The 133,432-nt window shown below is 45.3% G+C and overlaps 1 protein-coding gene across 1 annotated transcript; it reads right to left on the reverse strand.

Moving 5' to 3' along the window:
* Positions 1 to 10,951: 10,951 nt before the first annotated feature.
* Positions 10,952 to 65,569, reverse strand: sema3bl (sema domain, immunoglobulin domain (Ig), short basic domain, secreted, (semaphorin) 3bl). Its single transcript, XM_014135158.3, has 16 exons — positions 65,112 to 65,569; positions 46,200 to 46,360; positions 40,729 to 40,791; positions 36,187 to 36,306; positions 30,123 to 30,213; positions 28,517 to 28,633; positions 28,140 to 28,282; positions 22,741 to 22,855; positions 22,578 to 22,647; positions 22,213 to 22,357; positions 16,946 to 17,177; positions 16,741 to 16,832; positions 16,581 to 16,622; positions 16,224 to 16,449; positions 13,084 to 13,217; positions 10,952 to 12,374 (listed from the first exon to the last, which is right to left on the reverse strand). The coding sequence occupies exons 1-16, from the start codon at positions 65,218 to 65,220 to the stop codon at positions 11,880 to 11,882; spliced, it is 2,355 nt and encodes a 784-aa protein (XP_013990633.3). The 5' UTR covers positions 65,221 to 65,569; the 3' UTR covers positions 10,952 to 11,879.
* Between the last annotated feature and the right edge of the window lie 67,863 nt (positions 65,570 to 133,432).

Consider the following 133,432-nt stretch of genomic DNA (forward strand, 5'->3'; position numbering starts at 1 on the left):
CATTTACATGAGAATGTGAATGAGAAACATTGCAAATTAACAAAGTTTTGATGCATGCTTGTCTGAAGGAATAACAGCACTGTGTGCACACTGTGTCTATGTGGAGTCTGGGAGTCGCTAGGGCAACGGGCCTGCCTGCTCTGCTTGGAGAAGATAGGGGAGGAGCAGACAGCCTCAGAACTGACAAGAAAAAACATAAGGAAATCAAACTGCAGCTGTACAGAATTCAGAATTCATCCAAAGGGCTTTGACTTCTCAAACACGGAAGGAAGCTAACACAATAAGATGCCCCGTGAACTTATTAATTCAACCACTTGCTTAGATAACTAGCAAGTTAAACTCAGGCGTCGCCCTAATCTTTGGTAAAATGTAACATTAACTTCAAGCAAAACATTTGGAAATGTAGCTGATGACATTTTTTCTATGGTAAACATTAGAAATATCATGGTCAGGCAAAGTTTTTTTGCAAAAAATACCTTGCTTTTTCATTGTAAGCTAATTTACTTGTATGGCTGCCAGCCAAATTGTGTTGCAATTCTGTTGTCATCTGATGACAATGAAGCTATTTTCTGATGAATATGTTGCACTAATGCATTTTCTGTAAAGAAAAACTATAGTTGCATGTCCCTGATCACTCGATTGAAGCAGAAACACAATGACTTTCAACATAAAACGTGACCCCTGTATATACACAGCTGAACTCACCTGCCCCCGCTTTCTCATGTTGTGCTATTTACACAAGACTGGCTCAAATGTTCTGGGGAACTACGGTAAGCTTCATAATGCAAAATAATGTGACAGGTGATATGAAGAACGCGATCTGCTTTATCTCCCAACGTATTGCACAAGTTGACTGCAGGCATTTACTTAAAAGTAGCTACAAATATAAAAATGTATTGAAAAACTTGAACAACAAAAAAACCTTTGGTAAAAATCATCCCGTGGCTATTTTCAAATACCCCGGTATACGGTATACACCCCAAGCCTAGTCCATAATACTACAACTGAAACTTAATAATATAAAAACAAAAATACATGTTTTTATAAAACTAAAACTTACTAGTAAATCAAGTCTGAATACTAACAAACTTAACAGAATTATATACACATATATATATATATATATATATATACTGCTCAAAAAAATAAAGGGAACACTTAAACAACACATCCGAGATCTGAATGAAAGAAATAATCTTATTAAATACTTTTTCTTTACATAGTTGAATGTGCTGACAACAAAATCACACAAAAATAATCAATGGAAATCCAATTTATCAACCCATGGAGGTCTGGATTTGGAGTCACACTCAAAATTAAAGTGGAAAACCACACTACAGGTTGATCCAACTTTGATGTAATGTCCTTAAAACAAGTCAAAATGAGGCTCAGTAGTGTGTGTGGCCTCCACGTGCCTGTATGACCTCCCTACAACGCCTGGGCATGCTCCTGATGAGGTGGCAGATGGTCTCCTGAGGGATCTCCTCCCAGACCTGGACTAAAGCATCCGCCAACTCCTGGACAGTCTGTGGTGCAACGTGGCGTTGGTGGATGGAGCGAGACATGATGTCCCAGATGTGCTCAATTGGATTCAGGTCTGGGGAACGGGCGGGCCAGTCCATAGCATCAATGCCTTCCTCTTGCAGGAACTGCTGACACACTCCAGCCACATGAGGTCTAGCATTGTCTTGCATTAGGAGGAACCCAGGGCCAACCGCACCAGCATATGGTCTCACAAGGGGTCTGAGGATCTCATCTCGGTACCTAATGGTAGTCAGGCTACCTCTGGCGAGCACATGGAGGGCTGTGCGGCCCCCCAAAGAAATGCCACCCCACACCATGACTGACCCACCGCCAAACCGGTCATGCTGGAGGATGTTGCAGGCAGCAGAACGTTCTCCACAGCGTCTCCAGACTCTGTCACGTCTGTCACATGCTCAGTGTGAACCTGCTTTCATCTGTGAAGAGCACAGGGCGCCAGTGGTGAATTTGCCAATCTTGGTGTTCTCTGGCAAATGCCAAACGTCCTGCACGGTGTTGGGCTGTAAACACAACCCCCACCTGTGGACGTCGGGCCCTCATAACACCATCTGGAGTCTGTTTCTGACCGTTTGAGCAGACACATGCACATTTGTGGCCTGCTGGAGGTCATTTTGCAGGGCTCTGGCAGTGCTCCTCCTGCTCCTCCTTGCACAAAGGCGGAGGTATCGGTCCTGCTGCTGGGTTGTTGCCCTCCTACGGCCTCCTCCACGTCTCCTGATGTACTGGCCTGTCTCCTGGTAGCGCCTCCATGCTCTGGACACTACGCTGACAGACACAGCAAACCTTCTTGCCACAGCTCGCATTGATGTGCCATCCTGGATGAGCTGCACTACCTGAGCCACTTGTGTGGGTTGTAGACTCCGTCTCATGCTACCACTAGAGTGAAAGCACCGCCAGCATTCAAAAGTGACCAAAACATCAGCCAGGAAGCATAGGAACTGAGAAGTGGTCTGTGGTTACCACCTGCAGAACCACTCCTTTATTGGGGGTGTCTTGCTAATTGCCTATAATTTCCACCTGTTGTCTATTCCATTTGCACAACAGCATGTGAAATGTATTGTCAATCAGTGTTGCTTCCTAAGTGGACAGTTTGATTTCACAGAAGTGTGATTGACTTGGAGTTACATTGTGTTGTTTAAGTGTTCCCTTTATTTTTTTGAGCAGTGTATATATATATTTTAAATGTATATAAATAAAAACAAATATAAAAACACAACTATAATAACCTTGGGTCAGTCTTCTTCCACCTCTGTCTGTGTGTTTAAGTCCCACCAGAGGAGAGGTGAGGTCTGCCCCTGGCTCTGTCTGTCCCTGGCTCTACTGGCAGCTGGAGAGTGCCAGTCTCACACAAACTGTCTGTCAGACCCTGAACTTTGTCCCCACTTTCTGCCTCCCAGAACACCAGGCTGGCAGTTTGACTGCAGGTTGGGGCTGGAGACTGAAATCTGATCTGGGAACAGTCCTCAAATCCTCTCACGTCTGATTCTGGTGGACGTTTCAAAGACTTCATAGACCAGACGGTTGTCAAAGGCTATGAGCTCTTTGGATTGGGCTCTGTGGATGTTGTTTTGTTTCTGATGTATTTTCAGTGATTACCCTGTAGACTGACTCAACCTCTATCACATTCAGGTTGAAGCGATGACTAGCAGTGGTTTAACCATTGCCAAATTAATCTGTGCTCTATAGCAAACACAACCCCGGATGGCGTATTGTTGCAGAAACACCTGATAAACCACAATGTGGACATAAGTCTGTACATGGCACATTCATGGAGCAGCAGTATCTCTATAGACAGTGTCAACTAACAGGGTGTGTTTTGTGTATGAATCAACAACCAGCAATTATGTCACCAGAGTGATGTTGGATTGGGCCTGTGGCATTATTACAGGGTTTTATATTGTCTAAACGTTTTATAAAGTGTGTTTATGGGATGTTAAACAGGGATAGTGGTTATGTAAGTTTGTGAGTACATGCTGCTGAAACCATTAACTAAGGCATGTACATTCTATTGGCACTGTTGTGGATTACTGTAGTGAACTACATGTAGTTCAACTATGTAGTAATATAACTACATTTTGCAGTAGCTTGGCGGTAGTTGAACTAAATGCAAATATTGGTAATGTTTTCAGTAGTTAATTACATTTTTGCCATGTAGAGGTGGGTAACTACTGGACCTACACACTGCTTTTTTTGCAAAAAATAAAATAATGGTGAAGTAGCCAAGAATTTATTTCATTTTTCAGCATCAAACCTGCCCAATTGTCACTTGAAACAGTGTTAAATAGGCAAAATTACACGTTCTGTTGACATCTGACACCAGAGTGATCTGTTCTCGCAACTTGTAGTCTGACATTTCAGATTTAGATATGATAATTTATCACAAAGTAGTTTGGACTACTTTTTCAAAGTATATTTACTTAAGTAAACTATATATAGCTATAGGGTAGCTTAACTTGTTCCAGTGTGAAGAAATTGGTAGCTCGGTAAACTATATGTTCAGAGTAGCTTCCCCAACACTATCTATAGGGGGACTTTCTCTGCCTGTAAGTATTTTTTAATTTACATTTTAGTCATTTATCAGAGGCTCTTAACCAGAGCGACTTACAGGAGCAATTAGGGTTAAATGCCTTGCTCAAGGGCACATCGACAGATTTTGCACATAATCGTCTCTGGGCCTGTTTTAGTGTGTAAATTTTATATTTTCTTAACACAATGGAATAGATAAGGTTGACATCGAGTTGTATGGCCCAGCATATCACAATGCAATGCCATTACAGCATCCATATTAGGAAACCCCTTAGTTGTCAAAAAACGCTCTGAAGCCTTGTTCACGTTGCAGGCCTTAATGCTCAAATCGGTTTTGTTTTTCAAATCCGTTTTGGAATAATAATTGTCCAAACAGCAAGTTACAAGTGACCAAATCGGATTTGTGTGTGTGTGTTCAGACACCAGTAATTTACTGACATGGCTATGCTAGTTGTCATAGTGACAAAGGGTGGGTGAGCAGTGGTGAAGGCTGGTTGGTGGTGCTCGTGCTTCCTATCACTCAGAATATGAACAGTATTTATAAATATCATTTTGTAGCAAGTGAAGGTGACAACAACACCTTCCATTGATGTTTCCCAGTTGCTTTGAACGTTCAAAATCCTAGTGTAAAGCCTCAAAGAATAAGATGATCCAAATGTCAAAGTCCTTTCTGATTAGCTACAGCAGTCAACTAGCTAGCTATGTAGCTTTCTAGCTTATTCACTAATGTGTTTGTAAACAATCAACAAGCTAGTTAGCTACCACATGTTCTTGTCAAACTGTCAACAGGGTAGCTAGTAAGCAACAAGACATCCCAAATATCAGTCTAAAAACACTTGAGGGCAAATAAATCAGATTTGACTGTTCAGGCACACGCATATTCAGGCTGACTGGCTATCATTCAGGCAAATAAGAAAGAAGTGCACTCAAGCTATCCAGAAGGCCAAAGTTAGTTACTTTAAGGTTGCAGAGACACATCCATAACCTGAGCGGAAACCAGATTGCATACCAGAGAGAATACTATAGACATCAAGAAAGCCAGTCAGTTGATTATTGACAAGTTTTTCCAACACTTTTGATAAACAGGGCAAAATAGAAATAGGCCCATAACAGTTAGGATCAGCTTGATCCCCCTTTAAATAAAGGACAAACTGTGGCTGCCTTCCAAGCAATGGGACCTTCCCAGAAAGGAGAGAGGTTAAAAAGGCTGGAGAAAGGCTTGGCGATGATAGGGTTAGCAACCTTAAAGAAGAAAGGGTCTAAACCATCTGACCCAGATGTTTTTTGGGGTCAAGTTTAAGGACCTCATTTAGCATCTCAGACTCAGTGACTGCCTGCAGGAAGAAACTTTCTAGCAGGGCAGGGGAAAAAGAGGGAGAAGCATTGGGGATAGTTGCATTAGAAGGGGTGGGAGATGAGGACATTTTGGACAGGCAAGGAGGCATGGCTGCGTCAAATAAGAATCCAGACTTAATGAAGTGGTGATTAAAGAGCTCAGCCATGTGCTTCTTGTCAGTAACAACCACATCATCAACATTAAGGGACATGGGCAGCTGTGAGGAGGAGGGTTTATTCTGCAGGTCTTTAACCGTTTTCCAGAACTTCTTGGGGTTAGACCCACAGAGAGAGAACTGAGAAATCCTAATTAATAAACAAATTAGGCACATTTGGGGAGTCTTGATTCAACATTTTGAACAGAAATGTTCATTGGATCAGTCTAAAACCTTGCACATACACTGCTGCTGTCTAGTGGCCAAAATCTAAATTGCACCTGGGTTGGAATAAAACATTATGGCCTTTCTCTTGCATTTCAAATATGATGATACAAAAAAAATACAAAAATAGTTTTTTTTTTCTTTGTATTATCTTTTACCAGATCTAATGTGTTATGTTACATTTCCATAGACGTCAAAGTGTTTCCTTTCAAATGGTGCTCTAGGGCCTGAGCTACAGGCAGTTAGATTTGGGGATGTCATTTTAGGCGAAAATTTAATAAAAGGGGCCGATCCTTAAGAGTTTAAAGGTCCTCAATGATGTCACTGTTCCCCTTGGTTCTAAGCAATATTGTGCTGCTATTTTTATTGACTTGGCCAAAGCTTTTGATACGGTTGTAAGGCTTGGGGGTAGTGGAGGAGGAATCAGACGCAGGAAGCAGCGATACGGGTGATAGCTTTTAATGCGCGACACAGCAAAACACCAGCCACCCCAAATAGCGAACTGAGCGCACACAAAAATCAAAGTGCCCCAAACACAGGGGACAAAACACAGTGAGCGCAAAACCACGCACTAGCGCCAAATACATACAGCGCGTAACAAAGCAACCAACAGAGAAACAATCCCGCACAAAGAGCAGGCGGGCCAATATAGCCCCGCTAATTCACCCGACTAAGGACAGGTGCAAACAATAACAGAAAGGGGAAAACAAAAGGAATCAGTGGCAGCTAGTAGGCCGGTGACGATGACCGCCGAGCGCCACCCGAGCAGGAGGGGGCGCCACCTTCGGTGGGAGTCGTGACAACGGTAGACCATTCCATTCTTGTGGGCCGTCTCTGGAGTATTGGTGTCTCTGATGGGTCTTTGACCTGGTTTGCTAACTACCTCTCTCAAAGAGTGCAGTGTATAAAGTCAGAAAATCTGCTGTCTGAGCCACTGCCTGTCACCAAGGGAGTACCCCAAGGCTCAATCCTAGGCCCCACACTCTTCTTAATTTACATCAACAACATAGCTCAGGCAGTAGGAAGATCTCTCATCCATTTATATGCAGATGATAGTCTTATACTCAGCAGGCCCCACACCGGATTTTGTGTTAAATGCTCTACAACAAAGCTTTTTTATTGTCCAACAAGCTTTCTCTGCCCTTAACCTTGTTCTGAACACCTCCAGAACAAAGGTCATGTGGTTTGGTAAGAAGAATGCCCCTCTTCCCACTGGTGTTATTACTACCTCTGAGGTTTTAGAGCTTGAGGTAGTTACCTCATACAAGTACTTGGGAGTATGGCTAGACGGTGCACTGTCCTTCTCTCAGCACATATCAAAGCTGCAGGCTAAAGTTAAATCTAGACTTCGTTTCCTCTATCGTAATCGCTCCCCTTTCACCTCAGCTGCCAAGCTAACCCTGATTCAGATGACCATCCTACCCATGCTAGATTACGGAGACATAATTTATAGATCGGCAGGTAAGGGTGCTCTTGAGCGGCTAGATGTTCTTTACCATTCAGCCATCAGATTTGCCACCAATGCTCCTTATAGGACACATCATTGCACTCTATACTCCTCTGTAAACGGGTCATCTCTGTATACCCGTTGCAAGACCCACTGGTTGATGCTTATTTATAAAACCCTCTTAGGCCTCACTCCCCCCTATCTGAGATACCTACTGCAGCCCTCATCCTCCACATACAATGCTCATTCTGCCAGTCACATTCTGTTAAAATGTCCCCAAACACACACATCCCTGGGTTGCTCCTCTTTTCAGTTCGCTGCAGCTAGAGACTGGAACGAGCTGCAACAAACTCTCAAACTGGACAGTTTTATCTCAATCTCTTCATTCAAAGACTCAATCATGGACACTCTTACTGACAGTTGTGGCTGCTTTGTGTGATTTATTGTTGTCTCTACCATCTTGCCCTTTGTGCTGTTGTCTGTGCCCAATTATGTTTGTACCATGTTTTGTGCTACTACCATGTTGTGTTGCTACCATGTTGTTGTTATGTTGTGTTGCTACCATGCTGTGTTGTCATGTGTTGCTGCCTTGCGATGTTGTTGTCTTAGGTCTCTCTTTATGTAGTGTTGTGTTGTCTCTCTTGTTGTGATGTGTGTTTTGTCCTATATTTATATTGTATTTATTTGTAATTTTTTAATCCCAGGCCCCCGTCCCTGCAGGAGGCCTTTTGCCTTTTGGTAGGCCGTCATTGTAAATAAGAATTTGTTCTTATATAAAAAAAAACAGTTGCATGGCCAGGAATCAGATTTGTATCGGAGTTCAAACCACCTACAAAAGTGGTTTGAAATGTGGGTTGAAACATCAGATTCAACGTGCTTTTTGGCTGTTCAGACTGAAAAAAAAGAACAGATTCAATCAGATATGCAAAGAAATTGGGTTTGAGTCACTTCAAACTGTCGATATGAACAAGGCTTAACAGTCCTGATCTCCCTCCCACACTAGCTCCCTCAAAAGAGGTACAATTATTGAAGGAGACCCACCTGTTTAAGCTAAGCCCTGGTGGCTCCTAATGAGCAGTGACTGTAACCGGTGCACAATGCTGATTTTTAACGAGTTAAGGGCCTTAAGTGAAATGGCTGCAGCAGCTGGAGTTCCCATCACCCCCTGCTGCGTGTTTCAAGAGGGTTTATGGGGGATTGGGTCCAACGTTGCCTCTACGGTTAATGCTGCTGCCCATAAGTCTGACCCACTAAAGCTGCGTTTACACAGGCAGACCAATTCTGATATTTTTTCCACTAATTGACCAGTCCCATCAGATCTTTTCACAAATCTTTTTCATAGGTGATCTGATTGGTCAAAGTCCCACAAAAAAAAACATCAGAATTGCGCTGCCTCTGTAAACGCAGCCTATGTCCCTCCGACAATGTCACATTGTACCACTCTGGCGTTTTGTTTCACACAGGGAAGAATGAGGACAGAATGGGCTGGGGTGTTTTACAGTTTCAGGGCAGGCTCTGTGGTTGTGTCTGTGCTCAGGTTGTCAAGGCATTTAGGTTTTTGGGTTGGGGTTGGGTTTAGGAGACCATGCCTTTTGCTTCCCTGACAAAAAACAAAAAACTATTCTAAGCTTTTATACAGATGTTACCCAGGCAATTACGCTACAATTACATGCAAGAGTACCTTCATTGATAACAAGGCTGGGGGCTGGAGTTCGCCAACTAGGAGTTCAAAAATGAAATGCACCACAACCTACTGCACTTTTACACTCAAATGGGGCATGGGTAATTTTTACGCTCAAACGGGGCATGTCTAAAGTTTACACTCAAATAGGGCATATCCAATGTTTACACTCAAATGGGACATGTCTAATGTTTACACTCAAGAAACCATTTTATCCTAGACTCAACTCAATCTCTTTCAGACTCATTGGCAATGTTTACTCAGGCTGCCCGATTCTGATCTTTTTTTCACTAACTGGTCTTTTGACCAATCAGATCAGCTTTGAACAAAATCTGATGTGAAAAGATCTGATGTGATGGGTCAAAAGACCAATTAGTGAAAAAAAATCTGATTTGGGCTGCCTGTGTAGACAAAGCCACTGAGATGTTACTCAGGGATAGTATTAAAATTGATTTGGCATACTTCATTAGCCTGCTCCAACAACAGAAAAAAACATTGAAAACTGCACTGCCAGATGACAAACAGAAACACTCATACACAGAGCAGCCGCTGATCCCTGGACACAAATACGTGCTGCAAAGGCACGCACGCAAGCAAGCATCCTGTAGATTGATGAAAGCAGTCTGGTCTGTCTGTGTGATACATGATTCCTGGCTCTGATCAGGACTCTCCTTCCTCTCTGACCTGACAGAACTAAACTCTACCACTGGACCACAGCCCCCAAACACCCACTCCCGACAACAACACCCCACATCCCCACCCCACTACTTGAGAAATACTGCACCAAACACCTTAGTTAGATTTACAATTGCCAACTGAAACATTCTCAGAAAAAACTTCATTTAATCACAGATTTCCTGAATTATCTTAGATTCATTCAGGGAATTTTGAGGAAGTGAAATATGCTTCCGTGTCTACAGTGTCTCAAGGGGGACAAGCATCATTAACCAAACGTGGAATTGGTCAGGAAACACACCTCCAAGACGGAAGTCTTGTTTTTCTAATTAGCAACAGAAAATCACATGTGCCAATCTGCTTGTTCATTGGCTCGTTAAACCATTCCCCACCCCTATAGGCCCACAAACTTACTACACCACAAACCCACCACAACCTGGTCCCTAACACTTTTTTGGTTACTACATGATTCCATATGTGTTATTTCATAGTTTTGATGTCTTCACTATTAAACTACAATGTAGAAAATAGTAAAAATAAAGAAAAACCCTGAGTAGGTGTGTACTTTTGACTGGTATTGTATGTTAAATACACTTACACCGCATGCAGGAGAGCTCATTAAATAAGACAGAAATACAACATTTAAATTAGGCTCTTCCCTGTGAAAGAGACCCGCCAATGAGTTACAAACCACACGTCATCGACATTGGAAGTCTCACTTTATGTTGTAGTCTAAGATTGACATTTTCAACACAAAGCATGTCAAAACGACTGTTTTGTTCTTTAAACTATTGCTGATAGTAACTGCGAGAAGGAGCTCCAGAAAAATCTAAAAATAGGCAAAAACAAATGGCATTTTGTCAGTAACCTTTTTCATTGTTTTATTCATATTCACTGTTATTTATTTTTTTAGTTACTCAACAATCCTGTTTTTGCATAGTTGTGTGCCATAAGCTATTGTGTTGTGTGGAGCAGTGTATTTTCCCTTTTGGTGAAAAATACTGTGTTAATGCCATCTTTAATACCAATCAGAATAGGATCTGGTAATGTATAGTGAACCACTCAAACCTACTGTAATCCAATCATCAATGGTCATCAACTCCCCATTCTTGTCCATTTGAGCTAAGTCCTGCGACACTCTCTCCGTCACATCTGGTCGGTCTAACATACGATCAGAAACAATATTTAGAGAGAAAGGAGAGGAGAGGAGGACAGGAGGCTAATAATTGCTCTCACGCTCCCACCCACCCTTACAACCAGTGCCCGTGGAAGGAGACCTTCCAGTGAAGTATGTTAGTGAAACATTGTATTTTAACAACAGAGACAGAAATCCTGTATTTAAATAAAGAACCAGTGTTTACAAAGCACCAGCAGAACATTCGGCCAGCGCCAATGACCCTTTTTATTTTCCTTCCTTTGTCAGGAGTGAGAAGTACACCTACGACACACAAAGGAATGGTGGGAACTGGAGTCTAGCTGATAATACAAAGCAACAAACAGGCCTTTTCTCTGTTGAACCATCAACAATCGTCTCATGGCAACTTCCAGTTAAAGCAATAGTCTTGTGTGTTGTTATGGCTGGTTGAGTGATGGTTGTGTGAGTGTGCTTGTGTGTTCGCTCAACAGTGTGTGTGAGTGTGTGTGGATAGAATTTGCTGTTGTGAATAATTTGCAGGGTGATGGGATTACACTGCTAAAAATAACGGCGCTTTGGGGTTCTTTAAATAACTTTTTGACTGTATATGAAGTGAGCCATAGGACCATTTTTTTCTAGCAGTGTAGGGTGTGTTGAGGTGCAGGGTAAGGCAAAGGCTCCGGAAATGCAGTTTTAAGGGGTACAGAGCGAAGAACACAGAAGCAGTCTCAGAATGGGTAACATGGAATGGGCTCAATGACCTAAGAGAAATGAGTGCAATGTTGGGTTGAAGGTGATCAGTTGTAGCAGTCCAACCCACACACTATTTGCAGCATGTTACAGTCAATCCACAGTCATACAGAGACACTGACGTTGCAAGGGTGCGTGGAGAGGAGAAGGGGTCCCTTGGTGAAAACAGTTGAGGGTTTTTCATGAAGCAAATGAGAGTTGATGAGTGCCATGAGTACCTGTCTCTCTCTTTCTCCTCCTCCCTTCCGCCTCCACATCAGTCTCAACCCTTAACACTACAGCCTGTTGGCAGTATATCTTCCTACAATACATATCACTACCACCTCTTCCTTCTCTCATTCATCATGTCATGTAGTCCTTCTCTCAGTCCTTGTCTTTTTCCTCCCTCCATCTGTTTCTCCCTCCCCTCTACGGCTGTCGGTTACTGACGTCCCGCGGCGTCCGGTTGCGTTCCCCGGAGCCCTTGTTGCGGGTCTTGCGCGCGCTGTCCTGCGCCTGCCGGTACTTGTCCAGCATGCTCTTGTGTTTACGCCGCAGCTTATCGTTGCACCACAACCTCTCACAGTACTCCTCCACGTGCGGCAGGTTGGACGGGCCGATCAGCTGCATGATGTCCTTGAACCAGGGGCGCGGGTGGCTGAGGGGGTTGGTGCTCCTGTAAGCATGGCAGGGAGGCCAGGACCGGTACCCCTTCACCCCCAGGGGACCGTCGAGGGGGGCGTCGTCACGGGCCAGCAGCTCACTCAGTGTGTTCCCCTGTAGGACCTCCAGGGAGAGGTGGGTGAGGGTCTGGGTGAAGCCGTGCTCACGGGAGAGACACACATACACACCCTCATCCTGACGGAACACACGGCGGAAGAGCAGGCCCTGCTCCATACGCATCACTCGGTCATCCAGCTTCACCTGCAGGGAGAAAGGGAGGGAGGGTGAGGGAGGAAGAGAAGGGAAATAACAAGAGAGAGATATGGAGGGAGAACAGAAGGGATTGAGAAGGGGAGATAGGAAGGCAAGAGGGGAACATACAGGGATAAAAAAAGAACAGAAAAAATAAAGAGGGGCAAAGTGGTGGTGAGATGGAGGGATGAGGGGATGCAAAGAGGATGAGGTATGGCACAGAGAGGGGAAAGGGGTCAAAGTTGAGTTTTTGTGCTGTTTTCTCAGCTTGGAAGGCTAAGAAGAATTTTGCCATGAAATTCAGCAGTAGTTTTTTTTATACTTTCTCTCTGCCACGGTAAACAGGGCAGCCTGGTTTCTCCAAATGACAGACAGACAGACAGACAGACAGACAATCTCTCTCTCACACTCTCTGTCTCACACTCTCTGTCTCACACTCTCTGTCTCACACTCTCTCTGTCTCACACTCTCTCTGTCTCACACTCTCTCTGTCTCACACTCTCTCTGTCTCTCTCTCCTTAAATCTCCCCCTGAGGTCTTTCAGTTTTTTTACTTGTTCTCTGCTTTTTCCCTCACTGTACCTCTTATTGCTCCATCTCTTGCTCTATCCTCCATCAGACTTTCCCTCTCTTTCTCCCCATCTCTTTCCAACACTCTCGTGATTCCTCCATCTGTCTCTCACACTCTCTCCCTCCGTCCATTGATCCATCTATCTCACCTCTTCCTTGCGGTCGTCTCGTTGGAGCAGCCATGTGACGGTGGCCTGGGGGGAGCGGGGGATACACTCCAGGAAGGTGCTGTTGTTCTCTGTCCCGTACACAACCCTGTCTTCTGTTACGTCCAGCTCCTCCACTGTAGCACAACAGACACAACATTAGAATATGTACACTTAGAAATGTGATCTTTCATCACTCCTCACACACACCTTCAGGTGAGCAAACACACATTCTCCACCCCTCTGACTGCTACACCCTTCCTTCTTTTGTTCCCCCTCTCTCTGTCCTTCTGTTCCCCTCTCTGCCCTTCTGTTCCCCTCTCTCTGCCCTTCTGTTCCCCCTCTCTCTGCCCTTCTGTTCCCCTCTCTCTGCCCTTCTGTTCCCCCTCTCTCTGCCCTTCTGTTCCCCCTCTCTCTGCCCTTCTGTTCCCCCTCTCTCTGCCCTTCTGTTCCCCTCTCTCTGCACTTCTGTTCCCCTCTCTCTGACCTTCTGTTCCCCTCTCTCTGCCCTTCTGTTCCCCTCTCTCTGCCCTTAAGTTCCCCTCTCTCTGCCCTTAAGTTCCCCTCTCTCTGCCCTTCTGTTCCCCTCTCTCTGCCCTCTCTCTGCCCTTCTGTTCCCCCTCTCTCTGCCCTTCTGATCCCCTCTCTCTGCCCTTCTGTTCCCCTCTCTCTGCCCTTCTGTTCCCCTCTCTCTGCCCTTCTGTTCCCCTCTCTCTGCCCTTCTGTTCCCCCTCTCTCTGCCCTTCTGTTCCCCTCTCTCTGCCCTTCTGTTCCCCCTGTCTCTGCCCTTCTGTTCCCCCTGTCTCTGCCCTTCTGTTCCCCTCTCTCTGCCCTTCTGTTCTCCCTCTCTCTGCCCTTCTGTTCCCCCTCTCTCTGCCCTTCTGTTCCCCCTCTCTCTGCCCTTCTGTTCCCCCTCTCTCTGCCCTTCTGTTCCCCTCTCTCTGCCCTTCTGTTCCCCTCTCACACGATGACACAACGACAGGGATCTGTCTTATTCTCAGCACAGGCGTGTCAGGCGTGTCAAGGCGTGTCCATTACTTGGTAAATTAAAAGGTTCTTCAAATGAAGACCCTCTCATTCAGCCCACGGCTTGTGTATGATGTCATTTCTTACGCACACATACCGGTAATGCTGTATATTTCAACTGCACCATAGCATATGTTTCATACCTATAAGATAATCTGTGTTACAGTATATGTCTGCGTACAGTATATACACAAGTGTGTTGTTTTAAGATAAAGCATGTGTTTCAAGTTGCTATCACTCTGGCTCTCAACAGAGGGATGCACATTTTACACAGGGACCTGACACCTCAGTCAAATACAGCTTGTGTTCTATCAGATATCAACTTCCCTCTAGACCTGACACTGGGCTGTACAATATAAACTACACATGATAACAACTTCCCTCTAGACCTGACACTGGGCTGTACAATATAAACTACACATGATAACAACTTCCCTCTAGACCTGACACTGGGCTGTACAATATAAACTACACATGATAACAACTTCCCTCTAGACCTGACACTGGGCTATACAATATAAACTACACATGATAACAACTTCCCTCTAGACCTGACACTGGGCTATACAATATAAACTACACATGATTCCCTCTAGACCTGACACTGGGCTGTACAATATAAACTACACATGATATCAACTTCCCTCTAGACCTGACACTGGGCTGTACAATATAAACTACACATGATAACAACTTCCCTCTAGACCTGACACTGGGCTGTACAATATAAACTACACATGATATCAACTTCCCTCTAGACCTGACACTGGGCTGTACAATATAAACTACACATGATATCAACTGGCCTTTGGTCGTCCAACCTATAAATTGTTTACAGTGTATGTCTGTTCTCTCTCCCCTGAGACAAAATCAGAGATGCTATTTATATTTATTTCTCTACAGACCCAGGTTGCAGCCCAATTGGTACCATATTACCTATATACTGTAGTGAACTATACTTTTGACCAAAGCCCTGTAGTCAGGGTTGGGGTGTTATCTGGTTACAAAAACACTAACTGTAATCAGTTATGTTACCAGCACAAAGATTGTAATCAGATTTACAGATACTTTTGAAAAACTAGATGATTGCTTATTGGATCACTTTTACATTCAGACAAACCAAATTTATGATGACACACCAAATGTGTGTGATGGGTCATTTTTGTCTTCATCTAATGCCTTTTAAAGCAAAAGTAACCGAAAGTAATCAGTTACTGAGTTTGGGTAATCCAAAAGTTACGTTCCTGATAAACATTTTGAACAGGTAACTATAACGGATTACATTTTGAAAGTAACCAACCCAATCCTTCCTGTAGTGCACTATGTAGGCAATAGGGTACCATTTACGATTTTTTAATTTATTTTTTATTTCACCTTTATTCAACCAGGTAGGCTAGTTGAGAACAAGTTCTCATTTACATTACAACTGCGACCTGGCCAAGATAAAGCAAAGCAGTTCGACACATACAACAACACAGAGTTACACATGGAATAAACAAACATACAGTCAATAATACAGTAGAAAAAGTAAATATACAGTGTGTGCAAATGAGGTAAGATAAGGGAGGTAAGACAATAAATAGGCCATGGTGGCGAAGTAATTACAATATACCAATTAAACACTGGACTGATAGTTCTGCTCCAAAAGATGAATGTGCAAGTAGAGATACTGGGGTGCAAAGGAGCAAGATAAATACATAAATACAGTATGGGGATGAGGTAGTTGGATAGGCTATTTACAGATGGACTATGTACAGATGCAGTCCCAGTGTTTGTCCTACCTCACCTCTCAGAGTCCAATGCCTCTCAATGGACGTGTTTGACCTCTGTGACCTCCCTGGAGCAAATACTTTTGGTCAATTTCCGCTTGGCCACCATGACAGCCAGACTAGCTCACCCCCCTCACCCCTCTGTCATGCACACCATTGTAATAAGCATTTATCAACAGGATATTACAGTGCCCTACTTTCCCCCAAGTGCACTTGGTATGTTGTGAGTCTCCGTACTGTATATCCTTCTCACATAGTCTATCATCTTCATTTTGTAATTCATTTACACTCATTTCATTCCCACCCTTTTCATTTCCACCCTTTACCCTCTATCTCCCCCTCTCTCACCACTGAGGTTCTGGTCCATACACTGCAGGGCCGGGTTGCCGTGCCTGATGTCCTGCCGGCGATAGCGGCGTCTGCTGAGCGAGGTGTAGCGAGTGCAGGAGGTGCCGTCCCAGGCACAGTATGGGTCTCTGGCCAGGCAGCACTCAGCACAGGCCTTCCCATACGTCTCACACCTGTGAAGCCTCAGCTGGGCCACACCCACCGAAGAACCCACGTACAGTGCTTGCTGTGTGCGGAAAGGGATCAGAGTACAACCAGAGAATGAGAATGTAATGTTTTATCGTGGTGTTGGCTTCAATGCTTGCATGTTTTCTTTAAGTTTATGTCAACTGTGATAAAGAATTAACATTTACTCACCCTTTTTACTGAGATCTCCAAAGAGGTAATGGGAGTTGACACCTTGATAAAATAAAAATATTATATTTCATTCGCATTCAGACATTGTGAATTGGTTAGACTTTTAAATACATGGGGAGGAGGGGAGACGGAGGAGAACGGAGGAGTCTTATCTAGTTACCTTGAAGACCTGCAGCTCCTCCAGAGTGACCTCTTCTGTGTCCAGAGTGTTGCCGCTGCGCAATGCAATGACCTTCAGCACAGTTCCTATGTCTGGGGTCAGAGGTCAGGGGTCAAAATGGTCAACTTACATCCCAATACACTCAAGTTTCCTAACTAGTCACCACTCAGACTAATTACAGAAATGTGGAGAAGTTAGGACAAACCTGTGCCTATGAACATGACGTCATACTGTCCATCCTCTGCCTCTACACGGTCCACCACGATCTGTTTGAGGCGGTAGGGCAAGTTGGCCTTGACCAGCAGAGGCTGCTTCATGGCCGGGTACACCGGTCGCCACATCAGGGGGTGCCCTCGGGCAAACTGGAGCACTGCGTCTGGGAAGTCCTTGGTACTGCCAAACTGTCTGCCAGGCTGGTTGGTGATCTTACTGGGGCACTGGAGATGAGAGGAACTCTTTAGTAATCATTTTATAAAAACATGTGATTTGTGTTAAATGTAAAAGGGTTGGGGGAATGTGATATTCAGCTGTGTTTTTAGAGATCAGTTGATGAGTCATTTAGTAAGTTAGGTCTGTGTTCCTCTGTGACTCCCTTACAGTGTTTGGCTGGGAGTCATATTCAACACTGCTTGGGAAGATTTCTTAAAATTCTGTCATAACATTGACTAATCCATAGGCACTTCTGGCAGCATTGAAAAATATAATTTCAGTTACTGTAAATTGGAATGGACATAGAATTTCATTATCGAACAGTGGCGTGTATTCATGGATGCCAACGGAAGCCAGGCTTCCCCAAAAAATGTACTAAGAAAAAAATATCTACAATGTATCTTTCATCTCTGTTTCATAATTTTCTTTCAAATCACAAGAGGCTGAATGTAGCTGACCGGAGCGCCCCTCTGTATGTGTAGGCCATCTATCTAAAGCAGTCTGGTCCAAAAGAGTATAACATTGTTGCTGCCCATAGCATTGAATGCAAGGGAAGCCCGTGACCATTTGGCCTCCCTTGATAATTGTTTTAAATAATAACCAATCAGCGTTGGTCCTGGCGCACCAAAAAAAAGTGTAAAGGGAAGCCAGTTTGGATTTGGCGTCACTCCTATCAAATCGCATCGAGAGCATATGTCATTGACAGAAACAACTTGATTTGTTGCATCTTGTTGTGTTGCTGCCCTTTTCTAAATTAGCCATGGATGGAGATGGGGATTTGATATTGTGGTTTTACTTAATTCTACGTACTGGCCAATGATTATAACGTCGATTCTGATCCAACCATTGTTTGCTACATTGTGCACCTAGCCTGAGACGATGGATGTTCAATATGTAGCTAGATGTAGAAGGCTAATGTTAACTAGCTAAAGTTGCCAATGAAAATAAGTTAGGCTAGCTAACAAGCATTTTAGCCAGGTAGCCTAAGACAACAAAAAATAAAAGCGTGTACTGTATGACAAAGTTTTGGACTAAATTGTGTTTAGTATCTTTTAGTTGTTGCTGTATTAAAGTAAACATTGGTGATATGATGATGTTGAAATGGTGCTGGAATAATGGAGGCATCTTCTGTGATGAAACAAAGGTGTGGCTGAATTTATTCTGCCAATGTGTCTTCTTTTTGTCTCGGCCTTTAGGCCTATACATCACCGTCGCAAGGCATATGAACTAACAGGTTATAGAGCAAACAATGCAATTATCACAACACAATACAGCACTAGTCAAAAGTTTGGACCCACTACTCATTCAAGGGTTTTTCTTTATTTATACTATTTTCTACATTGTAGAATAATACTGAAGACATCAAGACTATGAAATAACACATATGGAATCATGTCGTAACCAAAAAAGTGTTAAACAAAACAAAATATATTTTCGATTTTTGATTCTTCAAAGTAGCCACTTTTTGCCTTGATGACAGCTTTGCACATTCTTTGCATTCTCTCAACCAGCTTCATGAGGAATGCTTTTCCAACAGTCTTGAAGGGGTTCCCACATATGCTTAGCAATTGTTGGCTGCTTTTCCTTCACTCTGTGGTCCAACTCATCCCAAACCATCTCAATTGGGTTGAGGTCGGATAAATAAATAATTTACAGTGTCACCAGCAAAGCACCCCCACACCATCATACCTCCTCCTCCATGCTTCACGGTGGGAAACACACATGCAAAGATCAACCGTTCACCGTCTCTGCAACTCACATAGACACAGCGGATGGAACCAAAAATCTCCCATTTGGACTCATCAGACCAAAGGACAGATTTCCACCGGTCTAATGTTCAATGCTCATGTTTCTTGGCCCAAGCAAGTCTCTTCTTCTTATTGGTGTCCTTTAGTAGTGGTTTCTTTGCAGCAATTTGACCATGAAGGCCCGATTCACACAGTCTCCTCTGAACAGTTGATGTTGAGATGTGTATGTTACTTGAACTCTGTGAAGCATTTATTTGGGCTGCAATTTCTGAGGCTGGTAACTCTAATGAACTTATCCTCTGCAGCAGAGTAGGTGTGTCCAAACCTTTGACTGGTTGTAGGTTGTAATATGGCTTTTTTTTTTGCTTCCCCAGTGATTTTACCCACGCACCACTACTGCTATCAAAGCCTATCTAAAATCCTGAATTGACAGGAATGGAGAGTTTTTTTTGTTGCCAAATTCTTATCTACTCTCATTATGGGTGTGAAAACTATGCACACCGCCTAAGCACTAAATCACAGAAAATTGCACAATTACACAATAGCTTGCAGAAACAGTACAGCTGAGGTGATCTCTGTTTGAGGGAGGAGATGACAGCCAAATGTCTCCACAGTGCCAAACAGAGTATGCATCCAAAATGGCTCCCTATTCCCTACGTACAATGGTCAGAAGTAGTGTACTATATAGGGAATAGGGTGCCATTTGAGACGCACACAGGTCCAAGCCAGCCAGCTATATACTGATCTCGTAATTTAGGGTGTCTTTGGCTTCGGAGTGTTTACATTGGTGAACCTCAGGAATGAGCAAACTGTAGCAGATTCCCCCAGCATATGTAGAGTATTAATATAGGAACATGTACACAGTCAATTCTCCAGTGTCTATACGGGTCCACACTTTTCAGTGTTAAATTAACACAATGCTAGGGTAAAGCCTTATTTGAATATTTCCCAGAGTGCCTTGGCTTTCTAGTGAATTGTAGTTACTACCCATGACACATTTTTTTTGACGGACACAGTTGTTGCATTCTTCTATTTTTAGACCTGTGGTCTTCACCAAGTGACATCCTAAGAGAATATGTTATCATTAACATTAAATTCTTTAACACAATACAAAATACAAAGTATTTAATAAGGTATTATTTTGAGGGCCTAGTTTACCCTAATACAGTGGCCTAAAACTCATGGGTTTCAGGCCTGCAAGTCACATGATGTGGGGATATCCAACATTTACAATTCTTCAGAATGACTGCCAGGTTGGGAAAACTACTAATACAGCATATGAGACTACCTAACCATTTAAACTGGAACAATAAGTAACAGATTGGATTAGTTTAGATAAATATATATTATTTATATTTGAGTAGCATTAGATAAATTAATAAATCAATTTAGTTGCAAAAACATAGAGATTGAAAAAAAAAAAAAAACAATTGGTGGGGTTCTTTTACACTTCTTTTAACTCTTACAGGTGTGCCCCTGAATTCATCTCTCTCTCTCTCTCTCTCTCTCTCTCTCTCTCTCTCTCTCTCTCTCTCTCTCTCTCTCTCTCTCTCTCTCTCTCTCTCTCTCTCTCTCTCTCTCTCTCTCTCTCTCTCTCTCTCTCTCTCTCTCTCTCTCTCTCTCTCTCTCTCTCTCTCTCTCTCTCTCTCTCTCTCTCTCTCTCTCTCTCTCTCTCTCTCTCTCTCTCTCTCTCTCTCTCTCTCTCTCTCTCTCTCTCTCTCTCTCTCTCTCTCTCAAGGACAACAAAGTCAAAAACATTGTGGGCAGAACTGAAAAAGCGTGTACGAGCAAGGAGGCCTACAAACCTGACTCAGTTACCCCAGCTCTGTCAGGAGGAATGGGCCAAAATTCACCCAGCTTATTGTGGGAAGCTTGCGGAAGGCTACCCAAAACATTTGACCCAAGTGAAACAATTTCAAGGCATTGCTACCAAATACTAATTGAGTGTATGTAAACTTCTGACCCCCTGGGAATGTGATGAAAGAAATTAAAGCTGAAATAAATCATTCTCTCTACCATTATTCTGACATTTCACATTCTTCAAATAAAGTGGTGATCCTAACAGACCTAAGACAGGGAATTGTTACTAGGATTAAATGTCAGGAATTGTGAAAAACTGAGTTTAGATGTATTTGGCTAAGGTGTATGTAACCTTACGACTTCAACTATACATACAACGCTCGCTCAACATTCCCCTGGCCAGCTTTGTCTTAGTGTTATGTGAAGTTGTGTGCATCCAGTCATATTTTATGGCTAAATAGTGGCTTTATTAGCCTGGAGTCAGAGTCGTGTGCTCTAGGGTTACGTTAAGAAGGCATTTACAATGGAAAATAAAACGCTCCTTTCTTGTTTTTCCCCCAGAAGTATTTTTATGTTTGGGTGTGTTGGATTTTTAAACCTCTGTCACCCTTTTGACACAGCTCATGGTGCAGATCATTCAGGAAGAGAAAAAGAAAGGCAAGAATGGTGTGAGTAAAAGAGGGAGAGAGAGCCTTGGGAGGAGGGAAAAATAGATGGAAAGAGAGAGAATGAAAGGGAAAGAAAAACAGAGTCAGAATGGGAGAATCCCACAAATGGACAGCAGCTGTGTGTCTGAGTGAGTGACACATCGGCCAGTTGTGGACGATATTAAAGAGATGGAAGCTCTGCTCTTCCATACATAGTCACTGTATGACAGTAGCAATCCTAGTCAGCTGTGGGATAGCACTTCACGGCTTCACGCTGGGTTCTTTATAGGTGTAGTGGAATGTAAAGACCTGTCCCATCACACAGTATTTGATGGCTTGATACACTGCATTGGCTGAGGTAAGGATGTCTTGATAAGTGACAGGTAGATCAGGGATGTTCTAGAATGTTCTCTGAATGTTTTCTGGATGCTCGGAGGTTCAACTTAACAGTAGAAGACAACTACAGTTCCACCTAGAGAGGGCACATGAGCCAGAATGCCAGGTAAAAGGTTCAGTATATGTAGGTGTGTGTGTTCGTGCGCACTCTTCTCAGATCAGATATACAGTCTCTCTCTCTCTCTCTCTCTCTCTCTCTCTCGACATACTTCTTAATCAGGCCTGTGTGTGTGGATTGAAACCACAGAGGTGCCGACTCTGCTCTGATACTCGGGCCCTGAATGAAGCTAAATTACAGCGATGTGGATGACAATAAAACATGTGACAGTAACCACACATTTGATCATCTGATCTCTCTCACACAAGTAAGCTGACAAGGAGTCTGAAACAAAGTATTTGTTTGTAGATATGGCATGGTAGCCTGCAGTGTGGTACTGTATGGTATTACTCACCACCCCAGGTCTTGGATAGGGCACTCTGCCCTCGTAAGCCCCCCACTGGTAGTCAGGTCCCTCCTTGTGTGCAAACGGCCCGTTGAAGGCTTCTCTGATGTCTGCCATACGGTACACACAAATTGCAAAGCCTTGGAACACGTTACTAGGGGAGAAAGGAATGTTTAATGTTAGTGACTGATTTCATTAGGGTTTGGTTCCTCCATTGTACATGTTAAAGCTACAGACTGGGATTTGAAAAACAACAAAATGTCCGCCTTGCTGCTTGTTTTGGTAATCAGCCAAGGGATGGGTCTGCAGGAATGCAACCACTGTCAAATTCATAGACGGCGATATGGACGTGTGTAACCATGTGTGGAACTCACCTGATGGTGCTGAAGATGGCATAAAGATCTGGGTTCTTCTCATCCTTGCCTCTAAGCAGGAAAACATCCTCTGTGAAACAAAATAGAAGCGTTATTGAGTACTTTTGTTAATGTGCTCAGGTTTGGTGCCTGCGAGCATAAATTATTTGTGCGTGTGTCTCACCCAGCTCGTCGAAATGTGTGTCAATGCCATGAGGCCCAGGTACAGAACACACCAGTCTGGCCTTGATGAAGGTGCTCCATTTATTCACCAGCACTCTCTGTCCACCTGCATCATTCTATAGAGGACACAGACAACACACCACCACCATCATCATCCCCACCATCACATCTCAATCACACAGACAACACACCACCACCATCATCACATCTCAATCATACAGACAACACACCACCACCATCATCACCATCACATCTCAATCATACAGACAACACACCACCACCATCATCACCATAACATCTCAATCATACAGACAACACACCACCACCATCATCACCATAACATCTCAATCATACAGACAACACACCACCACCATCATCACCATAACATCTCAATCATACAGACAACACACCACCACCATCATCACCATAACATCTCAATCATACAGACAACACACCACCACCATCATCACCATAACATCTCAATCATACAGACAACACACCACCACCATCACATCTCAATCATACAGACAACACACCACCACCATCATCACATCTCAATCATACAGACAACACATCACCACCATCATCACATCTCAATCATACAGACAACACACCACCACCACCATCACATCTCAATCATACAGACAACACACCACCACCATCATCACCACCATCACATCTCAATCACACAGACAACACACCACCACCATCACCACCATCACATCTCAATCATACAGACAACACACCACCACCACCATCACCACCATCACATCTCAATCACACAGACAACACACCACCACCACCATCACATCTCAATCATACAGACAACCCACCACCACCATCATCACATCTCAATCATACAGACAACACACCACCACCACCATCACATCTCAATCATACAGACAGCACACCACCACCATCACATCTCAATCATACAGACAACACACCACCACCATCATCACCACCACCATCACATCTCAATCATACAGACAACACACCACCACCATCATCACATCTCAATCATACAGACAACACATCACCACCATCATCACCATCATATCTCAATCATACAGACAACACACCACCACCATCATCACATCTCAATCATACAGACAACACACCACATCTCAATAACACAGACAACACACCACCACCATCACATCTCAATCATACAGACAACACACCACCACCATCATATCTCAATCATACAGACAACACACCACCACCATCACATTTTTTTTTTTTTTTTTTTTTTCACCTTTATTTAACCAGGTAGGCAAGTTGAGAACAAGTTCTCATTTACAATTGCGACCTGGCCAAGATAAAGCATAGCAGTTCGACACATACACATGGAGTAAAACAAACATACAGTCAATAATACAGTAGAAAAATAAGTCTATATACAATGTGAGCAATTGAGGTGAGATAAGGGAGGTAAAGGCAAAAAAGGCCATGGTGGCAAAGTAAATACAATATAGCAAGTAAAACACTGGAATGGTAGATTTGTAGTAGAAGAAAGTGCAAAGTAGAAATAGAAATAATGGGGTGCAAAGGAGCAAAATAAATAAATAAATAAATACAGTAGGGGAAGAGGTAGTTGTTTGGGCTAAATTATAGATGGGCTATGTACAGGTGCAGTGATCTGTGAGCTGCTCTGACAGCTGGTGCTTAAAGCTAGTGAGGGAGATAAGTGTTTCCAGTTTCAGAGATTTTTGTAGTTCGTTCCAGTCATTGGCAGCAGAGAACTGGAAGGAGAGACGGCCAAAGGAGGAATTGGCTTTGGGGGTGACCAGAGAGATATACCATCTCTATAACATCTCAATCATACAGACAACACACACTCTAACCAAAAGAGAGAGGGAGAGAGGAGAGATGGCTCACACTGACTGGACATACAGTATAATTGTCAATACGAGGCAAACAAATAGTTTATCAGTTACACCCAAACAAAGAATAACCATTATCTATATGGCAGCAGGGCTAAAAAGCATAGAAGTACATACTGTAGCTAACTAACTCTGTCTGTCCTCTCCCGTGGGAAAGTTGTCTAGTAAACCCTTCTATAACCATGCACTGGACACTGGGGAGACAGAGAGCACGGGTTATGGAGATGTAATCATATGAGCTTGTCTTCTCCTCCGTACTGTTTTCTAGTGTATTGTTGTAGCGCTCGCATACAGGCAGCGTACAGACAGACAGGTTGGTTTAATAGACACCAGGGCTGTGTAAGCTGTCTGGGATCAGATCATTGCTTTCTTGGAAGGATGTGGTCCTGTTCTGGTAGAACTGATAATAGCAGGCAGTGTTTAACAACGCCTTGGGGAGGGATGTACAGGAAGAAATACACTATGTATGGAGAGAGATTTGGGGGGACTGTGGGGACTGTGTGTGTTTGTTTGTGTGAGAACCATATACTTGTAAGTGTGAGCAAAGGAATGCTTTACTATAAATTGCCTAGACTCTAAAGCAGATTGCGAGTCTCTTGGGAAAACCTGTAGTCAGCTGTGGTGTGTGTGTCAGAAGGGATGTATGGCTGTGTGAGAGAGATGGGAGGTATGCACACTGACACTCATACCAGAGCACATCCAACAGCTGTGTGTGTCTGGAGGAAGAAAGATGCCAATTATTGGGGAATGTCAGCTCTCCCCGACCCGCCCACCTGTGGTCTGACTAAACCATTAGAGACCCTCCCTGCAAGGCGATACTATAAGCACATCTCCCTGTAACTAAACGTTAAACTATCACTATGCCAGGGCTGAAGCCCCACTGTGGAAATAACTCAGAGCCATGATCCAGTTCCCAAGCCCCAGATCATGACGTGGTCTAAGAAAAGATGAAGACTGACCTGGGGGGGTCCTGGAGAGTGAACTATCAAATCAAATTAGATTTGTCACATGCACCGAATACAACAAGAGTAGACTTTACCGTGAAATGCTTACTTACGAGCCCTTTCCCCCCAAAATAACGAGGCTATATACAAGGAGTACCGGTACCGACTCAATGTGCGGGGATACGAGGTAGTTGAGGTAATATGTACATGTAGGTAGGGGTAAAAGTGGCTAGGTAATCAGGATAGATAATAAACAAAGTAGCAGCAGCATAAGTGAAGAGAGTGTGTGTGTGTGGGGCATCAATATTCATGTGTGTGGGGTGTGTGTGTTGGTGTATCAGTGTAGTATGTGTGAGTGTGTGAGTGAGTGTGCATAGCCTAGTGGTTAGAGTGCTGGACTAGTAACCGGAAGGTTACTAGATCGAATCCCCGAGCTGACAAGGTAAAAATCTGTCATTCTGCCACTGAACATGGCAGTTAACCCACTGTTCCTAGGCCGTCATTGAAAATAAAAATGTGTTCTTAACTGACTTTTACATTTTAGTCATTTAGCAGACACTCTTATCCAGAGCGACTTACAGTAGTGAATGCATACATTTCATTTCATGCATTTTTTTATTTTGTATTTATTTTTTGTACTGGCCCCCCGTGGGAATCGAACCCACCATGCTGACGTTGCAAACACCATGCTCTACCAACTGAGCTACAGGGAAGACCGGTTAAATAAAGGTGTAAAAATAGAGTTAGTGCAAAAAAGGGGGTCAATGCAAATAGTCTGGGTAGACATTTGATTAACTGTTCAGCAGTCTTATGGCAGTCAAGATGATCTCAATAGTGCAGATGTATAACTTTCTGAGGGTCTGAGGGCCCATGCCAAATCTTTTCAGCCTCCTGAGGGGGAAGAGGCATTGTCATTCCCTCTTCAAGACTGTGTTGGTGTGTTTGGACTGTTACAGGCTTTGGTTTTTCCATTTATGTTTTGAGGTTGGACTTTAGCACGTGTAGCTCTTTACCACGTAAGGCGCACCATTGGGGTCACCTCGTTAGTCAGTATGTGTTATACATGTGCTGGTTGCCATCTCGTTAATGGGAAGGTGTTTCACCTGTGCTGGCCCATGAGCTATTTAAGAGTGGCTGGTCCACCTTTAGTTGGCACTCCCTATTTAGATATTTTTTTAAATAACATTCCTTTGTCTGATTTCCCTGATTTCATTTTGCTGTGCCTTTTTGGTTTGCTTCCTGTTTTTAAGTTTATTGTCGGGTTTTTCTTTTGTTTGCCTCTTCTTAGGCAAATTTAGTGGGCCCTCGTGGTGAGTGTCGTTTAGGTTCCAGTTATTGTTGCTGTTTTGTGTAGTTGTTGTCAGTGACTCTTTGTTAGTTTCCCCTTCTGTTTGAGCAACATTATTTGGATTTCTAGCTGGGGAACGTAGCAGGACCACGATAGGTCCTTAGTGATGTGGATGCCAAGGAACTTGAAGCTCTCTACTGGCTCCACAGCCCAGTCGATATGAATGGGGGCATGCTCGGCCCTCCGCTTCCTGTAGTCCACGATCAGCTCCTTTGTCTTGCTGACGTTGAGGAAGAGGTTGATGTCCTGGCACCACACTGCCAGGTCTCTAACCTCCTCCATATATGCTGTCTCAGCGTCATTGGTGATCAGGCCCAATACCATTGTTTCAATAGAGGCAAACTTAATGATGGTGTTGGAGTCGTGCACGGCCACACAGCCTCTGGTGAACAGGGAGTACAGGAGGGGACTAAGCACGCACCCCTGAGGGGCTCCCGTGTTGAGGATCAGCATGGTGGATGTGTTGTTGCCTACCCTCCCCACCTGGGAGTGGCCCGTCGGGAAGTCCAGGATCCAGTTGTAGAAGGTGTTCAGTCCCAGGGTCCTTAGCTTAGTGATGAGCTTGGAGGGCACTATGGTGTTGATTGCTGAGCTGTAGTCAATAAACAGCATTCTCATGTAGGACTTCCCTTTGTCCATTTGGGAAAGGGCAGTGTGGAGTGCAATAGAAATTGCATCATCTGTTGATCTGTTGGGGTGGTATGCGATTTAGAGTGGGTCTGGGATGATGGTGAGCCATGACCAGCCTTTCAAAGCATTTCATGGCTACAGATGTGAGTGCTACGAGTCATTTAGACAGGTTACCTTGATGTTCTTGGGCACAGGGACTATGGTGGTCTGCTTGAAACATGTAAGTATTACAGACTGGGTCAGGGAGAGGTTGAAAATGTCAGTGAAGACACTTTTCAGCTTGTCAGCACCTAACCTGCTATTGGCAATGCGGCTTTGTAAATGTTAACCTCTTTAAAGGTCTTACTCACATCGGTTACGGAGAGCGCGATCACACAGTTGACCGGAACAGCTGGTGCTCTCATGCATGGTTCAGTGTTACTTGCCTCGAAGCGAGCATAGAAGCCACCAGTGTTACTGTTGGAGTCAATGAGAGAGCTTTCCCACATATCCAGATTCACCTTGGCTTCACGTAACCTGTTAGCTTCACTGAACTAACACAGGGTTTGCCTGTGGGATGAGTTAGGTGTAACTGTATGTATATTTCTCTTACCGCACACACACGTCCTACGCGGGTGTGGATGGCCCCCTCTCTGTCCCCGGCCTCCATGGCCTTCTCCGTGAAGAAGAAGTACACCTTGTCATTGTCATGGTCATCATTATCAGGGATGAGGTGGGCTGCAACAAACTTTGGATCTGGAGAGAGGGAAGAAGAGAGAGTGGGTGAATGAGAGACAGAGAGAGAGAGAGAGAGTGGGAGTCAGTGAGAAAGAAAAATAAATATAAAGAAGAGAGCAAATAGGAGTTATTTCTTAGCAAGTAGTGTCTATAGAAGGTGTAAGAATCAAGTGGTGTAGAATAGGTGTATAATTGATATTGGTTTTAGGTGTGTATTCAGTGTGGGTGGTGAGTACAGTAGAGTTCTTGTACCATGCAGCAGTCTCTGGTCCGTCTCAGTCCTCATGGTGGCGCGACCTCCCAGACTACGGAAGATCACTGAGTCTCTACCCAGGAAGTCTGCAGTCAGCCCTGTGTACAGCTCCCCACCTGGGAACAGACAGAGAGGAAAGGATGGAGGAAGAGAATGAAAGAGGAGGGGATGAGGAGAGAGGATGAGGAAATAAGGGATGGCAGGGGAAAAATGTCACGATGACAGGAATACAAAATTGGCCAATGTAGTAGACATACCCCAAGCCACGTGTCCTGCATCCCTAGAGAAGTTTCATAGACTGGACAAAGATCAAATGCTATCCCTGCTCTACATGACAGAGCTCAGGTCATGCTCCTAACAAGAGTATATTCATCTACAGTGGACGTGTCATAGCTCCCTAAGCCCTGTCATCACTTCACTGACTAAGGATGGAAGTGTCTGTGGGTGTATCTATGGCTCCAATGATCGTTTCCCAACCAAGGAGCTGAATTATAATAGCAGCTAGCTGTACAGAGACAGTGGGGTTGCCTTAAACCCCTGAGTATGCACAAACAGATAGTCAGTCTGGCTTGGTCCCACAGAGTTTTGAGAAGTGTGATTAATGCAGACTCTTGCCCCGGTGAAAGGCAATAGCTTCTTTCAATAGCTGGTCCCAGAGATAGGGGAGATGCCGAGAAACGTCAGAGGGATACGTGTGTGTGAGGAAGTGGGGAGGAGGGTTACTGACCTCCTGTCCTCCTCCCCTCCTGCCAAAGAGCTCTCTTTACTAGTGGGACACAATGGCCATGACAAATACGCTGTCTTCCTCTCTCTCTATCTTTTTCTCCGTCTCCCCTTCTCTTTCTCTCTATTATTTTTCTTCCCCCAACCCTCTCTCTCTCTTTCTTTCTCTCTCTTTCTGATTAATCGATCCATTGCGACCTCTGAAATTAAACATTTGACAGCAATTACTCCTTAATCATGATTAAAAAGCCCCTTCAGAATGAATAGAGGATAATAGATATGTGTGATTCAACAGTGTAGAACATGAACACAACTTTTGTGTGTGTGTGTGTGTGTGTGTGTGTGTGTGTGTGTGTGTGTGTGTGTGTGTGTGTGTGTGTGTGTGTGTGTGTGTGTGTGTGTGTGTGTGTGTGTGTGTGTGTGTTTAGTGTGTTTGTCCATGTTAGCTTTATACAGTGTATGTGAGTGAGCGTTAGTGGAATATTATGTTGTTTGTGTAGGGTTTGTCTTTTGTGTATCAGTGTGCTCAAGGATAGACTGCTAGGCCTTTGGCCGTCCCTGTGTGTCTGCCTGCCAGATCCAATGCAATTTGGGACAGATCCTGGAGTTTGTGGGGTTCAGCAGCAGAGTGGACTGAGGCGGGTTGGGAAGACACACAGACACACACACACACATAAACACACACTTTTCCCCCCTGCGACTTTTAGAGTTGCATGTTGATGCAGTAAATCTGACTTGTTTCACAAGCTATGTCGAATGACAACAAGAGAGGAACACCCTTACTACAGTGTATCTCACAGAATCAGAAACCTCAAACCCCTTTCGGCTGTTGTGTTGAGATAAACATACTGGACTAATAAAGACACAGAGTACAGGACCTACCAATTAAGGTGCTAGCGAAGGGGAGGCTGGGGTCGTGAGGAACCTTCCCCCGTCCGTTCTCCATTTTGGTAGGGTCCATGGTGAAAACATGCTGTTTAGGGGAAAAAAGAGAAATGGGATTAAGAAAAATACAGATATCACATATCATTAAAATATTAAATTAGAAGTTTAATAGTCACATGTCCAGGGTTGCAAGTGCAATTACAGGCTACAGTGAAATTCTTATGAAAATCTTACGATTTGAATGTTTTCCTTTAAGAGCCGTACAGGCAATTACTGAACTCATTGTAAATATTTCAACATACAGTACGTCACTCTAATACATATAATTAAATAGAACACTTAATTGAATGTATCTCTATGCCCTAATACGGTAGTGACTCTTTGACTGTAGTGATGTCATCAGTGAGGGACAGGAGTAACAGGGGTTAACACAGTGAGTGTAAAAAGACAGACAGGATGAGCTCCAAGTGAATCAGGACCCAGATGAATGTCCTCTCTGTGAACTATCCACAGTCTCCAGCTCTGGGTAGCAGTTCCTACTGCAGACAATGAGGCATTGTGGTTCTCTGGTTGAATGACTGTACACTGTCATGTAGGACACCATGACATGGAAGTCAGCAGGATAAAATTACACTTAACGCTACCATGATTAAAATAACACTGTATGTCCTTGATTTTGTGGCCCTTTCCAGTAAGTGCCCTTTCCTTGGCTTTGAATCACACAGGGATTCCCAGTGGCACTAGGACCTTTCCAGCTATATTGACACTCTCAGTGAGGAGGGAGAAGGAAGTAAGGTTGGCTTTGAGTTCCACAATGTCTCTAATATAGTCATACATTTGGCAAGAGGTTAGGAAGTGCAGCTCAGTTTCCACCTCATTTTGTGGGCAGTGTGTATATAGCCTGTCTTCTCTTGAGAGCCAGGTCTGCCTATGGCAGCCTTTCTCAATACCAAGGCTATGCTCACTGAGTCTGTACATAGTCAAAGCTTTCCTTAAGTTTGGGTCAGTCACGGTGGTCAGGTATTCTGCCACTGTGAACTCTCTGTTTAGGGCCAAATAGAATTCTAGTTTGCTCTGTTTTTTTGTTAATTCTTTCCAATGTGTCAAGTAATTATCTTTTTGTTTTCTCATGATGTGGTTGGGTCTAATTGTGTTGCTGTCCTGAGGTTCTGTGTGGTCTGTTTGTGTTTGTGATCAGAGCCCCAGGGCCAGCTTGCTTAGGGGTCTCTTCTTTAGGTTAATGTCTTTGTAGATGATGGCTTTGTTATGGAAGGTTTGGGAATCGCTTCCTTTAGGGGGTTGTAGAATTTAACAGCTCTTTTTGGATTTTTGATAATTAGTGGGTATCGTAATTATATTTTTGTTTTCTCAAGATTTGGTTGGGTCTACTGCTCCCTCTCTCTCTCTCTCTCTCTCTGAGCAGAGAGAAAGGACAGGCCCTTTGGCAAGTGGTAGAGGATCTCTGCTGTTTCTCTCTCAGTGAGCTAAATAGTGACAGAAACACCAGATGTTACCTCTCCCTGAGCTGTGTAACTCTCCTAGCTGCACACAAACAGTACACAGTACCCTATACACACACACGCACAGACACTAACCTCCTTTTTATAAAATCTATCTAGTAACATTAGTTATCGTGATCAGATCAATCAGCATGAATTCAAATTCCAATTATAACTCCGCTTTGTGAATCTCCATAGTTCAATCTCACTCATCTTTTTCACATAATCAGAGATCAAACCTCTTTTACTTTCCATTCTCAATACCTAATTTGTCCTCCTCTCTACTCTCTTTACTTTACCACCTCTCTTTTGCCTCTCCCCCCCCTCTCCTTACTTCATCCATCTCTCCCTCCCTCTCTTTCTCCTCCTGGCTAGTCTCTCTCAGATCCAGTCTCTCTGTGGTAACTCGGTGCAGAGCGAGGGGACTGGCGCTAGTCATGTCTGCTGTCGTTCTCTAGTCAGCCCTGCCAAGCCAAACAGCCCAGCAACCCCACTACCAAGCCTGGGCCACTGACACGACTACTGGCCCACACACACACACACACACACACACACACACACACACACACACACACACACACACACACACACACACACACACACACACACACACACACACACACACACACACACACACACACACACACACACACACACACACACACACACCACAGGAGGTTGGTGGGACCTTAATTGGGGAGGACTGGCTTGTGGTAATGGCTGAAGCGGAATAAGTGGAATGGTATCAAATCCATGTTAAACATATGGTTTCCGTTATGAGCCGTCCTCCCCCAGCAGCCTCCACTACCACACACACGCTAGTTTGAAAACCGCAGGACTTTATTGATAAAAAATGTTTTTGTTGTTGTTGTTTCTCTTATCCATTCATATTTTATTTGCTCATGGATGTCAGTTTGTATTGACTGCTATATTAGTGTAATAAAAACTTGAAAACACATACGCTAAGCTGCTCTCTCTCTGCTCCTCGGATCCATGTGTCGGTCTCCATCCTCCACCCCTCTATCTGTCTTCTCTCCCTCTCTTTCTCTAACCTGTTAGGGCTAGGGGGCAGTATTTGCACGGCTGGATAAAAAAATGTACCCGATTTAATCTGGTTACTAATCCTACCCAGTAACTAGAATATGCATATACTTATTATATATGGATAGAAAACACTCTAAAGTTTCTAAAACTGTTTGAATGGTGTCTGTGAGTATAACAGAACTCATTTGGCAGGCAAAACCCTGAGACATTTTCTGACAGGAAGTGGATACCTGATGTGTTGTATTACCTTTAAACCTATGCCATTGAAAAACACAGGGGCTGAGGAATATTTTGGCACTTCCTATTGCTTCCACTAGATGTCACCAGCCTTTACAAAGTGTTTTGAGTCTTCTGGAGGGAGATCTGACCGAACAAGAGCCATGGAACGATGATGGCCCATTAGACACCTGGCGCGCGAGTTCATGTTGGGTACCCTCGTTCCAATACGTTATAAAAGAGAATGCATTCGTCCACCTTGAATATTATTCATGTTCTGGTTAAAAAAGGCCCTAATGATTTATGCTATACAACGTTTGACATGTTTGAACGAACGTAAATATATTTTTTCCCCTCGTTCATGACGAGAAGTCCGGCTGGCTTAGATCATGTGCTAACAAGACGGAGATTTTTGGACATAAATGATGAGCTTTTTTGAACAAAACTACATTCGTTATGGACCTGTGATACCTGGAAGTGACATCTGATGAAGAGAATCAAAGGTAATGGATTATTTACATAGTATTTTCGATTTTAGATCTTCCCAACATGACGTCTAGTCTGTATCGCAACGCGTATTTTTCTGGGCGCAGTGCTCAGATTATTGCAAAATGTGATTTCCCAGTAAGGTTATTTTTAAATCTGGCAAGTTGATTGCGTTCAAGAGATGTACATCTATAATTCTTTAAATGACAATATAATATTTTACCAATGTTTTCTAATTTTAATTATTTAATTTGTGGTGCTGACTTGACTGCCGGTTATTGGAGGGAAACGATTTCCTCAACATCAATGCCATAGTAAAACGCTGTTTTTGGATATAAATATGAACTTGATAGAACTAAAAATGCATGCATTGTCTAACATAATGTCCTAGGAGTGTCATCTGATGGAGATTGTTAAAGGTTAGTCCATCATTTTAGCTGGTTTTATGGTTTTGGTGACCCTGTCTTTGAATTGACAAAACATTACACACAACTCTTGTAAATGTACTGTCCTAACATACTCTAAATTTATGCTTTCGCCGTAAAACCTTTTTGAAATCGTAAAACGTGGTTAGATTAAGGAGATGTTTATCTTTCAAAGGGTGTAAAATAGTTGTATGTTTGAAAAATTTGAATTTTGACATTTATTTGGATTCAAATTTGCCGCTCTTGAAATGCACCTGCTGTTGATGGAGTGCACCACGGGTGGGACGCTTGCGTCCCACCTAGCCCATAGAGGCTAAGCAGATATCCACCCATGTCTGTGTCCAGAACTTCTCTCCCTCTCTTTCTCTAAGCAGATATCCACCCATGTCTGTGTCCAGAACTTCTCTCCCTCTCTTTCTCTAAGCAGATATCCACCCATGTCTGTGTCCAGAACTTCTCTCCCTCTCTTTCTCTAAGCAGATATCCACCCATGTCTGTGTCCAGAACTTCTCTCCCTCTCTTTCTCTAAGCAGATATCCACCCATGTCTGTGTCCAGAACCTTTTCAAACTCCTTCCCTCATCCTTTCCAGCTTGCTTCTTCTCTCATGATCTTCTCATTTCTCTCTCTAAGGCGAGACAGCCTCAGAAGATGCACTCTGTCCTATCTTCTCTCAGTCCATCCCTAACATTACCCAGCACCACAATCATAACAGGAAAGAGACAGAAACAGAGCAATAGAGAGAAAAAAATGAAAGGTAATGAGATGAATACAAAGAGAAGGAAAGAAAGCAGGAAAGAGAGAAATTATTCCTATAGGTGGACTTTGTTGAGAACCTGACCCTGACTTATTTTCCTTGAGTGTGTGTGTGTGTGTGTGTGTGTGTGTGTGTGTGTGTGTGTGTGTGTGTGTGTGTGTGTGTGTGTGTGTGTGTGTGTGTGTGTGTGTGTGTGTGTGTGTGTGTGTGTGTGTGTGTGTCACCAGTGCCATTCCTACAAGGTGCCCTGGGAGTCCATGCCACACTACGGCAGCAGCGCCACGGGGAACCCTGCATTTATTTAAGCAGTCACCAACTCATTTAGGAACACACATCTGTTTGGGGGGGGGGGGGGGGGGGCTGTGGGTGGGATGACCTTTGACAGGGTGTTTCCCCTTTGTTCCAGGCCTCCCCAGGACAGACGTGCAGTCAGCTGCTTTACGTCGCCTTCACCCCTTAACACACTGTATCCATCTGCCATCACAAGCAGGCACAGAGAGACATAGAAACACACGCACAAGCATGCACACACACAAACAAACAAACAGACACACACACACCAACTATGCTGCTCTACTCTACAAAGTAGATGTATTGTTCTCAGTGTCATAGCGAGCTTGTCGGAGGCAGCACAGAGATAAGACCTAAAGGTTTTTAATGAAGTGTCATAAAGCATAGGTCCAAACCACACAGAGGATGATGAATTTAGAGAGAGGGCCAACATGGCAGAACACACAACCCTTCCCACAGTTAATCCAGCAGCCCCCACCCTAACTACCAACACACACACAAACACACTAAGACCCCCAATATGACCACCACAGACAGACCACCTTTCCACTCCCTGCCTATAAATATACCCTCCCTGTCTCACATCACACCCTGTTGGTTCCATAACCTCCATCCCCCAACTTGAATAGGTGGAACCCTCACCAACCCTCCAAGCCCAGTGCCTCCCCTCCTCATGCCCAGTCCGATCCCCTCCTGCTGGGTGTGCCACGTGGGCCTGTGTGCAGCTTTGTGGGGTTTCACCACATACAGGCGCCTACACAGGGCCTCACACCAGGGCCCCGCTGGACAGCTGCATGCTGGAGCACAACCCTGGGCCCTGTGTCCTCAGCCTGGAGCAAGAGCACTGAATGTTACTGTCTTTCTGTATACACTGTCTCAGAGACAGAGAGAGACAGAGACAGAGACAGAGACAGAGACAGACAGAGAGACAGAGAGACAGACAGAGAGAGAGAGAGAGAGAGAGAGAGACAGAGAGAGAGAGAGAGAGAGAGAGAGAGAGAGAGAGAGAGAGAGAGAGAGAGAGAGAGAGAGAGAGAGAGAACACTGTGCTCACAGACTGGACCCAATAAGACAGTAGCAGGTATCAAATACTATACAACAGAGACAGACAGACAATCCATAGGGAGTAGTTGGCACTGCCATGATCACATTTATACAGCTTTACAACGAGGTGAGTAGACTGAAGCAGCAAAAGGTATGGGAGTCAGTCAGCATAAGAGCAGAGTTTTCTAACAGACCAGACAGCCTCATCTGATTACTGGCTGCTGGAGGAGAGAGTATGTAGAGCAAAACCAGGGTGACTCACCTGTCAGAGCCTGTGTGTGTGATGCAGTGGGGCCTTACCTCTCCGCGGTAGCCCACGTACACATAGGTACACATGGGTTGGAATGCACCCGTACCACAGGCCAGCAGGTGGGTGCGGTTATAGGGCTGCAGCAGGCGCACGAAGTTGGCACACTCCGTCTGTGAACACACACGCACACACAGGTTAAATAAATACAAATACACAGGACAACAATAAACTGTCAACCAATTTCTGACCATTTTGTGTAGAACAAAAATATTTCTTAACAAAGGCCATTGATTCCACATGTTAGCAATAAGGGCCAAGAACAAGAGGTTAAAAGATGAAAAACAATAAACTTCAACAAACGCTGGGCTTCCCAGATCTTTCCCAAAGACAGGGCCACATGGAGGGATCAGGCAACAGAGAGAAGAGAAGGAAAAAGACGGAGAGCTAGAGAGAGAGAGAGGGGGAGAGAATAAGAGAGGAGATAGAGATCTAGAGACAGAATAAGATGTCACTTGTTAAATCCACTTCAATCAGTGTAGATTGAAGGGGAGGAGACACGTTACAAAATATTTAAGTGTCTTTGAAGAGGGTATGTTAGAAGGTGCCAGGCGCACCGGTTTGTGTCAAGAACTGCAACGCTGCTGTTTTTTTCAAGCTCAACAGTTTCCCGTTTGTATCAAGAAAGGTCCACCACCCAAAGGACATCCAGCCAACTTGACACAACTGTGGGAAGCATTGGAGTCAACATGGGCCAGCATCCCTGTGGAACGCTTTCGACACCTTGTAGATTCAATGCCCAAACGCATTGAGGCTACTCGAGGGCAAACGGGGGTGCAACTAATGTTTTGTACACCCACTGTACAGTATATTGGAGGTTTGGGGTGAAGCCAGGTGTGCTTCGTATCTATCAGCCAAATATGACTCGGCTCTCCTTCCTGTCCAGACTATAGCTGCACACGCACACACACACACACACACACACACACACACACACACACACACACACACACACACACACACACACACACACACACACACACACACACACACACACACACACACACACACACACACACACACACACACACACACACACACACACACACACACACACACACACACACACACACACTCCTCACGCACTAACACACCCTCATCACGTAAACACACACTCCTCACACACACACACACTCCTTACGCACACACTCCTCCTCTCAGGTTTTAATTACCCAAAACGCTCCCTCCCTCCCTCTCTTCACCTACCACCATCCCTCTCTCCTCCCCTGCTCTGGTAGAGTATAGAGGCTGTAGTGAGACGGACTGTAGAAATAGACTCCAGACTGGTCCCAGTGGAGAGAAGCAGCCTCCTGGCCCTGTCTCCTCCCTGTTCCTAATGTTTTATACACTCAGTGTATAAACTGATGAGTGGCAGATCCTTCGTAATGTATTTCTCCATAATATTGAGTGTGTAACAGACAAGCGGGGTGGTAGGGTAATACCATCAGGCCTCAGATGTTTATACTGAGGGATGGAGACATCTTGTTCCAGTGTAAACAGCATGCATTCACTGGAGAGCAATCAGAGCTGTTAACACTAACAGGAAATCAAGACCATCGTTGAGGGAAAGACACACACACACACACATGCAGAGAGAGAAAGACAAACACACACACCCTCAAACAGGCGTACAGCTGTGCACACACACTCGAAGACACACATGGATGCAAACACACACACACACAAAGAGGCATTTCAAAGCTGTTTTGGAAAAAGCAGGATGCTTCAGTCTGTCCAAGTCTCTGTGGTCCACACAGCTGGAGCTACACGGATTAGATAGAGCATAGAAGCAGTGTGCTGAGGAGAAGACCAGATGAGCAGACTACGGATGTGAACATCGATAACTTAGACAGACACACAGCACAATCCCACAACCACACCAGCTCCCAGACAAGTGGTAGACACAAGCGTAGGCATCAAATGCACTATAAGACTCAACTCCTAAAGTTTGGTTGCTTTAGCCCAGCAGTAGTTGTTCATATCAGTAAACTTAGACATACTGTAAGCCTAGAGCGATCCACAGTGTCTGTCTGCAGATTTGTCCTTGGATTGGTTTGTAGATGATTCACTTTTTAAAGCAAGTCACTTCCACGTTTGTACCCATAGGTACGGCTGTACCCATTAATGAACATAGTGGAATGTTTCCTCTGGCAGTGCTGGATAATGCCAGGGCACTGTGCCAAATGGCACCAAGCTGAGTTTCCAGGTCCCTGATGCATGAAGTCTCAGAGTCTCACAAAGTTCTTCAAAAGTCTCCTACAAATCCTTTAAACATTCAAATCTCTCACCCATCCACTCAGACTAATAACTCTCCCAAACCCACAACCCCGGTAGTCCCTGCTTTGTTATTGTCTGGTTCCTGCTGAGGGAGGGGCTATGGGACATCTATGTCTGCTGGGGGTAATGAAATCAGGGGTCATGTGGTCGCGACCTGTGATGAAGGCCATCATAAAGCAAACACGTTAGGTGTTACCCTGTGGTCAACCAGCAGAATCACACAGCCCCATTGAACAGCCGGTTCCCCTCCTTTAGCCAGTCAATAAAATACCCTCACAGACACACACCCACCTCTAACTCCTCCATCCCCCCACAGTCAATGGAGGGAAGTAGTATGCACATCCTACAGCTCCAAGACACAGACACATTGTGTATAAGGGAAGGAGACAGATTGCAACCACCAGCCCAGCAGCCCTGCAGTGTTTTCCAGTGAGAGGTCACTGTATCAGAACGCTGAATAGGTGCAACAATAGTAACACAACGCGCTCCGGCTTTAAACCCAGCCAGGCTGTCTAGTCAGTGTCTAGTCAGTGTCTAGTCAGTGTCTAGTCAGTGCCAGCGCCCGCTTCCCTCCATGGGGTTTGTTTAATGGGAGGTCTCCATGTCCAACACTGCCTAACAAAGTTAGAGAGGGAGGGAAAGCTCTGTCCTCACTTACCCGCCCGCTGGCATAGGCAGTCAGGCTATATTTAGAACACACATTTAAGTGTCCATCTGTGACGGAATGACCTGCTCTGTACACACTCACATGTTCCTGTACCCACTGGAATAACATCAGTCCTCAGGAAGGGTTGTGAACCAAGCCTTTCTCTCTGCCAAAAACACAAACAAGTCCCTTTCAACCAATCAAACCAAAACCTATCCATGCCTTTGCAACTTTTTGACTTATGACATTGCCTGGGGTTTTGTCTAGCAACGGGGAAAGGTGCAAACAGAGCCCTGATTGAGTGTGTGTGCATGTCCGAGTCTTTGTCAGGTAGAGAATAGAGGCAGAGAGGGCACACTTCCTCATGGAGTCCCTAGCCTCAGAGGGCCCTGGGGTGAGGTGGTGGGTCGTATTCCAGTTGGGAGGAACTAGAGGTGTGAAGTGTTACAGATGTGACCCTGTACACACATTCCCAGCAGACACACTTCACCTCCACCTCCCAGCCCAGTCATTGTTAATGATGCTAGACACTAGACTAGAAACATGGGCCCCTCTTCCTCTCTGACAAACAACGTATCTCCAGCAACAGATTCAGTCCAGGCCTGTTTAAAAGAACGACGGAGAGGACAAGAACCAAGTCCACTTGAACTGTGGTCTGAATGAGTCTGATGGTAGGTGAGTGCTGCTGGGGTGCATGGGTGTGTCTCCAGGGGAATGGAGGGAAGCTTAAACCCACACAGCCCACAGCTCCCTTGGCACAGGTTAGATTGAGTTACCGTGGGCCCAACTTTAACCCATAATGACTGCTCCTCTCCCCTACGAACACCAGCTCACATACCTCATACGGGAGGAGGAAACGTGTAATAACTCCCGATATTAGATACCCCTCCTCACCTGCCACTTCAAACGCCACAGTTACCTATAGGGCCAGTGTTGACACCCAATGAGGGGGTCTTAAAGTTCCCTCCAACCCCCCTCTACATCCACAGGCCAAACCACCTAACCCAGACCAGATGCCAGGGTGCTTTCTCTTTCTGTCGTTACCCAAGGCAAAGGGGACAGAAGATATTAAACATGGAACCGCAAGTGTCTTTAGAGTGTTTGACTGGAGAGTGAGGGCCAGTTTCTATATGGGCAGTCTTCTTAAAGATGTAATTACTGGTGTTTATTGTGTCGGAACCCGACTCTGGACACCTCAGCCATGTGGGAGGGGCTATTACTAGATATGGAAAGACTCCCTATCTCATTCACTGGGCTGTTAAACAACTTCACTGTACCCAGGAATGGAGGCATGGATAGATGAAGGGATGCTGGGATAATGCATGGGACTATGGCTGTAGCCTGTAGGATATAGGAAAAGGGAGTGTTGACACAGCAAGCCAACTGTCGACATAAATTTTCTGGTTAGCTTCCTGATAACATGATCCAGATGTGGCGATGTAGAATGTACAGTACAGTCAGTAAGGTGACTAGAATGTTACTGTCTAGAGTGGCTGATAGAGCAGCTGAATAGGCTAGGCCGGTGGAAACCATAGATGTGACATTATTAGAGTAAATAGGAAGTAGAGAGGCCACCTCAGAGGTGGATTGGTCTGACTGAGATGTCACTCACCTGAGAATCTTTTCCTCTCTGGACACATTCATCTCTGTTACCAGGCAACGGAGGCCAGTAGATCTACAACGAGAGAGAGAGAGAGAAGAGAGAGAGAAGAGAAGAGAAGAGAAGAGAAGAGAAGAGAAGAGAAGAGAAAGAGAGAGAGAGAGAGAGAGAGAGAGAGAGAGAGAGAGAGAGAGAGAGAGAGAGAAAAATCACGTCATAACATTGTACACTGCCTAAATCCACAATATAACTACAGGCAATTAGAGCATGAGAACATTATTAGCCACAGTTTAAACAATGAAGACCTACTAGATCACATATGAAACCAAGCCCGTATCTCACTACGTCTTTGCTCCCACACAGTCATCCATGGGCCAATCAGTGCTGATTGATGTGGGTGGGTCGAATATGGTACTGTAATCACAGTGTAGTAGTTTAGGCCGTGTGATACATTTATGGTGTGTTCTATATCATCAATATCCAGCTTATTCAAGGTTGTTTTTGGAAAGCCCCTCTTTGGCACCATCAGATACTGTGTTGTGAATTACTGACCCACAGATGGCTATCTGAAACAATGGCTCTTTTGTGTGTTTCATTTAAAAGCTTATTTTGCTTTCGGGAAGAGGCATATACAGAATACCAAGAAAACAATCAAGGAAACAGTAACTTTCTGTGACAATGTGCGTATGTGTCCATCCGCAATTGTGTCCATGTGTATTTGTGTCTGTGCTTACGTGCATGTACATGCGTGCTCCTACATTATAGTGCATGCATGGCTATTCATCATAAGAGAGAAAACGTCACCTGATACAGGTGCTTTTCTGTAACACAGCTATCATATCATAAATTAACGTTACAGGAAGGATTAGGGCCTCCTCTATAAATCACACTTTATCCCTTTATCGAGCCTGTCTGGAACTGAACACTATAAATCACAGCCTGCCTGCCTGCCTGAAACATGCCTTTTTATGGTCTGAACCACAGAATCAGCCAATCTGATAGACAGCACTGCACTATTTATACTAATATTCCTTGCCTGGATTCAAACAGGAAGTACTGTGGTCATCATGTTCTATTTGTCTCTATAACTCCGTCCCTCTGTTTAACCATCCTGACATGTTAGTCATCAACACCAATAGCAGCATAAAGTTTCCCCTATGTCTAGATATTTATCTGGTCAGCTTGGGTTTCTGTGCCTTCTTACCAGAGCTTGGCTGTCAGCACGCTGATTAACTTCCTTTTCCTGTTTGGCTCAGTAGTGTCATCCATTGGCCGGAAAGCCCAGGTACCAGCCAATCATAACAAGCACTGACAAACCCTGGCATGAGCTGGCCAATCAAGGACCTTACTGTGGCATGCATCAAGTAGATTCATAACATACTAAACTGCACACAGACCGTATGTTTAAATCTACTCTTATCTAGTCTCTAGTGTGACTGAAACTAGGGGGACATAAAGGGGGACATAAAACAAGTTTGGTTTTACACACAAACACTCCTCAAAAGCTAAAGGTCTATATCGAGCTGCAATCATTTCTGTTTAGAGTAAAATATTTACATGTTAATGTGGCACATTTACATGAGTTTAATAGGCATGTTTGTTTTATTTCTGCCATGGTCATTACCATTAAGACTGTATTGAAACAGTTCAAACACTTCCCAAATATGATACGCCAGAGTGGCTGTTGAAGCTCTTACGAAGTGGTGGTGGGCAGTGGGCAGTGGGCAGTGTGCAGTGGGCAGTGAGCTGTGGGCAGTGGGCAGTGAGCTGTGGGCAGTGAGCAGTGGGCTGAGAGCAGTAAGTTGTGGGCAGTGAGCTGTGGGCAGTGAGCTGTGGGCAGTGAGCTGTGGGCAGTGAGTTGTGGGCAGTGGGCAGTGAGCAGTGAGCTGTGGGCAGTGGGCAGTGAGTTGTGGGCAGTGAGTTGTGGGCAGTGAGCAGTGAGCAGTGAGTTGTGGGCAGTGAGTTGTGGGCAGTGAGTTGTGGGCAGTGGGCAGTGAGCAGTGAGCTGTGGGCAGTGGGCAGTGAGTTGTGGGCAGTGGGCAGTGGGCAGTGGGCAGTGGGCAGTGAGCAGTGAGCTGTGGGCAGTGGGCAGTGGGCCGTGGGCAGTGAGCTGTGGGCAGTGGGCAGTGAGTTGTGGGCAGTGGGCAGTGAGCTGTGGGCAGTGAGTTGGGGGCAGTGGGCAGTGAGTTGTGGGCAGTGGGCAGTGGGCAGTGAGCAGTGAGCTGTGGGCAGTGGGCAGTGAGTTGGGGGCAGTGGGCAGTGAGCTGTGGGCAGTGAGTTGTGGGCAGTGAGCTGTGGGCAGTGAGCTGTGGGCAGTGAGTTGTGGGCAGTGAGTTGTGGGCAGTGAGTTGTGGGCAGTGAGTTGTGGGCAGTGAGCTGTGGGCAGTGAGCTGTGGGCAGTGAGTTGTGGGCAGTGAGCTGTGGGCAGTGAGCTGTGGGCAGTGAGCTGTGGGCAGTGAGCTGTGGGCAGTGAGATGTGGGCAGTGAGCTGTGGGCAGTGAGTTGTGGGCAGTGAGTTGTGGGCAGTGACTAGTGGGCCCAGCCAGACTGAGCGTAAGAGTATAGGCATTACCAATAGTGAGTTGACTTAAAATATACATAAAATGTATATAGTATGTATAAGCTGGAAATACAGGCCTAAGCGTTGTTGTTCACTAGTTTGCTCCAATTGAGGGAGGGGTGGTAGGGTTGGAGGGTAATAAAGGAAATATGTATTTTTTTAAAGATATGTATATACAGTTGAAGTCAGAGATTTACATACACTGAGGTTGGGGTCATTAAAACTTGTTTTCAACCACTCCACAAATTTCTTGTTAACAAACTATAATTTTGGCAAGTTGGTTAGGACATCTACTTTGTGCTTGACACAAGTCTTTTTCCCAACAATTGTTTACAGACAGATTATTTCACTATAATTCACTGTATCACAATTCCAGTGGGTCAGAAGTTAACAGACACTAAGTTGACTGTGACTTTAAACAGCTTGGAAAATTCCAGGAATGATGTCATGGCTTAAGAAGCTTCTGATAGGCTAATTGACATCATTTGAGTCAATTGGAGGTGTACCTGTGGATGTATTTCAAGGCCTACCTTCAAACTCAGTGCCTCTTTGCTTGACATCATGGGAAAATCAAAAGAAATCAGCCGAGACCTCAGAAAAAAATTGTAGACCTCCACAAGTCTGGTTCATCCTTGGGAGCAATTTCCAAATGCCTGAAGGTACCACGTTCATCTGTACAAACAATAGTACGCAAGTATAAAACCGTGGGACCACGCAGCCGTCATACCGCTCAGGAAGGAGACGTGTTCTGTCTCCTAGAGATTAACATACTTTGGTGCAAAAAGTGCTAATCAATCCCAGAACAACAGCAAAGGACCTTGTGAAGATGCTGGAGGAAACAGGTACAAAAGTATCTATATCCACAGTAAAACGAGTCCTATATCGACATAACCTGAAAGGCCGCTCAGCAAGGAAGAAGCCACTGCTCCAAAACCGCCATAAAAAAACAAGACTACGGTTTGCAGCTGCACATAGGGACAAAGATGGTACTTTTTGGAGAAATGTCCTCCGGTCTGATGAAACAAAAATAGAACTGTTTAGCCATAATGGCCATCGTTATGTTTGGAGGAAAAAGGGGGAGGCTTGCAAGCCGAAGAACACCATCCCAACCGTGAAGCACGGGGGTGGCAGCATCATGTTGTGGGGGTGCTTTGCTGCAGGAGGGACTGGTGCACTTCACAAAATAGCTGGCATCATGAGGCAGGAAAATTATGTGGATATATTGAAGCAACATCTCAAGACGTCAGTCAGGAAGTTAAAGCTTGGTCGCAAATGGGTCTCCAAGCATACTTCAAAGTTGTGGCAAAATGTCTTAAGGACAACAAAGTCAAGGTATTGGAGTGGCCATCACAAAGCCCTGACCTCAATCATATAGAAAATCTGTAGGCAGAACTGAAAAAGCGTGTGCGAACAAAGAGGCCTACAAACCTGACTCAGTTATACCAGCTCTGTCAGGAGGAATGGGCCAAAATTCACCCAACTTATTGTGGGAAGCTTGTGGAAGGCTACCTGAAACATTTGACCCAAGTTAAACAATTTATAGGCTATGCTACCAAATACTAATTGAGTGTATGTAAACTTCTGACCCACTGGGAATGTGATGAAAAAAATTTAAGCTGAAATAAATAATTCTCTCTACTATTATTCTGACATTTTGACATTCTTAAAATAAAGTGGTGATCCTAACTGACCTAAGACAGGGAATTGTTACTAGGATTAAATGTCAGGAATTGTAAAAAAACGGAGTTTAAATGTATTTGGCTAAGGTGTATGTAAACTTCCGACCTTAACTGTATTTATATGTATGTATGTATGTATGTATGTATGTATGTATGTATGTATGTATGTATGTATGTATGTATGTATGTATGTATGTATGTATGTATATGCGGCAAAGAAATATGGGGGATTGGAAGTGATGCAAACAATTACATTGATGGAAGCTACAATATATCTGCAATATTAAAGCTGATCTATTCCCTACATTTTTTTTTTTTTTAATATATAATAAGTAGTGAGTTGACTTTCTAAATGGAGTCTAACAGTGAACTGGTACATAGCAGGTTAAGTGATATACAGAGGCAGGGAGGGAGGAGCAGAGAGAAGGAGGGATAGAGGGGGATTAAAGAATTCTACAGGTAATGATATGTGAGGAGGAGGCTGGAGAAACCTGGGGCTATGGTTAAGCTTTCTCTCCTGTCTCTCTTTTTCAATCGCTCTTTCTCCCTCTGCTACCCTATCAGGTGGAAACCACAGAGACCTGATAAGAAGAGACCGGCTTAGTGTAAACTCTAGACCAGGATAAGTGTGACACACACAGGAGGCTGTATATCACAGGGTGAATGAGGACAGACACACAGACACACAGACAGACAGACAGACAGACAGACAGACAGACAGACAGACAGACAGACAGACAGACAGACAGACAGACAGACAGACAGACAGACAGACAGACCGCTCAAGCAGTGATTCCAACGAACTCAAACTGTTAGTGTTAATCTCTACAGGGATTAAGTTAGGAATCCTAAAATTGGCGCTCGATTAAAGAGAGAGATGATTTAGAGAGATATTCAGTTGGTAGTCCTGTGTGGCTCAGTTGGTAGAGCATGGCACCTGCAATGCCAGGGTTGTGGGTTTGATTCCCACAGGGGACCAGCACAAAAAAGTATGATTTATGCACTCATTAGTGTAAATTGCTTTGGATAAGAGTGTCTGTTAAATGACTATATGGAGTCCTGGTGAGATGTACATGTTCATGCCACCCTAGTCAGCAGCTACAACAACACTAACTCAATGGAGGAGTTTAGGAATAAATATTTATGTGGGGTTTATTGAATATGAGTTGGCGAGTATGGGGAGGGATTTAAACTCCCCCATTGGCCTATCGGTACAGTATGTATTACAGGGAACATGGACTCACCTCTTTGGAGTCCAGGTTGGTATGGTCCAGTCTCAGAGAGTACAGGACGTCTTTACCCCCCAGGAACAGGCGGTCATGGTACTCATCCAGAAACACAGCGCTCAGGGAAAGCTGACCATGGTGACCACTGAAGATAGAGGACCGGTTGGTGGCTACAAGGTCTGTGGGAGGAGGAGGTGAAGGAGGATGGATGGATGGATGGATGGATGCAGAGAAGAACAGAGTGAGCATGTGAAGATATATAAACCCAGTGGAAAACTAATAAAAACATCAATATGCAGTAGGTCAAGGATGAGATGTCATCTCTGCCACTTAAAAAGGTTAGGTGCACCGTGTGTGGGTCCCGGAAGAAATCTGACCTGACCTGGTCTCCATTCATGGAGTATGTAGAAACCCATTGGTTGAATCAATGTTGTTTCCACATCATGTAGTGGAATAAATGTTGAATTGATGTCTGTGACCAGTGAGGAGCCTGCTGTTTAGATTATGTCTCTGTTGTATTTCAGCACATGCAGTCATGTCCTATGTTAATAACCATACTGTGCAAATATGGAGTAACCTGTTTTTAATGATGTTTCTCTTTCTTTTTTGTATGCAATACATCAATATGGAGGACTACTATAAATCTGCTCAATATGCTGAAGAAAAGTCAGTTTGTGATTAAGATGGAATTTGGGTTGTTGTTCTGGGTGGGCTCCCTGCTGGGAAGGAGATCTCCATGTTTGTTCAAAGGTATTCAGGGGCTTCCAGAACATTAGAGAACTGGAAGGTTTGGCTCAGCTGGAGAATGACTCAGTGTTCTGTGTTCTGAGATGACAAATAAAGATCACTAGCAGTTTGAGTGTTTATAGGATGTCCTACGCCTGTAAGACACATTAGTTGCAGAAAGAGTTATCTGGGCTTGACATGGAACGTGCTACTCTGAGGTACACCACCCATCACCACATACGCAGTTTGCTCACATGCGCGCACACACACACACACAAAACAACGCACACACACTAAAAACAAATGGTTCTATATACAGCGCCCTCAAAGTATTTCGACCTCTTGACCTTTTCCACATTTTGATACGTTACAGCCTTATTCTAAAAGTGATTAAATCGATTTTTTCCTCATCAATCAACACACAATTCCCCACAATGACAAAGAAAAACAGGTTTTAGACATTTTTGTTAATTTATTAAAAATATATGGTAATATAAAATATAACATTTACGTCAGTATTCAGACCCTTCACTCAAGCACTTTTGGCAGGGATTACAGCATCGAGTCTTCTTGGGCATGACGCTACAAGCTTGTATGACGCTACAATCTTCTTTGCTGATCATCTCAAGCTCTTTCAGTTTGAATGGGGAGCGTTGCTGCACAGCTGTTTTCAGGTCTCTCCAGAGGTGTTCGATCGGGTTCAAGTCCGGGCTCTGGCTGGGCAACTCAAGGACATTCAGAGACTTGTCCCGAAGCCACTCCTGCTTTGTCTTGGCTGTGTGCTTAGGGTCATTGTCCTGTTGGAAGGTGAACCTTCGCCCCAGTCGGAGGTCCTGAGATCTCCGAAGCAGGTTTTCATCAAGCATCTCTCTTTGCTCTGTTCATCTTTGCCTCGATGCTGACTAGTCTCCTAGTCCCTGCCACTGAAAAACATCCCTAAAGCATGATGCTGTCACCACCATGCTTCACCGTAGGGATGGTGCCAGGTTTCCTCCAGACTTGACGCCTGGCATTCAGGTCAAAGAGTTCAATCTTGGTTTCATCAGACCAGAGAATCTTGTTTCTCATGTTCTGAGAGTCTTTAGGTGCCTTTTGGCAAACTCCAAGCGGGCTGTCATCTGCCTTTCACTGAGGAGTGGCTTCCGTCTGGCCACTCTACCATAAAGGCCTGATTGGTGGAGTGCTGCAGAGATGGTTGTCCTTTTAGAAGATTCTCCCATATCCACAGAGGAACTCTAGAGCTCTGTCAGAGTGACTATCGGTTTCTTGGTCACCTCCCTGACCAAGGCCCTTCTCCCCGGCCAGCCAGCTCTAGGAAGAATCTTGGTGGTTCCAAACTTCTTTCATTTAAGAATGATGGAGGCCACTGTGTTCTTAGGGACCTTCAATGCTGAAGAAATGTTTTGGTAACCTTCCCCTCATCTGTGCCTCAACACAATCCTGTCTCGGAGCTCTACGGACAATTCCTTCGACCTGAAGGCTTGGTTTTTGCTCTGACATGCACTGTCAACTGTAGGACCTTATATAGACAGGTGTGTGCCTTTCCAGATCATGTCCAATCAATTGAATGTACCACAGGTGGACTCCAATCAAGTTGTAGAAACATCTCAAGGATGATCAATGGAAACAGGATGCACCTGAGCTCAATTTCGAGTCTCATAGCAAAGAGTCTGAATACTTATATATATATATAATTTCTAAAAAACTGTTTTCACTTTGTCATTATGGGGTATTGTGTGTAGATTACTGAGGATTTTTTTTATTTAATCAATTTTAGAATAAGGCTGTAACATAACGAAATGTGGAAAAAGTCAAGGGGTCTGAATACTTTCCGAAGGCACTGTAGTGCCATATAAGGGTTATTTGGCTTGTAACCCTGGTGGAACCAATTTTGGTATTATATGGAAAAAATGTTTTGAAGGTTCTATAAATAACCATGCTCATACGGTTCTAAATGGAACCTGTATGGTTTCATAAATAACCCTTTCCTAAGGTTCTATAAAGAACCATAAGAAAACGTTTCTATATAGCGCCAAAAAAAGGATTCCGCTGTGGTTACAACCCCAAGGATTCCGCTATGGTTACAACCCCAAGGATTCCGCTATGGTTACAACCCCAAGGATTCCGCTATGGTTACAACCCCAAGGATTCCGCTATGGTTACAACCCCAAGGATTCCGCTATGGTTACAACCCCAAGGATCCCGCTATGGTTACAACCCCAAGGATCCCGCTATGGTTACAACCCCAAGGATCCCGCTATGGTTACAACCCCAAGGATTCCGCTATGGTTACAACCCCAAGGATTCCGCTATGGTTACAACCCCAAGGATTCCGCTATGGTTACAACCCCAAGGATTCCGCTATGGTTACAACCCCAAGGATTCCGCTATGGTTACAACCCCAAGGATCCCGCTATGGTTACAACCCCAAGGATCCCGCTATGGTTACAACCCCAAGGATTCCGCTATGGTTACAACCCCAAGGATTCCGCTATGGTTACAACCCCAAGGATTCCACTATGGTTGCAACCCCAAGGATTCCGCTATGGTTACAACCCTATTTGGGGCTAAATAGAACCTTTTATATGGTTCTTTATAGAACCTTTATGGAAGTTTCTTTGTAGAACCATACAGGGTTTTTAATTGTAGTTTAATAGACATATTATTTTGTTAAACGTCCATTGGTGTTATCATTGTGTTTATCAGTAAGTTGAATCAGCTGTGTTAGCGCTGGAATGGCTGGCATTCCATGTGCAGAAAATGAACAACTACTGACTTAGTCAACCATTCTCAATTGACATAAGGCCACATGTGAGTTTTTCACAAGACACCATCACTGGCCATAGTCATATACAGTATAATGTGTTTATATTTACATTTTAGTCATTTAGCAGACAGAGCGACGTACAGTAGTGAGTGCATATATTTTCATATTTGTTCGTACTGATCCCCAGTGGAAATTGAACCCACAACCCTGGCATTGCAAGTGCAATGCTCTACCAACTGAGCCAAATGGGACTGTCATAGCATAACACAACAGATTACATCAACTGGAATGACACTACATTTCATCACTAAAACAGGAAACAATTATATTTTGAACTGAAAATAACCATTGAAGGCCTCAAAGGGTTATTTGGGACAGTATGGTTCCATATTGAAGAATCACCCAAAGAACCCTTGAGGAACCCTACTTTTTAGTGTGCACAGTATCCACTCAGGGCCTTCTTCTTACTGGCTCTCCTCTACACTGCAGACCCAGATCGACAAAACACACGCAGACCTGAAACATAGAGCACGGTAGGGAGGCCCGGCATGCTCCCCTGACATCTTGGCTTTATGCTGTGTTAGCATACATTAATCACGGCCTACAATCTTAGAAAAAAGAGTTCCAGAGGGTTCTTTGGCTGTCTCCATAGGATAACCTGTTTTGGTAGTACCCTTTTTGGCTATATACTGTATTTTGGTTTTGTCCCAGGTAGAACCGTTTTGGGTTTTACATGGAAATGGTTTCACATGGAACCCAAAAGGGTTTTATCTGGAATGAAAAAGGTTCTATCTGAAACCAGAAATGGTTATTCAAAGGGCTCTCCTATGGGGACAGCCGAAGAACCCTTTTAGGTTCTTGATAGCACCATTGGTTCTAAGAGTGTAGCCACTGGTGTCCTAGCTACTGGTAAATGGAGTGTTGTAAGAGAAGACAAAAAAACAGTGTGTGTGTGCGTGTGCGTGCGTGCGTGCGTGCGTGCGTGTGTGTGTGTGTGTGTGTGTGTGTGTGTGTGTGTGTGTGTGTGTGTGTGCGTGTGTGTGTGTGTGCGTGCGTGCATGTATCTCTGTGTGTGTGTGTGTGTGCGCATGTATGTCTCTGTCGGTGGTCTCTATGTGAGTGTGTGAAGTGTTGCCAGACTGGTCTGTACACATCGGATCTCCCTCTTCCCAAAACCAACCGAGAGTCAGGAGGTGGAACTCAGAGAGAGAGAGAGAGAAAAAGAGAGAGAGAGAAAATCGTTTGATCTTTAACCATCAGATCAGAAGCACTGAGAGCTGAGCTCATTAAAAGGCAGAGTGGTACCTGAGGTATTATTCAGTTCAGGGAGTGTTGTAATTACATTTCAAACATCTCTTCAGCCTGCCATTTCTACTCTTTAATGTCTCACAGGCATTAGTTCACTGTTGGATCTCCAGCTATTCTGGCAACAACATCAAATAACAAACACATCTACAGTCTCTCTCTGCAGGAGTGGCCTAGATATGCAGTTCAAGTTCGATGTGAGGTGGTGGTTTGTATGTTTTTGCCAGATCAGCCCAGTGTGTGTCTGGGGGTGAGGGGGTTGTGTGGGGGGTGTATGTGTGTGTCTCTCTCTGTGTTTCTCGTGGGGACATAACGCCCAGAGCTCTGTTGGGCCCCATGGATGGACAAGGTGCCGCTGGGTATAGGAGGGGACCTTGTGCATCACTCAGCGAACACTGAGGAGCGCTGAGTGACAGGGACTCGTCTATCAGCGTGTGTGTGTGTGTGTGTGTGTGTGTGTGTGTGTGTGTGTGTGTGTGTGTGCGCATGCGGAAAGGTAGAGAGACTCAGTAGAGAAGTAGAGAAGCGTAGAAGGTGACAGTGGAGTGATGACAAACATGCAGAGAGCACAATAAACCTCATATACACTGATGAAATCATACAAGCTCTATGCATTGGTCCACCCAAGTACATAAACACTATTACAGCTTTTTAACTGCCAACTAAACACAAACACATACACACACACAAACCGCTATCCCTCATCACCATAATGAACTGTAGAAAGCATTGGAGAACACTTTTCACTTTACAGGGTTTTTCCCCTCATATATTTCCTAATTGTGAATAAAATGTATATGAATGGAAAAGCTGAGGTGGCACGAGTCAGACCCAACCCCTTTAATTGGAATCCGATGAAACAATCGCTACAGCAGAAGCCAAACAACAGGGCTGCCTGTTATTAAGACCTTATAAAAGTTATTTGAAGCATTTTCCAATTCAAAGACTAAGCCTACCTTTCACCAGAACGCAGCCTGAGGTAACACTGACTCAGCATACAGACATATGGATGGATGGACCGACTGACAGACACGAGAGCTAACTCAGACACAAAAACAGGTCCTGTAGACATGAGCATCAACAGGGAGAAATGGGGGGGGGGGGGTACTGACACATTCCTGACAGACAGGGAAGTACAGCGATAAGTACAGATGAGGGCCACAAGGCCACAGGTGACATATGCATACATACATATATATATATATATACACTGCTCCAAAAAATAAAGGGAACACTAAAATAACAAGTCAAAATGAGGCTTAGTAGTGTGTGTGGCCTCCACGTGCCTGTATGACCTCCCTACAACGCCTGGGCATGCTCCTGATGAGGTGGCGGATGGTCTCCTGAGGGATCTCCTCCCAGACCTGGACTAAAGCATCCGCCAACTCCTGGACAGTCTGTGGTGCAACGTGGCGTTGGTGGATGGAGCGAGACATGATGTCCCAGATGTGCTCAATTGGATTCAGGTCTGGGGAACGGGCGGCCAGTCCATAGCATCAATGCCTTCCTCTTGCAGGAACTGCTGACACGCTCCAGCCACATGAGGTCTAGCATTGTCTTGTATTAGGAGGAACCCAGGGCCAACCGCACCAGCATATGGTCTCACAAGGGGTCTGAGGATCTCATCTCGGTACCTAATGGCAGTCAGGCTACCTCTGGCGAGCACATAGTGGGCTGTGTGGCCCCCCAAAGAAATGCCACCCCACACCATGACTGACCCACCGCCAAACCGGTCATGCTGGAGGATGTTGCAGGCAGCAGAACGTTCTCCACGGCATCTCCAGACTCGTTCACGTCTGTCACATGTGCTCAGTGTGAACCTGCTTTCATCTGTGAAGAGCACAGGGCGCCAGTGGCGAATTTGCCAATCTTGGTGTTCTCTGGCAAATGCCAAACGTCCTGCACGGTGTTGGGCTGTAAGCACAACCCCCACCTGTGGACGTTGGGCCCTCATATCACCCTCAAGGAGTCTGTTTCTGACCGTTTGAGCAGACACATGCACATTTGTGGCCTGCTGAAGGTCATTTTGCAGGGCTCTGGCAGTGCTCCTCCTGCTCCTCCTTGCACAAACGCGGAGGTAGCGATCCTGCTGCTGGGTTGTTGCCCTCCTACGGCCTCCTCCACGTCTCCTGATGTACTGGCCTGTCTCCTGGTAGCGCCTTCATGCTCTGGACACTACGCTGACAGACACAGCAAACCTTCTTGCCACAGCTCGCATTGATGTGCCATCCTGGATGAGCTGCACTACCTGAGCCACTTGTGTGGGTTGTAGACTCCGTCTCATGCTACCACTAGACTGAAAGCACCGCCAGCATTCAAAAGTGACCAAAACATCAGCCAGGAAGCATAGGAACTGAGAAGTGGTCTGTGGTCTCCACCTGCAGAACCACTCCTTTATTGGGGGTGTCTTGCTTATTGCCTATAATTTCCACCTGTTGTCTATTCCATTTGCACAACAGCATGTGAAATTTATTGTCAATCAGTGTTGCTTCCTAAGTGGACAGTTTGATTTCACAGAAGTGTGATTGACTTGGAGTTACATTGTGTTGTTTAAGTGTTCCCTTTATTTTTTTGAGCAGTATATATACTGTAGACAGACAGGTTAGCAAATACAGACAGTACAGAAGAGAGATACCTAGAGGGGTAGTATGGTTGAGACACATGCACAGTATAAGCAGACAGAAACATCCATCAATACTCTTCTGTAGCAGATCAGGTTACAGACAAAGATACAGTGTCTAACTGAACAGTCCAACTGAACACTTGCAGAAATTCAATCGCTGTTTTCAAGTTATCAGCGTACACCTGTAAATGCCTTTAGGGGTTCAGTGTTTTCCACTGATCTGTATGAGCTGAGGATAGATTTCAGTCTGGAGTGAGTGTTGAAGCCCACTATGAGGTAGAGATCTGTTGCTCTGCTCTCACCTCTGTGTTTTGACAGAGAGGAGTATAGGAAACCTGTCAGTGATGCAGCTCCTACTCCATTCCTTTAGCCACTATCTCCTCTCCCTGTTCCCAAACCCCCCAAACTGAAGATACAGTGCAGTACACATAAAACACACACACAGAAAGGTGGTGGTGGCAAGCTAATGCCTAACAGATTTCAGCTCATCTGTAGCTTGTTATCACTGTAACAGCCTGACGCCTCGGAAAACTGTCATACTTCACACATACACTTCTCCTGTTTTTCTCCTTCGCTCTCCATCTTCATCTCAACTCTCTCTCTTTTTACCTCTTTAAAAAACTCACGACAGTAAAACATCTGCCAAATCATTTAGAACCCTACAGTTACCAAAAAATAACCCCAAATGTAAAGAACAACTTTGTACATATGGAGATAAATATGCCACATTTACATTATCGCAATGCTCCAAAATAACAACATCCTTGCCAAATCTAAGTAATAACCATTTGTTGTCAATGTGTCAAATCTTGATTATCACAGCAAAACTCTCTGCCTTAAACTCAACAGAACTAAAACTAACTATGCTCCTACATGCAGCTTTTAACCAACATCCACTGTCTTCCCATTGCAGTGTCCCACAGACACAAATAAACAGAGAAAGAGGGGTCACTCTCTGTGGGTCTGGGGCTTTGGGAACCAAACACAGCGGCTGGAGACTGGGGAGAGAGAGGAGGAGATCAGGGAGGGTGGGAGCCTATCGAGGGTTCTTCTCCTGTCTCTCCTCCTCCTCTCCCCTCCTCTTCAGTCATCCTGTTTGTTTACCCAGTGGATTAAGAGTGTAAACATCTGGTCTGAGCCCTTCATCTGGTCGCACTATACTGGCATCCCATAGGTTAATGCTCTGTAATAGTGTGTGTGTGTGCGTGCGTGCGTGCGTGCGTCCACCTCCCTGTCTGGATGGTCCTCAGAGCTGACACCTGAGCCCAGGGATAATATTGATTCAACAGAACACTATAAGACAGCCTGACCAAGGAAATCCCAGACTAACCCAGACTATCCAAATACTAAGCCAATACCAATTCAATATTAATGCAGTGTTCCTGGTTATGGTCTGTCTGAGTGCTAAGCACAACACCATTGACCCAGACGATGCCTTAGCCACCTCACTTTGACTAGGGATAATGATGCTCATTGGGCACAGACGTCAGTTCAACGTCTAGTTCTGGTTTACATTTGGTTGAGTTGTTAATTAACATGAATTCAACGTGAAATCTACAACTAATGTCACCACGTCATTGGATTTAGGTTAAAGGTTCGGTGAAAAGAAAGACGAAATTGTCACAAAGTTCGTCGTCTGAGGAGGAGACATCATCGGACCAATATGCAGCGGTTAAGGTGCTCATCTTCTTTTTATTTAGAAGGGAAAAAAAACTCATACAAAAACAAATGATGAAAAACAGCCCTGTAAGGTGCTCAGACTATATGAGGAAACAACCACCCACAAACTCAAGTGAAAACAAACACACTTAAAAATGACCTCCAATCAGAGAAAACAACAAACAGCTGCCTCTGATTGGAGGTCATTGACAAAACTAACATAGACATAGAAAAACTAGAAAACCCACATACAAATAGAAAACATAGAACATCAACCAAAAACCCCGAAACACACTAAACAAACACCCCCTGTCATGCCCTGACCAAACTACAATAACAAACAACCCCTTTTACTGGTCAGGACGTGACAGAAATGCCCTTACGTTGATGACTTTTTGCAAATCCAATCAGATTTCCGCGTTGCTTCAATGACATCACATAGATTTTGGGGGTTGGAATTACGTGGAAACAACGATGAGTTAACCAGTTTTTGCCCGACGGTAACCTCTGACCAACTCCAGGATTGTGAAAAAACTCACAAAACATTCAACATGCAATTTCCTACATTCTCTGTAATCATAACATCCAATCACTTCTGTGAAATTGTACTCAGTACAGATCCTCTGGATGCCTTAGCCACATGACTTACATGCCAACATTTTCATCCTCCATCACAGCTGTGTATGTAAAGACATTTTCTGATGGATGGGGTTTCTCATAGAAATAACCCCAATCTAGCTGTATTATTTCAGTGCTTAGACAGGAAAATAAATATTCAAATTGTGTGAGAAGGGGAGACTAAGGCAGAGAGAGAGAGAGAGAGAGAGAGAGAGAGAGGCTGGTGAAAAGTAGGCTGTGTGTGAGGGAGTGCTCAAGGCACTTGTATCTGACTGTATCAGATACAAGACGTACAAATTGTTTAGGTACAAATTGAGCCTCAAGCCAAGCAGTGTTAGTAGTTAGTGTGCTAAGGGCTGGCTGGAGGAGTGTTATTCTGAGCTCAGGGTGAGGGATGAGAGGGTGATGGGTGAGGGGCAGAGGAGGGGGGCACATCTGATGCCCATTAGACCCCCGGGGCCACACCATGGTGAAACAGTCACATCCCTTCTCTCTCTCTCTTCTCTCCTTCACGAGTTATTCACGGTACACTCACATCCCTTCTCTCTCATTGTCTCCATCTCATGCCTCTCAACGCTACATCTCTAACCCACCTACTCCCTCCATCTGACAGGTTCACACACACTGTAAAAAAAAAAAGATTGTAAGGCAACCAGCTGCAATAGGATTGTAAGTTTGCTTAAAATTTGGTAATATAGCTGATCCAACATACATTCTCAAGTTGATTTGTATGATCACTCAATTTTAAAATGTAGGTTGAGTGAAGATACAATTCAACTTGAGAATGTATTCTATATTATTTGCATATTTCTCAGAGGCCTTGCCAAGATTGATGATTGAGCCACCGAAATCATATGAACTGGAACAGCCATCTCACTATCGGGTGCAATACGTCCAATAACGAACACATTTCATTCGTTTAGAAAAATGTATGATATTTATCGCTGTGTGGCATAAGTTTAATCAACAAAGTACCTGTAAAAAACACAGTTATTTAAATCTACCTGCAAGAAAGGATGGTGGGAAATATGATAATGATGGGTGTAGTTTTGAGTGATTTTGAGCAAACATGAATTTGTAATTTTACTCAACAAGCTTGTTGATATTCAGCTCACTTCGAGCAGAGTTTGCTGAGTAAAAAACTTTAACACATTACCTCAAATTCTTGTCCTTTTGAAGTAAACTCACCTCACAGAAGATCGCTGTTTAAGCAATTGGTTAAATTGGCTTTTTTATAGTGCACACACACACACACACACACACACACACACACACACACACACACACACACACACAAAGTCTTGTATAACTAACCTTGTGGAGGGACACAATTCAGTCCCATTCAAAATCCTATTTTCCCTAACCCTAAACCTAACCCTAGCTCCTAACCCTAACCGTAAACTAAATTCTAAAACGAATTCTAACCTTAACCCTAAACCCCATAGAAATAGCATTTGCTCTTGTGGGGACTAACAAAATGTCCCCAGTTGGTCAAATGTTTGTTAGTTTACTATTCTTGTGCAGACTTCTAGTCCCCACAAGTATAGAAAACATGTGCACACACACACACTAAAGTTATTACACTACTAAAAGACTTCCCAGGCTAATGTTCCTTGTTTTAGCACTGCTGTATATTATTGCTGTGTGCCAAGAATGGCAGGAATCTGGGTCTACATACAAATCAACCCTCCACCTCCTCCTCCATCTTTTCCACATTGTCCGGACTATCCACCCCCTCCTCTGTGCACGGACACACAGGGGACCCACTTGGCAGGGCTGCCACCATTATCTGTGTCCACCTGCCCCACCACAGATGCCCGTGACGCATGAAAGCCCTGTATTTTCTGCCCACGTGTCCTTTACCATCTCCGGGCCTGTCATATATAACCGACCGCAGAATCCTACACACACAAGTAAGAAAACATGCACGCACACACACAGACACACAGACACACACGAAAACAACAATTTCACTGGGGAAAACATGTGCTATATATCATCCCCAGAGCTGTTCTTTCCTAATTAGATCATATTTACAGGGAAGATCTCAACTGCATTCTCCTCACGTCCTCTCTCCTCGTCTCCTTCTCAAAACCCATTGGATGAGAATGCCAGAGGTCCCTCCCCTCTGAGCTTCTCCTCCAATGGGTTTTGAGAAGGAGAAGAGAAGAAAGGAGAGAGGATGCAAGGAGTATGCAAACGAGATTCTTCCACAGTGTATGGAGACTGTGAATCTGTATGGGGTCTATTATGGCTACATGAGTCTATGGGACAGAAGTCGGGTGTTTGTCTTGGCTGGTGACATAATACTCTGGGTTACTGCTCACTGGTAGAGACCTGGTCTTTCTATGGCATTATATGGTGAAACTCTACACTGAGTATGTGAGTGAGTGCCTGTGTGTCTGTTTGACAGAGAGAGTAATGTACACATTGACCCTTCCTTCCACCCTACCAATCCTCTGTTGTCTCATTTACCAAAAGGCAAGAATAATATTCTCGGCTTCCTGTGTTCACTGCACTGAACATCAGCCAATAGAAGAAATCAGAGAATTAGATGTGACATTCAATCAATGTGATTACAGTAGTATGGGGGGTAATGTACAGGACCCCCTTGCATTTAGACATTCCTATCAATACTACTACCCCCCAACCTCCCTCCAGCTCCCCAGACCCCCAGTACCATAGCCCAATGGGACCCCCAGGACCACGGCCCTGCGACCCCAGTTGAAACTGTAGCCCCGTTCACTAACTCTCTCACCGGGTCAACTAGCCACGCAGAAAGGGCCAACCCCACCAGCAGTCAGAAAATATACAAACCCCACTCACTCCTCACAGAGTAGCAGTGAAAGCAGGGATTGCTGTAGGTTCAAAGCCTAAAGTAAATACTCCTCCCTCCTCCTCAAACTCCAGACTTATTTTTCTCAAATTTTCTCCCTCCTTCTTTCTTTGCCTGCACTACGGGCCAAGCAGGACCTCTTGCTCTCTCTTTCTCTCCAATGTAATATGATGAAATATGCAGAGGTCTGAGCTGTTTACCCAAGACTAGGAGAGCCTTTTATGAAGAAACCGAGAGCCGACATCAAATCCTGGCATCCATCACCTTTAAAGAATGAATTGCACCTAAACAGGAACTAATCCCTTTAAAAAGGTCTATGTGGCACCGATACGAGTCAGAAACAGTTATTCTAGTGTCAAAATTGACTACAAAGTGTAAATAGGATAATTTTGGTCATAAAGTCAGTCTCATCCAAAACAGAGTTTGGATCCTCAGTGATGTCAAGAAATCATACCCCCTTTTGCCAAGCTCCACGTGCAAATGGCCCCTCTTCCCACTTAAGTTCCCTTCATTGAGGGGAATCGATTAATCTGGCCCTGGCACCTGGGTAGGCGTTTATTACTTGCTTTTGTTTTGGAACCGGCTGCCTCCGGGGCGTGAGCCAGGTTCCCCGTTCAAAGCCCACAGCGAAGTCGACTCAAAACAAAAGTGACGTAATTAGCATGTGGAGTAATTAGTAGGATTCTGTGTTTCCAAATGCAAAAGTGATCCCAGTGAAAACTAGTTTGAACATATATTTGATAGAAAAGAGATACTTTTGGTTATGTAACATTATCATTTGATAATAGTAGCGAGGCAGGCTAGCTTGCTAGCTACAGGCTAGCTAACGTTAGACTACAAGTAGGATTTGCAAGTTAGTTCGTAGCTCATACAAGTATATTCTGTATTTTATAGGGCAAAACTAAATAATGGATGCAGCTATGGTGGTAGCTAACTCATGTCTGAGTCTGACTAATACAGTGAACTAGGAGCAACAAACCGTAATGGCGTCACCAGCCTAAATATAATCCAATCTGGAGCTACAGTCAGTCTACAGCTGTAAAGCATAGAATTAGGAGTTTCCACTAGTTACCACAGCCACAAAGTCTAAAACAAAAAAAGATTAGATTAAGATTAGGGTTAGGCATAAGGTTAACAGTGTGGTTAAGGGTTAAGGTTAGGGGAGAGTAACATTAGTAGTCTCTAAAAAAAAAATACTTTTAGGAAAACTTTTTTATGTTTAGCTCACATAATTTCATTTAAAAGTTCGCATTAAGGTTTCTGTAATATAATAAATGTGTCAAAAACGAATGTAGACATTAATTAATGCTTTTCTATAGCTTCCAAACGCTTTTTTATAATTGAGGAGGAGTACCAAGATGGCTGCATGATGGTTTCAATAGTGTCCTCAGTAATCCAGCGTTTATACACATCACATCACTATACACATATACAGTACACACGCACACACACACAATCAAAAATACAGATGACACACAGAGACTTGCTGTAATGTATAGTGTGTATATAGACAAACGGACTTGCACAGACACTGTCTCTCTTTCACACACCAACACACACACACACACACACACACACACACACACACACACACACACACACACACACACACATTGCTAGCCCTCCTTTTATCCTCCTTCCATCGCTATGCCACCATCCTCTCCATTCACGCATTCATCAATCCCTCTCTTTTCCCTAACATTCCCTTAACACACACACACACTCCTCCTGTAGAGCCAGGCCTGTAGAGTCCTGCCACACTGACCCAGCTGTTCTCTATGCTGCTGCTTTAGTTTGTTAAATGCTCAGCTGGGCCCTAATGGTTCCACAGACAATGATCCACAGAGAGGTTAAAGAAACAGACCAAGAGATCTGTGTGTGTGTGTGTGTGTGTGTGTGTGTGTGTGTGTGTGTGTGTGTGTGTGTGTGTGTGTGTGTGTGTGTGTGTGTGTGTGTGTGTGTGTGTGTGTGTGTGTGTGTGTGTGTGTGTGTGTGTGTGTGTGTGTGTGTGTGTGTGTGTGTGTGTGTGTGTGTGTGAAAGAGAAATGAATCAGATGGACATGACTCCAAACAGAACGGCTAAACGCATGGGAAAGCCCAGAGTTAGCCCTTAGTGACTTGGATAGACCAACACTGTAGCTTATCAGAACCAAATCTGAACACTGAAAACATCTCAACATCAGATCACTCTCCAGTCAATACGGAACCTGGCCGTCACAGACCGAAAAGCACAGACCCCGACCAGATGAGACAGTATGGGGAGAGGAGCAAGGGAAACGGGGGGAGAAAGGCATGTTACCTAATTATGGGGAGGTGTATAGCTCCCAGTGATAGCCACCGCTGGACTGGAGGAAGCCACAGGTCTCTCATGACAGAGCTCCAGCCATGGCTGTGTAATCATTACTTCCCAGTCACACTGACATGCCCTTACTGGGACTGGGAGATACTGGGGGTGCTGGGAGTAGAGGGGGTCTGAGGAGAGGTTGTGTCTAAGTTGCGTATAGTTCATAACCCCACCTGCTTTCACTGACTTGATGAGGCATTACAAAAACCCTCTGGTTCCACGTCAAATGATCTGTCCTGCCAAGAAATATGTTTTCCTCAACATCACTTCATTTTAATTTCCTTTATAGGCATAAAGAAAAACACAACAGGTTTGCCAGAGTCCGGAGAGTATCCATAGGTCTGACAAGTGGAACTTTTTCTCAGGCTTTCTTTCTCTTATATTTTCCCAGCCTCCCCCTCTCCTCTCTCACACATCTCCTGTGTTCCTCTCCCTCTCTCCACTCCTCTGTCGGTGCTGTGTGATCTGACGGTATTGTCGTCTGGGAGCTGTAACTTCAGAGTGCTGCGGCGGAGGTGGCAGACATGGTGATGACACGGTGACACTTTATCAGGGCTCAGACACCAGACACACACGTGTGAGAGCGCCACAGAGTGTGATAAGAGAAGAGATGACAGCTCTGAGGTGTCGGGCGTCTAGCAGATGGCTACCTGCTACTGTCACCATCCCTGCATAGCAGCAGCAAGGCAGCCATCTTGTTTTTTGAGATACTGGAACACACAGACATTGTTGATGGACATTCTAGAACAATCCACCACTCAATGGTAGACAGTCTATATTATAAACTGGGTGGTTCGAGCTCTATATCAGACCGTATACCAAGGGTATGATAAAACATATATTTTTACTGCTTTAATTATGTTGGTAACCAGTTTAAAACAGCAATAAGGCACCTCTGGGGCCTAAGCACAGCCCTTAGCTGTGGTATATTGGCCATATACCACATCCCTTCGGGCTTTATTGCTTAATTAGAACATCTCCTCAGACTTTCTTGAGCTTCTGCTTTCCGAAAGTGATTCCATAATGACAATTTTCATGGACACACACTCTAAACACACTCCTGGAGTTGAGCTGAGAGGCAATGCCAGCAGGAGCTAGTCCACTCCAATTCTGTCAATCTCTGTCATACACCAAAAGTTTTACTCCGTATTTCACTCTCAGAGCTGTACAGTATGCTGTTAATTGGTGTGATGAGCCAACTGGATTGGTTTCTGAGACCCCTTTTTCTGCCTTCTGTTTCTAGATTATTGCAGAAGCCTGGGAACTAGAGAGAGAGGGATGGAAACACCCAACATTCCAGCCTCTGGAACTCCAGACAATGACAGATTATTCAGCTCCTTCTAAATCCCCCCTCAACAACATCTGGGAAACTGTAAAAACAAACCCATTAATTAATTAAAGCAAACAGCCTCTCCATCTGCAGTACTCTGGAAACAAATTGAATCCTTTCAAAGTGGATGAAGATGAGGAGCCCTGTGTTTGTGCTTGGGTACATGTGAGCAAGAGAGAGGTGTGTGTGTGTGTGTGTGTGTGTGTGTGTGTGTGTGTGTGTGTGTGTGTGTGTGTGTGTGTGTGTGTGTGTGTGTGTGTGTGTGTGTGTGTGTGTGTGTGTGTGTGTGTGTGTGTGTGTGTGTGTGTGTGTGTGTGTGTGTTTGCGTCAGTGCATGGGAGTGTGTCCAGGCTTATTTACCCTGCTGAGGTCTACATATGCCTGATGGGGCAGAGGAGGGGGAGGATGGGGAGAAGGGAGGACATGGTGGGAGGTGAGGAGACAGAGGGCCTGGGGGCTGGTGGTCTCCATCTACAAACACTCACCAGCACACACAGAACAGACCTGAGACCCCTAGTACCCACCCGGCCCCTAGACCCCCATCCCCGGGGACCTAGACCCACTTTAAGAGCCCACCACCAGGGGTTCCCCACTTTACATCACAAACACTGCCTGCTCCGACACCAACCATCCATCCAGCCTGAAACCCAGATTAATCACACAGAGCAGGAGGCAGGGGCACCACCAGATCCAATACCAACATCAACCAATACCACCAGGGGGTGAAGAGGGTGAGAGGGAGGGGAGGGGGGTATGGGGGAGCGAAGGGGAAGGAGTAAAGGGGAGGGTTAGGGGGACCTTGGACTCTAGTCAGAAGGACCGATTGGAGGCTTAACAGTCTGATGATTATCTTTGAGTGAAGGAGTAGATAGGAGGAGGGGTGTAACGGATAGAGGGAAGGAGAGGTAGCGGTGATTCAGAGGAAGGGGTGCTGCTTAGTGCCCCTTCCTGCTTTAAATACCCATACTAATTGACTAAATTAGATAATTACACTTTTAGCCTTTTTCTAAATGGCCTCTAAAGCCCCAGGGAAGGATGATATCTCAGGGCTTTATAGCAGGATCTGACTAGGGGAAACTTAGGTCAAGATTTGAGTCAATACCAGCTACATTTTACAAGTCAGTCAGATTTTTTCAGCAACAGGATAAAGAAAAAATGAGCATAATTATTTTCTATTGAAAACATCTACTCCAACAGGAGGAAATCCCTTTTGATTTGTATCACTGATACTTGCAGACCCACTGGGACTGGAGAAGGGCCATGTTTGTGAACACTGACCAAATTACAACTCTATTTTCCAGCCAAATCAAGCATATAGATATATAGGCAGCCTGAGATGACAAAGCTACTCAGTGGTATCACACATTCAAGGCATGTACAACCATAATCGGTTCCAAATGTCTAACCTTGTGAGATTGATTTATCCCACTCTAGTCTATGGGCCGCAGATAAAACAGCAGTTGAATGTAAGTGGTTAGACAATAAATTATGAATCCATATATTGTCATAGTTGAGTGTGCGAAGACATAGCCTAGAGGTTTCCGTCTCGAACAGCAGTGTCCGCTCGCTCTATAAAACTTAATTGCGGCTCAGGAATGGAATAAACGTCTCGCGCGCCACGGTGTGCCAGACCGCAAGGAGGTGAACATACGCAAAAAATCCCTTCAGGGAGAAAGGTCGGCGATGTATCCACGTTAAAACCAACAAACTAAATGTGGGGCTTCGACTAACGGCTCGCTGCCTACAGTAGACCACAATCAACCATATTTAAACAATCACTTCCCACGTTGACAAGACCCTCCAAGAAGCCTGTGCGTGGGATGTAGGTTATAGCACTGAGGAATTAAAATATTTAACTCATCCACATTATATAAAACCGGCCTGTGAAATTAAAGGTGTGTTGCAAATAATATTGTAGAGTATTATAGGCCTATGCTTGCACAATTCAGACAATGGGATAAAGGCAATTAAATATATTGGTGTTAATGAAATGATATTCTATGTACTATTGAATTAAATGTAATCGACATAATTTATTTGACAATAAGAAATACAGTATGTTCTAATGTTCAGTTCATGAGAACATGAGTTCATGTTTAGGATTTTTGAGAACATTGAAAAAATTAATAAGGCCTAGATACAACAAAATACTATATTCAAGAGGTATATTATAGCTACAAATGTAGCTTCTGAGTGTTTTTAAGAAATTCAGAGGCCTCTTAAATTCACAGTGTTGCCCACAATTGGGCTCACGCGCTTTGACTGGTCGCGAATCTGTGCTCTGTGGAGAGCCCTGGCGTCTGTGATGTGTCTTGTCGAACACACACACACTAGCCTACATTCTTCAACTTTGAGGTGCTTACATGGGAGTGGGTAGACTAATAATGGATAAAAAGCAATAGGCTGTAATTCACATACACGCCCTGGAAAAAGTAATGCACTTGTTCAAACAATTTTGACAGAACATGTTCAAACACCTTGTGCGCATTCTGTCAAAACCTATTTTCAAATGATGACACATAGTTGAATATGAATAGCCTATTAGGTAAAATAATAATTGCATTATTCCCCAGTTGTAAGCCTAGATCGGTCAAAACGTTCCTCCCCATCCGGGTCTTAGACGTTGTTGAAATAATAAAACATTTGAAAATAAAAGAATAATCAATATAGCTGACCAGAAAACATAAATGTGATCAAATGAATGTAGTTGAATGTATTTTACCTTTGTATGAAAGTCTGAGTCGTGGTACGTTCATCTTGGTAGCTGAGACTGTTGTTAGAAGTAGAGCAAACCGAATCATCCTCTGGCAGAAATATAATAATTCCTTCATGTTTCCTTGGAAATGTCCTTTTGAATTTCGATAGATCTTTGAGTTTGGGAAGTTTGGCAATTCACCTCTGTAACAAACGAATATTTAAATTCTAAATTATTGTAGCACTGTATTTTCATAAGTTATAAAACTATTTGTCATAAACGTGAAGGACTCAGTCAGTCCTGTATCTAGACTCGGTGCATAATTGTCTCAGATATTAGTTTGTTCCGGGTCCACCACTCTCTCTGTGCCGGGCTTGACAGCGTGGGTTTGTTTCTACCTCTGAACAGACTTCGCTACAACCCCGCCTCTCTCTGGAGGAGCAAGAGAGCAGAGCAGCAGCCAGCGAAGGGAAGCGTTCCAAGCGACCCGCCTCTCGCCAGACACGCTCTCAACGAAAATGCTCATCGGAGAGTCCACTTTACACACTAGGTGATAAATAAGTTTGTTACATTATTTTGTCGATGAGGGGCTGTAATTGAGTAAAGCTCAAAACCCGCTTCTGTTTAGGTATTTTAACCTGACATGGAGTGAAACAAATAGATTCTCATAGTATGTGCGCAATAATAATGTGGTATCACTGAGTTTGTCTGCACCATGGGCGTCTATGTGCGACTTGCGTTAACCCCTTGAGAGCTATTGTAACGTGTGCGTTGCTTTCATTAAGTTGGGGGTACTCCTCCACTCTTCAAATGAGCAGGGGTCTCAGAGGGGTTATGGCTAGGAATTTTTGTGACACTTGTTTCTACCAGGAAAGGGGTTCCCTCTTCCCTTCTCTTGTACTTGAGGAATTCAATGGCAGTGGTAGTAGCATTTGCAGCTTGATTAAGATATCAATGCAAAATGGAACTGTTCTTGTCCCCATTACCTAAACCTAAGCAATGCATTCCAGTGCTGGCTCAGCCATAGCAACACCTAATTGGAATGGACCATAAGGGATCCTAGAGCTTTGCAGCCTTGCCTGTATTCAACACCCAAGCTCAGGGAAAAAGTGTGGATGGCTGAATAGAGAACATATAGGAAAGGATGATTGAAGGGGCATTTGAATAAATTGGGTTTCTTTTTTTTTACATTGTTACCAGTGGTGTAAAGTACTTAAATAAAAATACTTGAAAGTATTTAGGTATCTATACTTTACTTTTTATATTTTTGACTACTTTTACTTCACTACATTCCTAAAGAAAATAATGTATTTTTTACTTCATACATTTTTCTGACACCCAAAAGTACTTGTTACATTTTCAATGCTTTGCAGGACAGGAAAGTGGTCCAATTTACTCACTTATCAAGAGAACATCCCTGGACACCCTTACTACTTCTGATCTGGAGGACTCACTAAACACAAATGCTTTGCTTGTAAATGATGTCGCCGTGTTGTAGTCTGTCCCTGGCTATCTGTACATTTAAAAAATATATTGGAAATTGTGCTGTCTGATCTTCTTATTATAAGCAATTTGAAATGATTTATACTTTTACTTTTTGATACTTAAGTAATTTTAGCAATTACATTTACGTTTGATACTTAAGTATATTTAAAACCAGATACTTTTAAACTTTTACTCAAGTAGTATTTTTCTTGGTGACTTTCACTTTTACTTAAGTAATTCTCTATGAAGGTATCTTTATTTGTACTGATTGTTACATTGTTCAAGATGTTTTTCAGTTCAATGTAAATCCTTTAAGGTCTTCTTGAGATTGCATCACTTTGCCCCAATTATCCAATAGTACTTAAATTACAACTGTGACAATCATAGTGTCAGGCTACTTGATTAAAACATTTTAACGCATTTTCTTCATTATATTTTTTATCCTCCCGACCAGTGCCCCTGTATTGAGGGTCAAATCTTGATGATTTGGAAATAGTGTGATGTAACTCAGTTGTCCACATACTCAGTGAAGGTGATATAATAGTGTGGTACTAACTTAGCTGTCCGCTACCCTCCATGTATGGTCTCCATGGTCCCTGCTGTGCTAGCTAGAGGAGGCAGTGGTGGGGGAGCCACAGCCGGCGGGCAGCCTATCCTCTAGAGGCAGGAAGGGGGGGTTCATAAATGTTTCATCCCTCTCTGGATCTGAGCTGAGCATGGACACTGGGAGTGGAAGTGGATCAGAGTGGAGTGAGGAGAGAGGAGCACTAGGCTGCGTCTCTCCACTGGGACCAGTCTAGAATCTATTTCTACAGTCCGCCTCACCTCAGCCTATCCTCTGTAGCGGAGGAGTAGCGGAGGAGTAGCGGAGGAGAGGAGAGAGGGATGTGTGTGTGTGTGTGTGTGTGTGTGTGTGTGTGTGTGTGTGTGTGTGTGTGTGTGTGTGTGTGTGTGTGTGTGTGTGTGTGTGTGTGTGTGTGTGTGTGTGTGTGTGTGTGTGTGTGTGTGTGTGTGTGTGTGTGTGTGTGTGTGTGTGTGTGTGTGCCTGTGTGCCTGTGTGCAGCTATAGTCTGGACAGGAAGGAGAGCCGAGTCATATTTGGCTGATAGATACAAAGCACACCTGGCTTCACCCCAAACCTCCAATATATATATTGTATCTTAGTGCAGGTGCAGAGTGACTGTAGATGGGTCTGGATGTGTTGAGGGAAAATGGCTACACAAGTTGCTGTGTGTATAACTACGTACATTTCATGAGACAATGTACCTGCCACCCCACCTGTCAGCCACCTGGGTTGCCATGGTTATATCAGTGGGCCTGAACCCCCAGGCTCATGGACCTAGCTAAGTTACATTTTACCTTTGACCCTGGTGGTTCTCAGGGGTCCTCAGGAGCCCTGTAGACACCCCAGAGGGCCTCAGTCTAAGCAGACCCTAATTGCAGACTGACCTGTACAGTAACCGCTGACCGGTGCCTTTAAACACAGCAGAATGGGAGGGAGCTGTTCACTAGGTGGAGCTTTGTAGCGAACAGACTCAACGCTACAACTGCCTCACATACATAGTCAGAATGAACAACTAATACTCAGTCAAAAACAACACATATTGTATTGTGTATTGTGTTTCGAATGCATGTTTCGATTCATGTACTGAACCAAACAAAGACACGGTTAACTATACAGTACATGTAATTTGAACAGCCTTTCTAACTGCGCTGGGACTGAGAGGATATTGTTTTTGACTCCCAGACACACAGTTGTGGATTGTGGTTTTGACTGAAATAAAGCAGTCCCAGTTATACCTTCTTTCTGGTTTTATTCCCCATTGAGGAACAATTACCCTTTTTACTGTCCCACACTAACCCATCCTCCTCCCACTCCCTCCCCTCAAATACGTCATGAGCTCTCCCTACTCCCTTCTATCTGCACAACACTCCCTCCTTCTCTCAACCCTCCCCTGACCAAGAATTCTCCTCCTCCCTCTGTCCCACTCCCACTCTCACTTTCTCTCACCTTGCTGCTCTGTCTCTCCTTTACTCCCTTTCCTCCCCAATACCCCATGACCCATTTCATAGCGCCACCTGTGCTCTCAGTAACATGAGGACTTTGAAACAATCTCTGGAGGTCCTCAGGGATATACAGTGCATTTGGAAAGTATTCAGACCCCTTGACTTTTTCCACATTTTGTAACGTTACAACCTGATTCTAAAATTGATGAAATATTTTTTTTCCTCATCAATCAACACACAATGACACAATGACCCACAATGACAAAGCGAAAACAGGTTTTTAGAAATTGTAGCAAATTTATAAAAAATAAAAAACAGAAATACCTTATTTACATAAGACCCTTTGCTATGAGACTCGAAATTTGCCTCAGGTGCATCCTGTTTCTGTTGATCATCCTTGAGATGTTTCTACAACATGATTGGAGTCCACCTGTGGTAAATTCAATTGACTGGACATGATTTGGAAAGGCACACACCTGTCTATATAAGGTCCCACAGTTGACAGTGCATGTCAGAGCAAAAACCAAGCCATGAGGTCGAAGGAACAGGTGTGCCAGAGACAGAATTGTGTCAAGGCACAGATCTGGGGAAGGGTACCAAAAAATGTCTGCAGCATTGAAGGTCCCCAAGAATAAAGTGGCCTCCATCATTCTTAAATGGAAAAAGTTTGGAACCACCAAGACTCTTCCTAGAGCTGGCCGTCTGGCCAAACTGAGCAATCGGGGGAGAAGTGCCCCCAGGCATAGCTCCAGAGTTCTGACATAGATCCAGAGTTCTCTGACATAGCTCCAGAGTTCCTCTGTGGAGATGGGAGAACCTTCCAGAAGGACATCCATCTCTGCAGCACTCCACCAATCAGGACTTTATGGTAGAGTCACCCCGCAGTAAAAGGCACATGACAGCCTGCTTCGAGTTTGCCAAAAGGCACCTAAAGGACTCTCAGACCATGAGAAACAAGATTCTCTGGTCTGATGAAACCAAGATTGAACTCTTTAGCCTGAATGCCAAGCGTCATGTGTGGAGGAAACCAGGCACCACTCATCACCTGGCCAATACCATACCTACGGTGAAGCATGGTGGTGGCAACATCATGCTGTGTGGATGTTTTTCAGCGGCATGGACTGGGAGACTAGTCAGGATTGAGGGGAGGATGAACGGAGCAAAATACAGAGAGAGCCTTGATGAAAACCTGCTCCAGCACGCTCAGGACCTCTGTCTGGGGAGAAGGTTCACCTTCCAACAGGACAACGACCCCTAAGCACACAGCCAAGACATAGCAGGAGTGGCTTCGGGACAAGTCTCTGAATGTCCTTGAGTGGCCCAGCCTGACTTGAACCTGATCGAACATCTCTGGAAAAACCTGAAAATAGCTGTGCTGCAACGCTTCCCATCCAACCTGACAGAGCTTGAGAGGATCTGCAGAGAAGAAGGGAGAAACTCCCCAAATACAGGTGTGCCAAGCTTGTAGCGCCATACCCAAGAAGACTCAAGTCTGTAATCGCTGCCAAAGGTGCTTCAACAAAGTACTGAGTAAAGGGTCTGATTACTTATGTAAATGTGATATTTCAGTTTGTATTTGTAATAAATGTCATTATGGGGCATTGATGAGTATTTATACATTTTTTATCCATTTTAGAATATGGCTGTAATGTAACAAAATCTGGAAAAAGTGAAGGGGTCTGAATACTTTCCGAATGCACTGTATTCTTGGAACTCTCCAAAACCTTCATATCTCTAGAACGGGGTGACTGCTCTATAGCTCTCTTATCCACTACTGACCAAGCGGATAGCTCCCTGGCTCCTAGCCTCCACCCAGGAGGACTGAGGGACAGTTCCCTGGCCCCGGGCCCCAGAGTAGTGCTCCCTCTATGGGGAGACATGTCAGGATAATCTCCCTTCCTGATGGATGGTTTCATCATCTCTAGAGCGTCTGGGAATCTGGAAGACACACCACTCTGACTAAATAAGTATTTATGATATGCAACGATAATGTTAAGTACGGCAGATAATCCATTACATTTGGCTCAGCGGAGACAGTGATGCGGATTATGCTGCGCTGTGATTGGTGCAGAATGTTAAGGTCATGACCTGAACACAGATGATCAGAGCGGCATTGTCATTCACCGTGACCTATAACCCCTGACCCAGAAATCATGGTTTCTGATGTTCATTTGTTTACCCCCTCCATCCAGAAAGCCATTTATCAAGTCTGTCAAAGGGAGGGTGGCAGTGTGGTTGTGTGTATGTGTTGCACTGCTTCTTTGCTTTGTGAGCCTAGAATGTGCTGTGTGTTGAGTGATTGTGGTTTTTGTCAATATTTAGCTCTGTTTGATTTTAGTGTTACACATGGGTGGTCTAACAGTGTGTGTGTCTGTGTGTGCCCGTGTGTGCGTGTGTGTGAGTGTGCGTGTGTATCTTCTGGGTGCCTTCAGGGTTTACCGTTATAGTCCAGCAGGGAGCGAAATGTCCGAGTACTGGACTCTATAGTACTCCCCACGGACCACACACACATGCTCCAGTCAATAAATGCCATTACCATCTCTCACCAGTCCAGATCCCCAGCGAATCTTCCATACAGTAGGAAAAATATGTGTCAAACAGCCCATAAAGTTGGAGAAAGAACATAAGACCAATCCAAAGCCAAACCATTTATCTTCTAGGTAGGGGAGAGTGAGGTAAATTGTGCTATATTTTACATTCAGCATCACTGCGTCAAGGGAAATATAATCTTCTTTCTAACAAAGATATCTACCTATATTTCAGAATGTTAGGCATCCCTGGAAATAATCAGAATTCATGTAAACAGTTTTGAAAACATAGCTTGTCAAAAAAAAATGGGGTCTTGGCACAATTTACCCTGGGTATGGGGTAAGTTGAGCCATGGAATATGGTAAGTTAAGCCGCCTACACATTTTTGTACTGAATTAAATATTACCACTACCACAACCACTAATTCAACAATTCAAGTGATGTTATTGTCAAGTGGAAATGTTTAGGAGCAACAACAGCTCAGCCGCGAAGTGATAGGCCACACAAGCTCACAGAATGTGACCGCTGAAGCCCGTAAAAATCATCTGTCCTCGGTTGCAACACTCACTACTGAGTTCCAAACTGCCTCTGGAAGCAACGTCAGCACAATAACTGATTGTCATGAAATGGGTTTCCATGGCCGAGCAGCCGCACACAAGCAGTCATCATCTGGCAGTCCGATGGACGAATCTGGGTTTGGCGGATGCCAGGAAAACACTACCTGACTCAATGCATAGTGCCAACTGTAAAGATAAGTGGAGGAGGAATAACGGTCTGGGGCTGTTTTTCATGGTTCGGGCTAAGCCCCTTAGTTCCAGTGAAGGGAAATCGTAACACTATATCATACAATGACATTCTAGACAGTTCTGTGCTTCCAACTTTGTGGCAACAGTTCCAGCAGGACAATGTCCCCGTGCACAAATCGAGGTCCATACAGAAATGGTTTGTCGAGATCAGTGTGGAAGAATTTAACTCAACCTCATCAAACACCTTTAGGATGAATTTGAACGCCAACTGCGAGCCAGGCCTAATCGCTCAACATTAGTGCCTTTGGTCATGTAGTGTACAAGCATCATGAAACCTCTAACAAAATCAATTCATTTGACTTGGTGAAAATAATTTTTTTGGACTTAACTTGCTTACCACTTTTTCCATGTGGTTTCTTCCTTCATAAGGGTGACTCAGTTTACCCTTTTGGCTCAACTTACCCCACTCTCCCGAACATGATACCTTCTTTCAACTAAAATCTAATTTGTCTTAAGCAATGGTCCTGTTTCAACTAAACCAGACCTCTGCCTACAACACAGCAGAGTGCTGGGCCCTGTCCTTAGACTGAGGTAAACTGGATTATTTTATGCCTCTGATTGGCCAATCACAGCGCTGCCTTAATGCAAGCATGTAGCCGCGACCAGTGAGTGTGTCACTGAAAGGGCATATTGTTGGGCCCAGATCAGTTTGAGAGATCAAACCCAACTGGAAACAGATGGCCAGGGGGCTTTCCCTTTCACACCCCCTAAGTCTTGGCTGGACCCCCAATTTTGGACACCCTTGTGGCCCCCCTAAATGTGGAGTATGAAATAATTTTTACATAACTAATTTTTGCTATTGTTCTTTTTTTACATCCGTTATTAGACAGTGGCAACGATGATGATTATGAACATGGTCTTTTGCCTGCTAATGCCTGCAATGCAGTGAAGAAAACGATATGACAACAATAACATCTAATGTTATTGTTGAAGCACCTTTGGCAGCGATGACAGCCTCCCTGTAGCTCAGTTGGTAGAGCATGGTGTTTGCAACACCAGGGTTGTGGGTTCGATTCCCACGGGGGGCCAGCACAGAAAAAAAAAAGAAAAAAAAACATGTATGAAATGTATCCACTCACTACTGTAAGTCGCTCTGGATAAGAGCGTCTGCTAAATGACTCAAATGTAAATGCAAATGTAATGTAACTGGCCCCTCTAACAGTACAACTGGCCCCAGCTTGGCCCCCCAGTTGAAATGGTCTAGAACCGCCACTGGTGGAATATATGTTCTTTTTGAAGCTGGAACTCTGGTTCCTCTCCCTCTCCATCCCTTTCTCCCTTAGCTGTAGGGAATTGAAGGGCAGAGTTTTGCGCTCATTCAAAGTGTGACCAGATAAACGAGGCTGTGCTGATTACAACTAATCTGAGATTTCCTCTTGCTTATCAGTCTCTGCACCGAGGCCGCATCTATACACTGGGACAACCTCTGCCAGATGACGATCTGTCCCTCTCTCCCTCCCTCCCTCTCTTATCAATCCGTCTCAGCATATCCCTTTTTCCTCCTTTTTACATATACCAGCACTGCCTGTCTGGGCACTATGCATTGTGCATATTAACTACAGGAAACACTATGACACATTGTAAAAGAGTAGAGAACTAAAAGTGCATTTTTAATTTGCTGATGATGTTGACCTGAAACAAGGAAATTTAATAATAATAGAAAAATGCAGTACCAGTCAAATTTTAGGACACACCTACTCATTCAAGGGTTTTTCTTTATTTTAAATATTTTCTACATTGTAGAATAATGGTGAAGACATCAAAACTATGAAATAACACATGGGGAAAAGATTTACCTTCCAACAGGTAAACGACCCTAAGCACACAACCAAAACAACACAGGAGTGGCTTCGGGACAAGTCTCTGAATGTCCTTGAGTGTCCCAGCCAGAGCCCGGACTTGAACCCGATCGAACATCTCTGGAGAGATCTGAAAATAGCTGTACAGCGACACTCCCATCCAACCTGACAGAGCTTTAGAGGATCTGCAGAGTAGAATCTGAGAAACTCCCCAAATACAGGTGTGCCAAGCTTGTAGCGTCATACCCAAGAAGACTCGAGGCTGTCATCGCTGCCAAAGGTGCTTCAACAAAGTACTGAGCAAAGGGTCTGAATACTTATGTCAATGTGTATTTCAGTTCTATTTTATATATATAAATGAGGGGAAACAAGCTATTTAATTAATTTTAGAAGAAGGTTGTAACATAACAAAATACTTTCCTAATGCACTTTGTATATACAGTACCAGTCAAAAGTTTGGACACATCTACTCATTCAAGGGTTTTTCTTTATTTTTACTATTTTCTACATTGTAGAATAATAGTGAAGACATCAAAACTATGAAATGACACATATGAAATCATGTCGTAACCAAAAAAGTATTAAACAAATCAAAATACATTATATATTTGCGATTCTTCAAAGTAGCCATCCCTTGCCTTGATAACAGCTTTCCACACTCCTGGAATTCTCTCAAACAGCTTCACCTGGAGTGCTTTTTCAACAGTCTTGAAGAAGTTCCCACATATGCTGAGCACTTGTTGGCTGCTTTTCCTTCACTCTGCGGTCCAACTCATCCCAAACCATCTCAATTGGGTTGAGGACGAATGATTGGGGAGGCCAGGTCATCTGATGCAGCACTCCATCACTCTCCTTCTTGATCAAATAGCCATTACACAGCCTGTAGGTGCATTGGGTCATTGTCCTGTTGAAAAACAAATGACAGTCCCACTGAGCGCAAACCAGATGGGATGGCGTATCGCTGCAGAATGCTGTGGTAGCCATGCTGGTTAAGTGTGTCTTGATTTCTAAATAAATCACTGACAGTGTCACCAGCAAATGACCCCCACACCATCATACCTCCTCCTCCATGCTTCACGGTGGGAAACACATATGCGAAGATCATCCATTCACCTTCTCTGCGTCTCACAAAGACACGGCGGATGGAACCATTAAATCTCACATTTGGACTCATCAGACCAAAGGACAGATTTCCACCGGTCTAATTTCCATTGCTCATATCTCTTGGCCCATGCAAGTCTCTTCTTCTTATTGGTGTCCTTTAGTAGTGGTTTCTTTGCAGCAATTTGACCATGAAGGCCCGATTCACACAGTCTCCTCTGAACAGTTGATGTTGAGATCTGTCTGTTACTTGAACTCTGTGATTAATTTATTTGGGCTGCATTTTCTGAGACTGGTAACTCTAATGAACTTATCCTGTGCAGCAGAGATAACTCTGGGTCTTCATTTCCTGTGGCGGTCCTCATGAGAGCACGTTTCATCATAACACTTCATGGTTGCACTTGAAGAAACTTTCAAAGTTCTTGACATTTTCCGTATTGACTGACCTTCATGTCTTAAAGTAATGATGGACTGACGTTTCTCTTTGCTTATTTGAGCTGTCCTTGCCATAATATGGACTTGGTCTTTTACCAAATAGGGCTATCTTCTGTATACCACCCTTACCTTGTCACAGCCCGTGGCATAGCCACGGGTAGGCCAGTTTGATCTCAGGCCTACCCCCAAAAAGTTCCAGAAATGATTCGATATACATTTTTATTTGTATTTATTTTATTACATTTTTCATATAAATGCATGTGAGATTTACTTTCTATGTAACAAAGAAATAGTCCGTGACAATCAAGTTGGCTTCTGACAATTGGTTACATTTAAAAAAAAAAAATACAGTGGTTTACCTGAACAACCTGGCAGCGTCACGTGGATAAACTTTGTAGCAAATAAACGTGCAAGCTCTACCACGCTAGCTTACTCAAATTTACTCACCAGCTAAGCTAATTTAGTACTTCTAGCAATGGCAAACCAAATGTCGATCGCTAGGTTTTTCAAAAAAAGACGTCTGGAGGAAAAGGAGTGTGTGCCAGAAAATAATTTGGATCAATCTACCGATGGCTTCCAGAATGAGACATTAACAGATGGCGCCAGGATAGAAACAACCGCAATCGCCATCACATCCGCCAATGCCACGTTGAGCCAGGTATGCTTGCCTACCCCACCGTCTCCTCTCTTTCATGATGCTGCGGGCGGAGGGTGAACCTGCAGTAGGTCCACCGACAGATTTCTCTGCCGTTGATGAACCAGCCTGTCAACCAAAGCTAGCAAAGTTCCCTTCAAGTATGATAAATGGCAAATCACGCTGCTTCTCTTCAAGGTGGTATGACCAGTTCATGTGGGTTGAGTATAGTAAAGCAAAAGATGCAATTTATTGTAAGTTTTGTAGGCACTTTTCTGGGGCAAATGTTGAATTCAGATTTGTACGAGATGGAAACTCACAAGAAATGCTTGCTGCAAACACGAGAATAGCAAATTACATGCTAGTGCCCTTGAAAAATGTGAATCCTAAAAGGCGACCCATGGGCCTAGAAGTCGTGGGACTGTGTTGAACCAAATACATGCTGATGCAAACATGGATTTTATAGAAAGAAACCGTGCACATGTTAAAGTGATCAAAGATATTGTTCAATTGTGTGCAAAGCAGGATATTCCACTCAGAGGGCATAGAGAAACCGAAGAGGCAATCAACAAAGGTAACTTTTTAGAAATCTTTTACATTTACATTTACGTCATTTAGCAAACGCTCTTATCCAGAGCGACTTACAAATTGGTGCATTCACTTTACAATAGTACATCTATATCTTTTTTTTGGGGGGGGGGGGGGGTTAGAAGGATTACTTTATCCTATCCCAGGTATTCCTTAAAGAGGTGGGGTTTCAGGTGTCTCCGGAAGGTGGTGATTGACTCCGCTGTCCTAGCGTCGTGAGGGAGCTTGTGCCAGAGCAGCGAACAGTTTTGACTGGGCTGAGCGGGAACTGTGCCTCCGCAGAGGTAGGGGGGCCAGCAGGCCAGAGGTGGATGAACGCAGTGCCCTTGTTTGGGTGTAGGGCCTGATCAGAGCCTGAAGGTACGGAGGTGCCGTTCCCCTCACCGCTCCATAGGCAAGCACCATGGTCTTGTAGCAGATGCGAGCTTCAACTGGAAGCCAGTCGAGTGTGCGGAGGAGCGGGGTGACGTGAGAGAACTCGGGAAGGTTGAACACCAGATGGGCTGTGGCGTTCTGGATGAGTTGTAGGGGTTTAATGGCACAGGCAGGGAGCCCTGCCAACAGCAAGTTGCAGTAATCCAGACGGGAGATGACAAGTGCCTGGATTAGGACCTGCGCCGCTTCCTGTGTAAGGCAGGGTCGTACTCTGCAAATGTTGTAGAGCATGAACCTACAGGATCGGGTCACCGCCTTGATGTTAGCGGAGAACGACAGGGTGTTGTCCAGGGTTACGCCAAGGCTCTTAGCACTCTGGGAGGAGGACACAATGTAGTTGTCAACAGTGATGGCGAGATCATGGAACGGGCAGTCCTTCCCCGGGAGGAAGAGCAGCTCCGTTTTGCCGAGGTTCAGCTTGAGGCGGTGATCCGTCATCCACACTGATATGTCTGCCAGACATGCAGAGATGCGATTCGCCACCTGGTTATCAGAAGGGGGAAAGGAGAAGATTAATTGTGTGTCGTCTGCGTGGCAATGATAGGAGAGACCATGTGAGGATATGACAGAGCCAAGTGACTTGGTGTATAGCGAGAATAGGAGAGGGCCTAGAACTGAGCCCTGGGGGACACCAGTGGTGAGAGCACGTGGTGCGGAGACGGATTCTCGCCACACCACCTGGTAGGAGCGACCTGTCAGGTAGGACGCAATCCAAGCGTGGGCCGCGCCGGAGATGCCCAACTCGGAGAGGGTGGAGAGGAGGATCTGATGGTTCACAGTATCAAAGGCAGCAGATAGGTCTAGAAGGATGAGAGCAGAGGAGAGAGAGTTAGCTTTAGCAGTGCGGAGAGCCTCCGTGACACAGAGAAGAGCAGTCTCAGTTGAATGACCAGTCTTGAAACCTGACTGATTTGGATCAAGAAGGTAATTCTGAGAGAGATAGCAAGAGAGCTGGCCAAGAAATCTTCAATTTCATCTCAAAGTATGACTCATAAATACAAAACAGGCTTTATGAGCTACCTTGCAATGCCACGCTAATGAGCCCCGAAATTCAGAACGAGTTGCTGGAGTGTGCAGCATCATTGTTACTGTGGAGGATAAAAGATGAAGTTCATTCTGCGCCTTCCATGTATTTTGCCATACTAGCAGATGAACATAAAGATCAATCTAAACGAGAACTTATTGCTGTGTGTATCCGATACATTCATGCTGGAATGATTAAAGAAAGAGCTGTTGGGTTTATGGAAACCGCTGATTTGTCTGCACAAGGAATATCTCGGAAAATTGTGTTGCAACCCCTGGAGTTGGATCCCACTTTGTGTGTGGGTTTTTGTTTCGATGACGCTTAAGTCATGTCAGGGAACAGAGGAGGGGTACATGTCCTACTAAAGCAAACATTTAAGCAAGCGGTGTATGTGCATTGCAACTCCCACCGATTTAACCTCTATGGGCTATGTGGGACGCAAGCGTCCCACCCCTGGTACACCCAATCAACAACAGGTGAAATATCAAGAGCGCCAAATTTGAAAACAATTAAATGTCATAATTCAAATTTCTCAAACATACAACTATCTTACACCCTTTGAAAGATAAACATCTCCTTAATCTAACCACGTTGTCCGATTTCAAAAAGGCTTTACGGCAAAAGCATAAAGTTAGATTATGTTAGGAGAGAGAGTACATTGACAACAGCTGTGTGTAATGTTTTGTCAATTCAAAGACAGGCGTCACCAAAAGCAGAAAACCAGCTAAAATGATGCACTAACCTTTGACAATCTCCATCAGATGACACTCCTAGGACATTATGTTAGACAATACATGCATTCTTTGTTCTATCAAGTTCATATCCAAAAAGAGCGTTTTACTATGGCGTTGATGTTGAGGAAATCGTTTCCCTCCAATAACCGCCAGTCAAGCAGCACAACAAATTAAATAATTACTATTCGAAAACATTGGTAAAATATTATATTGTCATTCAAAGAATTATAGATTTACATCTCTTGAACGCAACCGGATTGCCAGATTTAAAAATAACCTTACTGGGAAATCACACTTTGCAATAATCTGAACACTGCGCCCAGAAAAATACGCTTTGCGATACAGACTAACCGCCATGTTGGAGAGATCTAAAATCGAAAATACTATGTAAATAATCCATTACCTTTGATTCTCTTCATCAGATGTCACTTCCAGGAATCCCAGGTCCATAACAAATGTAGTTTTGTTCGAAAAAGCTCATAATTTATGTCCAAAAAGCTCCGTGTTGTTAGCACATGATCTATGCCAGCCGGACTTCTCGTCATGAACGAGGGGGAAAAAAATATTTACGTTCGTTCAAACATGTCAAACGTTGTATAGCATAAATCATTAGTGCCTTTTTTAACCAGAACATGAATAATATTCAAGGCGGACGTTTGCATTCTCTTTTAAAACGTTTTGGAACGAGAGTACCCGACATGAACTCGCGCGTCAGAGTCTAATCGGCCACCACCGTTCCAAGGCTCTTGTTCGTTCAGTTCTCACAGTATAAGACTCAAAACACTTTCTAAAGACTGGTGACATCTAGTGGAAGCCATAGGAAGTGCTCAACAATTAATAAGCCCCTGTGTGTTTCAATGGCATAGGCTTAAAGGTAATTCAACACATCAGGTATCCACTTCCTGTCAGAATTTGTCTCAGGGTTTTGACTGCCATATGAGTTCTGTTATTCTTACAGACACCATTCAAACAGTTTTAGAAAATTCAGAGTGTTTTCTATCCAACAATAATATGCATATTCTAGCTTCTGAGTTGGTGTAGGAGGCAGTTAAAAATGGGCACATATTTTTTTTCAAAATTCTCAATACTGCCCCCTAGCCCCAACAGGTTTTAATTTGGTTCTGTGTACCGCGGCAAAAGTGTATGAGTACTTACTACATGTCAGTACTTTTTTTGACACAGTAAACCAGCTACACACATTTATGACTGGATCCCACAAACATGCTGGATTCATAGAGGTACAGAAAGAGTTGCATCCTGATAGACCATGTATCGAGCTAGGAAGATCCTCGGATGTACGGTGGAGTTCAACATTAGGGTCTGTGAGTAAAGTGCTGTTACTGCTAGATGTCATTTTAGAGGTTCTTGCAGATTTTTCAGAGGCTTGTGGACAAACCAAATTAGAAGCCCTCTTACAACAAATCCAGAACAATACGTTTTTATTCCTGTTAGTCACATTTAGTAAATTGTTTGACACTTGTGATTTTGCTACGAAGGGATTACAAAGCTCTACATTATCTGTGACGGACTGTATTGGTTTAATTGAAATCCTCAAAAGCAGCTTTTCTAAGTTCAGAGATAACTCAGGGGGAGACTTTGATAAAGTTCTCAAGCAAACTGAAGAGATGATGATTAAGCATGATATTAGTAATTGGGGTGTGAGCACATCACGGCAGAAAAAACTGCCTGTAAAATTGACAGACAGTGTAGTCACAACATTATTAGGGAAAACATCCAGCATCAAGAGTGACGGTGATCTGAGGCAACTTTGGAACAATATTCTAGACAGACAGATTACTGAGTTAAACTCAAGATTTCAAGAAGACACGTGGGATCATGCAAGTGGCAGCCTCCTTTTCCAAAGAATACCAAACCTGCGGCCTTAAAGAGCAGCTGAAGACCATGTGCGATCATTATGCAATATCAATTGAGGATTCTGAATTCACTGTTTTTATTCAGCAGTTGAGTCACAAAATGAACATGGGAAAGAGTGACTTTTCCTCCATAATGAGTGTACTTGACAGCTGCCCTGATGATATTTTCCCTAATATAAACTCTCTGTTATAAGGTTCATTGTCACACTTCCAATGACATCATGCAGTGTGGAGAGACTTTTCTCAACAACAACTAGGATAAAAAATTGTCTTCGCACATCAAAGCTGAACCACTTCAGTCGGGCGCTTGCTGTCTTTTGAGCATGAACTGACAGATTCATTGGATTATGAAGAAATCATCACCATATTCAACTCAAAGCCTCGCCGTCTGCACCTTGTGATGTAGGTCACGCCTTATGATACGTCTACTAAAGGAAAGGTACCTTTTAATAGTACTACTGCCCACCGTGGTATAAATGGTAACATCAAATATAGGCTTGTTTTCCCATCGAGAATAAAGTGCGCATGAAGATGAGTTTTATGTTGTTGTCAAGTTGGCAACTGGTCTAAAGTTACTGTCTTATTTTAATATGCTGGGATAGGTAATTATTTGTATATGTAACGAGGTTGCTCCAAGTACTATGCACTAGTATAAAACGATTGTATTACGAAGTAATATACGGTGTACATCGCAAAATAAATGTAATAAATAAGTCTAAAAAATGCCTATCCAAATTTTTCGAGGCCTATCCAAAAAAATTATTCTGGCTACTCCCCTGGTCACAACACAACTGATTGGCTCAAACGTATTAAGAAGGAAAGAAAGTCCACAAATTAACTTTTAACCTCTCTAGGGTCGGCGGGACGAAATCGTCCCACCTACGTAACAGCCAGTGGAATCCTGTGGCGCGTTATTCAAATACCTTAGAAATGCTATTACTTCAATTTCTCAAACATATGACTATTTTACACCATTTTAAAGACAAGACTCTCGTTAACCTGTTACGGCTAGGGGGCAGTATTTTCACGGACGGATAAAAAACGTACCCGATTTAATCTGATTAGTACTACTGCCCAGAAACTAGATTATGCATATAATTATTGGCTTTGGATAGAAAACACTCCAAAGTTTCTAAAACTGTTTGAATGGTGTCTGTGAGTATAACAGAACTCATTTGGCAGGCCAAAACCTGAGAAGGTTCTGTACAGGAAGTACCCTGTCTGACCATTTCTTGGCCTTGTTGATTATCTCTATCAATTACAGGGGATGTCTGCTCTTACGTGACACTTTCTACGGCTCACTTGGGCTCTCAGAAGGCGGCAAAATGCTGAATCGTGGCTTTGCAGGCTCTGGCTGAAACAAAGTAGCGCGTTTGGGTAGTGGCTGGTTACAGTACTGTGAGACTCAGGCTCGTGCCCGCGTCGACCGAAAGCTTTCTTTTCCTTTGTCTGTTTAGCTAAACGGAGATTCCCGGTCGGAATATTATCGCTTTTTTACGAGAAAAATGGCATAAAAATGGATTTTAAACAGCGGTTGACATGCTTCGAAGTACGGTAATGGAATATTTAGAAATCTTTTGTCACGAATTGCGCCATGCTCGCGACCCTGATTTACCATTTCGGATAGTGTCTTGGAACGCACAAACAAAACGCCGCAATTTGGATATAACGATGGATTATTTTGGACCAAACCAACATTTGTTATTGAAGTAGCAGTCCTGGGAGTGCATTCTGACGAAGACAACAAAGGTAAAGAAACTTTTGTAATAGTAAATCGGAGTTGGATCAGGGCTAAACTTGGTCGGTGTCTAAATGGCTAGCCGTGATGGCTGGGCTATCTACTGAGAATATTGCAAAATGTGCTTTCACCGAAAAGCTATTTTAAAATCGGACATATCGAGTGCATAGAGGAGTTCTGTATCTATAATTCTTAAAATAATTGTTATGTTTTTTGTGAACGTTTATCGTGAGTAATTTAGTAAATTCACCGGATGTTTGCGGGGGGTATGCTAGTTCTGAAATCGGACACTAAATTACTCACGATAAACGTTCACAAAAACCATAACAATTATTTTAAGAATTATAGATACAGAACTCCTCTATGCACTCGATATGTCCGATTTTAAAATAGCTTTTCAGTGAAAGCACATTTTGCAATATTCTCAGTAGATTGCCCGGCATCACAGGGCTAGCTATTTAGACACCCAGCAAGTTTAGCACTCACCAAAGTCAGATTTACTATAAGAAAAATGTTATTACCTTTGGTGTTCTTCGTCAGAATGCACTCCCAGGACTTCTACTTCAATAACAAATGTTGGTTTGGTCCCAAATAATCCATAGTTATATCCAAACAGCGGCGTTTTGTTCGTGCGTTCAAGACACTATCCGAAAGGGTAAAGAAGGGTGACGAGCACGGCGCATTTCGTGACAAAAAAATTCTAAATATTCCATTAACGTACTTCGAAGCATGTCAACCGCTGTTTAAATCAATTTTTATGCAATTTTTCTCGTAAAAATGCGATAATATTCCGACCGGGAATCTGCGTTTAGGTAAAAAAAGGAAAGAAAATAAAGCACGGGGTCGACTTGTGCACGCGCCTAAGCCCATTGTCCTCTGATCGGCCACTTGCCAAAAGCGTAAATGTGTTTCAGCCTGGGGCTGCCTCGATATCATTCAGCTTTTTCCCGGGCTCTGAGAGCCTATGGGAGCCGTAGGAAGTGTCACGTTACAGCAAAGATCCTCAGTCTTCAATAAACAGAGACAAGAAGAACAAGATCTTGTCAGAGAGGGCACTTCCTGTAAGGAATCTTCTCAGGTTTTTGCCTGCCATATGAGTTCTGTTATACTCACAGACACCATTCAAACAGTTTTAGAAACTTTAGGGTGTTTTCTATCCAAAGCCAATAATTATATGCATATTCTAGTTACTGGGCAGGAGTAGTAACCAGATTAAATCGGGTACGTTTTTTATCCGGCCGTGTCAAAACTGCCCCCTACCCCCAACAGGTTAACAAGGCACACCTGTAAGTTGAAATGTATTCCAGGTGACTACCTCATGAAGCTGGTTGAGAGAATGCCAAGAGTGTACAAAGTTGTCAAAGGGTGGCTACTTTGAAGAATCTCAAATCTAAAATATATTTTGATTTGTTTAACACTTTTTTGGTTACTAAATGATTACATATGTGTTATTTCGTAGTTTTGGTGTCTTCACTATTATTCTATAATGTAGAAAATAGTAAAAACAAAGAAGAACCCTTGAATGAGTAGGTGTGTCCTAACATTTGACTGGTACTGCATTTTTCATTATTATTACATTTCCTTGTTTCAGGTCAACATCATCAGCAAATTAAAAATGCACTTGAGTACAGTAGGGGTGTCCAAACGTTCAAAAGTTTGGGGTCACTTAGAAATGTCATTGTTTTTGAAAGAAAAGCAACTTTTTTTTTGTCCATTAAAATAACATCAAATTGATCAGAAATACATTCAACAGTGAAAAGATGACTCCAGGATGCTGGCCTTCTAGGCAGAGTTGCAAAGACAAAGCCATATCTCAGACTTGCCAATAAAAAGAAAAGATTAAGATGGGCAAAAGAACACAGACACTGGACAGAGGAACTCTGCCTAGAAGGCCAGCGTCCCGGAGTTGCCTCTTCACTGTTGACGTTGAGGCTGGTGTTTTACGGGTACTATTTAATGAAGCTGCCAGTTGAGGACTTGTGAGGCGTCTGTTTCTCAAACTAGACACTCTAATGTACTTGTCCTCTTCCTCAGTTGTGCACCGGGGCCTCCCACTCCTCTCTCTATTCTGTTTAGAGACAGTTTGCGCTGGTCCGTGACGGGAGTAGTACACAGCGTTGTACGAGATCTTCAGTTTCTTGGCAATTGCTCGCATGGAATAGCCTTCATTTCTCCGAAAATAATAGATTGACAAGTTTCAGAAGAAAGTTCTTTGTTTCTGGACATTTTGAGCCTGTTATCGAACTCACAAATGCTGATGCTCCAGATACTTGTCACGACACCTACGGAAGGCGCCCCTCCTCGCCCGGGCGGCGCTCGGCGGTCGTCGCCGCCGGCCAACTAGCTGCCATCGATTTATGTTTCACGTTCTGTTAGTTAGGCCTAGGTCAGTTGCGCACCTGTTTTGTGTTAGTTGTTAGTGGGGAGGGGTATTTAGGCTAGTTAGTTAGGTTTGTTGTTTGTGCGGGATTGTTCGTTTGTCAGGGTGTGTTTTTCATGTGGTTCTGTATAATTTGGAGTTACGTTATTCCTTTTGGGCTGCGTCCCTGGTTACGTTCTTTTAAGGGTGGTGCGTTACTTTTGCACACCTTGCACTCCATACCTTGCATATTTTCCGTGTGGATATTTTTATTAAATTCATTAACGGAATCTTTCTGTCTCCTGCGCCTGACTCTTCGGAATCCACAAGCCACCCATTGTGACAATACTCAACTAGTCTAAAGAAGGCCAGTTTCATTGCTTCTTTAATCAGCAAAATAGTTTTCAGCTGTGCTAACATAATTGCAAAAGGGTTTTCTAATGATCAATTAGCCTTTTAAAATGATAAACTTGGATTAGCTAACACAACGTGCGATTGGAACACAGGAGTGATGGTTGCTGATAATGTGTCTCTGTACGCCTATGTAGATATCCTATAAAAAAAATCTGCCGTTTCCAGCTACAATAGTCATTTACAACATTAACATTGTCGACACTGTATTTCTGATCAATTTGATGTTATTTTAATGAACAAAAAATGTGCTTTTCTTTCAACAAGGACATTTCTAAGTGACCACAAACTTTTGAACGGTATATCTTAATTTATTTCCACAATTGACAAATAATATGCGTAATAATGTAAGCACTTCCTAGAAGGATTGTTACTTATAACAAGGTCTGGCAGTACAAAATCTACATTTTTGCCAAACAATTACTATTCATTTTACATTACAGCTTATGATTCCATCCTATACTGTCCCTAACATCATTACCCCACAGCAACAGATGTGGGATATATACAAGCACTCAACCAAAATTACAGTGCACGTAAAAATGTGGCCCTGCATAAATGTTTATGCTGCTGCTGAAGTGTTGAACGGCAGCCACTGTGAGGGATTATGAAGAGCATGAACGGAGGGGGGAAACTATCAATCTCTCTCTCTCCCCCTCCTCACCTGGCCATCCCCTCCACATGGTACCTATCTATCTAAACACAGGGTATAGCCCCTATGTAATGTTATTCCCACCCTTGGAAAACCCTCAACGATTTACTGTGTGTCCAATCCAATTATGCCCTCCGTGGCCAACGCCTCAATACTGCTCCTTTCGAAAAGTAAGTGCAGCTGAACAATGTTTACTGCACAGGGTTAGGAGAGAGGAGGAAGTATGGCAGTATAAGTAAGTGTGCTATTTCTCATGGTTCCAGTCCTCACAGTCACACAAACAAACAAAAAAGTGGCAGCTGTTGTGTGTGTGATGATGATGATGATGATGATGATGGAGGCACCCCTGTGTCTCCATCCGTCCCTTACAGCCTTCACTCTTATAAAGGTGAACCACACAGGGACATCAGCCATTTTCTCCTGTAGTTTAAGCCTGTTCTGCCCCTGGTGTGTGGGGTGAGAGACCCCTGGCAGGCGCCCATTAAAGGTGCTTAGCGTACCTCCTCTGATCCGCCTTTGTACACTGTGCTCTCTTGATGGAGGCCAGGTGCTCCCATAATCCTGTTATAATTCTAGACAAATATCAATCCCAGCCAGGAGTTAAACACTCTTCCTACCTACAAGGACTCTTTAAGATCCATGGATGTGTAGAATCATGTTGGGAAGGTAAGGTAAGTGAGGGGGATACAGGGATACAAGTTTCCATAGGGTCATTATGTAGTGATCAATCAATCAGGTCCTGGCAGAGTTGTGTAGACTCAGGATAACTGAGTTTTGGAGGAATACGCAGATTTAAAGAGGAGTCCGAAATTTGCTTTCAAATGATCATGATCTTTTCCTCAAAGAAGTTCATGAATTTATCACTGCTGAAGTGAAAGCCATCCTCTCTTGGGGAATGCTGCTTTTTAGCTTTGTGACAGTATCAAAAATACATTTTGGATTGTACTTATTTTCCTCAATTAAGTTGGAAAAATAGGATGATCGAGCAGCAGTGAGGGCTCTTCGATACTGCACAGTACTGTCTTTCCAAGCTAGTCGGAAGACTTCCAGTTTGGTGTAACGCTATTTCCGTTCCAATTTTCTGGAAGCTTGCTTCAGAGCTCGGGTATTTTCTGTATACCAGGGAGCTAGTTTCTTATGACAAATGTTTTTGTTTTCAGCGGTGCGACTGCATCTAAGGTATTTCGCAAGGTTAAATTGAGTTCCTCAGTTAGGTGGTTAACTGATTTTTGTACTCTGACATCCTTGGGTAGGTGGAGGGAGTCTGGAAGGGCATCAAGGAATCATTGGGTTGGCCGAGAATTTATAGCACAACTTTTGATGATCCTTGGTTGGGGTCTGAGCAGATTATTTGCTGCGATTGCAAACGCAATAAAATGGTGGTCCGATAGTCCAGGATTATGAGGAAAAACATTAAGATCCACAACATTTATTCCAAGGGACAAAACTAGGTCCAGAGTATGACTGTGGCAGTGAGTAGGTCGGGAGACATGTTGGACAAAACCCACTGAGTCGATGATGGCTCCGAAAGCCTTTTGGAGAAGGTCTGTGGACTTTTCCATGTGAATATTAAAGTCACCAGAAATGTGAATATTATCTGCCATGACTACAAGGTCCGATAGGAATTCAGGGAACTCAGTGAGGAACGCTGTATATGGCCCAGGAGGCCTGTAAACAGTAGCTATAAAAAGTGATTGAGTTGGCTGCATAGATTTCATGACTCAAATTTTTTTTTTTGTAAATTGAAATTTGCTATCGTATATGTTAGCAACACCTCCGCCTTTGCGGGATGCGCAGGGAATATGGTCACTAGTGTTACCACAGTAAATTCATCAGGCTTAAGCCATGTTTCAGTCAGGCCAGTCACATCAAGATTATGATCAGTGATTAGTTCATTGACTATAACTGCCTTGGAAGTGAGGGATCTAACATTAAGTAGCCCTATTTTGAGATGTGAGGTATCACAAACTCTTTCAATAATGGCAAGAATTGAGGAGGTCTTTATTCCAGTGAGATTGCTAAGGCGAACACCGCCATGTTTAGTTTTGCCCAACCTAGGTTGAGGCACAGACACGATCTCAATGGGGATAGCTGAGCTAACTACACTGACTGTGCTAGTGGCAAACTCCACTAAGCTGTCTGGCCTGCATTGTGGAGCTAGGGGAGTTAGAGCCCTGTCTATGTTTGTAGATAAGATGAGAGCACCCCTCCAGCTAGGATGGAGTCCGTCACTCCTCAACAGGCCAGGCTTGGTCCTGTTTGTGGGTGAGTCCCAGAAAGAGGGCCAATTTTCTACAAATTCTATCTTTTGGCAGGGGCAGAAAACAGTTTTCAACCAGCGATTGAGTTGTGAGACTGCTGTAGAGCTCATCACTCCCCCTAACTGTGAGGGGGCCAGAGACAATTATTCAAAGCTATATTGCACTTGGTGACCTCTGACTGTTTCATCCTGACATCGTTGGTGCCGACGTGGATAACAATATCCCTATACTCTCTACAGTTGCCAGTTTTAGCTTTTGCCAGCACCATCTTCAGATTAGCCTTAACGTCGGTAGCCCTGCCCCCTGGTAACAGTGTATGATTCGTTTTAAGTCAAATTCTGCGGGTAATGGAGTCGCCAATGACTAGGGTTTTCAATTTGTCAGAGCTAATGGTGGGAGGCTTCGGGCATCTCAGACCCCGTAACAGGAGGAGTAGAGACCAGAGAAGGCTTGGCCTCTGACTCTGACTCGCTGCTTAATGGGAGAACCGTTGAAAGTTTCTGTCAGCTGAATGAGCGACACCGGATGAGCATTCCTACAGCATTTCCTTCCAGAAGCCATGAGAAAATTGTCTGGCTGTGGGGACTGTGCGAGGGGATTTATACTACTATCTGTACTTACTGGTGGCACAGACGCTGTTTCATCCTTTCCTACACTGAAATTACCCTTGCCTAACAATTGCGTCTGAAGCTGGGCTTGCAGCACAGCTATCTTCGCCATAAGGCGCTCGTTCTCCTGTATATTATGAGTACAGCGACTGCAATTAGAAGGCATCATGTTAATGTTACTACAAAGCTTCGGCTGGTGGAGGTCCTGACGAACCACGTCCAGATAAAGCGTCCAGGGTGAAAAAAATTGAATGAAAAATGTCGAGCGAGGGAATTTTTTTTAAATATAAACGGTAAAAAATTTAAACCGTAAAGTTGCCAAGTAGCAAAGTAAGGTTATCAACAAACCGCACAGCAACACGTAAACAAGTCTACAAACAAGTCTACAAGGGAGGGGGGTAAATGGGTGATAGGTGAGCCCCACTAACTCTGCTCCTATAGGTCATGGAGATGCCAACTGCCTCAGGTCCTGACTCCTATCCACAACCCCACTTACCCCCTCCTTCCCCTCCAGATGTCACCCTCCTACTCCACTCTTTCCCCATTAACCATCAACCACAGAACCATCTGCCAGCTCATCAGTTGAAATCCTCTCTGGATGGATACCTATCCCAACCCAGAACCACACACCTCCCCCTAAAGCCCTCTCTGTGCCTACTTTCTTTGGTGTTTATTAAAAAACATATTCCTAACAGAATCCTTCCACCCCTGCCTACCCGCCAAATCCAAGCAAACAGTGTGTGCGCTTGCATGTGTGTTTGTTTCTTGCAGAGCGCCTGCACAGAGCCTTGCAAGACACACACACAAACAATGGGTGGCGCCTGTGGTGTCTGGCATGTGTGCGTGCATGTGTGCGTGAGTCTGTGTGTCTTGCAAAACATGGGTTTTTTAAACAATTTGAAATCCCTGGGCAAGCCAAACAGTGTAAAGCAAAATAACACAGCATTAGCCAAGGCAAAGTGCTTAGAATGGTAGAAAATTTGCTTTAAAACGGCAACATTTTCTCTCAGCACCATGGCAGAATATGTAGAATCACAGTAAATGAGTTTTAAAACTGCAAAGATTTGTCTCTAAAATTCAGCCGTGCCCACTGCCACGCCCAAATGACACGCCCACTGTCAGCCCCTTTTTGGCCCAGAAAAACACACACAGTGCAGCAGTGGTGCCTAGACCTAACTCTCCTGTGTGACCAAAACGGTCCCAGCCCCTCTCCACCTCTACCCAAACAATGTGTACAGACATACACATATTGTATGTGCATCCTGAATCAAAACTTAATCACACAGATAAACACACAAATATTGAGATATACACAAAAATGCCAAAGGTTACTCACAAGACAAATATACTCACAGGACATACTCATAGGACAAGATCAATCAAATGTAGTGGATACCGCTTTAAATATCAATGAACACGACCTTTTAACGGGCAAATTACTCATAATAACTCATAACTGTGTCTTGTGTGACACCCACTTGAGGTTCAAGCATTCATTAGCCTACAGCATCAGCCACATTGACAGAGGCAGCCCTGTACGGAGCTGGAACCCACAGCAGCAGGCCCCAGCCTGGCCTTGGCCTGGCCAACACACCAGCCTTTCCCACAGCCACAAACCAAACTCCTCCCAACCCAGGGCCCAGACTCCCCAGGGAAACACAGATTATCCCTGGCCAAAGACCACTAATCCCATCACATACTTCCACACACATACCTCAACCTCACCTCACCTCACCCCAACCTCAGCCCAGCCCCAGCCTAGTCCAAGCCCCAGCCAAGACCCCTCTCCTTATCTGCCCTGATTGGCTGGCTACCTACATACAGGCCAGTGGAAGCTCCTCAGAGGAGGAAGGGGAGGAACATCCTCCTCAGTGAATTTCAAAAAATATATATATCCTTTTTAGATAAAACTATACTAAATATACTGTCACCAAATAATTGATTAAAACATTGTTTTGCAATGAAGGTCTACAGTAGCCTTAACAGTACTCTGTAGGGTAGCACCATGGTGTAGCTGTAGGACAGCTAGCTTCGGTCCTCCACTGGGTACATTGACTTCAATACAAAACCTTGGAGGCTCATGGTTCTCACCCCCTTCCATTGACTAACACAGTAATTATTACAACTTCCAGAGGACCTCCTCCAACCTATCAGAGCTCTTGCAGCATGAGGTGACATGTTGTCCACCCAATCAGAGGATCAGAGAATGAATCTAGTACTGAAAGCATAAGCTACAGCTAGCTAGCACTGCAGTGCATAAAACGTGGTGAGTAATTGACTCAAAGAGAGAGAAAGACAATAGTTGAACAGTTTCAAACAAATTAATTTCTTCCAAAAATGAAGGAGAAGCAAGAGAGAGATTCTCATATCTTTTTCACTTTCAGTTTCACTTACTTAGCTAGCAAATGCAGCTAGCTAGTTTAGCCTACTCAAACAACCTGCTCAAACAGAGGGATGCCATGTTAGCTAGCTGGCTATGACTATCCAACACAACACTGGAACTCTTCCAAGTCAAGGTAAGCTTTTGTTTTTACTAATTTATTGCCACTGGGACCCACCGCTGTATCTGCTAAACTGCTTACACTATAACGTTACTTCATGATTGTAGCGGGTTTACTAACGCGTTAGTTCTATTAGCTATGTTGACTATAATGTTACCTCAGCTAATATGGTGAAAATGATGTAGGTTGTGTGTAGCGGTTATGATATGGTTTGGCTTGGAATTTTTTTTTTGCCTGGTCACATACAGCTGATGTTTTGCGCACGTAAGCAATGGGAAAAGGTAAGAGGAGGAGAGGAGGAGATGCGAGAAGGAATACAACGTTGCTGCTATGAAAGTGAACTGTGTTTACGTGTGATCAGGGGTGTATTCATTCCGCCGATTCTGCTGAAAAAATGTTCTTAAATGGAAGCAAACGGAACAAAACAGGGATTAACATACCTGAATTTGTCCAATAGAAACTCTCGTTTGCAACTGTTGGACTAATGACTACACCCTATATCAGCTAGATGCAGGCAAGGCAGTATTGAATGTGTCACTGTCTGTCACTTAAAAATGTTCTCTCAATTTGCGTGCACCTACGTTGTAAACTTTGTAGTAGCCTAAACCTATCGCTGTTACATTGAACTGAGTGAATGGAATATGAATGACAGTCATCCAATATGCTGTAATAGAAATAAGGCCATGCTCATAAAGAAAAAAAAGGTCCCCCCTCATTTTAAATGGCTCTGAGCACCACTGATACAGGCTCATTTTTAACAGTCATCGAGTGGGAAGAGGTTTACTTTTTATTTATTTTTATTTTTATTTAACCTTAATTTAATTAGGCAAGTCAGTTAAGAACAATTTTTTATTTACAATGACGGCCTACCTGTCACGTGTGCTCCCTCTCCGGCCTCTAGGTCACGTGTGCGTCATAATGCACATCTGTCACCATCGTTACGCGCACCTGCGCATCATCAGACTCACCTGGACTCCATCACCTCCTTGATTACCTGCCCTATATGTCACTCCCTTCGGTTCCTTCCCCAGGCGGTATTGTTTCTGTTCCAGTGTCATGTCTGTGAATAGTTTGTGTTTCTTCTTTTGAATTTAGTTTATTTTATTTATTAAAACACTCACTCCCTGAACTTGCTTCCCAACTCTCAGCGCATTCGTTTCACTACCAAAAGGCAAAAGGCCTCGTGCGGGGATGGGGGCCTGGGATTTTAAAAAATTATAAAAACAATATAAATATAGGACAAAACACACATCACAACAAAAGAGACAACACTACATAGAGACCTAAGCAACACATGACAACACAGCATGGTAGCAACACAACATGGTAGCAGCACAAAACATGGTACAAACATTATTGGGCACAGTCAACAGCACAAAGGTCAAGAAGGTAGAGACAACAATACATCACACAAAGCAGCCACAACTGTCAGTAAGTGTCATGCCCTGATCTGTTTCACCTGTCCTTGTGATTGTCTCCACCCCCTCCAGGTGTCGCTGATTTTCCTGATTTTTTTTATAGTCCTCCCGGTTTTGATCCTTGCCTGTTTCTGGACTTTGTACCCACCTGCCTGTCTTGACCATGGGCCTGTCTGCCACTCTGTACCTCCTGGACTCTGATCTGGTTTTGACCTTTTTGCCTGTCCACGACCATTCTCTTGCCTACCCCTTTGGATTAATAAACATTTTAAGACTCCAACCATCTGCCTCCTGTGTCTGCATCTGGGTCTCACCTTGTGTCATGATAGTAAGAGTGTCCATGATTGAGTCTTAAAACCGTCCAGTTTGAGTGTTTGTTGCAGCTCATTCCAGTCGCTAGCTGCAGCGTACTGGAAAGAGGAGCAACCCAGGGATGTGTGTGCTTTTGGACCTTTAACAGAATGTGCCTGGCAGAACGGGTGTTGTATGTGGAGGATGAGGGCTGCAGTAGATATCTCAGATGGGGGGAGTGAGGCCTTAGAGGGTTTTATAAATAAGAATCAACCAGTGGGTCTTGCGACAGGTATACAGAAATGACCAGTTTACAGAGGAGTATAGAGTGCAGTGATGTGTCCTATAAGGAGCATTGGTGGCAAATCTGATGGCCGAATGGTAAAGAACATCTAGCCGCTCGAGAGAACACTTACCTGCCGATCTATACATTTATGTCTCCATAGCCTAGCATGGGTAGGATGGTCATCTGAATCGGGGTTAGTTTGGCAGCTGGGGTGAAAGAGGAGCAATTACGAAGGAGGAAACCAAGTCTAGATTTAACTTTAGCCTGCAGCTTGATATGTGCTGAGAGAAGGACAGTGCATCATCTAGCCATACTCCCAAGTACTTGTATGAGGTGACTACCTCAAGCTCTAAACTCGCAGTGGTAGTAATAACACCTGTGGGAAGAGGGGAATTCTTCTTACCAAACCGCATGACCTTTGTTTTGGAGGTGTTCAGAACAAGGTTAAGGGCAGAGAAAGCTTGTTTGACAATAAGAAAGCTTTGTTGTAGAGCATTTAACACAAAATCCAGTTAGGGGCCAGCTGAGTCTAAGAATATCTGCAAATAAATGGATGAGAGCGCTTCCTGAGCTATGTTGTTGATGTAAATTGAAAAGAGCGTGGGGCCTAAGATCGAGCCTTGCAGTACTCCCTTGGTGACAGGCAGTGGCTCAGACAGCATATTTTCTGACTTTATACACTGCACTCTGGGAGAGGTAGTTAGCAAACCAGGCCAAAGACCCCTCAGAGACACCAATACTCCAGAGACGGCCCACAAGAATGGAATGGTCTATCATATCAAAAGCTTTGGCCAAGTCAATAAAAATAGCAGCACAATATTGCTTAGAATCAAAGGCAATGGTGACATCATTAAGGACCTTTAAGACTGCAGTGACACATCCATAACCTGAACGGAACCAGATTGCATACCAGAGAGAATACTATAGACATCAAGAAAGCCAGTCAGTTGATTATTGACAAGTTTTCCCAACACTTTTGATAAACAGGGGAAAATAGAAATAGGCCTATAACAGTTAGGATCAGCTTGATCCCCCTTTAAATAAAGGATGAACTGTGGCTGCCTTCCAAGCAATGGGAACCTCCCCAGAAAGGAGAGACAGGTGTTGGAGATAGGCTTGGCAATGATAGGGGCAGCAACCTTAAGGAAGAAAGGGTCTAAACCATCTGACCCAGATGTTTTTTGGGGGTCAAGTTTAAGGAGCTCCTTTAGCACCTCGGATTCAGTGACTGCCTGCAGGGAGAAAGATTTAGAGAGTCCCATTGCTTTAGGACTTTGTCAGGTGGTTTAAGCATGTCCCAGTTTAGGTCACCTAGAAGGAAAATTCAGACTTAGTGTAAGGGACCAGGAGAGAGCTTAGGGCAGGTAGTGTACTGGCTGGTCCTGATGGAGGACTATAGCACCCAGCAACAGTCACAAAGAGCTATTTGAAAGTTTAATGCTTAAAACCAGCAAATCAAATTTTTGGGGGACAAACTTGGTGAAGACAACGGAGCACTTAAGTTGATCCTTGGTAAAGATTGCCACTCCCCCACCTTTGGAAGATCTGTCTTGCCGAAAAAGGTTATAACCAGAAAGGTTGACATCAGTATTCAAAACACTCTCTTTCTTAACCACGTCTCAGTAATGACCAACACATTTGGATTGGAGCTGTGAACCCACACTTTCAATTGATCCATTTTAGGTAATAACCTTCCAGTGTTAACGTGCAGAAATCCCAGGCTTTTACGAGAGTAGAAATCAGTGAAGCCGATATCAGAGCACGAGTCAGAATTGGGGCTAGCAACAGTAGGTGGCAAGCGTGTACATGCACATTTCCAGATATCATCAACAGTAATACAATCAAGGCACGGCATAGGACAGGGAGAGCTCTGCGGTGCTGATTTATGACATCTGAATATGCATCAGATAGCAACAAGATCATATTGTACAGCAATTTCATCAGGTAACATGAATACAAAGCCGGCGGGAGGTGGTTAGAATAGGATGGGAGGCCAAAAGTCTGAAACCAATAGAGAGTCAGAGTCCCGAGTGTGGGAACAAACAGTCTGTCCCACAGTTGGGTAAACAAGGTTTGTAGTTAACAAAGTATGCAAGAGTCATGAGGCAAATAGCAAAATGGCAAAATGTACAAGAAAAAAAACATGTATACATGTATAATGACTTGGGGCTAGCAATTGTAAGTTCAGAGTCACTCGCCCCAACAGTGTGTGTGTGCTGGAGGCGAGTGAAAGCACGGGATAGAGGGGTGAGTGTGGTGGAGGTACCTGTACCAGGCGGGGAGACAGGCCAGGGCAGACGGTGAACAGATCACCAGGTGGAATCCAAGCAGCAGTGCAGCAGGCAACGGGAGTAGGTGTCACACCCACTTGGGAGAAGCCTTTATTTCTGGAGGCAGATTTCTTGTAGAAAATGCCAGTGAATGGTCTTAGAACAGCAGGAGGGGGCTTCAGAGGACGCTTCAAAGACTCCTGACACTTGTTGGGCCCAAAGGCCTTTTACTTCACACCTTAGTGCTAATTGAATTTGTATCTGGCCTGTCCTTGCAAGCACGGGAGCTTTAACTCAGCATTCAGTCCCCATAAAGTAAAATATATCATTGTAATGTACTTTATTTTTCATTTTTTTCAATTTGCTTTTTCTTCTTGGCTTCAAAATAGCATCAGACCAAACTCTAGTCTCTCAGTTCCAGGTTGGAATGGTGTCCTCGGGTCTCTGGATAGAGCACCCTCCGTATAGCTTGGGAAAAGGAAGCAGTAATCTCTCCGGTTAATTTTGGTCAATATTAGGTTTTAGGTTTGGAGTTTTGATCTGGAGCGAAGGCCAAAAAATCCAAGTTTATCTAACTTCAAATCTATCCTTTTGTAAAAAAAACATGTGAAGAACGGGTGAAGAAGTCTGCCATGGAACTCTCTCAGGAGAGTTCCTATCAACAACACAACTCCACATTCAATGTTTTAGCATTTCTACTACCCCTTTTATCTACTTGGTTGGTAGAAATGTGGTTTGAATTGGGAAAACTTAGGAAACCTCTTGGAGAGAAATAGATGTTGAAGTGGCGTTGAAGCCAAGCAGTCTTGTGGGTCGTTCTTTAGAAACACTATAGGTAGGAGTTTGCTATGGATACATAACTTTACCACAAGTATCCACTCATTTCACAGACAGTTGAGTGGCAACTAAGAGGGGTCAAGGGGTCATGGGTTGAAACCACAGAACCTCTTACTGGTGTACTGTGTTACCTGGGACTGATTGAGGGAGGTCAGGGCTAGAGCTGGTGTAATCCTGGTGAGTGTTCTCTATGGAGAGAGAGAAAGAGGGTTCTCAGCCACATCAATGGAGGTCCAGAATGTCTTTGGCTTCCCTCCAGGTCTGAGGACAACATTTTTCTACAGACTTAGATTAAAATATGACAAATAGGAGTGGCAATATAACCCGCTACGATCCTTAGCATATTTCCATCTAAGTTATCAATACCAGGTGTTTTCTCATAATTGATGGTCAAAAATCATTTTTCTACCTCACCCACACTAACTTTACAAAATTCAAAATGCAAGGATTTCCCTTCGTTACTTCGTATTTTATGCATGAATATGATGTCTCAAAGTTTGTTGTTGGCATTTAATGCCTAATTTTGCTTAATTTGCCAATTGTCATTAAAGTATTTGGCAACATCAAAAGGTTGCAATACATGAGCCATGTGATTCAATGAAACATGGAGTTGAATTAGTCTTTCTGCCCATAATTTCATTTAAAGTATTCCAAAGCTTTTTTCCATTCTACTTTGTCATTTATCATGGTTTCATAATAGAGTTAATTTTTTATTTTTGTTGAGTTTAGTGACATTATTTCTCAATTTACAGTAAGTTTCCCAATCAGAAGGGCAGCCAGACTTATTAGCCACTCCTTTTGCCCCATCTCTTTCAACCCTACAGTTTTTCAATTCCTCATCAGTGCACAGCTTCTTAACAGTTCTAACAGTCAGTTTCTTAATAGGTGCATGCTTATCAATAACTGGAAGAAACAATTTCCTAAATTGCATCAAGTGCAGCTTCTGCATGCTCCTCATTACACACATCAGACTTCAACATAGGAGTCAGTACAAAACTTTTTGTATGATCTCTTATACACTATTTTAGGCCCAGCCTTTGGAACTTTAACTTTTCTAGATACGGCCACTATATTATGGTCAGTACATCCAATGGGTACAGCTTTAGAGTGGAGTTCTGCAAAATTGGTGAAAATGTGATCGATACACGTGAATTATATAGTTCCTATACTGTTTGTAAACACCCTGGTAGGCTTATTAATAACCTGAACCAAATGACAGGCACTGGTTACAGTGAGCAGCTTCCTCTTGAGCGGACAGCTTCGTGAAAACCAGTCTATATACCTATAACCCAGAAAATAGACCTCTCTCGGAGAGCAAAGCATGAAGTGGCACAAACTGCTTGGTGTTCTGCGCCAGCAGAGGGCCTGTGCTACTTCTCCCCCAGACATCCCAGTCATCCACCTCAGTGGAAACGACTTGGGATACACAAAGGGGACGGCGCTGGTGTGGCAGACGTGCGGGTCGGTGTGTGTGTGGGAGGAGCGTGTCAAAACTATACATGAAGAGAATTGTCAAAATGTATCCTCAGTGAGACAACCTCAGGACCTTCAGATCCCATGGTGGGGACGTTAGTGCAATGACATCAATGAACAGCAAAAATGTTAGACGTCACTGCAGAACACCTGACCATTTGCATACGTACTCAGCTGTGGGGCTTACAAGATTTTCATTTCATATAACTTTTCAAGACATCAATATAGGCTACAGTAGAACACACATACCAGAATATATAGGCCTCCTGCCTATGTGATAATATGAAGCGCATATTCAGATTAACTTCACAGTACAGAACAAGTTTGTAAAGGAAAAAGATGTTCCTACCTTAGTTCTCCAAAACACAGCCATTTCCTCGTGCTTCTTCTACTCCCTATTTCTTATTTTGCTTCTGGTGTCTGTGACACATCTGTGTCCTTTAGCAATCCATGATCTCACATAATGGTCTGGGTTGAATTTGGTCAGGGGTGGGCCAGAAAGGTTCAGAAAGACCAGTCCTGGTATGGTGGAGGTATGCAGGAAGGTGAAAGTTGAGGTGCAAAAAAGATTAATTTGAGAAAATCCCTGCTCGCATTCTGCAATGGACATTGGGATGGTGCTGACCGTCTCCAACAGCTCTTTAATTCCATCTGGAATGTCTCCTTTAGCATTGGTGACCCTGTACTGCCTGTAGGTCCGTATGACCATAAGTGGATGGTCAATGCCAAACCGCTGGCGGAAAGATTCTCTCTGTTTCTCCGTACAGTGCTCCTGCTGCCTTGGGCCAGTATTGCGTGTAAAGCACCTTCAGCTCATCAATGAACTGGCTGTGTCCTGTATTGTCCACTGCCCGTCCTCCTTTAGAACATTCTAGCCTCCATGTTCCTCGCCAAGCTCTCAAAAACTCCCTCTGTTAAGGACTCGCTGGGTCTTCCACCATTCAGTTTGACACCTTGGAAAGAGTTCTCCTGAATCCCTCTCTGGCGGAGTAGTGTGTCGGCCTGGCTGCTCTACCATTGCACTGAACACCCTCAATTCCCTGAAGACTGCCCTGTGTGCAGTAATAATTGTGCAGTCTCTCTTTTGGAGCTCGAGTAACAATTCAGATAGTTCTTGAAGAGCATCACACCTAGATTGTTAACAAACGCATGCGAGGACATGCGCATGGCAAGGCCACTATAGATCTGACGGGTCATACCGTCGCAGAAGGCATCCTCAGCTGCTGCGGTGAAATACTTGTGAAGAGCTGGGAAATTCTTCCACATAGACTCTACAGTTCTAAAACTGGATGCCACCCATCTAGTGTCCAAGATCCTGCCGATTTTGTACAGCTGAATGTCTAAACTCTATGATCACTCTCTCAGCACCATTCGGTTTTTGTTGGATACGCTTTAAAGCTCATAGCGTTTGTCCATAAGTAAATTATTTCTAGGTCCCATTTCTTTTAACACATGGCCTACTGCAAGCTCAAGCCTGTGTGCCGAGCAGTGCCAAACAGTTATATTAGGGAAGGGGGCCTGGAGCCTTGTTGCTACTCCGCTCTTGGGTCCCAGCATAACAGACGCACCATCATACGTAAGGGTTTTGGAGAGAAAGATCTCAGTAAACTTTACACCCTCTAATGAAGATAACAGATTACATTCCCCCAGGAAATCATCCAGTTCCACAAGATCAGCAAAACATTTTGCAGGTACGCCCATATCTGCCAGCTGAAGTCTGATGTATACAATCAATCATTATTTTTAATCAAACTTGAAGCCTCATCGAGCATTAGGTTAATTTTGGGAGAGCACTGTACTATTCTTTCAAATAGTTTTCACTTCAATTTTGGATAAAATATGTTGCTGTATGTTGGAGCAAGCAATATTGGAATGGAGAATTCTCCCCATGTCAATTTCTTGCTCAAAATCATAAGCTGTTCGGAAGACTCCCGCTGTTTTTATTTTGACTATAACCTGTGTTAAGGTGTCTTCTTAAGCCTTTTCTACAGTGCTTGCTGCTGCTAAATGGGGCTTGGTTTGGGCATGTTCAAAAACCTTTTTGCTGAGGGCTCTTTGTTGTTTTTACGTTGGAGGCAGAGGACGTTACTGTACATTCTACCCACTCTTTTGTTAGTTTCATCCCTCCAGTCTTTTCCAGACCAAAGCTCCCTACCTTTTTGCATGTTGTACGGCCCAGCTTTGAATTTTGCATGACAAGCCAGGAGTTATGCGTTTGATTGTTCTTGAACTGAGCCTCCATCCAAACTGCACCTGCTCTGGGTACTTTGTGCACTGCCCCTGACGACTAGCCTAGGATACTTGATGTGATTACATACAGTATGAATCTCTTCACTAGCTCAACATTACTGCCAAGACCTGTTTCAAGATCAGTAACTTACATCGCCGACCCGCCCCATAACCTCTAAGTACAAATAAGAGAGCAGGTCTGAAATAGGTGTGGAAAGATAGGATCATAATGCTACAGACTCTGTTAAAAATCTGCTCTGTGGTTCTCTGTAAAGGCAGGATGGCTCATGACAGGAGGCGGGGAGTGTGTTACAAATTTTCATCGACATTGGTGTCATATTGGCTTAGATATGATGGTAGGGAGATTTGAATTTAACATTGAGCTTCAACCAATGCACGCAGAGACATAAAAGTGGTCTCCAGGAGTTCATCTGACTCTGGGGTAAAGGTATAAAGGGGATAAAGGGCCAACATCCGAAGTATCCCTTTAAAACCAGGACAGAAACATTTCACCCTCAGGGTTTATCATCTTGCTTCAGGATTATAATACCACGTTAAAATAGACTATGTAGGGGGACTATTCTGCTCTAAGTGATTACAATTCCGCACCATGCTGACAATTCTGGGGAGTCCTCCTTTATTTGGATTACCTCATCCTCAACCAGAGTGAAGAGTTAATTTAGTTTTCTGAATGGAGGGACGGAGGGAGAGATAGAGGGAGCAGCGGAGGGAAATAATTAAAACCCAATGATGAGAAAGGGCCACCAGTGAAGAATCCCAACTCTGTCTTCCTCCCATTCACTCTCCCACCTCTGCCCTTCACATCCCAAATCTCCCAGCTCTCGTTGCCCGGAAGGGCCAAATATTACCCATCAGTAATATTTGGCCCTAGTCCCATCAGTAGTAGCATACCTTCACATGGACAGCTTTTGATCCAGCATCTGCCAAGCCAGACAACCTCACAACTCTGTCACTCATGTCTAGCACCATGGCTACTGAACACATCTGTCTGCAATGCCCATACTCACCAACCCCTCTACCCAAATTCACCACCTACACCCATGCAGAATCCCTCTCTATTGCTCTCTTACCCTCCATTCCTCTGGGCTGCTTAGGAGATGCTAAGGCTTTGAAACGGTATTCTCTCTCTCTCTCTCTCTCTTAGTGAAGATGGCGCTGACAGAGAAGACTGCCTCGATTCTAGTCCTTTGCAGTATTGTTTTTTTAATGTATTATTTCTTACATTGTTAGCCCAGAAAATCTTAAGTATTGTTACATAAATCCGGGAAAAACAATTGGATATCAGAGCGACGTTGACACAGTATCCACAGAAGGTGGCGCCCCTCCTCGGTCGGGCGGCGCTCGGCGGTCGTCGTCGCCGGCCTACTAGCTGCCACCGATCTATGTTTCTGTGTCTTTTGGTTTTGTCTGTCTGATCCGCACCTGTTTCTTGTCTGTCATTAGTTAGGTTATTTAGTGTGTCTTTTCAGTTCAGGATTTCGTGCGGGATTGTTTTATGTCAACTCTGGACAGTTGTTAGGGAGTGCTGCGCTCGTTGTTATATATATTTACCGGGCTGCGCCCCGTGCGTCTTTTGATTTGGGAACGTGTTTTCCCTAGTTGAGTTTATGTGCGCCCTGTGCCTTTCGGCTTCTCGTGTTGTTCCCGGATTTCCTATTAAAAACCACTATCACTCCAGACCTCTGTCTCCTGCACCTGACTCTGCCTCTCTACTGATCCTGGTAATCGTGACAGATGTCAACTTACCAGCTCTACGACCAGGAATATGACTTTCCCGAAGTGGATCCTTTGTCTGACACACCCAGGGCATTTGAACTGATTCCTGAGGCTGACCCAAACAACACCGCCGGAGAAGAGGTAGACGGAGCGGTCTTCTGATCAGACTTCGAAGGCGCGTACACCACCCATAGATAAGAAGGTAGACAAAATTATGGCAAGGGTTGCTTTCCAGAGAGACATCAGGGATTGTAACATACTCTGTTTCACGGAAACATGGCTCTCTCGGGATATACTGTCAGAGTCGATACCGCCCCTTGGATTCTATGTGCGTCTCGCCGACAGGAATAAACATCTCTCTGGGAAGAAGAAAGGTGGGATGTATTTTTCATGATCAACAACTCAGGGTGTAATTGTAACAACATACAGGAACTCAAGTCATTTTGTTCACCTGACCTAGAATTCCTCACAATCAAATGCCAACCGTATTATCTCCCAAGGGAATTCTCCTCGGTTATTGTCACAGCCATGTATATCCCCCCTCAAGCCGATACCATAACGGCCCTCAAGAAACTTCACTGGACTTTATGCAAACTGGAAACCATGTATCCTGAGGCTGCATTTATTGTAGCTGGGGATTTTAACAAAGCAAATTTGAGAACAATGCTACCTAAATTCTACCAGGATATTGACTGTAGCACTAGGGCTGGAAATACACTGGATCACTGCTACTCTAACTTCCGCAACGCATACAAGGCCCTCCCCTGCCCTCCTTTTGGCAAATCTGACCACGACACTGTTTTGCTCCTCCCTTCCTGTAGGCAGAAACTCAAACAGGATGTACACGTGCTAAGGACTATTCAACGCTGGTCTGACCAATCAGAATCCAGGCTTCAAGATTGTTTTGATCACGCGGACTGGGACATGTTCCGGGTAGCCTCAGAGAATAATATCGCCGTATACGCTGATTCGGTGAGTGAGTTTATAAGGAAGTGTATAGGAGATGTTGTACCTACTGTGACTATTAAAACCTACCCTAACCAGAAACCGTGGATGGATGGCGGCATTCGCACAAAACTGAAAGTGCGAACCACCGCATTTAACCATGGAAAGGTGACTGGGAATATGGCCGAATACAAACACTGTAGTCATTCCCTCCGCAAGGCAATCAAACTAGCGAAATGTCAGTATAGAGACAAAGTGGAGTCGCAATTCAACGTCTCAGACACGAGACGTATTTGGCACGGTCGTCAGAAAATCACGGACTACAAAAGGAAAACCAGCCACGTCGCAGACACCGACGTCTTTCTTCCAGACAAACTAAACACCTTCTTTGCCCGCTTTGAGGATAATACAGTGCCACTGACACGGCCCACTACCAAAGACTGTGGGCTCTCCTTCTCCATGGCTGACGTTAGTAAGACATTTAAACATGTTAATCCTCACAAGGCTGCCGGCCCAGACGGCATACCTAGCCTCGTCCTCGTGGTATGCGCAGACCAGCTGGCTGGTGTGTTTATGGACATATTCAATCTCTCCCTATCCCAGTCTGCTGTCCCCAAATGCTTCAAGATGGCCACCATTGTTCATGTACCCAAGAAGGCAAAGGTAACTGAACTAAATGACTATCGCCCCGTAGCACTCACTTCTGTCATCGTGAAGTGCTTTGAGAGACTAGTCAAGGATCATATCACCTCCACCTTACCTGTCACCCTAGACCCAATTCAATTTGCTTACTGCCCCAATAGGTCCACAGATGATGCAATCGCCATCACACTAAACACTGCCCTATCCCATCTGGACAAGAGGAATACCTATGTAAGAATGCTGTTCATTGACTATAGCTCAGCATTCAACACCATAGTACCCTCCAAGCTCATCATTAAGCTTGGGGCCCTGGGTCTCAACCCTGCCCTGTGCAATAGGGTCCTGGACTTCCTGACAGGCCGCCCCCAAGTGGTGAAGGTAGGAAACAATATCTCCACTTCGCTGATCCTCAACACTGGGGGCCCACAAGGGTGTGTGCTCAGCCCCCTTCTGTATTCCCTGTTCACCCATGACTGCGTGGACATGCACGCCTCCATAACAATCATTAAGTTTGCAGATGACACAACAGTGGTAGGCTTGATTGCCAACAACGACGAGACAGCCTACAGGGAGCAGGTGAGGGCACTCAGAGTGTGGTGTCAGGAAAACAACCTCTCACTCAATGTCAACAAAACAAAGGAGATGATCGTGGACTTCAGGAAACAGCAGAGGGAGCACCTCCCTATCCACATTGACGGGACAGCAGTGGAGAAGGTGGAAAGTTTTAAGTTACTCGTCGTACACATCACAGACAAACTGAAATGGTCCACCCACACAGACAGTGTGGTGAAGAAGGCGCAACAGCGCCTCTTCAACCTCAGGAGGTGTGGCTGGTCACCTGGCTGGTCACCTAAAACCCTCACACACTTTTACAGATGCACAATTGAGAGCATCCTGTCGGGCTGTATCACCACCTGGTACGGCAACTGCACCGCCCACAACCACAAGTCTCTCCAGAGGGTGGTTTGGTCTATACAACGCATCACGGGGGCAAACTGCCTGCCCTCCAGGACACCTACAGCACCCGATGTCACAGGAAGGCCAAAAAGATCATCAAGGACAACAACCACCCAAACCACAGCCTGAACTGCCCGCTAAAATCCAGAAGTTGAGGTCAGTACAGGTGCATCTAAGCTGGGACCGAGAGACTGAAAAACAGCTTCTATCTCAAGGCCATCAGACTGTTAAACAGCCATCACTAACACAGAGAAGTTGCTGCCTACATACAGACTTGAAATAATTGTCCACTTTAATAAATGGATCACTAGTCACTTTAAAAATGCCACTTTAATAATGTTTTGAATATCTTGCATTACTCATCTCCAATGTATATACTGTATTTTATACCATCTATTGCATCTTGCCTATGCCACTCTGTCATTGCTCATCCATATATTTATATGTATATATTCTTATTCCATTCCCTTACTTAGTTTTGTGTGTATTAGGTAGTTGTTGTGGAATTGTTAGATTACATGTTAGATATTGCTGCACTGGAAGCACAAGTATTTCGCTACACTCGCAATAACATCTGCTAACCATGTGTATGTGACCAATACAATTTGATTTGAACATAAGCACTCTCTCATCGAGGAGTTGGATATGAGGGCTGGTGGTGAGAGCATGTGATGATTTAAGAGTGTTTATACCATCAGGCTGACTTCAGAGCCTCAGAGTCGGACCACCAGTAATCCCAGAGTAAACTTTCCAGAGCTTAGCGACCCCGGGGGTGTGTGATCTGGGATGGGGGTTGGGGTTCATAATGGATGTGTCTTCACCAAGGGGTCAGGGGGTAATCCTCGCCATAGTAACACCCGGGGCCGGCCTTCTCTCACCTCAGCAGCCTCCTCCTCAGCATCACAGAGCCTACCATCCATCGTTGAGACCAGCCACAATCTTTCATAAGGTCTTAATTGCTAAGCCTCCCGCTGTGGTATCAATTCCCCCCGACATGTTCCCCAAAACCCCCTTTAACACATATACACACACATCAAACTCCCCAAAACCCCCTTTAACACATATACACACACATCAAACTCCCCAAAACCCCCTTTAACACATATACACACATCAAACTCCTCAGTGAAGAGTCATTTCTCATTCCTCTGTCCAAAGCCACAGATTTTTCCCAGGGAATGCATTCTTCACACATCCAGCAGTGTGACAACCACCACTAAGCCCTGATTCCTCAGGAACACATTAGAGCCTGAGCAGACACAATGGTGCCATAGATGAGCCGCTTTACCCACACTCCCTCATCACCTTTAGAACCTACTGTAACCTTTATTTAACCAGGTTGCCCCACTGCGATGACAAATCTCTCTGTCAGACCAGACCCCGCCACAATCAGGACAACATTTGCTTTGGACTCCTTTTTTTCCCCAAACGGACCAAATAACACAGAGATCCATATGCATTTACATCATACATTCTTACAGCAAATACACAATCCCTCCATAGGAATGCATGCTAAAATGAAACAGGCAAGATTCACAATCCGATTAGGCCTGCTCAGTGGGGCACATGTTATCACAGGTTTCCCATCGCTACAGAGGAGCTCAAGTGTTCCAAACCGAGCATATGTATTTTTACAGGACTGCAGGACAGCAATACACCTTACCTGGGGGTGCTGTGAGCATTAGTGCGCGCCTGAGAAACAATGTTTCTATAGGTTTATTTGTACTTTACGTTGCAGGAGGACAGTACAGCTTTTTTCCACTGCATGTTTATCCGTAAGTGCAGGAGGCCAGAACGTTTCAAACCGTTCACTGTGTGTTTGTTTGTGTATGAGGGTGTAGGACAGTAGAACCTCTCTTTCTCTGTAAACCTGAGAATCAGCATGCACATGGTTATAGCCCTCCAGGTATGCAAAACATTCCAACCCAGAATGGCAACCATTTTGTATTTTTATCGCAACTTGTCAACGGCTTGGTGATTAGTTACCAACTAGAGTCAGGTGTGCTAGTCCGGGGCCACAACAAAAATATGTACTGTTGGGGGTACCCGAGGTCCAGAGTTGAGAAACACTAGGATAGGGGACAGAGTAATGTTCTTCTAAAAGGTTCCAGAGAGTTTAGTCTATCAATATACTAAAACATCCCACAAGACCATTCATTTCAACTCACTTTGGGTTTTTTTCAATATAAATTAGACATTATATTAGACGGTATAGATTATGTGGAAAGGGTTCAAGTGTAGAGCGATCCTTATGACAAAATCAACTATGTATCCTTCAACACCTCTCCACTGGCTGTGTGTTGTCTGTGCATTGGCTATGACACTTCACACTGTATATTTGTCAGCACCCCTCCTCTCTCTGCATACTGTCTGTCTGCAACCTGCCCGCTGTGTGAAGAGGAGATAAGTCTTCATTGGTTGTAGATAAAAGCTCATTTAAGTTCGGATTTTGTTTCACATAAAAGGAGAACAAGCAGGGCCCTTGAAACACATGGTGCCTTGAGAAAATCTAAACTTGAAAGTTTCAAGTTGAAACATCTTGGAAAAGATATGAATCTGGGCTTGGAGGGATCATAAAACCACACAACAGAGTACAAAGATAATTTTCTCATGTCTGTCCACAGATAAATAAGCTGGTCTCTAGAGTAAAACAAACATGAAACAAATACTGAAACTATGGACAGGTCTAACTGCTCGTGCTCAGTACATCCACTTTGCACTCTGCAGTGTGAAGCTCTTTCTCTGGGCAGGTGGATTGCCCTCAGGTTAAATGTCACGATTTGTGTTTTGTCTTACTTCCTGAAAAACCTCTCCTCTTATTGTTCTACAGATGGAGTATGGGATGCACCTCTGACCAGAAAGCAAACTCATCCAACTGGGCCAAGTGGGACCCAGTACTGTCAGGGATATTCTGTCTCATATAGTAGGTCAGTGGAGAGGGGTCAACCGTGAGCGAAAAACCATTTTCTGGGCCAGAGGCCGGAAGAGACATCAGAGCTCATAAAACAAATGATAACTTATACAAAAATCTCTCTCATCATGAAAAGCACAAAAAAGGAGGGAGCGAGTCAAAGGAGAGCCATCCACTTTCAGATTATCTCCATAAAAGCACTTTATGATGCTACAGTACACCTTTATTAGTGCTGTTACAGCTGCTCTGCTCTGACCCTTTAAAACCCAGCTAAATCCTGTCTGTCTGCACTGGATCAGTGGCTGGTCGCGTCTCAAAGGCCTGTCTGAGTTGGGATGTGCTGTACTATATATCTGCCTGGGAGGAATTCGTAGTGGGTGTTCTAACTTCACTGGCTAATAATAGTCATCCTGGCCTGAGAATCATTAACAAGATAAAAACATCCAGAACGGGGCTACGACCGAAATCTGTCAAGCACGTACTGTAACTCAGAAGAACTCCTGGCGATATCTAGTAGATGTCTCCATTCAACAAGGACCTCCCCACATAAAAACTTGTGAGTGGATACTGTATGGTCAGTTATGGGGTGAGAGAGAGAGAGTGTGTGTGTGTGTGTGTGTGTGTGTGTGTGTGTGTGTGTGTGTGTGTGTGTTTTATGTGATATGGAGTGTATTGATAGCATCACACCATCACTAATGTTCTCCCTGCTTCTCAGAGCTGATTGACAGCTGTGATTGGCAGCCTGTGAGTTAGTGGAGCCTTAAGGGCAGACACACAGCCTGTTGAATGACACACAACGGTTTAACACACACACACAAAGAAAACAACACACTTTCATTACACACATATAGACACAGCTTGTACACATGCACTGAAACATAAAATCTTGCAACCAAAACACACATGCGCACACACACTATAAAGGGATTATCTTTCTCTCCCCCTAAATCTGTCTGGTCCAGGAGAGTTGTAATAAAGCCAGACCTCTGCCTCTCTCTGTCCTCTCCTTAAATCAAAGTGAGGGGTCACCTCAGCGCCATGGCAACGTCTGCGGCCATGCTCCCACGGTCCCGGGAATCCTGGGAAGGGAGCTGGAGGAATGCGGTGTCTGATTATCTGCCTCACGGAGAGGTAGCTGCAGGCTGGACCTTGCACCCCGCACCACATGTCCGAAAAGCAAAACCAGCTCCGCTCTAAGCCCCAGAACCATCCATCTGATACACACCCTGTCATCCCATGGACACAACCTAGGGATAGGGCCGTGGAGGTGCCATGCCAAGTGCAATGGTCCCACAGGGTCATGTTTGAGCTGAACACTGTACAGAGAGGTAAGTAAAAAACACCTCCGAAAGCATGTTGGCTTTTTATGAGCCTTTTGAAGTCAGTCTCAAAAGTGGCCAGTGGCATAGCTGTCATTCCAACTACCACTAAGGAGAGAGGGGTGCCTTCACAAGCGATCACTGACCTTCCTCTAGTGATAAAGCATTCAACCCTTTGAATAGTCTGTAATACAGTTTTGTTTGAAATGTATACTAAAATCTGACATGTTGTGTATTAGGTTTAATTCTCCACAGACCATGGTGTGACATAGTATTGTTGGTCAAATCCCAGTTCTTTGCAGCTATAAGGGATATCTAGGCAGTACCAACACACAAATCCAAGCCACAACACACAAGGGACCCAGCACACAGAACTGCACAAGACAGGTAAGGAATAGAGAGAGGCAGAGCATCTGCAATACTTATTGACCTGTGCATAAAGGATGACCTTGTCAGTGTGCCGTCTATCAGGTTGGAGCTGAGAGCTGTCTTCTCTTCCCTCTCATTGTGACAGGCCACTGGGCCAACCCCGCAGCTCCAGTCCCCATGGGACCTTCAGTTGTCCCAGCGTCAACCCCAGGACTAATCGGGCATTCACCTCACCTGACAGCAACACAAACTGAGAGAAATCCTTAGAGAACCGATTCAACATCTATAATGTATAGGGTTTATCTTCACACTGGCATTCCTATATGTCAAGCTGCTGGAGGGAACAAAACAATTGAAAGCACAGATGTCCGTGTCATATCAATTTACAGGATCTGATGGAAACGGAATCTTCGCTCGAGTGTTTACACAGATTCTGTAGATTTATGTGCCATAAAGCAAACACATTCTGCTTATGGTCCCAGTGTATGGGAAACTTATCCAACAGATGGCCTATGGATGTCCCATGCCAGTTGACTGTGGTATTAAATATGTTCGGTGACTGTTTTGGCTGCTGGATGCTAGGGAGGAGGAGGATGGGTTCTAAGAGACAGATCAGCAGTGGGTCTATAAATCCTTATCATTGGAGCTGGGTAATGGAAAAACAGCCTGTCACAGATTCAGAGGAGGACTTCCACACTTAGGTAATCGTTTACGATCCAAGTTTTGAACACTATAACAATATTGGGGCTTGGCCAGTAATTCCCCATGCATACAGACATGCATAGCACAATGTCCACACATCTCCCCCCCCCCCCACACACACACACACACACACACACACACACACACACACACACACACACACACACACACACACACACACACACACACACACACACACACACACACACACACACACACACACACGACTCCTGAACAGGTAATCAAATGGCTACCTGGACTATTTGCATTGTGTGCCCCCCCCCCCCCCTTTTACGCTGCTGCTAATCTCTGTTTATCATATATGCATAGTCACTTTAACCATATCTACATGTACATACTACCTCAGTCAGCCCGAGTAACCGGTGCCTGTATATAGTCTCGCTACTGTTATTTTTCACTGTCTTTTTAATGTTGTTTTTATTTCCTTACTTACCTCTTTCACCTAATACCTTTTTTTTTTTTTTTTTTTTGCACTGTTGGTTAGAGCCTGTAAGTAAACATTTCACTGTAAGGTCTACACCTGTTGTATTCGGCGCACGTGACAAATAAACTTTGATTTGAATTACACACACATACACAACCCCCCAAACCCAATCTGTGTTCATCCTAACGAGAGCCCAGCCTATCCCGTGTTGTTGTCTGATTCTGAGGAGAAGTCTTCCTTTGTTTCTATCTCTCAGCCCTGTCCCCCCCCCATCTCGCCCGTCTCCCTCCCATCTCGCCCGTCTCCCTCCCATCTCGCCCGTCTCCCTCCCATCTCGCCCGTCTCCCTCCCATCTCGCCCTGTCCCCCCCCATCTCGCCCGTCTCCCTCCCATCTCGCCCGTCTCCCTCCCATCTCGCCCTGTCCCCCCCCCATCTCGCCCTGTCCCCCCCCTCCCATCTCGCCCGTCTCCCTCCCATCTCGCCCTGTCCCCCCCTCCCATCTCGCCCTGTCCCCCCCCTCCCGCCCGTCTCCCTCCCATCTCGCCCTGTCCCCCCCCCCCATCTCGCCCGTCTCCCTCCCATCTCACCCTGTCCCTCCCCCATCTCGCCCTGTCCCCCCCTCATCTCGCCCGTCTCCCTCCCATCTCGCCCGTCTCCCTCCCATCTCGCCCGTCTCCCTCCCATCTCGCCCTGCCCCCCCCATCTCGCCCGTCTCCCTCCCATCTCGCCCGTCTCCCTCCCATCTCGCCCGTCTCCCTCCCATCTCGCCCGTCTCCCGCCCGTCTCCCTCCCATCTCGCCCGTCTCCCTCCCATCTCGCCCGTCTCCCTCCCATCTCGCCCGTCTCGCCCTGCCCCCCCCATCTCGCCCGTCTCCCTCCCATCTCGCCCGTCTCCCTCCCATCTCGCCCGTCTCCCTCCCATCTCGCCCGTCTCCCTCCCATCTCGCCCTGCCCCCCCCATCTCGCCCGTCTCCCTCCCATCTCGCCCGTCTCCCTCCCATCTCGCCCGTCTCCCTCCCATCTCGCCCTGTCCCCCCCTCCCATCTCGCCCTGTCCCCCCCCTCCCGCCCGTCTCCCTCCCATCTCGCCCTGTCCCCCCCCCCCATCTCGCCCGTCTCCCTCCCATCTCACCCTGTCCCTCCCCCATCTCGCCCTGTCCCCCCCTCATCTCGCCCGTCTCCCTCCCATCTCGCCCGTCTCCCTCCCATCTCGCCCGTCTCCCTCCCATCTCGCCCTGCCCCCCCCATCTCGCCCGTCTCCCTCCCATCTCGCCCGTCTCCCTCCCATCTCGCCCGTCTCCCTCCCATCTCGCCCGTCTCCCGCCCGTCTCCCTCCCATCTCGCCCGTCTCCCTCCCATCTCGCCCGTCTCCCTCCCATCTCGCCCGTCTCGCCCTGCCCCCCCCATCTCGCCCGTCTCCCTCCCATCTCGCCCGTCTCCCTCCCATCTCGCCCGTCTCCCTCCCATCTCGCCCTGCCCCCCCCATCTCGCCCGTCTCCCTCCCATCTCGCCCGTCTCCCTCCCATCTCGCCCGTCTCCCTCCCATCTCGCCCTGCCCCCCCATCTCGCCCTGCCCCCCCATCTCGCCCATCTCCCTCCCATCTCGCCCTGCCCCCCTCATCTCGCCCTGTCCCCCCCATCTCGCCCTTCTCCCTCCCATCTCGCCCATCTCCCTCCCATCTCGCCCTGTCCCCCCCATCTTGCCCGTCTCCCTCCCATCTTGCCCGTCTCCCTCCCATCTCGCCCGTCTCCCTCCCATCTCGCCCTGTCCCCCCCCATCTCGCCCACCTCCCTCCCATCTCGCCCGTCTCCCTCCCATCTCGCCCATCTCGCCCCGTCTCTCCCCCATCTCGCCCGTCTCCCTCCCATCTCGCCCTGTCCCCCCCCATCTCGCCCACCTCCCATCTCGCCCGTCTCGTTCCCATCTCGCCCCGTCTCTCCCCCATCTCGTCCATCTCCCTCCCATCTCGCCGCGTCTCCCCCATCTTGCCCTCCATCAAACACATCTTTCTCTCTCCCCCACTTTCTCCCTGACACCAAACCCCACAGTAAACACAAGCCACCGTGACTTCCCTCCAAATGAAATCCCAACATCTATCATGCTTTAATGTTTAAGATGTTTTACGCCTCCCCCTCTCCCAGCCATCCCTTCATTCAAAAGCTAATTCTGAGTTTAGTGTATAAAGGTTTTGTATAATTTCAGCCAGTAGTTTTGCACAATTGTGTACAACGTATGTCATGTTACGTTCTGCAATTTGTATGCGTTACGAATTTGTAAATGCTTAATCCCATTCAATCTTTTTAACTTTAGCCTGCCTTATTGACTGAAAAGCTGTCCTGTGTTCAACCAGGGTCATACTATATAACAGTATCCAGCTCCCTTTCTGAATGAATGTTCACCACATGGCTCAGAGCTAGTATTTACAGTGCCTTGCAAAAGTATTCATACTCCTTGGATTTCTTCGCATTTTATTGTGTTACAAAGTGGGATTCAAATTGATTTAAAAAAAAAAAGAAAGTACAATCAACACAAAATACTCTAATGTCAAAGTGGAAGAAACATATTTTTTAAGATTGATAAAAATGATATAATTAAAATAAAGTTGTTGCATTAGTATTCAGTTCCCTGAGTCAATACATGTTAGAAACACCTTTTGCAGCGATTACAGCCGTGAGTCTTCTTGGGTACACACCTGGATTGTGAAATATTATCCCATTATTCTTTTCAGAATTATTTAAACTCTGTCAAGATGTTGGGGAGACAGCAATTTTCAAGTCTTGCCATAGATTTTCAAGCAGATTTAAGTACAAACTGTAACTTGGCCACTCACGGAAATTCACTGTCTTTTTGGCAAGCAAATCTAGTGTAGATTTGGCCTTGTGTTGAAGGTTACTGTCCTGCTGAATGGGGATTTCCTTTTCCAGTGTCTGGTGAAAAGTATATTTTAGTTATTACATTTTTTTCTTAAAGAAATGTCCACTTTGACAGAATATTTTGAGCAGATTGTTGAAAAAAAGACAATTCAATACATTTCAATCCCACTTTATAACACAATAAAATGTGAAGAAATACAAGGGGGTAAATACTTTTGCAAGGCACTGTATATGATCATTATTATTATGACCCAGGCCCACACTACCTTCCAGTTTCTCCATAGAGACCGGTGGAGACAGAAGTTAGAGTTTGTATGGAGACAGAAGTTAGAGGTTGTTCTGTCTGGAGACAGAAGTTAGAGGTTGTTCTGTCTGGAGAGAATGAATGTGTGTAGAGATTGTTTCCTTTTCCTGGCTTTGCTATTGGTCCATTTCTGGCTCACTTGGCTTGAGGCTGTAATTTTGGAGTTGGGGTTGGAGGGGACACACAGGTTTATAAGATGAGAGCCCTGAGGAGTCAACTTCTGGCTGGTCATTGGTCAGATCCAGCCTTCTCTCATATAGATCTGTTTGTCATCAGGGACCACTGGTCACCTCTCTGCACGCATACACGCAAACAATGAAATACACACACACCCCTGAAGTACTACAAAGGGGCTATTGTCATCTAAGAATGAAACAACCCCCAAAACACCCTTTTTCATAACAGGGGTGCCCTTTCTCATATCCGTCCCCTGCACCTGGCACTCACATGCCACAGCACTCGCTCAGAGACCTCACGAATGGAAAGAAAACATGGATACAGTGCGGTCCCTTTTCTTAATTCCATGTGTTCCCTACTCCCTACTCAATAACTGTTTTACGATCACAGGCAAACATCCAGTGGCAATAGCTGAACTCTCAGTATAGGTAGTAGTAATCAAGTGCTGTAGAGAGCAAGATTGCATGATGACGTAGTGGATATCTCAGCATGACTTGTCATATGACTTGCAGTCATAGATGATCATGACTCAATATAGAGCACCCATATGTGAAAATCTGTTCATTCTGGTAATGCCCCTCTTTCAGAATTCCATTAAATAGCAGACCACTGATTGAATCCCGAAGGAGAGATGAAGACCTCTGATTGAAGGAGAGAAAGAGAGAAAGGTGGTCTACTGAGAGGGACAGCCTGTCCACTCCCAGGACCTACCCAGCCCCAGAGAAGAGGGTCAGAGACACCACAGGCCTGGTCACAGCAAGGGGCTTGAGTTCCACCTGCCCTGAAGAGAAAGGACCCTGACCCTGGCCTGCCCATGGCATTGTTTGGTGAGGTTTGCAGTACTTCAGGCGCCACGCCTGGTTGCCTTTCGTCACGCTCTGCTGGAGCACTTTGTCCCATTCTCTGTCCTGGAGATCAGGTCTCCTCCACCTCCCTAGCACAGTGCCCCAATGTGGGGTACAGGCCTCGCCTCAGAGACCCCTCTTGTTCCATCTTAGTCCTGGGGAATCAGCCTTACCAGAGGAGAGGCTTCCTTCCTTCCTCCCTGCCATCCTTCCAACCTGGCATCCATCCTCCCTGGCATCCATCCTCCCTGGCATCCATCCACCCTGGCATCCATCCACCCTGGCATCCTTCCAACCTGCCATCCTTCCAACCTGGCATCCATCCTCCCTGGCATCCATCCTCCCTGGCATCCATCCTCCCTGGCATCCATCCTCCCTGGCATCCATCCTCCATTCATTCACTCCATTCATTACATAAAAACACATATGGTCATTGTGCTCAGCCATCACACAGTCATGCATGTTTTCTGCATATTAAGAGAGCAAGGCCTTTCTCCATTTCATTTACATAGCTTGCAAAGTCTGGATAAGGAGCGAGAAAGAGGGAACGAGAGGAAAGTGGCAGACTAACTGAAAAAATGTATAACGCAGTAATGAGCTGATTTGAGATAAACATCAATTCAGAAATATATCCCATTACATATACTGTTGCCAATCACAGATCACCTCTGTGTGAGAGGTTGAGTTACTCAGGACACAACCAGAGGGAACACAGCTGAGCTCTCTATTATTTTATCTAAGCAATCTCCTTCGTCTCTCTCGCTCTCTGTCTGTCTGTCTCTCTGATATAAACAGTAGAAGAAAAGAAAAACAGTCAAACTACTCCCTTTGAGGACTAGATACCTCAGAGTAAGAGCTGGGGAGACCACACACCTCTACTTTGACTGGCAACGCAGCACATACTTCTCCAGTTGACTTTCCTCAGTCTCTCCAGCCGCTTCCCCTTCAGAGCTGCTGTTCCGCAAACCAAAACCTGACACCTGTCAGTCAGAGGGGTTAGGTGTGTGTGTTGTTTGTGTGTCTGTGCTTGCTTGCATACATGCGTATGTGTGTGCACGTTTGCGCGCTTGCTTGTGAAACCCCTGTGTGTATTTCTATAATGATCAGTCACTCTGCATAATGACTACGTCTAACCATGCCTGACCACATCTTCTCTGCTTCCCTTAGCAGCTCAGAGAGGAATGTGTTGGCTGACTTAGCTCCCACCCCGCTACTCCATGTCGAGTTAGAGTGTACAGTGTCTAGTGTCTATGGTCCACCCTCCACCCACAGCTGCCAGACAGGCCCAATGATTTCACACCATCCACCCACAGCTGCCAGACAGGCCCAATGATTTCACACCCTCCACCCACAGCTGCCAGACAGGCCCAATGATTTCACACCCTCCACCCACAGCTGCCAGACAGGCCCAATGATTTCACACCCTCCACCCACAGCTGCCAGACAGGCCCAATGATTTCACCCCCTCCACCCACAGCTGCCAGACAGGCCCAATGATTTCACCCCCTCCACCCACAGCTGCCAGACAGGCCCAATGATTTCACCCCCTCCACCCACAGCTGCCAGACAGGCCCAATGATTTCACACCCTCCACCCACAGCTGCCAGACAGGCCCAATGATTTCACCCCCTCCACCCACAGCTGCCAGACAGGCCCAATGATTTCACCCCCTCCACCCACAGCTGCCAGACAGGCCCAATGATTTCACCCCCTCCACCCACAGCTGCCAGACAGGCCCAATGATTTCACCCCCCTCCACCCACAGCTGCCAGACAGGCCCAATGATTTTCACACCCTCCTTAGGTGGAGCAGCATGCACACACACACTCTTAACACCATTACATGTTTAACTCGTTGCAGTGTAAATGTGTGTACACTGTGTACTGTTTGTATAGAAAGGCACTGCAAGCCTCTGAGACTGGAGATCCAGGCCTTTATCCTTCATCATAAGACTTCTCATCTGAGTTGACCTTTGTATTTTAATCTTCTTTTTGCAGTGTCGCAATGCACACTCACAGGGCCCGCTACCCACTACGCACACCCACAGGGCCTGCTACACACACTCACAGGGCCCGCTACACACTATGCACACTCACAGAGCCCGCTACACACTATGCACACTCACAGAGCCCGCTACACACTACACACACTCACAGGGCCCGCTACACACTACGCACACTCACAGGGCCCGCTACACACTACGCACACTCACAGGGCCCGCTACACACTATGCACACTCACAGGGCCCGCTACACACACTCACAGGGCCTGCTACACACTACGCACACTCACAGGGCTCGCTACACACTATGCACACTCACAGGGCCCGCTACACACACTCACAGGGTCCGCTACACACTACACACACTCACAGGGCCCGCTACACACTACGCACACTCACAGGGCCCGCTACACACTACGCACACTCACAGGGCCCGCTACACACTATGCACACTCACAGGGCCCGCTACACACTATGCACACTCACAGGGCCCGCTACACACACTAACAGGGTCCGCTACACACTACACACACTCACAGGGCCGCTACACACTACGCACACTCACAGGGCCCGCTACACACTACGCACACTCACTGGGCCCGCTACACACTATGCACACTCACAGGGCCCGCTACACACTATGCACACTCACAGGGCCCGCTACACACTATGCACACTCACAGGGCCCGCTACACACTACGCACACTCACAGGGCCCGCTACACACTACGCACACTCACAGGGCCCGCTACACACTACACACACTCACAGGGCCCGCTACACACTATGCACACTCACAGGGCCCGCTACACACTATGCACACTCACAGGGCCCGCTAAACACTACGCACACTCACATGGCCCGCTAAACACTACGCACACTCACAGGGCCCGCTAAACACTACGCACACTCACAGGGCCCGCTAAACACTACGCACACTCACAGGGCCCGCTACACACTATGCACACTCACAGGGCCCGCTACACACACTCACAGGGCCCGCTACACACTACACACACTTACAGGGCCCGCTACACACTATGCACACTCACAGGTCCCACTACACACCCTCACAGGGCCCGCTACACACACTACACACACTCACAGGGCCCGCTACACACACTCACAGGGCCCGCTACACACTACACACACTCACAGGGCCCGCTACACACTATACACCCTCACAGGGCCCGCTACACACACTACGCACACTCACAGGGCCCGCTACACACTATGCACACTCACAGGGCCCGCTACACACACTCACAGGGCCTGCTACACACTACGCACACTCACAGGGCCCGCTACACACTATGCACACTCACAGGGCGCGCTACACACACTCACAGGGTCCGCTACACACACTCACAGGGCCCGCTACACACTACGCACACTCACAGGGCCCGCTACACACTACGCACACTCACAGGGCCCGCTATACACTACGCACACTCACAGGGCCCGCTACACACTATGCACACTCACAGGGCCCGCTACACACACTCACAGGGCCCGCTACACACTATGCACACTCACAGGGCCCGCTACACACTACGCACACTCACAGGGCCCGCTACACACTACGCACACTCACAGGGCCCGCTACACACTACGCACACTCACAGGGCCCGCTACACACTACGCACACTCACAGGGCCCGCTACACACTAAGCACACTCACAGGGCCCGCTATACACTACGCACACTCACAGGGCCCGCTACACACTACGCACACTCACAGGGCCCGCTACACACTACGCACACTCACAGGGCCCGCTACACACTACGCACACTCACAGGGCCCGCTACACACTACGCACACTCACAGGGCCCGCTACACACACTCACAGGGCCCGCTACACACTATGCACACTCACAGGGCCCGCTAAACACTACGCACACTCACAGGGCCCGCTACACACACTCACAGGGCCCGCTACACACTATACACTCTCACAGGGCCCGCTACACACACTACACACACTCACAGGGCCCGCTACACACACTACACAGACTCACAGGGCCCGCTACACACTACGCACACTCACAGGGCCCGCTACACACTACGCACACTCACAGGGCCCGCTACACACTATGCACACTCACAGGGCCCGCTACACACACTCACAGGGTCCGCTACACACTACACACACTCACAGGGCCCGCTACACACTACGCACACTCACAGGGCCCGCTACACACTACGCACACTCACAGGGCCCGCTACACACTACGCACACTCACAGGGCCCGCTACACACTATGCACACTCACAGGGCCCGCTACACACACTCACAGGGCCCGCTACACACTACACACACTCACAGGGCCCGCTACACACTATGCACACTCACAGGGCCCACTACACACCCTCACAGGGCCCGCTACACACACTACACACACTCACAGGGCCCGCTACACACACTCACAGGGCCCGCTACACACACTCACAGGGCCCGCTACACACACACTCACAGGGCCCGCTACACACTATGCACACTCACAGGGCCCGCTACACACTATGCACACTCACAAGGCCCGCTACACACTACGCACACTCACAGGGCCCGCTACACACTACACACACTCACAGGGCCGGCTACACACACTCACAGGGCCCGCTACACACACTCACAGGGCCCGGTACACACTATGCACACTCACAGGGCCCGCTATACACTACGCACACTCACAGGGCCCGCTACACACACTCACAGGGCCCGCTACACACACTCACAGGGCCCGCTACACACACTCACAGGGCCCGCTACACACACTCACAGGGCCCGCTACACACTACGCACACTCACAGGGCCCGCTACACACTATGCACACTCACAGGGCCCGCTACACACTATGCACACTCACAGGGCCCGCTACACACACTCACAGGGCCCGCTACACACTCTCACAGGGCCCGCTACACACTCTCACAGGGCCTGCTACACACTCTCACAGGGCCCGCTACACACTCTCACAGGGCCCGCTACACACTCTCACAGGGCCGCTACACACTACGCACACTCACAGAGCCCGCTACACACTGCGCACACTCACAGGGCCCGCTACACACTATACACACTCACAGGGTCCGCTACACACACTCACAGGGCCCGCTACACACACTCACAGGGCCCGCTACACACACTCACAGGGCCCGCTACACACTATACACACTCACAGGGTCCGCTACACACTACACACACTCACAGGGCCAGCTACACACTACGCACACTCACAGAGCCCGCTACACACTACACACACTCACAGGGCCCGCTACACACTATACACACTCACAGGGTCCGCTACACACACACTCACAGGGCCCGCTACACACACTCACAGGGCCCGCTACACACTATACACACTCACAGGGTCCGCTACACACTACACACACTCACAGGGCCAGCTACACACTACGCACACTCACAGAGCCCGCTACACACTACACACACTCACAGGGCCCACTACACACACTCACAGGGCCCTACACACTTTGCCGAGTGGCGCAGCGGTCTAAGGCACTGCATCTCAGTGCAAGATGCGTCACTACAGTATCTGGTTCGAATCCAGGTTGCATCACTTCCGACCGTGATTGGGAGTCCCATAGGGCGGCGCACAGTTGGCCCAGCGTTGTCCAGGTTTGGCCGGGGTAGGCCGTCATTGTAAATAAGAATTTGTTAAAAATGTAAAAACACTGATACTCCAATATGCATACAATCACTTCTCCATCATTTGCCCATACATACATTTATAGTAACTTTACACACACACACACACACACACACACACACACACACACACACACAATCATCAGATATGCTGCTGCTATGTTTATATATCCTGACGCCTAGTCAACTTAAACCTATACATAACTTCCTCTATCACTCCTGTATCCCTGCACATTGTAAATATGGTACATGGGTCCAGAGATCCTCAAAAGGTTCTACAGCTGCAACATCGAGAGCATCCTGACTGGTTGCATCATTGCCTGGTACGGCAACTGCTCGGCCTCTGACCACAAGGCACTACAGAGGGTGGTGCGTACAGCCCAGTACATCACTGGGGCTAAGCTGCCTGCCATCCAGGACCTCTACACCAGGCGGTGTCAGAGGAAGGCCCTAAAAATTGTCAAAGACCCTAGACACCCCAGTCATAGACTGTTCTCTCTACTACCGCATGGCAAGCGATACCGGAGTGCAAAGTCTAGGACAAAAAGGCTTCTCAACAGTTTTTACCCCCAAGCCATAAGACTCCTGAACAGGTAATCAAATGGCTACCCGGACTATTTGCATTGTGTGCCCCCCCCAACCCCTCTTTTACGCTGCTGCTACTCTCTGTTTATCATATATGCATAGTCACTATAACTATACATTCATGTACATACTACCTCAATCAGCCTGACTAACCGGTGTATGCATGCAACCTCGCTACTTTTATAGCCTCGCTACTGTATATAGCCTGTCTTTTTACTTTTGTTTTATTTCTTTACATACCTAATGTTCACCTAATACCTTTTTTGCACTATTGGTTAGAGCCTGTAAGTAAGCATTTCACTGTAAGGTCTACACCTGTTGTATTCGGCGCACATGACAAACCTTGATTTGAAACTGACCCTGTATATAGTATGCTTACTTACTTTATCGTGTTTCTAATTTTATATCTCTTTTGTTTTTGTTCTACCTTGTTATTTTTAGTATTACATTGTTATTGATCAAATCAAATCAAATGTATTTGTCACATACATATGGTTAGCAGGTGTTAATGCAAGTGTAGCGAAATGCTTGTGTGTCACAGAAATCTTCGTCGTCAGACGATATAGCGAAATCATCATCGGAGAACGTGGACCAATACGCAGAGGAGTTAGTGCTCATCATCTTAATTTATTAAATGAATGTGAACACGTGAAAAACAAGAAAACGAATAAAGACTAGTGACAGTTTTACAGGCAGAATAAACGCAGTGCAAAATACAACTACCCACAACCTACCAAACAAACACACACCTACTTATAGGACTCCCAATCAGAGGCAACTAGAAACACCTGCCTCCAATTGAGAGTCCAGCACCCAAACCTACACATAGAAAAACAAACCTAGAACCTATACCAAAACTAACACACCCCACTACACCACACACAAAACCCCACAATACAAAACAAATATACCTCTGCCACGTCCTGACCAAATATAATACAAATAATACCTAAATATTGGTCAGGACGTGACATTGTGCTTCTAGTTCCGACCATGCAGTAATATCTAACAAGTAATCTACCAATTCCACAACAACTACCTTGTACACACAAGTGTAAAGAAATGAATACGAATATGTACATAAAAATATATAAATGAGTGATGGCCGAACGACATAGGCATGATGGAATAGATGGTATGGAGTACAGTATATACATATGAGATGAGTATTGTAGGGTATGAAAACATAAAGCGGCATTGTTTAAGGTGGCTAGTGATACATTACATCAGGATGGCAAGATGTAATAGATGGTATGGAGTACAGTATATACATATGAGATGAGTAATGTAGGTTATGAAAACATAAAGTGGCATTGTTTAAAGTGGCTAGTGATACATCTAATACAGGTACATCAAGATGGCAAGATGCAGTAGATGGTATGGCGTACAGTATATACATATGAGATGAATAATGTAGGTTATGTAAACATTATCTAATATAAATAATATAAAGTGGCAAGTGATAAATTGATTACATACATTTTCCCATTATTAAAGTGGCTTGAGTTGAGTTGGTATGTTGGCAGCAGCCACTCAATGTTAGTGATGGCTGTTTAACAGTCTGATGGCCTTGAGATAGAAGCTGTTTTTCAGTCTCTCGGTTCCAGCTTTGATGCACCTGTACTGACCTCGCCTTCTGGATGTTAGCGGGGTGAACAGGCAGTGGCTCGGGTGGTTGCTGTCCTTGATGATCTTTTTGGCCTTCCTGTGACATCGGGTGGTGTAGGTGTCCTGGAGAGCAGGTAGTTCGCACCCGGTGATGCGTTTCAGTTTCAGTTTGTCCGTGATGTGTACGCCGAGGAACTTAAAACTCTCCACCCTCTCCACTACTGTCCCGTCAATGTAGATAGGGGGCTGCTCCCTCTGCTGTTTCCTGAAGTCCACGATCATCTCTTTTGTTTTGTTGACATTGAGTGCGAGGTTATTTTCCTGACACCACACTCCGAGTGCCCTCACCTCCTCCCTGTAGGCCGTCTTGTCCTTATTGGTAATCAAGCCTACCACTGTAGTGTCGTCTGCAAACTTGATGATTGTGTTGGATGCGTGCATGGCCACGCAGTCATGGGTGAACAGGGAGTACAGGAGAGGGCTGAGAACGCACCCTTGTGGGGACCCAGTGTTGAGGATCAGCGGGGTGGAGATGTTGTTACCTACTCTCACCACCTGGGGGCGGCCCGTCAGGAAGTCCAGGACCCAGTTGCACAGGGCGGGGTCGAGACCCAGGGTCTCGAGCTTAATGTTGAGTTTGGAGGGTACTATGGTGTTAAATGCTGAGCTGTAATCAATTAACAGCATTCTTACATAGGTAGTCCTCTTGTCCAGATGGGTTAGGGCAGTGTGCAGTGTGATGGCGATTGCGTAGTCTGTGGACCTATTGGGTCGGTAAGCAAATTGGAGTGTGTCTAGGGTGTCAGGTAGGGTGGAGGTGATATGATCCTTGACTAGTCTCTCAAAGCACTTCATGATGACGGAAGTGAGTGCTACAGGGCGGTAGTCATTTAGCTCAGTTACCTTAGCTTTCTTGGGAACAGGAACAATGGTGGCCCTCTTGAAGCATGTGGGGACAACAGACTGGGATAAGAATTGATTGAATATGTCTGTAAACACACCAGCCAGCTGGTCTGCGCATGCTCTGAGGAAGCAGCCGGGGATGCAGTGAAGGAGATCCCACAGGTTTTGGTAGCGGGCCGTGTTAGTGGCACTGTATTGTCCTCAAAGCGAGCAAAAAAGTTGTTTAGTCTGTCTGGGAGCAAGGCATCGTGATCTGCGACGGGGCTGATTTTTCTTTTGTAGTCCATGATTGACTGTAGACCCTGCCACATACCTCTCGTGTCTGAGCCGTTGAATTGCGACTCCACTTTGTCTCTGTACTGACGCTTAGCTTGTTTGATTGCCTTGCAGAGGGAATAGCTACACTGTTTGTATTCGGTCATGTTTCCGGTCACTTTGCCCTGATTAAAAGCAGTGGTTCGCGCGTTCAGTTTTGCGTGAATGCTGCCATCAATCCACGGTTTCTGGTTGGGGAATGTTTTAATAGACGCTGTTGGTACGACATCACCGATGCACTTGGGAGGGCGGGGGAGGGCTTTATATGCGTTGCGGAAGTTAGAATAACAGTGGTCTAGGGTTTTGCCCGCCCTGGTAGCACAACCCGATATGCTGATAGAATTTGGGGAGCCTTGTTTTCATATTAGCCTTGATAAAATCCCCTTCTACAATAAATGCAGCCTCAGGATATGTGGTTTCCAGTTTACATAGAGTCCAATGAAGTTCTTTCAGGGCCGTCGATGTGTCTGCTTGGGGGGGATATACATGACTGTGATTATAATTGAAGAGAATTTTCTTGGTAGATAATGCGGTCAGCATTTGATAGTGAGGAATTCTAAGTCAGGTGAACAAAATGACTTGAGTTCCTGTATGTTGTTATGATCACACCACGTCTCGTTAATCATAAGGCATACACCCCCGCCCTTCTTCTTACCAGAGAGATGCTTGTTTCTGTCGGTGCGATGCGTGAAGAAACCAGGTGGCTGTACCGACTCAGATAGCGTGTCTCGAGTGAGCCATGTTTCCGTGAAACAAAGAACGTTACAGTCTCGGATGTCTCTCTGGAATGCAACCCTTGCTCGGATTTCGTCTACCTTGTTGTCAAGAGACTGGACATTGGCGAGTAGTATACTCCGGAGCAGTGCACGATGTGCCCGTCTACGGAGCCTGACCAGAAGACCGCTCCGTCTGCTCCTTCTGCGGCGCCGTTGTTTTGGGTCGCCTGCTGGGATCCGATCCATTGTCCTGGGTGGTAGTCCAAACAGAGGATCCGCTTCTGGAAAGTCGTATTCCTGGTCGTAATGTTGGTGAGTTGACGTTGCTCTTATATCCAATAGTTCCTCCCGACTGTATGTAGTAAAACCTAAGATTACCTGGGGTAACAATGTAAGAAATAACACATAAAAAATCTAAATACTGCATAGTTTCCTAGGAACGCGAAGCGAGGCGGCCATCTTTGTCGGCACCGGAAGTTAAGGGATTACTGCATTGTTGGGGTTAGAGATTGCAAGAAATGCATTTCACTGTACTTGTGTGTGACATTGGAACTTGACTGGTGGCTAACTAGCAGGCTGATTGGGGATACCTCTGTGACTGACCCGTCTCTGTGAATGCCTCTCCCTGGGGACCTCTCCCTGGGGACCTCTCCCTGGGGACCTATAGGTAGATGCTGTTCTGTTCATCTCTATGATCTGTAGGCTAGGCTGTAGAGGTGCTGACTGGATTCTATCATGACACTATCAGGGCCTGGGCAACATTTAGCACCTGCATGCATTCTACAGCCCATATGTCCATCAACGCATGCACGCTGCACACGCATACCACGTATGCATAGATCAAGGATTACAGGCTCATTACATTACATGATCGTCACACAGACAGCACCTACATTACATGATCGTCACACAGACAGCACCTACATTACATGATCGTCACACAGACAGCACCTACATTACATGATCGTCACACAGACAGCACCTACATTACATGATCGTCACAGACAGCACCTACATTACATGATCGTCACACAGACAGCACCTACATTACATGATCGTCACACAGACAGCACCTACATTACATGATCGTCACACAGACAGTACCTACATTACATGATCGTCACACAGACACACACAAGTGCTCATACTGATCAAATAGGCAACAACAACAAAAAATTCACACAAAGCTCTATTCCCCTATCAAGTACATTGCCTACTAACATAGTCAATAAGTCAACTGGGGTGCACCAAATCCTCTATGGTCCACTCTGCAGTGGAGGGGGAAAATCGATGTCCTCAGAAAGTGAAAACAGGACAACATGATCTGGCTCTTGACTCACTGACTACCTCACACATACCCTAAACTACAAACTATCAAATGAGCACAGAGCACTATTTGAGATAAAAGCTTTGCTGCAGTCACAATGCATCAATATTCCATGATTTCTTCCATTATTTTGAGTCCTGTGCAGTGTCCAGGCCATGTCCTTCTCCAGGGTGCATTTAGAAAGGGAGGAATAGAGGGCACCAACACACACACACATTCGTAAGTCCTCTCGGAGGGAGGAATACTCAGGTCTGAGGCGTCATAGCGTTGCGAGAGCATGTGTGTGCGTTTGCTAGTGAATGCATGAGCACCCAGGGTAAATAACTGAGATGGCTCCCAACAGAAACACTGGAATTTAGAAACCCCTGTAGGTCTCACTCTCTGTCGCGCAGACACTCCTCCACAAGTCTGCTGCAGAAACACACACACCATACACAGCCTCGACCAGAGGACCCTACACCCTGTCTGTCAGTTTCTGTTGGTGACTTCCGTACCTCTCTGCAGTGTACACATGGCCAGCACCTGTTTCACCCCCCCCCCCCCCCCCCCTCCCCCTGGTCTTCCCTCTTTATTACCTAGCCCATTGAACCCTCATTACCATCAGCCTCCCCATTTCCACTGGGCCGCTGCTCTCTGTCAACCCCACCCCCAACCCACCCTTCCTCCACCCTGCCTTCTGACCCCTAGGGCCCCACCCCTCACCCTTTAACTGCTCCCGCAGCCAATCACAATTCAGCATTCTGCCCCACTTCATCCTCCTCCTCTCATTTCTTTATTGGGTTGTGCTTTCCCCATTACCTCCATTCCCTCAGTGATTACTCCTAAATTGCATCCATGTACTGAGAGTTGAACCCTGCAGAGACCTCCCTTCACTGGGGTTAATTTCCACCTAGCCAGCCTCTCCTCTATATGGAGCTCTCCTCCTATATGGGCTGGAGGGGGAACACACTCACAACAGATGCTTCGTAGAATACAATCATTTACAAGGGAGGGGAAACAACTATAAAAACACTTTACGAAACATGAAAAATATCTTGAAGAAGTTGAGGAACAAGACTTCCGGCTGTGTAGTGTGTTTGTGCTGTTCTTTGTGTTGTTTGCGTGCTCTGTTGCTAGTTCCTAGCGTGCAACTCCTAACAGTCCAGGAGAACAATGAAAAAGCACCCAGAATTTATGAGTCATTGTGAGTGTAAAGTCTTAATCAGGAGGATTAGGTTTCAGTGCTGAATCACACTATTCTATTCTACGGCTGTTTTATTGTTTAGGAGCCAGAGCCAACCCTTTCTCTCCTGCCTCTCTCTCCTAGACAATTCTATCGACGGATATTGACTTCACTCAATCTCTCAAGTGCAGACAGCTTTCTTGAGTGTTTGTGTGAGTGTGTGATTGTGAAGCCAAATCATGGTTCCAAACTGCAACCCCCAGGACAGTCAAGAACCCCTCATCAAGACAGGACAGTCCAGAACCCTCCTATCCCGACAGGACAGTCCAGAACCCCTCATCAAGACAGGACAGTCCAGAACCCTCCTATCCCGACAGGACAGTCCAGAACCCTCCTATCCCGACAGGACAGTCCAGAACCTTCCTATCCCGACAGGACAGTCCAGAACCCTCCTATCCCGACAGGACAGTCCAGAACCCTTCATCAAGACAGGACAGTCCAGAACCCTCCTATCCCGACAGGACAGTCCAGAACCCTCCTATCCCAACAGGACAGTCCAGAACCCTCCTATCCCAACAGGACAGTCCAGAACCCTCCTATCCCAACAGGACAGTCCAGAACCCTCCTATCCCAACAGGACAGTCCAGAACCCTCCTATCCCAACAGGACAGTCCAGAACCCTCCTATCCCAACAGGACAGTCCAGAACCCTCCTATCCCAACAGGACAGTCCAGAACCCTCCTATCCCAACAGGACAGTCCAGAACCCTCCTATCCCAACAGGACAGTCCAGAACCTTCCTATCCCAACAGGACAGTCCAGAACCTATCCTAACAGGACAGTCCAGAACCTATCCCAACAGGACAGTCCAGAACCTATCCCAACAGGACAGTCCAGAACCTATCCCAACAGGACAGTCCAGAACCTATCCCAACAGGACAGTCCAGACTACAACACACCAGAGGAGAGGGATAGAGAGAGACAAAGACAACAAAGAGGAAATGGAAGAAAGTGGATAAGGGGATGAGTGAGAGTGATGAGAGGAACGAGGGTGTGTAGTGAGTGAGGTGCTGAGCTATGGTCTGTTATTCCTGTGAGGGGGCCTGTGTGATGGTCTGTTATTCCTGTGTGATGGTCTGTTATTCCTGTGAGGGGTGCCTGTGTGATGGTCTGTTATTCCTGTGAGGGGGCCTGTGTGATGGTCTGTTATTCCTGTGTGATGGTCTGTTATTCCTGTGAGGGGGGCCTGTGTGATGGTCTGTTATTCCTGTGAGGGGGCCTGTGTGATGGTCTGTTATTCCTGTGAGGGGGCCTGTGTGATGGTCTGTTATTCCTGTGAGGGGGCCTGTGTGATGGTCTGTTATTCCTGTGTGATGGTCTGTTATTCCTGTGAGGGGGCCTGTGTGATGGTCTGTTATTCCTGTGAGGGGGCCTGTGTGATGGTCTGTTATTCCTGTGAGGGGGCCTGTGTGATGGTCTGTTATTCCTGTGAGGGGGCCTGTGTGATGGTCTGTTATTCCTGTGAGGGGGCCTGTGTGATGGTCTGTTATTCCTGTGAGGGGGCCTGTGTGATGGTCTGTTATTCCTGTGAGGGGGCCTGTGTGATGGTCTGTTATTCCTGTGTGATGGTCTGTTATTCCTGTGAGGGGGCCTGTGTGATGGTCTGTTATTCCTGTGAGGGGGCCTGTGTGATGGTCTGTTATTCCTGTGAGGGGGCCTGTGTGATGGTCTGTTATTCCTGTGAGGGGGCCTGTGTGATGGTCTGTTATTCCTGTGAGGGGGCCTGTGTGATGGTCTGTTATTCCTGTGAGGGGGCCTGTGTGATGGTCTGTTATTCCTGTGTGATGGTCTGTTATTCTTGTAAGGGGGGCCTCTGTGTGTTCGAGGGACACCAAATAGAGATTATACTGTAGAGCTTTCATCTCTCTAACACTCCTCCTCACCTGTCCCTTGTTTCCTTCTTATTCCCCTGTTTCCCCTAAAGGCCCCATCCCTCTCCCTCTCTCCATCCTCCTACAGCCACGCTTCTGTCCCTTTAATTGTTTTTATTGTAACAGTTAAACCTAAGCAGGAAGCACATTTAATAACAGGGAAAGTACATTTTGACTGTCAGGGACTCCGGCTAAAGATGGAATTTGGCATTAGGTTCAAAGTGCACAGACTGGTTACCGAGCAACGGTCTCCGGGGGTTTTCCCCCACCGGGCTCTTCAAACGAGGCCTGTGATGTGGTCAGTGCCTGTTTAATATCAGGGCAGAGGGGAAATCAAACACACACAACGCGCGTACCTCTCTCTCACACACACACGCGTATGTACCAAAGCGCACGTACCTCTCACTCACACCTCTGAAAGAGGGGAAACTGTGTGTCTGTGAATGAGTGAGTGTGATAGGAAGCAGCTATTCCCTATTGCACGACCTGATTCAGCCACTAATGTCCGGAGCACACTTAACTGAATGACTGGAGGCTTGATTCAACATCTAATGAAGCTTGTCTGCATAGAAGAGGTCCTATCAGGTTTCAAATGGTCTAATCTTGGTAAAGTGTGTAAAATCATTAAGGAAACCTCCCTTCTGGCTTCTGTTTCATTCACAGGGTCATTCATCCATGAATACATCAACATCATGGGACAAATGGCTTTTCCATTCAAGTCCTTTTCATAATGGTGACACTACTAAGCTTGTTTTGGCCTACACACTGGATGTCAACTCTATAATGAAGACAACATGAATCATTTATATTACTGTGTACTCTGTGTACAGCTACAGTACATACAGTCATGGGATATTTAGAACAGCTTTGTCTAAACCTGCACACAATCCCAACATTTCTGGATGTTACAGAGGTTTTATAATAATTTTATATAATAATTTAGGCCATTTAGCAGATTATTTTATCATACATTTTACATATGGGTAACATATGGTCACATACAAATGTGTGTGTAACACTGGTTAATGTTAAGTTCTCCAGGCTAACAAGGAGAAGACAACTTGGATAGCAGTGGAGTCAAAGGTTACGACTCCCCTACAATACCTTAAGCCTGGTCCTCGGGCCTGTCGCCCCTCACACACCGCTGGCAGATCAGAGACAGAGCTCCCATCCAAACACACGGCTGGCAGATCAGAGACAGAGCTCCCATCCAAACACACGGCTGGCAGATCAGAGACAGAGCTCCCATCCAAACACACGGCTGGCAGATCAGAGACAGAGCTCCCATCCAAACACACGGCTGGCAGATCAGAGACAGAGCTCCCATCCAAACACACGGCTGGCAGATCAGAGACAGAGCTCCCATCCAAACACACGGCTGGCAGATCAGAGACAGAGCTCCCATCCAAACACACGGCTGGCAGATCAGAGACAGAGCTCCCATCCAAACACACGGCTGGCGGATCAGAGACAGAGCTCCCATCCAAACACACGGCTGGCGGATCAGAGACAGAGCTCCCATCCAAACACACGGCTGGCAGATCAGAGACAGAGCTCCCATCCAAACACACGGCTGGCAGATCAGAGACAGAGCTCCCATCCAAACACACGGCTGGCAGATCAACAAGCACTCACACACACTCATCTTCAGGTGGGGAATAACCACTCATCATGGATAAGCCCACCTGTCTTCACCATAGAGCCAATGTACACAATGGTACGCATACACACACGCAACCACACAAAACACCAATAGAGACCCCCCCCCTCATTTGACCCATTCAGAAGAATATGATGTATTCTCATTCCAATGTTTGCCCATCTGAGTCTCTTTACTCATCACTGTATACCAAGTGAAATCTAGAGTAAACCCTGGGTCTGAGTCATCACAGCAGTATCCTGCCTCTCTGCTTGGCTCTGTGACAGAGGGTGACATTCATACAGGTCCTTCATCAGTCCGTCCACTATAGCAGCCGTGAAGCACACGGGCCAATGACCTTCTGTTCCCGGTACAGTACAGAGGATTACGGAACCACGTAATTACAATTTAGCAGCTGTCAAGCCTGATGAATGTTTCTTTTCCTCCATCTGGACTGCAGTGGAAGAGGCTGCTTCTGGGAGTCAACCCGCCCCCCCACACACACACGTATGTTGGCCATGCTACTCTACATACAGTAAGATACAGGGAAAACTTGGCCATCAGAGAATAGTAGTGAGTGAGTGAATGCAGCTGCATTGCTTAATTTTAAAAGCTGCACACACACACAACCCATGTGCTTAAGTGTGAAGTTAGGAAGTTACAAAGAGCTTAAAAAGATCTGTTGTCACCAAGTTAAGGAGACTGAAGAGGCAAGTTTGCTGAATAAAGCAAAGGGCAACAGATCTTGTTATTCTGAGAGCTCTTCAATCAATATTGTCTTCACTGAGTAAGACATTTTATCCCTGAGAGCCACAGGACAGCTTGTGGGAGGTAATGTTTAATGCACTGTAAGGGACTTTGAAGACCACTTTGGTTGCGAATATCGATCTAACGTAATTAAGTCTTTGCTTATATACCAAGAAAAAGATGACGCATGTAAAAATCTAAGACGTTTAAGCACTCCAAATGTACCTGACTAAAACGTCAGGTCAGAACTGCTGTTTACTTACTGCTTTTTGTTTACTACTGTTTACTGCTGTTCAGCAGAGGTGTGTTAGGGAGGTGTGTTAGGGAGGTGGGTTAGGGAGGTGGGTTAGGGAGGTGGGTTGGTGAGGTGGGTTAGGGAGGTGTGTTAGGGAGGTGTGTTAGGGAGGTGTGCATCTCCTGTGACTTGGTGAGACAGTTTGTCCTTCCTCAGTAGCTGTTCAGGAGCATGCACACACACACACACACACACACACACACACACACACACACACACACACACACACACACACACGTGTGGCCTCAACACTTTACTGCCAAGACACTCATCACAGATGTCAGGGCATAGAGGAGACTTAACTCTCAGGCAGCTCTTGAAGAGCCCTCTCTAAAACACAGCGCTCACCTCTACTGACAGACGAACCAGGGACGAGCTCAATTAGCAACATGTCAGCATGAGATAGACGGGAGGGAAAGAAGGAAAGAGGGAGAAAGAGAGAACAAAGCTAGAAATGTGTATGCACACTATATGCAATATGACTTCGATGAAAGATAAAAGAACACAGATTACATTTACATTATCCTTTTGTACAGCAGCATATTAAGCACAATCTAATGTTGTGTCTCCCCCGCTGCTCACCTGGGCAGGAGGTTCTGTGGAAGTAAGGCTCTCACAGACAGAAAACATTACAGGGATAAACAAGCACAAGAGGCCTTTCTCCTGAGCTGCCCTTGTCTTAGCTGTGAAGCTCTGGCAGTCTGACAACACACAGAACGGAATATCACATGCTGCGTTTGAACACCACCACTGAATGGTAACTCGCAACCCTCCTGGTTCTCTTTCATGGTCAAAGGCCGAGGACTAGGAATTGCATGCAAGTGTCTGTGCATGGGGCCAGGTGGGCAATGATGAAAACAACAGTGAATGAAAGATGGAGGGAAACAGACATGGTATTGAAAGGAGTTGATGAGGACAACGTAGCAACCAGCGGAGTGTCAGATGTTGAACTGATTGCTCAGTGTGTCAACACACACACACACACACACACACACACACACACACACACACACACACACACACACACACACACTTGTGTGGACTGCTCCTGTTTGAGTATTCAAGAGAAAGAATGGCAGGCCTCTTTAGAAAGAAGATACTATTTTTTAAGTAAAAAACTGTAAATGTAATAATTAGCAGCTTGAAAATGCAGGCCTGGGGACCAAGCTTATCACAACCCTGGAGACCTTTTCTTCTTCCTCTCCTCCCTTCTTTTCTCCTTTCTCTCCTCTGTTTCTGGTGGCGCTTGCTAATTGAAAACCCATTCAGAGCTTCTTGCCGTCCTATTTTCTACTCTCCACAGACGTATTCCTTGTCGGGGCATTAAGTGTATTGCCGGGTGTTTGGGAGAGTTTTCTGAATGGAGGGAACGAGGGGAACAGTGGGGTGATGATGGCTGATTTGTAATAGAGGCCTCTGAATCGTTCCTCCACTGAACCCCCCTGTTGCCGTTCCATCCCACCATACGGCACTCTCCCCTGGGCAGCAGTCTTTAACTCTCCCCCTCTCTCTGGTGTGATTCTGGTTTAACCAGATGACCTGAACCAGAACGTGTCCCAGCGCCACAGAGAGGTTGGAGTGTGTGTGCCCAGAGGGGACAGAGTCTGGGATGTAAAAGAGAGGGTCAAGCCTCACATAAATACACACACGCACCACAAGCACACATACTCCAACAAACACCCTGGCCTTCCTGGTCAAGTCCCGCGGGTGGGTGAGTGGCGAGGAGGAGTGGCACACCCCGAGCTAAAAGTGAAGCGCTCTGCAGGGTAACTGAGCGTTTAATCATGTTTAATCTCTCGTCTGACATAGACAGGAGTTACAGGCCCCCCAGGCCTTATCCAGCCCGCCCCAGAGACACACACACACTGCCCTTTCCCACCTGGACAAAAGGAACACATATGTGACAATGCTGTTCATTGACTACAGCTCAGCGTTCAACACCACAGTACCCACAAAGCTCATCACTAAACTAAGGACCTTGGGATTAAACACCTCCTTCTGCAACTGGATCCTGGACTTCCTGACGGACCACCCCCAGATGGTAAGGGTAGGCAACAACACATCTGCCACGCTGTTCCTCAACACTGGGGCCCCTCAGGGGTGCGTGCTTTGTCCCTTCCTGTACTCGCTGTTCACCCACAACTGCGTGGCCAAGCACGACTCCAACATCATCATTAAGTTTGCTGATGACACAACAGTGGTAGGCCTGATCACCGACAACGATGAGACTATAGGTCTCGGCTGGTGCCTAGCTGAAGTTGGCTAGCCGAACCGATCGAGTGTGCTCGCATACTCCCTTAAAAGACCTTCGCTTGAAAAACAAGAAAAAAGTGTCAATAGTACTGTTTGTCCATTTGAGACACCATAGCCAATATACCCTTTCTCAAAATAGTTCCGAAATAATCTAAGAACTCAGGAAATCGGTCATTAATTGTCAT

Source organism: Salmo salar, chromosome 13 (assembly GCF_965601325.2).
Source record: "Salmo salar chromosome 13, fSalSal1, whole genome shotgun sequence".
NCBI lineage: Eukaryota > Metazoa > Chordata > Actinopteri > Salmoniformes > Salmonidae > Salmo > Salmo salar.

Coding starts and splice junctions, on each gene's coding strand:
- sema3bl (XM_014135158.3), bottom strand. CDS start 65,220: ATGAAGGAATTATTATATTTCTGCCAGAGGATGATTCGGTTTGCTCTA. Junction 22,648..22,740: donor CACACATTTCGACGAGCTGG/GTGAGACACACG, acceptor TTTGTTTCACAG/AGGATGTTTTCCTGCTTAGA. Junction 16,450..16,580: donor TGGAGATCTCAGTAAAAAGG/GTGAGTAAATGT, acceptor TTCCGCACACAG/CAAGCACTGTACGTGGGTTC.